The sequence below is a fragment of the Megalopta genalis genome, chromosome 1 (genome assembly GCF_051020955.1).
Source record: "Megalopta genalis isolate 19385.01 chromosome 1, iyMegGena1_principal, whole genome shotgun sequence".
Taxonomy (NCBI): domain Eukaryota; kingdom Metazoa; phylum Arthropoda; class Insecta; order Hymenoptera; family Halictidae; genus Megalopta; species Megalopta genalis.
Window position 1 is genome coordinate 33,908,535 of NC_135013.1, and position 138,044 is coordinate 34,046,578.

At 46.4% G+C, this 138,044-nt stretch overlaps 1 protein-coding gene across 1 annotated transcript; it reads right to left on the reverse strand.

Moving 5' to 3' along the window:
* Nucleotides 1-51,924: 51,924 nt before the first annotated feature.
* Nucleotides 51,925-121,266, reverse strand: LOC117218035 (uncharacterized). The gene is made up of 3 exons (XM_033466042.2): nt 119,489-121,266; nt 86,720-86,942; nt 51,925-56,559 (listed from the first exon to the last, which is right to left on the reverse strand). Exons 1-3 carry the CDS (start codon nt 119,937-119,939, stop codon nt 55,674-55,676), a joined length of 1,560 nt encoding a protein of 519 aa, XP_033321933.2. The 5' UTR covers nt 119,940-121,266; the 3' UTR covers nt 51,925-55,673.
* Nucleotides 121,267-138,044: the final 16,778 nt, after the last annotated feature.

The following is a 138,044-nucleotide window of genomic DNA, read 5'->3' on the forward strand; positions in this document are numbered from 1 at the left end:
GGAACTCGGTAAGAGGCTTCCATGGTGTACGGCTCTCTGCCTCCGCGCCGCGCCGCGCCGCGCCGGAGACCAGAAATCTGGCTTGGGTCACGTGGAATCCGGGCGAAAAATTGTCGCATCTCGTTCCTTTTACACGCCCCGATTCCACGCGGCTAAAATCTACCTCGTCGAATGTCTGCGCGACCGCAAGAAACAATCGCGAATTCGACGGTGTTCGAAATGACATACAGGGTGTCCCAAAAATGTCTCGCAACCCGAAAGTGGCGGGTTCCTCGGGTCGTTCGAAGCAACTTTTTCCTTTGCAAAAATGTTCTCCGAGGCACCGTTAACGAGTTATTAACGAAAAACTGTGACCAATGAGAGGCGAGCTCGGCTGGCGCGAGGCGACCGAGCCAACGAGCGGAACCGGGCTTCGCGCGCCGGTTGGCTGGGCCGCCTCGCGTCGGCCGTACTCGATTCTTATTGGTCACTGTTTTTCGTTGATAACTCGTTAACGGCGCCTCGGAGAACATTTTCGTAAAGGAAGAACCTGCTTCAAATGATCCGAGGAACCCGCCATTTCCGGATTGCGGACTCTGGTTCCCCGAAAAAATTCAACGCCGAAGTCCGGAGGACTCTGACATTTTTTCTGTCTTCATCGGGGCTGGACCTGGACTTCGATGGTCTTCTACACAGTCTCGACAGCGTTCTAGACTTCGTGCGATTCAAAAATTCATTCCCGAAGCTCGCAAAAAATGTCCATTCCGATATCTTCTCGTTAAAATGGTCACGGTCTAACTTTCAACGAGTCGGCGTGTCTTCGCTGTTTTCTACCAGCATGCACGATGATTCTATACTATAATTAACGCACACATTTACGCTCCAGGCCTTGCATTTTCCAAAAATCAAGCTCCGAAATCCGCGACGACTCTCTATCCCGAATCGTTCTCGTTTCATCGAAGCGATCGAAGGCCAGTCTCGAACGAATGGACGCGGCTTCGCGGCTCCGGCTTCACCGGTGCCGCCGCTGTTAATTCACGTTTGATTTAGGAGGTCCCACGGACGCCGCGGACAATTCATCAGATATAGACAATTGATGGTCGTTTGCCGGCGGTTGTGTAACGGTGATCGCCGATTTACCCGTCGCCGCGGCCCGCTAACGAGAATCATTAATATCGCAGACCGCGGCGGCCGAGCGTCGACGCGGAGGAAGGTGTCCGCATGCCCGCGGCCGACGAATTCGGGTGCGATCATGCAAGAAATCTGGCCGAACGAACTGGAAGGGACGGGGATCCCGTAACACGATCGGGCCAGCCCCGATCACTTCGGTGATCCCTCGACGAGGCGCACGTATGTAAAACGTGAAATCGTGATACGAGATCGCCCGTTCACGGAGAAACCGGCACACTCGTCCTCGCCCCCTTCCACCTTTGCAGGAAACGAGATAAGTGTCGGGCTGTCCCGAACGATTAGCTCGACGCCGGAGAATGCCCGACGACGAAAACCAGAATTCTGTGAAGATCGGGGCCGCCCCTCCTCCACGTCGACGATGCTCCATTTCTTTTTTCAGTTTATTCGGCCCAATTTTTGTCCCAGAAATTGGAACCGATTCCGAGGATCCGGCGATCCTCGGATCGTTCCAGCAGCTTGTCAGGAGACAAGCCTCTTCGCGTTCGTCTTCGTTTAACTTTCTTGCGAATCGTTTTATCTCGCAGTCGGTAGCAAAGCTCGAAGCATCTGGTTCGGTTTTATAATTTACTTGTCAGAGCAGGGCACGGAATTATCGGCACGCGACGCGAGGATCGCGAGGGCTACGCCTTTCGACCGATGTATTCAAGAGTGGGATAGATGACGCATGCGTAGAGAGCGCCGCGCTGCCGTGCGGCACTGTCGCGCATGCGTCGCCCGCCCCCACTCCGTGCGCTGTGACTTTTCGCCAGTACCCTGGCCACGCCTCTCGACTCCCGTCGCGCGTCTCGTTCCGCCGTGGTCGCTTAAATGCCCGGCCACGATCCTTGCGTTGCGTGCCGTTAAATTCCGAGCCCCGTTTACGCTGGACAAGTTCTCGCAGGAATTCGGAGACAGGTCCATTGAACGTCCGTTGAAACGCGCGGGTGACTTTCTAGAAATTTCGACCGATGGACCTGTTCCGGAGGTAACTCGAGCCGAAACCTATCCGGCCGCCCACAAGAGCCTCTAATTTTCCCTGAACGCTTCTTTCTCCGATGCTAATGAAGCCGATGTTAGGGGTCGGCGCAGAAGGAAACGTGACTCCCCGAAGGACATTAGCCCGCCGTAGGAGGGAACATTACGCGTTAACGCGAGGAATCCTCGGAGCATCGGGACTGTTCCGGTGCGGTTTCCGAGCGTCTCGAATCGGAGACAGATCGACGAATTCGAGCGAGAAAATTCTCGGGGGACGCGCGGGCCCCGCTCCGGGCTCGCCCCGAGGTACAAGGGGGGCCGAGCCGGGGCCTAATGGAGGGTGTCGCGACAAAAGGAGGAGCCCGGTGTCCCTCCACCTTGTTGACTAAATAAAGGATTGCAAATTTTCGATTCCAATGGCCACGGGTCGGCGCATTTGTCCGACTAACGGTCGCCAATTTGTCACACGGCTTACTCCTCTCGCGAGCGACGCCTGCGGAGGGATGCCTGCCGTTCTCGCTCGGAACCATTTCAGACGCAGCTTCACCGCCGGCAATCCTCGCCGACAATGCCCCGGTAGTATCCGCTCCGTGCAAATTATTGCGGCTGGCCAGCCGTAAACGAGCGTTTACCGCAGACGATTCAACGCCGCGGCCGCTGATCGCGCCTCGATGGATCTATTAACTAGAAAAGCCTCGGGTTCCGGTGATAATGCGCGATCTACAGTAATGTCTCCCTAATTGACGCTCAGATTGGACAATTCGGGAAGAGCAGATACGATTATTCGAGCCTCGCAGCTCGTTTTTATAGTTGTTGACGATCGATAACCATAAAAAACGAGCCGCGAGGCTCGAACAATCGCATCTCTTTTTCCAAAATTGTTCATTTCCGTGGACAATTTGTGCGTCAATGAGGGAGACATAACTGTATTCGTCAAATTTGAGAATGCGAGCTGTTTACTGCGACAATGGTTTCACTTAAGCGGACAATTTTAGTGGGCGATCTGAGCGTCAGTAAGGGAGACATTACTGTACGGTAATGTCTCTCCAATTGACGCTCAGATTTTCCACAATTTAGAGATAGATTATAGTTATAAATTGTCCACAATTATAAAAATGATCCGCAAGGCTCGAGTAATCGTATCTCCTCTTCCCGAATTGTCCATTTTAGTGGACGATCTGAGCGTCAGTAAGGGAGACATCACTGTACAGTAATGTCTCTCCAATTGACGCTCAGATTGTCCACAATTTAGAGACAGATTATAGTTATAAACTGTCCACAATTATAAAAATGAGCCGCAAGGCTCGAATAATCGTATCTCCTCTTCCCGAATTGTCCATTTTAGTAGACGATCTGAGCGTCAGTAAGGAAGACATCACTGTACAGTAATGTCTGTCCAATTGACGCTCAGATTGTCCACAATTTAGAGACAGATTATAGTTATAAACTGTCCACAATTATAAAAATGAGCCGCAAGGCTCGAATAATCGTATCTCCTCTTCCCGAATTGTCCATTTTAGTGGGCAATCTGAGCGTCAGTAAGGGAGACATTACCGTACGGTAATGTCTCTCCAATTGACGCTCAGATTGTCCACAATTTAGAGATAGATTATAGTTATAAATTGTCCACAATTATAAAAATGAGCCTCCCAGCTCGTTTTTATAGTCGTCGACAATCGATAACCATAAAAAACGAGCCACGAGGCTCGAACAATCGTATCTCTTCTTCCAAAATTGTCCATTTTCGTGGACAATCTGAGCGTCAATTGGAGAGACATTAGTGTACCTCTATTCGGTGCATGCTACAGTAATGTCTCTCCAAGAGGAGATAGAATTATTCGAGCCTTGCATAATCTTGACATAACCTTGACAATTCGTAACTATAAAAAACGAGCTACAAGGCTCGAATAATCGTATATTCTCTTCCTAAATTGTCCATTTTTGTGGACAATCTGAGCGTCAATTAGAGAGAAGAATTTACTATGGATATCGAGTGGCAGGCTCGCAGGTATTTGTAATAATTCTCTCGTCGATCGTAGAATTTGCCAATGCAGTAATTAGTAATAATTATGCAATTACTTCGTGAGTTCTAAAACGTTTCTACGAGTCCGGTTATCTTTTCGTAGCTTTTAGGATTTATTCGTCATTTTTCGCTTGGCCAATAAAGGTCCATGAGTAGATGTATGAACGACAGAATCGTCCACACCAATTACAAAAGACATATATCTAACAGAAACTTTTACAGAAACTTCTCCGATCGAGCACACATCATCGCAAAAAATCCTGCTTAGATTTAAATGAATCGAATCTTCGGTCGTTGCTACGAAACGACACGCATCAGTCGTGTTTACAGCTCGGCAATTCCAGTGTTAACCCTTTGCACCCGAGGCTATTTCGACTACAAAATGAAGACATCTGTTCCAACCAACAGTATTCTCATTTGGTACGATCGTTGCGATTGTTACGATAGTTTTTATTCGATAGGAAATTGAGCCTGTTCGATCGCGGAAGATTTTATAGTCGTTGACAATCGGTAGCTATGAAAACGAGCCGCGAAAAGGCTCGAACAATCGTATCTCCTCTTCCCAAAATTGTCCTTTTCTTTCTGTACAATCCGAGCGCCGATTAGAGAGAATTTACCGCGCGTCCAATTCTTTCCTCCCTTTTCCAAGCGATTCACTAATACGAGGATAACATCTACCAGATCGCGGACAATGTTCGAGCAGATCGTTGGGAGGCAGGTGTGACCTATAATTTCGACGCAGCCATTCGTCAGGACCGGGCGAAATGTTCCGGAATCGGCTTGTACTCGCGCGATCGCGAGTCGGCCCCAGAAGCACGTCGTCTCCGGCGGCCTGTAATTCCGCGCTAATCTCGCCTGCCGCTAGCAGAAAGAAAGAAAGAGAGAAAGAGAGAGAGAGAGAGAGAGAATGTTATCCCCGGTGCCAATCGCGGACGTAATCTTTCTATCTATTACAGGCGACCCGGCAGCACGGTCGCCTCCGCGAACTTTTGATCCCCCGGCACCGGTCTGTTGCATCACGCGCCGAGATGAAGCGTGTTTATCCGCGGCGATGCATCGGCCATCGGCTCGCCGGGATCGCGAAATTCCGCGCGAGCCGGCTCGTCACGGCAATTTCCGATTGCCGCGTGGTTTTCGTCGATTCTCCGGGCAACGACGCGTCGTTCTCGCGACGCGTTAAGGGAGATATTACTTTTCCGCGGCGGCGGCCGCGGCGGTCGCGATGTAATTTACAACTTCGCCGAGCCCCGGCCACCGTTAATAAAGAACTCTTCTAATCGCGAGGAGGTAATGGAGAGCCCCGGAGTGGAGGAAGTATTTTTCACAGACGTAATCGGACAGCCGCGAACCGACGCGATCCGAACGAGCCTGGTCGCCGCCGCCGCCGCCTCTGATTGCCCCGCGCACCACCGTAATTTATGGAAATTGAACGGAAATAAACGCGCGCGTAACTGAAATCGTAAAGAAAGAAACAGCTGAATTGACCGACCGTTACCGAGGATGGACCTGCGATCTTATCGGCGCGACGTTTACGCGTGCTTCTGCGCAGGTGTGCACGCCACTTCCCTTTCGGGACTCGTTTAACAAGGGATATCGGTATCCACGCGGCAACAGGCGTCGCCCAAATTCGACTGCGATCTTCTGTTCGAGGCAAATTTACCGGACCCGTTCTTTTTTTCATCGCTCGAAATCTTTGTCATTCGTTTTTCTTTTCTTTTTCTATTCGCTGGTCTCTCTAATCGACGCTCGGATTGACCAGAAAAATGGACGATTTGGGAAGAGGAGATACGAAATCTTTGCGGTTCGTTTTTATTATTATAGATTATAATAATAATATTATAATAATATTATATGTAATATTATTATTATATATTATATATTTACTTACTATTTATATTATATATTTACTATATACTATATGCTGTATACTATATACTTTATACTATATACTATATACTATATACTATATACTATATACTATATACTATATACTATATTATTATAATATATATATTTATAATTACGAATTGTCGATAACTATTAAAAAAAAGTTGGAAGGCTCGAATAATGGTTCAGGGTTAAATTACTTGGGTTAGTTACTTTTAATGTTGTCAGTTGTTTCATATAAATAGTTGATACGAGAAAATAGTTAATATGAAAAATAATTATACAATCTAGATGGCAAACGAGCCGCGAGCTTGGAATAATCGTACCTCCTGTTCCCAAATTGTCCATTTTTCTGCGCAATCTGAGCGTCAGTTAGGGAGACATTACTGTATACCTACTCGCTTTCTCCCATAAATGCATCAAATCCGCGGCCCGTACATTGGCGTATGTACAGTAAATTCTCGCTAATTTTCCTTCAGCTTGTGAACAAGAGTGAACAATTTTGGGAAGAGGAGATACGAATCTTTGCGGTTCGTTTTTATAGTTACGAATTGTCGACAACTATAAAAAAGAAGTTGCAAGGCTCGAATAATGGTTCAGGGTTAAATTACTTGAGTTAGTTGCTTTTAATGTTGTCAGCTGTTTGATATATAAATAGTTGATACGAGAGAATAGTTTGTTAACTATTTATTATTATACTATATATTTATTATTACTATATATATATAGTAGTATAAATATATAAATATACGGTATTACATATTTATATATATATATATATATATATATATATATATATATATATATAGTAATAATAAATATATAGTATAATAATAAATAGTTAACAAACTATTCTATATATATATATATATATATATATACATATATATATATATATATAAATATGTAATACCGTATATTTATATATTTATACTACTATATATTTTATATTAACTATACAATCTAGATGGCAAACGAGCCGCGAGGTTGGAATAATCGTATCTCCTCTTCCCAAATTGTCCATTTTTGTGGACAATCTGGCCGTCAATTAGAGAGACATTACTGTAACACGATCACGATCTCGACGGCGTCTTAGAGAGGTTCACGTTTCACGTACGTTTGAAAAGCCTGAACGTCTCGCGACCCTAAAATCGACGTCTTGTCACGGACGTTCGAACGACATCCGGCTTGTCTGTGGAAACAACGTCTTCGGAACGTCCTCGAAACATCTTTTCTAAATTGTCTCGGCGAACGCGTCTTCTCGTTCAGTTCAACACGCGACGAACGACTTTCACAGGTTTCATTGCATCTTCGACGGATATCGCAACGTCTCCGTGACCTCCCCGGCAAAAAGTTAATCGAATGGTTGCCTATGGTTTTATGGTCCCGGTTGACGCGAATCATTTTCTCATACTATTGGATCATTATCTGCCTGTCAAAGCCGACGAGGAAACTGGTTGTTTCACAAACGTTGTTGCCAGCACAAGCCTCCGACTGACTCGCCTCGACTCGACGCGTCGACGCCGAAGATTACAATGCACGGTTTAATTCCCGCAGATTCCACGCAATCGTCGAGAATAGAGCCGAAGCGACTTGTTCACGGAGCAAAGATAACTGTTCTCTCGGACGTCGCGAGGAGTAAAAGGCTATCGTTTAATATGGTCTCGTTCGCGTTGACTATTTACAGGCAACGTAAATAATCGCGACGGAGTTAATTTTTTATTGAAAATAAAAGAAAAGGAAACGCACATAAAGCTAACCGATATTACGGATGATGGCTCGGTAGGCACAACTACAACTACACACCTCGCCCGTCCGCAGGCAACTAACTAAAGAACAAAATTTTTTTCCGTAGGAGCCTCGAAAAATCATACAACAATGTAATACCATAATTTAAAATATTATGTCCGTCGCAGGGACAACCTTCAACAGTTCGAAACGCTGAAATGTCGTGTGTACGGTGCTGAAACATGCTGTGCGTGGCTCGCAGTGATCGATGCAGTAATGTCTGAACGTAATATCTGATTGTTTTTTATGGTTATCGATTGTTAACGGCTATAAGAACGAGCCGCGAGGCTCGAATAATCGTACCTTCTCTCCCCAAATTGTCCATTTTAGTGGATAATCTGAGCGTCAGTATGGGAGACAATACTGTACTAATGTTTCAATCAACGTATCGACGTTTTATCGTGTCATAGAACGAGCGTCGACGATCGCTGGACCGCGGATATTTGTGCAAAATAGAGAGAAATCCCGTCGATCGCAACGAACACGAGTTAAGCAGAAGTTCCCTTCTTCCTTCGATGATTTTAGCGAGTTATCGTGCGATACAGTAAAGTCTCCCTAACTGACGCTTAGATTGCGCACAAAAGTGGGCAATTTGGGAAGAGGAGATACGATTGTTCGAGCCTTGCAGTTAGTTTTTATAGTTACCGATTGTCAACAATTACAAAAACGAGTCGCAATGCTCGAACGATCGTATCTCCTCTTCCCAAATTGTCCATTTTTCTGCACAATCAGAGCGTCAATTAGAGAAACATTACGGTATCACTCTTCCAAAACAGCAGATTCTACCAGCAGATCATACTATGGCACAGCTTGCACATCTTGTTCGCTGCGACGTCACGTAAACGATTTCGCCTTCGCTCGAGGCAAACTCGAATCGGAGAGCCTAAAGGCCTCTACAGGCTGTCCACAGGTGCTTATCCATGGTCGAAGTTGTGTCGCTGGTCGCGAGATAACGCGCGAGCGCGTAATCGGCGTATCGAATCGTCGTCGATTGGCCGATCGTGATCGATAAGGACCCGAAGAATCGCGAATCGCTTTATCCGGCCGCGCAGCGGTCGCGCAGCTCGTTACACGGTGGATTCGGACGTGTAATTACCCGATTTAATTTACGCCGGTCGAGCGCGCGCCGCGCCGCACCGCGCGCCGCTCTCCGGCTTCGGTTTTTATGTCGTTGTAAATTAAATTAAATAACGACGGTGTGAGTGATAATCGGCGAGCGGCGGGCGTTTCAGAGTGCCGCCGCCGCCGGCTACAGATGTCTCCGCCTAATTAGCGACCTCGCGGCACCCCGGAATCGTGGCTTTCGGGCCAACTGAAACGCAACGCGATTCATTATCCCGGCCTCGTGTTAGCTTCGGGCTCGTTGCTCGCGGAACAACCGCGCGCGGGCCACGGACACGCCGCTCCGCCGCGCCGTATCCTTTCCGCCGCGCCGTCACCGTCGGCATAATTGGGCGTTAGCCGGGCGCAGCTGTCGGGAATGGGGCCCCAAAGGAAAATTGAAACGGCTAATTACCCCGGCCGACGCTTTTCCCGCGTAATCTGGTTCCGGTTCTACGCGACCGTTCGGACAAACAACGCCGCGTCGCGCGATTATCTCGCGTTTGGGTAATCGGAGAACGATTTTTGGAGCTCGTCGAAGTTCCCTGGTCGCTGACAGTTGCGTCGGTGTTATTAGTGGACCGCGGATTTTGTGCATTTTGTTGCAAAGAGAAGTACGGAGCAGCGAATCTATTGGAAGAATTGAAGAATATTTCTTGTTAAGTTCAATCGATTGGAACTGTTGAAAGAAGAAATAGATCTTTATTTAGCGCCGGTTTCATAGAGTTTCTGAAGAATACTTTTTATTTTGCACGAATTTTCGTTCATAGACTCGGATAAAAGAGTGAGTATTCCGAGACGAAGTGATCGAAACCAAAAGGGGTGGGAAAAACATTGCCAGAAAAGTTGTCCGCGTTCGAGCTTCTGTAACTTCGAGATAAAAAATCATACGGCGATCTACATTAGCTCGTTTTAAAGAGCGAAGCTTCTACTTTCAATTCCTTTTAGGCATCTGAAAAAATCTCGCGGAATTAAAGCTGCATATCAAGACGAAGCGATCGAAACCAAAAGGGGTGGGAAAAACATTGCCGGTAAAGTTGTCCGCGTTCGAGCTTCTGTAACTTCAAGATAAAAAATCATACGGCGATCTACATCAGCTCGTTTTAAAGAGCGAAGCTTCTACCTTCGATCCCCACTAGGCATCTGAAAAAATCTCGCGGAATTGAAACTGTATATCAAGACGAAGCGATCGAAATCGACAGGCGAGAAGATCTCGCCATCGAACCTACGCTTTCAACCCCTCGAACGCAATTCCAAAGATCGCGCGACATCGAAACTCGATACAAATACAAAACGATGAAACTCGCACTACCAAAAAATCCATAAAAAATCGCCCCCACGAAAGCTCGTGCAACGTTGCAGTAAAGAATCGCAGGACGATCCGGCCGAGCTCCTTTCGGAGCGTAAAACCGCGAGAAACGTCGGATCATTAAAATTGCGCATCGCGAGTAGGAGAATCGTGCAGAGTCATAGGCGTAGCCTATGTTAAAAGTACGTACAGTTTCTGTTCATAAATCACGGGAGGCGGATGGAAGAAGAATCGCGAAAGGAGACAAATCTGTGTGCACGTCGGCGGACGGAGGAAAAGTTTGGCCAGGGAGCAGCAGCGGGGGTGGCGGCGGCGGTGGTCGTGTTAGGAGAGATGAGAGAGAGGTTTCCACGGTAAACAGACGCAAACAGAGGTCCTGGCAGGACGTGCCGGTGGCGTGGTAGGTACGCAAACAATTCGTCTTTAAATCCAATTAAGTCGAACCTCGGCTGGTCGGCGCGGCGGTCGCAACAATAACACTTTGCCCTTTACAATGCGGTGGCGCGGTTGCTTAATACAGCGTGCGCCACGCCTCCTAGCTGCTCCCTCATCCCTTCTTTCTTGCCCTCCGCTGGCCAAGCCCCGCTCTCCATCTATTGCGCCGATGCCCTTTTGTTTCGTGCTTCATTTGTCTTTCTTCCTCCTCTCCTCGGTCCACCGTCCTCTCTTTTTCTTTCGCTCTTTTCGTACCTTCGTTTTCCCTCGCCGGACCCCCGCTCTCTCCCTCTCATCTTCTTCTACTTCTTCTTCTTCTTCTTCTTCTTCCTCCTCCTCCTCGTGTTCATCTTTTTCTCCCTTTCTCCGACTGGCAGTCGTTCCGAGGCTGCTCTCGCGCTACGCGAGGCTCTTTTCTCTCTTTTCTGGCTGGCTGGCTCGGCCCATCCGACTTTCCGATGGTGTTCCTCCAGCCAGCAGCAGCAGAAGCAGCAGCAGCGGTGCACAGTCGCCTCGCAGCCCCCGAAAGGACCGTAAAACGATAAATTAAGCCCCGCGCCCGGAGATACAGAGAGCGAGAAAGGGAGCAAGAACGGCCCGTAAAGGCATCATTCACGGCGCACCGCACATTATTGCCGATCGATGAGGAAGATGTCACCCGGCGAGACACGTTGGCTAGTTCGCGGAGATTTACGGGGTGAAATATGACTGGTTCGGGCCCGATCGAAGTCGCCCGGCCACGAGGAACCTGCTCCGCCGTCGTAAACCCCGCCGATAATTACTCCGCGTCGCTGATACGCGATCCTCTCTCTCCGCGCGCGCGCAGTTATCTTTTTTTTTTCGGGACGAGATCGGGGAAAATCTGTTCCGGTGGCAAGGATGCAACGATGAAATGAATGAGAATGTGATGAAATAAAATAGGCTGAGATGTGGATGAAATAAAGTGGAAGAAGATAGATGAGAAAGGAAGTTAAATGAGCCGTTTATTTTGAAAGTGGCTTAAGTCGCTTTGTTTTTAAGTCGATATATTCAAGGGTTTGCGTTTTAACACGTTTAAAAATATGGATGCTAACTTTCGAGATTTACTTGTATTTGTTGTCTCAGGATACTGATATTTTTCTCGGTATAAATAATTTCGTATAAACGTTAAAAAATCACCACTTTTCATTACGGTGAAGTGACTTATGCCACTTTCAACATAAACGGCTCAAATGTACGAGCTGGCCGGAAATGTGCAACTGGCCGAAACATGATGACAGATGCGTTTTATATTGATTTTCTACCATGATGATCGAACTGCAGATTTTACTTGCTTATAACAAAATTGATTTGACGCATCACAAAACGCTGACACAGTTATAAAAATATAACGATTCGATTATATTACTTGTAGCACACTAAAATTACTCGAAATGGAAAAATAAACGTTCATGCAGTTGCTGTTCCTTGCAACGGATCCGCCAAATTTTTATTTTGATAATGATCTAAGAATCTAATAATAATTCTTGGATCATTTTGTTAGCCTATCGCGAAGCAGATATCAAGCCTAACTGTACGTAATTAAGTAATTAAGCTATTAACCCTTTGCTCTCGAAGCCATTTTAACCGTAAATCTAAATTAATTTCTCCGATTTATGGTATTTCCATTTTATGTGACAAAGTGCATTTTGTGCATATGAAATTGAGTCTTGTGACTCAACGATACAACAGTTAGACTTTTAACAATTTTTTACATATAAACTTTGATAATATAAAAATCATCTTGGAACGTGATGCAACAATTTTTTAGCGGTGCCTCAGAGTCAAAGTGCAAAGTGCACTCGAGTGCAAAGGGTTAAAACATTAAAACATTTCTTACGCGATAGAACAAGGATATTCTATTATTATATATATATATTATAATATATATTCTATTCTAATATAAATAGAATTCTATTATATATATTATAATATATATTCTATTCTAATATAAATAGAATTCTATTATATATATTATAATATATATTCTATTCTAATATAAATAGAATTCTATTATATATATATATATATATATTCTATTCTAATATAAATAGAATCTAATATATAAATATTCTTGTAATCTCTATTATATTATTATGTAATAGAAAAAATATTATATAATATATATAATATAATATTCTATATATATATTATATATTATTATATTATTATTATTATATATATATATATATATATATATATATATATATATATATATATATATATATATATTATATAATATTCTATTATATAATAATATAATAGAGATTACAAGAATATTTTCATTCAAATCCCCATAAATCCCCATAAATCCCTATAAATCTATCCCATTTTATAATAATCATCGCCGCGCTTTTATCCACGAAAACCGCGCACGTTCCAGGTTGTGCCAGATTATTCGTGGTTGCGCACGATTTCGCGGAACGGTCAATTGGCGATCCGTGATCAACCGCGAGCGTTATTATTACACGGTCGTTACGCGATCAATCGGACCGAGTCGCCGAAAATTAAATGCCGGGAGAGAGAGACTTGTCGTTGCCCGGCGTCGTTGCACCGCGCGGACATCGTTGTCGTCATCGTTGCGAAACGCGTTTCCACCGGCGGTTCCGGGGACAGTAACGAGATCGAATTAAAGATATTTCGAGCACGACGGGTCTCGCAATGTCCCGTTGTTAGAGGCAACAAAGCGGGCCCCGTCCAATTACCGGCGATCTCGTTCTCGGCTCGAGCTTTCCAGGACGACTCCCATGTAACTCGGATCGGTCGATCAATTTCGTGTCGTTAGACGAAAAACACGTTGAAACAAGGGGGGCCCGTTTCATCGACGGCAGATTCGAGGATCGCTAAGAGCAACGCTCCGCGTTGTTTTATACTCGTTCGTAAAAATAACGACGAGACATTTATTGCGATTTCCGACCGATTTTATATCGTAACGCCGAAGCAGTTCTATTTTACTATACTATTTTATTATTATTATACTATTTATTATTATTATTATATTATTATTATACTATTTATTATTATTATACTATTATTATTATACTATTATTATTATACTATTATTATTATACTATTTTACTATACTTCTATTCTACTTTTCTATTTTCTATATTTTCGTCCGTTCTTCATTCTTAAGCACGGCGCGCCACTATACAGAGTGTCTCAAAAATGTCTCGCAATCCGAGAATAGGAGGTTCCCGAGGTAATTTGAAGTAAGTTTGTCCTCGGCGAAAATGCAATTCACGGCTTTGTTCACGAGTTATTAACTAGTTATACTATTTATTATTATTATACTATTATTATTATACTATTTTACTATACTTCTATTCTACTTTTCTATTTTTTATGTTTTCTTTCGTTCTTCGTGTTTGGCTTTTCTTTCAATCGTCTTCTCTTTGCTTCTAATTCCTTCCTCGTTTCTTCGGCTTTCTTCTGTTTCATTCTTTCCGTTGTTAATTTTATTCGCACCGTATTCTCTTATTAACCTCTTAGGCACGACACACCACTATACAAAGTGTCTAAAAAATGTCTCGCAATCATGAGAGGTTCCCGAGGTAATTTGAAGCAAGTTTGTCCTTGGCGAAAATGCAATTCACGGCTTTGTTTACGAGTTATTAACGAAAAAGAGTGACCAACGAGAGGTGAGATATGCTGGCGCAAGGCGGCCGAGCCAATGAGCGCGCAAAGCCCGGTTCCGCTCATTGGCTCGGCCGCCAAGCGCTAGGCGAGCTCGCCTCTCATTGGTCAGCGTTTTTCGTTGATAACTCGTGAACAAAGCCGCGGATTGCATTTTCGCAAAGGAAAAAGTTACTCAGAATGACCTCGGCTCTACCCCATATTTCCGTATTGCGAGACATTTTTGGGACAGCCTGTAGTGGCTCACTCTGTAGCTCACTCGCTCACCGTTTGAATTAAATAATCGTCTTCGTACGCGTTGTTTCGCACTTATTTCGTCTTCGCATCGATTTACAACACCGTTAACAATATTCAGCCGTGCCTGAAAGGTTAATCGTACAAATCTACTACTGGAAACTACTGTTAACTTTGTCGGACGGTCTCTCCCGGTCCCCGTTATCGTCTCCTATTCCGACTTCATTCTCTTCAATGCCGGCTCGTCGTCTTCCAGCCCGCCTTATTGTTTTCTAAGGAGCCCTGTAGCCGCGCGAAAGACCAAGCGGCCACAAAATCAGGGGTGTGTTGCGCGAAGTCGGACCGATTTACCCCAGAATGGCCGGTGGTGGTGATGGTGGCCCAGCTGCCCGTCGCGGAGGGCTAAAGGCCATTAAAGAGGTTTGTCCCGAGACCGTTGTTTACGCGGCGGAAGCGGGCTATAATCAGAGCACGGTGCACAAAACCGCAAGCCAACGATATTACTGTCATTTGAACGGGCTCTCCCCGGGCCCCGGCGAATCCGCCCTCGCACCGCGAAAGAAAGAGAAGGAGGGACAGGGAGGGAGGGGAGGGGAGGGGGGAGCCGAGCAGGTTAAGAGACCTGGAAATTAAATGGCCGGGATTGTTCCGTCATTATTAAGGGCAAAGGAGAGAACGCGTAATTACCCGGCGATCCGCGTTTGACTCGTGGAAAAGGCTGGCCGTGATTGCGAGCCGATCGTGTCGCCGAGCTGAATCGTTGCCGGGGCCCGCCGGAACGGGGCCAATCATCGGGGCCCGGCCCTTATTATCAATCTCGAACGAGCCACGCTCGATACACGACCGATTCTCCGGCTTAGGCGAATCGGCGAAAATTAAGCGTCTCTTTTTCTCTCCGTCCGATGGCCGGGATCGTTCGTCGCGATTATGGGGTAATACCGTTTTGCCCAATGATAATGATACATTGCCGCGGTGGAACGGTCGACGTCGCGTAGGGTACCACTTTCTGCACTTGGACGAAAACCGTTTTCGTTGCTTTAGAGACCGGGGGACGCGCCGGATTCGAGGGAAATCGTGCGCGACCGTAACCGGTGCACCTTTTCTGGCCGTAATCGTACTTATTCTTCGTGTCTTTCTTCAGTGAAGTTCGCTCTACGAAGTTCCCACAGACATTCCAGCTAGTAAATATTGAATGTATACAGAGTGTATCGAAATTATGGTACTTCCGGGAAATGAGGAGGATCCTGAGGTGATTTGAAGAAACTTTCTCCTCGGCGAAAATGCAATACGTGGCCTCGTTTGCGAGTTATTAACGAAAAACGCTGGCCAATGAGAGGCGAGCTCGGCTAGCGCGTGGCGGTCCAGACAACGCGAGCGCGCGACGCCCAGTTCAGCTCATTGGCTCGACCGTCTAGCGCGCCAGCCGGTCTCGCCTCTCATTGGTCGCCGTTTTTCCTTAATAACTCGCAAACGAAGCGGCGGATCGCATTTTCGCTGAGGAAAAAGTTACTTCAAATGCCCTCAGGAATCTTTTCCGACGGCTTCCAGGGACATCTTTCCCGGATGTTAATATAATTATGGAACACCCTGTATACATTCAACGTTCTCATTCTAATAAAACAACGCAGGCCAATCGCTTTCGGTGCTCGGCGTGAAAATCGTAATCAAACTCTGCTCCGACATTCCAAAAGCCGAAAGTTAACCCTTTCCGCCGTGACACTCCCACTGTATACGGGGTGCCGCGCCGAAAATGAGCACATAACGCAGGGTCGGTCCACTTTTGTACGAAGATTTTCTTTAGCGTTAAGTAACGACTGTGCTTAATCCGTTTCTAAATCTTTTGTTTCCTGTAAACATTCTGTAAAGAGCCTACAGTAGTTAAAATCTATGAACAAGTTTCGAAGAAAAATGTAACCCGAAATTGTTTAAATCAATTCAGATCAAACGACAATTATACCTGTAGCTGTTCTTTCGGAATCCTTGTAAGAAAAGACTTTATCCGTTCGAGTCCCAGGGATTATTCAGAAAACACGATCGAAAAATGCCAAACAGCGTGATAGCGCTGCTTGGGACTCGAACGGTTATTAGAATAGTTTCTAATACGTCAGAAATATCGCTTATACATGGATGCCAGGTGTATTCGGCACTCGTTCATATTGGTCATCGGATGGATGCCGGATGTATCCGGCGCTCGTACCGAAAGGGTTAAGCTTAAGAGGATCGCGCGGACGGGCCGCGCGAGGGTGGACGCGTCGGATCCGACCGTTTTCAACGGTCGTTATCTAACTCCGCGTCGCAGAAACTGCGTCTCGAAGATGAATGGCAAGCGGAGCGGTAGCCGTGGCAAACTTCCGCAGTTTAAGACCGACCGCAGCGCTATCGTCTTTCAATTGCTCGCCGGCGTTAATCGCGTTTCCTCGTTGCGTCACGCTCGATCTCGAGCCGAACAACGGCCGCAGAGCGTGCTTTTTTATCCCGGCCGAAACGAGAACAAGAGTCCGAACGATCCGTCGATACGCCGATCTCTCGGCCGTGTGCGAGAAACGATAACTCGCGGCAACGGCGCTCGAAGTAAGTCTCGATAATCGCGACGCGGCGCGAATCGAACGCGGGATCCTGCGACCGCGAACATACAAATCGGCCGCGCGTCTCCGATTTCCGTGGAGCCAGAGGCGGTCTTCGAAGAGACGGAGGTGGTCTCTCTTCTCTTCGGTTCGCCGGAACACCGGTTCGCTCGTCGACGCGACGCGACTCGCAGAAGCGCGGCTTCTCGGTTCGACATTTTCGCGCTCGAAGTTTCGATAATCGCGACGCGAATCGAACACAGGATCCTGCAACCGCGAACATACAAATCGGCCGTGCGTCTCCGATTTCTGTGGAGCCAGAGGTGATCTTCTCTCCGATTCACCGGTTCGCTCGTCGACGGGACGCGACTCGCAGAATCGCGGCTGCTCGATTCGACGTTGTCGCGCTCGAAGTTTCGATAATCGCGACGCGAATCGAAATGCGAGATCCTGCAACCGCGAACATACAAATGGGCCGTGCGCCTCCGATTTCCGTGGAGCCAGAGGTGGTCTTCTCTGTTCTCTCCGGTTCACCGGAACACCGGTTCGCTCGTCGACGGGGCGCGACGCGCAGAAGCGCGGCTTCACGGTTCGACGTTGCCGCGCACCGGATGGAGGTAACAGGAACTTTCGACTCGCGCTAACTCCGCCGCGATATACGGAGAAATAATGAAAGACCGTTCGCGTTCCGGCGAGACAGAGACGACAGAGGGAGAGAGAGGGAGAGAGAGAGAGAGAGAGAGAGAGAGAGAGAGAGGGTGCGAGGAAGAGGGAGAAGACGCGGAAAGAGTGGGAGAGGCACTCTCTCCCCTAATCCATTGAAAAAGGTGAGAAGGTGTATTCGAACGGTGTGTAATTAGAGTTATTACTTTAACAAGCCTGTTACCAGAGAAAAAACTACAAGAGCGTCGCGGGGGCGGCGAACGGAGGGGGGAAAGGCTGCCCCTCGGGTAGGGGGCAGGCGGTGGTCGAGAGAGCCATTGTTGCCGGCTAATGTTGGCCTTCTTTGCATCATAAAGGCAATGTGCAGACCTGGCCTTTTATGCAGGCGACCGTGCACACCGAGATACCGTGTGCTCTCACCCACACGACGCACGCTACACGCTTAAACAGCGCGAGAGCGCGCGCGCGCGCTCGCGCACTGCGGTCTGGCGAACCGGCAATCCGTGGCCAAAATTGTTTCTGCGTTGCCTCGAAACCTCGAGGCAAGAGGTTGTGTTGAATTCGTGCTCGACATCATCTACGATGTTGCTCTCCCTCTCTCTCTCTCTCTCTCTCTCAAAAAAAAAAAAAAAAATTATTGATATTTGTTGATGTTAACCCTTTGAACTCGAATGGTGATTCCGAGGCACCGCTAAATATTTTTATACGACGTTCTGAAATAATGTTTAGATCGTTAAATTTATTTATGTTCGAAGTACTGTTAAATGCATAATTGTTATATAGACTCAATTTCACATGCATAAATTGTACTAATAATACTAATAAGTCGTAATTAAATAATAATACTAATAAGTCGTAATTAAATAATAATACTAATAAGTCATGTAAAATGGAAATATTGTAGGTCATCCGGAACTATTTTGGATCTGGAGTTAAAATGGCGTCGAGAGTGCAAAGGATTAATAATTCTTTGTAAATTCTTATTTGCGTCTTCGCTGTTCCGTGTTTCGTTAATCCATTTTTTGCGCATCAAGATCCAAATAATTCCTGATAGAATTATGTGTAGATCGTATCTTCCGCTGCAGGAGGAAGTTAGGAAGTAGATTACGATGATAAATCCTTTGCACTCGAAGCTGTTTTAACTTCAAGACTAAGATATTTCTTCCAATGTTAGATTATTTCTGTATTGTTTGCATATGAAAGTCAGTTTACTCGCTCGTACAATAACTACACCTTTAACGATTCTTTCAATGTAAAGAAATTTATTAAATATATATAGCTAATTATAATATAATATATAAATAATATAATAATATAATATATAAATAATATAATAATATAATATATAAATAATATAATAATATAATATATAAATATTATATAGCAATTTTTAACGGCGCCTCGGACTCGCCATTCGAGTGCAAAGGGTTAAATTATACAGGGTCTCCCAAAAATGTCTCGTTATTCAAAAGTGGCGGATTCCTCGGGTCATTCGAAGCAACTTTTTCCTTTGCAAAAATTTTCTCCGAGGCACCGTTAACGAGTTATTAAAGAAAAAGAGTGACCAACGAGAGGCGAGCTCGGCTGGCGCGAGGCGACCGAGCCAATGGGCGGAACCGGGCTTCGTGCGCTGATTGGCTGGGCCGCCTCGCGTCAGCCGTACTCGATTCTTATTGGTCCCTGTTTTTCGTTGATAACTCGTTAACGGTGCCGCGGAGAACATTTTTGTAAAGGAAGAAGTTGCTTCAAATGATCCGAGGAGCCCGCCATTTCCAGATTTCGAGACACTTTTGGGACACCCTATAGAATTGAATGGTCCAATTGTTACAGAACCGTCCGAACGGACGTCGCAGAGATTCGAGAACGTTGGAGGTTGTAAATCGGCTAGAAAAAAAGAAAAAAAAAGGAAAGAATGATCGTTCGAAATAGGAAAGTTGCACCATCGACTTTTGGTCACGGATCGCCGCACCGGCGCTGCGGCAGGCCATCGTCGAGCGGGTGCAACACACTCGAAGCGAGCGATCGTACGCGGGCGGTGCGGCGCTGCGGCCCGTGCTACTTGCCTTCACGGTCTGCTATCTGTATGCTAAGTTATCGGAGTCGATTAATTTCACTTAGGGCCAGCTGCATTGGCCGGCTTATTAAGCGAGCATCCACCGAGCAGTCCGCGTTCGCGTCCGCAACGTTGTCGTCGCGCTCTATCGTCGTCGTCGTAGTCGTCGTTCCCTTCGTCCAATTACCTTTCGAACATGCCCAATGGGATTTCGAGGCCTCGGAACGATCGTTCATTGAATGTTTCTGGGCCCGTCGACACGGAAAGGGTTGTACCCGGTGATCGCTCGCGATCAATGAGCACCGCGCGCGCGCGCGGGCTCCTTATCCGGCCCGAAAATCGGGGAACGACCGAGGCCGGGAAGATCTCCGCGGGCCCGGCTCCTTGACTCCGGTTACTTTTAATTAATCGCCGGCATTAATTCAATTAGTCGGGCGGCGTTATCTTGGGTGTCCCGGCGCGGTGCGGCGCGGCGCGGCGCGGCTCTCCGCTCGGAAATTCACACTATTGACTCGGCGAATTAACGGGCGGCCATTAATTCCTAACTGCACCTCGCGCATTAACGCCGCGCATAATTCAGCGATTGCTAATTAAAACGCACGGAAAGAAGCGATCAGCGCACGTTAAGTGGAACATCGTTCCCTTTAGAACGCGACAGCGAGTCGTTTAATGGCCCGTGCAGGCTACGAGCGGCTCGGCTTTTCCTCTCGCAGAAAAGACTCACGTTTCTGCGTAATTTCGACGATTCCGCGCGCTTTTCGAGAGAAATTAGCAGCTTGACGGGCGAAAATCCGAGGCAGAGATTTTGGTGTGTAGCCGAAAGTAGTCTTAAGTTGGATCGAACGTCTACCGCGGATTTAAGCAGATTTGGGCAATTTTTTATTCGGATGACGGCGAAGACTAACGAAGAAGATTTTATTCGATGATATCGAAGAAATATTCAATCGAATTAACATTTGCCTGAATAGGGTTTGATTCGAATAAGAATTCAATCGAATAAGGAATTATTCGAATGAAGAATTATTTCAATAAGGAATTAGAGAGACAGTCGAATAAAGAATTATTCCAATAAGGAATTAGTCAAATAAAGAATTATTCTAATAAGGAATTATTCCAATAAGGAATTATTCGAACAAAGAATTATTCCAATAAGAAATTATTCAAATAAAGAATTATTCCAACAAGGAATTAGTCAAATAAAGAATTATTCCAATAAGGAATTACTCGAATAAAGAATTATTCCAACAAGAAATTAGTCGACTAAAGAATTATTCCAACAAGGAATTAGTCAAATAAAGAATTATTCCAATAAGGAATTATTCGAATAAAGAATTATTCCAATAAGGAATTATTCGAACAAAGAATTATTCCAATAAGGAATTACTCGAATAAAGAATTATTCCAACAAGAAATTAGAGTCGACTAAAGAATTATTCCAGTGAGGAATTATTCGAATAAATAGGTAGATCAATGAATGAAGAATAACAAACAAATAGTTATTCGAATAAAATATTCTATTAAAAAGAACTCATTCGAATAATCATCTTCGACAATTATTTATTCGAAAACAGTTCGAATAATGCTCAACTCATCGGTGTTGACCACCAAATTACGTCAATAGAAATAGCAATTATCTGGCTGTAGTTAATGATGTTAATCATTCGTTTACTTTGGACTGATTTAGACTATTTTTTTTTACTGATTTAGACTATTACAGACGAACTGCTTCGAGTATGCTTCGAGTGCGGCCGCTTTTCCGAACGTGCACTATCCTCGACTTTTGTTCCCGTCGATCGATTCGAAGACTCGCGGTCGAGATGTTCCGTGGAAGAACGACCTCTCTGTTAGTGCGACGCGGGTTCCCGCGCGCAATGGGCCGGATAAATCGTCGATGTGTTTCGCGGAGGAACTTCGTGACGCTTCATTAGGCGACAGCGAACGTGGTCGCGCCGGTTTCTTGGTGACAAGTTTGACAAATTATTCCGCGGCTCATGGGGTCCCTCGCGGTCCCTGGAAACCCGTCGGAAGGGGACCACAAAGGGCCCGGCTACGCGCCGCTCGGATCTTCTGGAAAAACCGGCGGAGAGGCGGCTAACGCTAAACAATCTCGAGCTGTACGACTTCATAGTGAACGATCTCATGTGCTGCGACTTAATTGAAAGCAATTTTTAAGTGCTATGATTCCATTGAAAATAATTTTTTACGTGTTATGACTTCATAGAAAACAATTTCAAGTGTTATGATTTCATAGAAAACAATTTTTTAAGTGCTATGACTTCATTGAAAACAATTTCAAGTGCTATGACTTCATAGAAAACAATTTCAAGTACTATGACTTAATTGAAAACAATTTTTTAAGTGCTATAACTTCATGGAAAACAATTTCAAGTGCTATGACTTCATAAAAAACAATTTCAAGTGCTATGACATCATAAAAAACAATTTCAAGTACTATGACATCATAAAAAACAATTCGAAGTACTATGACTTAATTGAAAACAATTTCAAGTGCTATGACTTCATAAAAAACAATTTCAAGTGCTATGATTTCATAGAAAACAATTTCAAGTTGTTCGACTTAACCAGCTAGTTATTTTTGACGAGTATAAATCGTAATTATAATAAAAACAAAACGGTATTCTCAAATTTTAAGACCTTTAGAATATCCTCCTCACATCCACAGCTGACTGACTAATAATAAACAATTTAAAATCCTATAGCTTAACTTTAAGTAAACGACGATAAGTTTTGCGGATTACAATTAACAAAGAGCAATTGTTATTCGCAATAATGACCAGACAGTATGAATAAAAAGACTCGATAAATATTCTTGTTCGCAAGGATAAATTGGTGGTGCCAGGGGCGATAACAATGAGAAATATCGGCGCGAAACGGGGGAAATTAGACGACGCTAATAGCTGGCAATCATTTGGCATTAGGAGCTGGCAGCGATCTCCTCTGGCCAACGGCGGATTCGTAACTCGTGGGCCTCCGCAGACCTCGTTCATAAGGGAGGATTGTGGAACTTTTTGCGGTGTAATTCTCGCAATTAAAATTAACAACCGGCACGCTGCCAAATTGTCTCCTTAATACGCGCTCTCCTCTCCTTCCCGCCGTCGTTTCCGCGCGATCCCCATCGCGCGCACCGATTTCGCCTCCCCTCCTTCGAATCCTTCGACATTTTGTAACTCAATTTGCGATCGCAAACATTGCCCGGAGCGCTCGTTTGGTTAAGAACGATTCGATGTTTTAACCCTTTGCGGTCGGAGCCATTTTAACTCGGAAAGCAAAATCGTCTTTCTATAACTACGGTGATAATAATAATTTATTATACTTGTTATTAATAAGTAGTAACAGATAGAGGGATTTCATAGTTAATTAGAAATTCAGGGTGTCCCAACAATGTCTCGCAATCAGGAAATGACGGGTTCCTCGGATCATTTGAAGCAAATTCTTCCTTTACAAAAATGTTCTCCGAGGCACCGTCAACGAGTTATTAACGAAAAACAGTGACCAATAAGAATCGAGTACGGCCGACGCGAGGCGGCCCAGTCAACCAGCGCGCGAAGCCCGGTTCCGCTCATTGGCTCGGTCGTCTCGCGCCAGCCGAGCTCGCCTCTCATTGGTCACTGTTTTTCGTTAATAACTCGTTAACGGTGCCTCGGAGAAAATTTTTGTAAAGGAAAAAGTTGCTTCGAATGACCCGAGGAACCCGCCACTTTCGGATTGCGAGACATTTTTGGGACACCCTGTAGTTAGTTACTTAGTACAAACAAAGAGAGAAGAGGAAAAATCAGAGAAAAATATCGGCATAATATATATATATTATTATATATATATTATATATTATATTATATATATTAATTATTAATATATATATATATATTATTATATTATATTATTATATATATATTATAATATAATATAATATAATATATAATATAAATAATATTATAATATTAATATACTATAATATATTATAATATTATTATATATATATATGTATATATATATATATATATATATAGCGCAGCGCATTTTATACGTATTTAATGGAATTTTGTGAGTCACGCGACATTCGCGCTTTTAACAGTTTCTCTTAAATGTGAACAAGAAGTTTGATAATATTAAGATTATCTTGAAGCCTGATGGGACAAGTTTTAATGACGTCTCGGAGCCGCCACGCGGCTGCGAAGGTTTAAATAATTGCGGTCTGCTCTCTTTGGACGATATCCGAGATCGCGCTGGAACGCGAATCCGATACAGATAAACAGAAGCGAACGAGCGAATTCTCGCAGACCGTACGATCGGAACAGACGTTCGTTCCGCTCGGCCGGGACAAGATAAATTCGCGGCGCGACAACTATCGAATTAATTAAGGAGCAGCGTGCGATCTCCTGGCTAATGGGTCGGCCATCTGCTCTCGGATGACCGCAATCTCTCCCACCCCGTGGTCAGCTGGAAGAAATCGAGGCGCGGCCGAATCCGCCGATAAGAGGAAAGAGGACAAGGTGGGCAGCTGGCCGACGCCGGTTTCTCTCAAGCTCGCTCGTAAAAGCTAACTCAAAAGTCACGATTTTGCGGGAAGGAAAGTTTCGGGAACGCGATTCGATCGGGAAAGATCAACTTCGGAGCCTGTTCTCGGAGCTGAAACTCGTTCGCCGTCCGTATCTTCGTATCTTTACCTTAAACTGCAATGTTTAAGGCGATGCTTTAATGTACAAAAAACAGTGCGATCGCTCCTCTATCAAAAAAGGTGTAAAAAGATGCAAGATTTTGTAACGGAGAAGATCGAATGTGGTATTTCAGTCATAGATTAAACTCTAAATTTTTTATTGGAAAGTATCGATGAGATGAAAATACAGTACTTTAACGTAGATATTTTTATAACTTAAATTGTCGACACGAAAACGTAGCTTTCGATATTCGATCATGAAAATTCGATAATGAATATCGTACAAAAATGATTAATCTAATAAAAAATGAACTTAATACAATAATAACTTCCATCTTTCTTAATCTAATTTTATATTATATTATTTATGCATCCATGTATTTCGGTTAAAAGAAATGTTAGGCTACACATCGCACAAACTTTATTGTTTCAAAAATTACGCGCTTTGTCCCGATCGCCCATAAGAACGCCGCGTGCCCGGTTGCGACAGAAATCAAAACACCCCAAGCTCTATTTTTACCAAATTCTGCAAGGATTCGAGTTCAATTTAAAGCAAGTCCCGTCGCTCTATACGGACAGTGTAAAAAGTTGCACGATTTTGAAACGCGGGCAGACCAGAAAATTCATTGCTTCAAAAATTACGAGCTTCGTCCCGACCGCCCATAAGAACGCCGTGTTCCTAGTCGCGACAGGAATCAAAATACTCCAAGCTCTATTTTTATAAAATTCTGCAAGGTTCCAGGTTTAATTTAAAACAAGTCCCTTCGCTCTATACGGACTGTGTAAAAAGTTGCACGATTTTGAAACGCGGGCAGACCAGAAAATTCATTATTTCAAAATTAAAATAGTTTTGTCCCGACCGCCCATAAGAACGCCGCGTGCCCGGTTGCGACAGAAATCAAAACACCCCAAGCTCTATTTTTACCAAATTCTGCAAGGATTCGAGTTCAATTTAAAGCAAGTCCCGTCGCTCTATACGGACAGTGTAAAAAGTTGCACGATTTTGAAACGCGGGCAGACCAGAAAATTCATTATTTCAAAATTAAAATAGTTTTGTCCCGACCGCCCATAAGAACGCCGCGTGCCCGCTCGCGACAGGAATCAAAATACTCCAAGCTCTATTTCTACCAAATTCTGCAAGGTTTCAGGTTTAATTTAAAACAAGTCCCGTCGCTCTATACGGACTGTGTAAAAAGTTGCACGATTTTGAAACGCGGGCAGACCGAACGCAGTCGGTTCGCGACGAGCTGCGGCGCGGCGCGGCGACCGATGGGTGGTGGTTACACGGCGTGTCCGGTCGTTAGAACGAACACTCCGATCGCGGCAGATATCAGAAAAGCACGGGCAGCATCGTCGTCGACGTGGTCGTCGTTGGCCGCGCCAAAAGAGAGGGCGAGAGATAATTAAGGCGGTCCCGTAGTAAATACTTGCTCGTCGGTGTGCAACGATACGCCGCTCGGAGCCTCCGTAACACGGGCCGCGTCTGTATGGGTATCGAGAGCACCGTATAACCCGTGACACATATTGATGATGGTAGCACTGCCATCTTTTAACTACTACTCGCCTCCTCCCATTCCTTTTTTTCTGCCCCCGCCGCCGCCACCGCCGCCGCCGCCGGATAAATATTTTCGATAACGACCGGCCGCCGGGGACCGGGACGCGAAAATCACGCTCGCTCGTCATTCTCGAATTTCCTATCCCTTAGAGACGGGGCGAGAGAGAGAAAGAGAGAGAGAGAGAGAGAGAAAGAAAAGAGAGAGAGAAAGATAAAGAGAGGCAGAGAAAAAGAGACAGATAGAGAGAAAGAGAAAGAGAAAGGAAGAGATGGAGAGAGAAAGAAAAAGATAGAAATATCGAGAGAAAGAAAAAAAGAGAGAGAGAGAACGAAAAAGAGAAATAGAGAGAAAGAAAGAGAGAAATAGCGAGAGAAAGAAAAAGAGAAATAGAGAGAAAGAAAGAGAGAAATAGCGAGAGAAAGAAAAAGAGAAATAGAGAGAAAGAAAGAGAGAAATAGCGAGAGAAAGAAAAAGAGAGAAATAGAAGGAAAAAGAAAAAGATAGAAATATCGAGAGAAAGAAAAAGAGAGAGAGAGAGAGAAAGAAAAAGAGAGAAATATCGAGAGGAAGAAAAAGAGAGAAATATCGAGAGAAAGAAAAGGAGAGAAATATCGAGATAAAGAAAAAGAGAGAGAGAGAGTCGAAGAGAGGATCCTCCCTGGAGCCCGGATGCCGGCAGTGTCACTCTCTCGCTCGTCCGCGTTTCTTGCGGCAAGATGGAGCACCGTGGAAGAAATAAAGTTTAATAGAAATTTGCATACACAGACGTCGAAGACAAGGGGCGCGCGCAAAAAATATGATTAATCCGCGAAATAATAGCGAGCACGCCGTTCCCGGTTAAATGCCGCGCCGGCCAAGGGTTGTTATATAATACGCGGTCGCGGGCAGGCGTGTGCGCGCGCGAGCTCGCTCCAGGATAAGCGTATAACACGATGACACGTATTGATGATGGCGGCCGCGCCGTCTCCTTTCTTTCTGCCATCATCGGGGCTCCTGCGGTCTCGCCGCCAAAATTAAAATTCTCGCACTCCTTAAAGTCCTCCCCGTTGCTCATCTTTTCCAACGAACGAACGGACGAACGATCGCCAGAATTTTATTCAGACCAAAAACAATGGGGTAGCATTCGTACCTGACAAGATAGAATCGCTTATCAAGCTAGAAATCTCCAAGACGTGTCAAACTCGTCGAAGTATGGCAAGGGGTTAGGAGGAGACTCTCGTCCATCGTGTTTCGATTAGGCAATTTTATCGCGAAATTAATTCCGCTGTCTATAGTTACGCTAGACGAGCATACTAGATTCTCAACCCCTTGCCGTATCATTTTCTGCATAGCTGCAACGATGCGAAGTTTCTCGATTGTAACAATTTCTAAGAAGAAAAACGACAATTCGTATTTATGATGTGTCCACGTTTACTCGAATGTTTAAACACTGATACCAAGAAATCAGAATTTTATTCAGACCAAAAGGAATTTTGAGTAGCATTCGTACTTAACAAGATATCGCTAGAAATCTCCAAGACGTGTCTCACTCGTCGAAGTATGGCAAGGGGTTAAGAGAAGGCTCTCGCCCATCATTCTCGCCCATCGAGACGATCACTCCCATTGTCCTCTCTCGTCGAGCAGCGTTTCCGCGACAAAACGGAGTGAGATCGTAGCAAAAATTCGCGTCGTCGCGTTTCGGACAGCCAAGAAGGTTCCGCAGAACCGTGCGGGAAGATTCGCGGCACCATTGATCGTCGATCCACCGCCCATCGAGACGATCGCTCCCATTGTCCTCTCTCGTCGAGCAGCGTTTCCGCGACAAAACGGAGCGAGATCGTAGCAAAAATTCGCGTCGTCGCGTTTGGGACAGTTGAGAAGGCCCGCAGAACTGTGCTTGAAGATTCGCGCCGTCGCGTTTGGGACAGCCAAAAAGGTCTGCAGAATTTTGCGGAAAGATTCGCGTCGTCGCGTTTGGGACTGCCGAGAAGGCCCGCAGAATTGTGCTTAAAGATTTGCGTCGTCGCATTTGGGACAGCCGAGAAGGTCTGCAGAATTGTCCTTAAAAATTCGCGTCGTCGCGTTTCGGCAACCGAGAAGGTCTGCAGAATTTTGCGAAAAGATTCGCGCCGTCGCGTTTGGGACTGCCGAGAAGGCCCGCAGAACTGTGCTTAAAGATTTGCGTCGTCGCATTTGGGACAGCCGAGAAGGTCTGCAGAATTGTCCTTAAAAATTCGCGTCGTCGCGTTTCGGCAACCGAGAAGGTCTGCAGAATTTTGCGAAAAGATTCGCGTCGTCGCGTTTGGGACTGCCGAGAAGGCCCGCAGAATTGTGCTTAAAGATTTGCGTCGTCGCATTTGGGACAGCCGAGAAGGTCTGCAGAATTGTCCTTAAAAATTCGCGTCGTCGCATTTGGGACAACCGAGAAGGTCCGCAGAACTGTGCTTAAAGATTCGCGTCGTCGCGTTTGGGACTGCCGAGAAGGCCCGCAGAACCGCGCGGAAAGATTCGCGGCACCATTGATCGTCGATCCGCCGCGATCCACGCGGCGGATCGTTGCTCGCGACGTTTGTTCCCGATGGCTGGATCGCGATCTCTTCGGGTACGATCCTCGGATCGTACGCCGGGCTGGCATAGTCGCGAGTGTCGGTAATCCCGGGTAAAAATGATCCAATCTCGAAGACAGATTCGTCGGGAGCGGTCGAAGAGAGGCGTATTAGAGACGGTATTCGGTAGTCGAGCGTAGCGGCGGCCTCGATCCCGCTGGATCGTTGAAATGATTCCACTTATCCGCGACGGGGAGTCCTCGAAGAATCCAATGCCGGTACAAAAGCCGGTGGAAGCGAACTCGATCGCCGCAGGACGCCCGGCTACCGAAGATATTTCATTTACCGGACAAAAACTGCCCCCTCCCTCCCGCCGGCTCTCCTCTCCTGCACACGGCTCTCTCCGGCCGCCTTGAGCTCTCTCCTCGGTTCGTTGCGAGAAGACTGGAACGCGGTCTCTAAGGGAGGAATTCGAATTAATATTCGGCGCTGACGTATGAAATTACAGGCAGCCTTGTGTCCGGCGTCCCTGTCATCGTCGTCGTTCTCCTTCTCCTCGTTGTTGTTGTTGCTGCTGCTGCTGCTGCTGGTGCTGCTGCCGTTGCTTCCGATGCTGTTGGTGCTGCTGTTGCTGATGCTGCTTCCGATGCTGGTGGTGTTGCTGTGGCTGCCGTTGCTCCCTCGACGCCTCTCTCCACCGTCCCGCCACGAAACAAATGAGCGACGATCATCCTGTCCACTCGAGACACAATGGACAGAACGACAACGACCTCGCCGAGAAGTCCGCGCGAGCCCATCACCCTCCCCATATTGGATAACCCACTGTTCTCGAAAAGTGTGCAAGCTCAATTTGGCTACCGATTTCGCTATAATGAGGGATCGTTCCGGCACCGAGCAACGCCGCCAGTCCACTTCGTCCTCGTCGTCTTCGTCGTCGTCGTCGTCGTTGTTGTTGACTTCGGGGGCCCCGTTCAATCGAAAAATGAGAATACCTGCGGTGCCCGGGTCCTTTCAGAAATATTTTGTCAGCGATTCGCCTCGCCGTCCCCTTACCAACGCTGTCGCCAGATTTATGATTACGAGCGGTTACGCCACTTTGACGGGCTTAAACGTCGATCCTTTAAAGTTAAACCTTGACCGGCTGTTACTCGGTTTCTTTTCGTTGTAGGATGGGATTTTCGACGGACGCGGCTAGCACTCGATTACGGCGGAGAATTCGTGGAAAGGGTAGCGCAGGGGTGTCGAACTCGCGGCCCGCATGCGGCCCGCGATGAACATTTTTGCGGCCCGGTCAATATATCCGACGCGAAGTAAAAATAAAATAGAAATCTGCATTAGAAATTTTGAAAGTAGTCTCGGCCAATCAAATTTCTCCCGAAATAGGAAAGATAGTATGAGAGAAGAGATGTCAAGTATCAGGACGTAAGCAATAATTTAACTTTATATATGTTTATTACAATGTACTGGTCGAAATAAAAATATTTGTTTCTATGAACATTGATCTTTTTCTTTGCGGCCCATCTAAAGTTAAGCATTGTTTATTTGGCCCAAGTTAGCTTTTGAGATTGACACCCCTGGGGTAGCGTATTCATAGTGAACGTTCATAGTATGATCTTGAATGTATTATAATGACTATTGTCTGTTTGCAGTCGAAGCTGTTTTAATTCGAAATTCGAAACGTGTTTTCTGATCCACGGTATTTCCATTTTATATGATTTAAGACGATTCGTTTATATGAAATTTAGCATATTGGCGAGTAGAATGCTTGGAATTTCAACGGTTTTTTTAAAATTATTAACGAATGTGGTACTGTTACTATTATTTAGTATAATAGTGTAGCAATTTCTAGTGACTCCGAGAGTCGTCACTCGAGTGCAAGGGGTTATTTATTTATTTATTCGTGTATACGGGTAGAATACTTGCAAGTAGAATACTTGCAATTTCAACGGATTTTTAAAATTATTAACGAAGCTGATACTGTTACGATTATTTAGAATAATTGTATAGGAATTTCTAGTGGCGCCTCGGAGTCACCACTCGAGTGCAAGGGGTTATTTATTTATTTATTTATTCGTGTAAACGGGTAGAATACTTGTAATTTGAAAAGTTTTTCAAAATTATTAACGAATCTGATACTGTTACAATTATTTAGAATAATAGTGTAGCAATTTCTAGTGGCGCCTCGGAGTCAAAGGGTGCCACTCGAGTGCAAAGGATTATTTATTTATTTATTTATTTATTCGTGTATACCAGTAGAGAAGCCCTTTGCTACGGAAGAGGTAATAAAGAAAGAAGGAGATTTTATGCAGCCATGTACAGTAATTTCTCCCTAATTGACCCTGAGCTTGTACACAAAGATGGACAATTTCGGAAGAGGGGATGCGATTATGCCAGCCTCGCGGCTCGAACAATCGCATCGCCTCTTCCGAAATTGTGTAAAAGTTGAGCGTCGATTAGAAAAACTTTACTGTATATAGTAAATTCTCGCGAATATTCCCTCAGCTTGGAAACGAAAAATAGACAATTTGGGAAGAGAAGATGCGATTGATCGAGTCTTGGGGCCTCATTTTTATAGTAACCGATTGTCACCAACTATAAAAAGCCTATTTATCGCCTTCTATCAAATTGTCCATTTTTGTTTCTGAGGATCAATAAGGGAGAATTTACCGCAAAGACACGCGGAGGGATTTAACCACTCGAAGCAAAAAACATCTCTGTCTTCTTTCTTCGTTTCAGCGTATCCACTTTGCTATCGTTCCCTTCGCTGTTCACCTTCATTATTGGTCTCGACAAATCGTCGAAACAGCGTCCGGCGAACGAAAGCTCGCGGACAACGTCGAACATTCTAAAAAAAGCTCGGATCGAGGGTTACTTTCGGCGAACGTGGACGATTATTACCGGCAGCTTCCGTGGCGGTATCGGCTCGGCGAGCGGTGTTTCTGCGGGTCCGATTGTCCGGACCGGGGTCCGGACATCGTCGGAAACACGAAGCAAAAGAAGACCTTCTCACCTGTTGGCTCCATTGTCCGCGAGATAATTTGGTTAAAGTAACTAATCGTTCGCCCTTTTCAGACCGGCCGCTTATATACTCGACGCCGAACGCCGCGGCCCCCTTTGTCGTAATTAATAGTCCTCCCCGCGAGACCCTACTGCTTCTCCTCTAAATGATTCTCCATCCATCATCGTGGCGTCCGACTTTTGAACCTCCGTCTCTCGATTTCCCAGAAACCGCTTCCCACCGGGCCCCCGGGCCGTCGATCTCTCCGCCGACGAACGATCCGATCCGATCGGATCCGATCGGATCCATGCCGGATATCTGGCTCGCCCGATTGTTCGCCGGAATCGGCGTTCGTGAAATCAATTTCTGGCGTCGATTCAATGAAACAAAGTGTCGATTGTCCGTCGCCGGGGATCTCGAGCGTCGCTTCTAGCCGATGCCAGAGGTCCTCCCCCCCGGAGTGTCCGACCTCGGCTGTCCTTTATCCCCGACGCCCCAGAAGCCGTTTCGGTGGATAATATCCACCGATCTCCTGTGTATCCGTTTGCCGAGTCATCCCTTAAGATGATAGTAATTGTTCGTTAACTCCGGTGGAAGAATCCATTTCCATGACTTCCTCTCTCTCTATTTCTCTCTCTCTCTCTCGTTCTCTCGCTCTCTTTCTCTCTATCTCTCTCTTACTCTCTTTCTTTCTCTCTTTCTCTTACTCTCTCTCTCTCTCTCTTACTCTCTTACTCTCTTTCTCTCTCTCTTTCTTACTCTCTTTCTCTCTCTCTTACTCTCTTTCTCTCTCTCTCTTACTCTCTTTCTTTCTCTCTCTCTCTTACTCTCTTTCTCTTGCTCTTTCTCTTTCTCTTCCTCTTTCTCTTTCTCTTTCTCTCTCTCTTTCTCTTTCTCTTCCTCTCTCTCTCTCTTACTCTCTTTCTCTCTCTCTGTCTCTCTCTCGTCTCCGAAAAAACCAGGGAAGAAATTAGCTCCGTTCCGTGGGCAGCTGTGGCCGTACAACGACACGCACCTGCTAATTTCTTCAAATGGCCGGGCCCGTTCAGGCCCGGGAAAGAATCGTTTCGAAAGAATCTCCCGGTCCGGGATGTTCCCGGAGAGACCGCGGCGGCGAAGAAAAGCGTCGAGTTCCTAGAGAACGATGATCGCGCGGAAAGGGAAATAGAGGCGAGTGAAATTTTGGTGAATCGCGGCGATCGCGACGTTCGCGGGAAGGCCGGCAGGCAAACGATCCCGCGAGTCCCCTGTGTCCAGCTGGCGGGCGGGTCGCGGGATTTATCGGCGCCCGCGGTCCCCGAAATTGTTCCGAATAAACTGCACAGTCTCCGGAATCGTTCCGCTAACCGGGACCGTTTATTTTCAAATAATGAGACTCCTGTAACGATGCGAACGCTCGCATTTATATGCGTACCGCCGGGCTGTACAAAAAAAAAATCGAATAAAGATCGTAAAGCAGTCGCGAACGGACCTCTCGTAAATCCCGGCCGGCACGTATTTTATGAATGATTTACGAAATACGTATGCAAATGTCGCGGCGCGCGCTAAAACGATAACTTACAAAAATGTTGATAGTTGGAATATATCGCCGATTGCTAAATCTGATTCTCTGCTTCCTCCTTTCTCCTCGTCGCTTCTGTTTGCCCCTCTCTCTCTCTCTTTCTCTCTCTCTCTCTCTTTTGCTCTCTCCGTTTCTCTCGCTCTCTCTTTATCGCTCTCCCCGTCGGCCCGGCACCCTGGCTTTCTCTCTCTCCTTCGATCTCGTCGCCGGTTGCAGAGGCGCGCACACGCGAGACTGCGACTGCACATGCAATCGCATCTCGATGACCGTACCTGCCGGTGATTTAACGACTTGTCACCCACTTTATCAATTTACCGCCGCTGGAGACCACGGCTTTACGCACGTAAACTGGCCATCCAGTGTGTACTTATATTTCCTACCCACCGCGCGCGCTCTGCGGCCGGTTAAGTAATCATGCTGTCTTCGCCGATCACTGCCGAACAACCGCCGCCGGGAATTACTCACCCCCGTCCTAGTCGCTTTTCCTGAAAGACGACGTATCTCTCCCGGCAGATTGGACGATCTCCGTCGGGTCGGTCGCGACCCGTCGGCGATACTTCGCCCGAAAGACGCGGCGATTTCTTCCTAATTCGCGCGCGGATCGCGCGGAAAAGTTGCGTCTCGGTCTTACAATTGTTGGCGATCGGTAACGAGCCGCAGGGCTCGAATAATCGTATCTCCTCCAAAGTGATTACTTGAATCTGAGCGCGAATTAGGGCGAAATTGCGCCCTAATTGCGCCTTTTTCTGTGCGCGCGCTTCGAATTTTGCACCGCGACTTTAAACTCTCCGTCCACGAAATGTTCGATTCGGCCTGCTACGATTCCGTAAAAACGTGTCGCACGACGGTAAACAGGGACTCGTTTTGAAGCTCGAAGCGTCTACTTTTGCCACGCGATACTCGTTTTCTTGTGCCAGAATGCTGCGCGATACAGCAGGCGAAAAACAGAGCGCACGCGCTTTCCTTGAAGCTACAGATTACACTACGGACTAAAACGTCTACAGACGCCTTGGACAATTTTTCTCGCTGCTAATCGTTCAACCGGTTCAAAGATCGAAGTTTCCCCTTTACAACGACCTATCGAACTTTGACGTACGATTTTTCTTAGCCACTTTATCGAGCCTCGAACGAGCACCTGCGTGGTCGCCGCGAAGGGAACGATCGACGCGCGTTCTGCTTCCTTTGAACGTTATTTAAACAAGTTCCGATGTTTAAAATGTTGCTACGAAATACGTCGTTCTATTCGGGAGAGTCTGCCGATTCTGTCGACGTAGAAACGATCGTCGCGGCGTCCGCGATCGAAGCGAAAGAAATTCCGAAAGTTGAACGGTCCGTTTCGTAGATCGAAAATCTGCGGCAATTGTTCGCTCGTTATCTCGAAGCTGATCTCGCGTAAACTGCTCGCTTCGGATTTACCTGGCTCGGCGATCGCGATGGCGGCAGCCTGTACGACGGCTCGCGTGTAACAAAAAAATAATTCATCCCCCGGTTCAGAATCCTCGAAACGCGCGCGCGGCGGTTTCGAGCGGGCCACCGCGCTCGCGCGCGCCGGTTACACGCTGTATCTGATGCGGCCGCGTTAAGCTAATGAATAATCGCCGGACGATCTTGATAGCCGGCGACTGTTTAGCCAACAGTTTTCTCGGCGTTACCCTCGACAATTTGCGAGCGTAAAAGGCGCGTGGCCACGCGATGCTGAAATAGTCGACGCGGCCCGGCCCGGCCCGGCCCGAAACGAAGCGAGAACGAGACCGAAACCGACGGGGCGCGCGCGAGCTCGTGTACGCGCCACGGCAACGAAACGTAGCACACGTAGCACATGGCACGGAATTTAAATATTGTAATTAAGATGAGGCGCGATCGAGATGAAGCCGCCTCGAAAGCTTACGGTGGCCGGTCAGCGTTTCGGTGGGCGAGCTTCGGCCGAGCATATGGCCGGACAATTACCACGCGAACTCCGAAAACACGGGGGACACGCCGCACCGGCCGGCCTCTTATCTGCCGTCTCGATCCCGGCCATTTCCAGGACCATCGTCCGTTGAAATCGTCCGCCTTTCCTTCCGAAACCGAGACACCCCTCGTTTCTTGTAACGTACTTTTTCGGTGCTCGGCCGCCCGCCCCGGCCTCTCCCCCGGAGGGAGCATTGTTTTACAGGACGCTCGTTAAAGCGGCTTCTCGTGTCCGCTTCGAGGAAACTGCTCGGTTCTTGGGAAACCTCTCTCGCGGCCAGAATATCGGTCGAAATTCGAAACAAGTTCGGAATAAATTCGGGATTAATTCGAGATTAATTCGGAATAAATTCGGAATAAATTCGGAATAAATTTGGTAAAATTCAGAGCAAATTCGTTATAAATTCGGGATTAATTCGGAATAAATTCAGAACAAATTCGTTATAAATTCGGGATTAATTTGGAATAAATTCCGAACAAATTCGTTATAAATTCAGAACAAATTCAGAATAAATTCAGGACGAATTCGTTATAAATTCGGTATTAATTCGGAATAAATTCGTTATAAATTCGGAATAAATTCTTTATAAATTTGGGATTAATTCGGGATAAATTCGGAATAAATTCGGAATAAATTCAGAACAAATTCGTTATAAATTCAGGATTAATTCGGAATATATTCAAAACAAATTCGTTATAAGATCAGAACAAATTCGGAATAAATTCGGAATAAATGCGGACACATAAGCAGCGACAGGAATATTTCCAAAAATAAGACAAATCACTCTATTTAAAACTAGCTACAGTTACAATTTCTTTTAACCCTTTGCGCCCAAGTGGCGACTCCGAGGCACCACCAAAAATTCTTCCATCACATCTCAAAATAAATTTGACGTCTCGCAGCATTGTCAAATTTGTTTACAATTTAAAGAATTTGTTTATAATGTGAAACGTGTGACCGTTGCACGAGTCACAAGACTCAATTTCGCATGCATAAAATGCAGCAAGTCATATAAATCGCAAATGTGACTTAAATCGAAGAAGGATTTCAGATTTATAGTTGAAATGGAAAGAGTTAAAAATCTATTACAACTTAAATTCCTATTGCACCAGATTTCTATTAAGAGATAATTAATTTCTACTAAGATCACTAGATCAATATTGTACTAGATTTACGCAGCACTGAGAACAACTGAATTATACATAATTAGCAGCTGTTTCATATTAGTTTACAAAAGTAACAATAAGTCGTATATCCTGATTTTGGGCGAGATTTTTAAATTGATTTCTCTTCTTACTAAATTAAATTCTTCTTACTAAATTAGATTCTCCCAACAAAATTAAATTCTTCTCCTTAAATTCCTCTTATTCTCCATTAAATTCTCCTCACATCTTCGCACATTTACACCAACAAGATCCCCGCAACCAAAAGCAAATAACAACCATAACGACGTTGCACATTGCTAATATCCCGACACGGGACTTCACAGCCTAACGACATAAAAAAAGAAACAAAAGAAACGCGCGCGGCTTATCGGTCGCCGCGGAGACCGGTTAGTTAATCGGTCGACTCTGCAGGGAAAGGGTGCGGTTTCTTTCGTGCCGGGCGACCGGCGGTGATTAGGGGTGGACGTCGACGATGGCGCGTTGAAGCGATCGGATCGGATCGGCGCACGAGGATGATTTGTTATCGAATGGGCAACGATGCGAGCGACAAATCTCGCTGGGCCGTCGCATTGATGAGCGCCGATAATATACGATACTCGATAATGACGAGCCACCGTCGCACAGCGTTTCGCATAGCGTCGCGTCGCGTCGCGTCGCCGATAACTCGGTCTCTCGCACACACACACATCTGCGCAAACACGCCTCGTTTACCGGCCCGAGCCCACGGCCGTGTACGCAATTAAAATTCCCGACGGCCGATACCGATCGTAAGAGATGCTTCTAAATTTCATAATTCCGGCGGGCATATCATCGTCCGAGAGAGGCGGGCACGAGAGTTACGAGCCGCGGCGCGCCGGGTTTCACTTTCGTGCGGGAAACACGGTTATTAGCGAAATTGTATTTGCATACTCGCCCGGCGAATCGTATTGACCTTAATTCGAGATTAATCGACTATGTAACCGAAGAATCCCCGAGGGCGATCGATAATAAAACGTCCCGGGTCTGTTTTTCTACGCGCGGAGCGCCGCTTCGGCCGCTTCCTTCGGCCGCTGCTTCGGCCGCTCAGTTAATTCTCCCGTGCGATAATAATTTAGCGGCAATTTAAAACGAATTAATCTACGATTCTCGGGGCTCGCGCGCGCGCGCGTTGTTGTTGCGCGCGAGAGCCGAGAGGAAGAGGAAGAAGAAAAAAGGGAAAAGGAAAGAGGAGATACCGGTGCAACGATACATCTGCTGATATAGCCGAGAACCGTGGATCGTGTTACGATCCGGAGCAATTTCCTGGCCCGTGTTCGCCATTACGCTCAATTTCGTCGGACACCGCGCCGCGCCGCGCCGCGACGCGTTGGAAAATAGGCAGAGACGCGCTCGATTTTCGGTGGCCACGCACGCGTTCGTTCGCGCGTTTACGCGTTCACGGTGTTCCGCGCCGCGCCTTGGACCCGAGATTACGCCCTTCGGTTCCCTTTCGACCTTTTTTCAGCCGGCTACGTGCCCCGTCACGCCAGCCTAACTGGTTTCGTCTCAATCTTCTTCGACGAATCACCGTGCCGGCGAAACGCCGATGAAACGAGGCGCTAGAAGAACCGCCGGATCGTTCGGCAATCTTCTTTTTCGTCGACGGCGGTGTTAACGGCGGCCTTCTTCTTGCCACCTTTTATCAATAAAACCGCGCCTCGGCGCCCCTCGAAAAATCAATTTGGCTCTCTCGCGGCTTTTCGCTTGAAAAATCCTGCGATCGTGTCGCGAGCCTTTTCTTCTGACGTTTCGAGCGCCACGAGTGAAAGCGATCTTTTAATACGGATAGAATCGTCGAGGATTTCTTTTTTTCTGTACTCTCTGTAATGTTTTAGAATTTATGCGAGACACGTGGATCGCGAGATTTCGTGCATTTATATTAATTGATTCGATTATTATTCTATTTCGTGCTGTTTTTTATCGTTCGATTGATTTATGGAACACGTATAGATTCGATTGTTCTACTATTTGATGCAGTTTTGAATAGTTCAAGTGATCGGTGGAAAACATAGATCGCGAGATTTCGTACATCTAAATAAAATGATTCGATTCTTCTTCTATTTGATATAGTTTTTAACCGTTCAATCGATCGGTGAAAAACATAGATCACGAGTTTTCTTATATCTACATTAAATAATTCGTTTATTCTTCTATTTAATACAGTTTTTAATCGTTCAACCGATTGGTGGAAAACGTAGATTGCGAGTTTTCATGCATCTAAATAAAATGATTCGATTCTTCTTCTATTTGATATAGTTTTTAATCGTTCAATCGATCGGTGAAAAACATAGATCACGAGTTTTCTTATATCTACATTAAATAATTCGTTTATTCTTCTATTTAATACAGTTTTTAATCGTTCAACCGATCGGTGGAAAACACAGATCGCAAGTTTTCGCTCATCTAAATAAAATGATTCGTTTATTCTTCTATTTGATGCAGTTTTTAATAGTTCAACTGATCGTCGGAAGACGTACAAACCGCGAGTTTTCACGGAACTAAGTAAAATGATTAATTCATTCTTCCACTTAACGAAGCCTCCTCGCATGCAACTGGTTCCAACTAAACAGCGTTTGCTTCGTACGCATTCTCATTTTTCGTAGGCCGTTTTGCAGGAATGAAAAATGAAGCAGAAACGTCTTCATCGATCAGAAAGAAAGTTCCGTCTGCTAAAAATAAAATCGCATAAATTTTCCGTACCGGTCGGACCATTTGTTTCAGTGTTGCAACTGGACTGCGGGGATCTTACAATAGCGAAGCGTTTTCATTACGCTCCGAGCGGATCTTTTTAGCCGCGCCCGTTAACGGGCCGGATATGAAAGCGATCGTCGATCCATCGGGAACGTTCGCGACACGATGAACTTTTCAACGAATTAAAGACCGCTCGCCGTGCTCCGTCCATTTTCCGCGTTCACGTGAAACGAATCCCCCGGACAGGTGTGACACGCGAACCGCGGCGGCTCGAGATTCCGGCCGATACGCTCGGCAAACGATTCACGCCGCGTAATCGCCCGCTCGGCGACATATTACGTTGTTGTTGTTGTTATTATTATTATGCGGGATTCCGCGGTGTTGCTGGGACGTTCGAACGAGTCGACGATTTTTATACGCTTTCGAGAGCTTGGAAGCGGACCGCGGATTTTACGCGTTTGTGATAAATACAGTAATGTCCCTCTAATTGACGCTCAGATTGTACGCAAAATGGACAATTTGGGGAGAGGAGATACGATTATTCGAGCCTTGCGGTTTCGATTTTGTAGTCAAGGTTATGTCAAGATTATGCAAGGCTCGAATAATCGTGTCTCCTCTTCCCAAATTGTCCATTTTTGTGCACGATCGATTGTCCACAAAAATGGACAATTTTTGGAAGAGAAGATACGATTATTCGAGCGAGAATTAGAGAGACATCACTGTACAGTAATGTCTCTCTAATTGACGCTGATATTGTCCACAGAAACTGACAATTTAGGGAGAAGAGAGACGATTATTCGAGCCTTGCGGTTTCGATTTTGTAGTCAAGGTTATGTCAAGATTATGCAAGGCTCGAATAATCGTGTCTCCTCTTCCCAAATTGTCCATTTTTGTGCACGATCGATTGTCCACAAAAATGGACAATTTTTGGAAGAGAAGATACGATTATTCGAGCGAGAATTAGAGAGACATCACTGTACAGTAATGTCTCTCTAATTGACGCTGATATTGTCCACAGAAACAGACAATTTAGGGAGAAGAGAGACGATTATTCGAGCCTTGCGGTTTCGATTTTATAGTCAAGGTTATGTCAACGTTATGCAAGGCTCGAATAATCGTGTCTCCTCTTACCAAATTGTCCATTTTTGTGCACGATCGATTGTCCACAAAAATGAACAATTTTTGGAAGAGAAGATACGATTATTCGAGCGAGAATTAGAGACATCACCGTACAGTAATGTCTCTCTAATTGACGCTGATATTGTCCACAGAAATGGACAATTTAGGGAGAAGAGAGACGATTATTCGATCCTTGCGGTTCATTTTTATAGTCACGAATTGTCAACAACTATAAAAACGAGCTGCAAGGCTCGAATAATGGTATCTCCTCTTCCCAAATTGTTCATTTTTGTGGACAATCTGAGCGTCAATTAGAGAAACATTACAGTATCTCGTTTTCTATAACGTTCATTTTCTTCCTAATTACATTAATGTCCCTCTAATTGGCGCTCAAATCGTCCACCAAAAATGGACAATTTGGGAGAAGGAGATACGATTATTCGAGCCTTGCGGTTTCGATTTTGTAGTCAAGGTTATGTCAAGATTATGCAAGGCTCGAATAATCGTATCTCCTCTTCCCAAATTGTCCATTTTTCTGCACAATCTGAGCTGTCACTTACGGAGACATTACTGTACGTGTATTTCGTTCGTACGATTTAGAAGGGTTCAATAACCCATAAATAAATAACAACAGTAATAACACAATAATAATGATAATAATAATAATAATAATAATAATAATAATAATAATACAATTGATATAATTACAAGTAGCTCGCATAACCGAGTGACGTTTAATTTAACCTCGAGCATTCCTGTCACTCTGCACAGCCTCCGCTGTAATTGGACACATTTATCATACGAAACGATGATCGGAGCTCCGAGAGGGGATGTCGCGCGCCTAAAAAAAATGTCCACGGTGCACCTAGCTAGGTGTAACCCTTCATTTAGCGCAGGTCCCGTCGCATCGGCGGGAATATAGAGGACCGCGGATTTTCCTGGTAGCCGTCCAATTACCGGTCGTTTTCCCGGCGAAATAACGCGCCGGCATGGAGCGGATAATTTCGAAAGAGAGAGAGAGAAAGAGAGAGAGAGAGAGAGAGAGAGAGAGAGGGCGGCGATTAAGCACAGTACATTGTCAGGGGCGGCTCGAACATCCCGGTTACAAGAGGGGGCCCCTTCGTAAAAGGGCACAAGCTTCCGCGTGCGCTCTGCCGAAGGGTGCCCCGAAGTTTAAACGCTGCGCATAATGCGTGCTCTTAACACGCGCGCGCATCGCGTCGTATCGCGTAGCATCGCATCGCGTTGGCTCGGCTCCGACTGGCAAAACCGCTTTGAAGGGAACGGGAGAGCGCGAGCTGGAGCGAGGAGAAGAGAGAAGGAGAGCGCGAGGGAAGAAGGTAGCGAGAGAACGCGAGAGAGAGAATGAGAGAGAGAGAGAGCGAGAGAATGAGAGAGAGAGCGAGAGAATGAGAGAGAGAGAGCGAGAGAATGAGAGAGAGAGCGCGAGAGAGAGAAAGAGAGCGAGAGAACGAGAGAGAGAGCGAGAGCGAGAGAACGAGAGAGAAAAAGAGCGAGAGAGCGAGAGAACGAGAGAGAAAAAGAGCGAGAGAACGAGAGAGAGAGAGAAAAAGAGCGAGAGAACGAGAGAGAGAGAGAGAGAAAAAGAGCGAGAGAACGAGAGAGAGAGAGAAAAAGAGCGAGAGAACGAGAGAGAGAGAGAGAGAGAGAAAGAAAACGAGAGAGAGAGAGAGAAAGAGAGAAAAAAAGAGAAAGAGAGAGAGGGTTGCACGCGAGAGAGCAAACGAGGGCGGAAGATGACGAAAGAAAGAGGCCGGGGTGGGGAGGCCGGAAGTGGGAGCAATTAACGATATAAGTGGTTCGCTGGTCTCGGAACGAGATAACATCGGCTAACTCGAGTCTAGCTCCTTTTCTTGCGACCACTCGATGGGAAGATAGTACGCTCGAAAGAGGCAGGTGCCTTTTGGACACATTATACGCTCTTACTCACCTCGATCCTCTTTTTTCCACCACCCCGCCCCGTTCCCCCCCGGCCGCCCATCCCCGGTCTCCACGTTCACCACCTCGGACTTCTTTCCCTCCGCGATCGTATACTGGGTGTCTGCCGTGAGTGCGCGCACTTGATTATGCCGAGGATGCGAAAAAACGTTTTCGACCGACGCCGCCGAATGGGGTGTTGCGACTTTTTGCCCCGGCAATTTTTGCTCTGCTTATTAGTCCCGGGACGCCACGGTCCGGGAGACCTGCTTTCTTAAATTGATCAATACGTTTTCTTTCGGCCGCGTGTTTCGACGATTCATCGACCAATTATCGACGCGATGCAATAACCTACGCTCGTAATTCCTCTTAACCGGTTAGCGGTGTTTCAGAAGCGGCTGGATCTCGCGGTGTTACGACGCGTTGATCGATCGAACGGATTTTGCGATTTTTCGTGCGTAATCTAGCTCGATGAAGGAATCATCGGGGCGAAGTTAGCATAGAAAAATTTGGAGAACGATGTGAAACGTTCTTTCCACGGTGTAGGAATACCGTGAAGAATTGAAATTATAGTTCCGTTTGACCTGAACAAGATGTTTGTAGTTAATCGATCGATTGAATCGTTTCTCGGTAATTCGACGTTGTTATTAATACAAATATTATTGTTTATAGAGATTATAAACTCGCGGATTAAGATTTCATATAAGAGACTAATTTATTCAAATTCCAATTTCTAGAAAATTGCCGATCGGAGGCGCCGATACTTCACACACACACATTACCTTATCTAATAATTAAATAAATGAAAGTGTTATTAATACGTATACTTATATATAATTATATTATATAAGTATAATAATTAATATAATATAATAATAAGTATAATAATTAATTATATAAGTATGCGTATTAATAATACTTTTATTTATTTAAGTATTATTATTAAAGTATTATTAATACGTATACTTATATATAATTATGTAAGCATAGGTATACATATTAATAATACTTTTATTTATTTAATTATTAGATAAAGTAATCAAGTATCGGCACCTCCGATCGGTAATTTTATATATATTTATTATCATTGCACCGATAAATCAATTTAGTACACAACTTAACATCGCACAAATTTCAACTTTACGAATTCTCTTTATCCCAAGGCTCGCCGCGTCCCGTTCCCCCCCTCTTCGAAGAATCCTCGTCCGAAAAAAAGTGTGTACAATCGCGAGACGAACTCGAAAGTGCTTTCTCCGATGGGAAACCGGAGCCTCGTTCGGTTCGATTAATAGCCCGAAAAAGTACTCGATCTGTTCGAAGTTATCGGCCGGTTAATTGGCACGAAGAAATTTGCATCGCTGTTAATTGAGGGCATAATGAACCGTATAAGCTTACAGACACCCTGTATATACGGTTCGAGGATCGCGTTCCCCGCTGTACGTACAAGCGAAAAAGCCACGGGGCGGCTCTGCACGGCCCGGCCCGGCCCGGCCCGTGGTCCCTCGAAATAACTTTATTTGCCGGTGTCGATAATCGGCGGCCGACTACCGGTTATTTGCATTTTATTCAAAGTCACCGTTAATTGCTTTCCGCGTCTGCACGGTATTTCCACCGGGACGCGTTATTAATATTAAGTAGGTGTCGCCTGGTCGGCGCGGCGCGCAGGCGAGCTTGTAAATTGTCAATCCTAAGATAGCGGTGCGGTAATCGATTGACCCGGGCCTGGCCGGGCCGGGCCGGGCCTCCCGTTGCACACTCCTCCCCTTCGCCCCGTCGCCGAAGCAATTTCGTGCGGACACGCCGGCGATCCGGGACGACACCCTCCTCTCTCGATTATCATGTAATTTAGACCGTGCGCGCGGATTACGCAAATGAGAACGCAAAGTGTCGTTCCTTTTGTTCTGTTCCTACCGAACAACAACGGTCTTTCGACGATCTGCTTCGACCAGTCCGACTCGTAATCGAGATCTCTATCGATACGAAGCGTTGTACCGTTCTTTCGAGAGCCTTGCAATCGAATTTTGTTTCCTTTCTCCGCGATACAGTGAATTCTCCCCGATTTTCCTTCGGCCTGTAAACGGAAATAAATAAATTTCGGAAGAGGAGAAATATGATTGTTCGAGCCTCGCGGTTTGGTTTTTATAGTTGCCGATCGTCGACAACTATAAAAATTGAGCAGCGTGCCTCGAACAATCTTATTTCTCCTCTTCCGCTCGGATCGCGCACGAAAATGGACAATTTTAGAAGAGGAGAAATATGATTGATCGAGCCTCGTGGCTCGATTTTTATAGTTGCCGATCGTCGACAACTATAAAAATTGAGCAGCGTGCCTCGAACAATCTTATTTCTCCTCTTCCGCTCGGATCGCGCACGAAAATGGACAATTTTAGAAGAGGAGAAATATGATTGATCGAGCCTCGCGGCTTGATTTTTATAGTTGCCGATCGTCGACAACTATAAAAATCGAGCAGCGTGGCTCGAACAATCTTATTTCTCCTCTTCCGCTCGGATCGCGCACGAAAATGGACAATTTCGGAAGAGGAGAAATATAATTGTTCGAGCCACGCTGCTCGATTTTTATAGTTGTCGATCGTCGACAACTATAAAAATCAAGCAGCGTGGCTCGAACAATCGTATTTCTCCTCTTCGGCTCGGATCGCGCACGAAAATGGACAATTTCGAAAGAAGAGAGACACGATTGTTCGAGCCTCGCGGCTCGATTTTTACAGTTGCCGATCGTCGACATAATTGTACAGTAAATTCTCCCTAACCGGCGCTCGGATTGTCCACACAAATGGACAATTTGGGAAGAAGAGCTACGATTATTCGAGCCTTTTGCAGCTCGTTTTAATAGTTGTTGACAAATTCGTGATTATAAAAATGAACCGCGAGGCTCGAACAATCGTATCTCTCCTCTTCCGAAACTGTCAATTTTCGTGCGCGACCCGAGCGTCAATTAGAGAGAATTTACTGTACGCAATCTGATTAATCGTTAACGATTAGAACACGGTCATGATTAGAACCGATTTATAATAATTGGGCAAAAAGTGTTGCAGCGAAATGTAGTCGGACCAATGCTAACGATCGTGGCTCGTTAATTATTACAAATTATCAGAAATTAGTTGTGACAACTAACTACTCTTAATCGTTAACCTTAACATTAATCCGACTACTTTTTGCCCGGCTCTTTCATCGAACAACATTATCGAACGACTTTCTTGTCGGCCGCGGGCTTTCCTGCGCGGGCTCAAATTTTTCCTGCATTTCGCTGTTACGCGATCCGTGATCCAGTCTCCGTCGAACTCTCGTGGCAACGAAAATACTTAATCTCAAAAATACTTAATAATAATATTTATCTTTGGCTAACGTATTCGGTGTAGCCTGAGAAATGAGAAATAAAAGTAAGGTATCTCTAATTGCTCGGTCGCTCAGATTGTCCACAGAAATGGACATTGTAGGAAGAGGAGAGACACGATTGTTCGATCCTTGCGGTACATTTTTATAGTTACGAACTGTCAACGTCTATAAAAGGCTCGAATAATCGCATCTATCCTTCCCAAATGGTCCATTTTTCTGCCCAATCCGAGCGTCAATTAGAGAGACATTTCTGTACAGCGATGTCTCAGATTTTCCAGAAAAATGGACAATTTGGGAAGAGGAGATACGATTATTCGAGCCTTGCGGCTCATTTTTATAATTGTGGACAATTTATAACTATAATCTATCTCTAAATTGTGGACAATCTGAGCGTCAATTGGAGAGATATTACTGTACAGTGATGTCTCCCTTACTGACGCTCAGATTGTCCACTAAAATGGACAATTCGGGAAGAGGAGATATGATTATTCGAGCCTTGCAGTTCGTTTTTATAGTTACGAATTGTCAAGGTTATGCAAAGCTCGAATAATCGTATCTCCTCTTCCCAAATTGTCCATTTTTCTGCCGAATCTAAGCGTCAATTAGAGAGACATTACCGTAAACTGTATCCTTAGTTGATTCAACCGATTCTTGCATCGTGCAACCGGTCCACGGATCCACATTTCTGTAGTCCGAAAAGTGCATTAAAAGTGCACATCGACTTTAAATTAATCGTGTTAGTACTTCATATAGTCGGCGCAGGGAATTTTGTTAAATTGACGCCAGAATTGTCGACTACGATGACAAAATCGATAACTTCCCAAACTGATTTATTCATTTAACCTCCCAAATCTTCTTTCGATTTTCGTGCGCAATCCGAGCGTCAATTAGAGCGAACTTATTCTACTTTCCGGCGAACTCTGTCCGACGGATCGCAGGGTTGTAGAGGGGCCCCCGGATCGGGGGAGACAGGATGCGGGGGCAGCGGCGAGGCTCGCGTACTTCTGTTCCGGTGATTCTCTTTTGTCGCAGGCAGTTTCAGGATGCAGAAGCCCGGCAAAAGCCCGATTTGACCGTGGGTTAACCACATCCTCTCGGCCGGTCCCTTCGGAGGGGGCCCCGCCTCGGCTCGGCGTTCTTCTTCGGTTTCCATCGTCCGTGCGGAGCAGAACACGCCGTTCGGGAAACGAACGAACGAACGAACGAACGAACGAACGTACTCGCAAAGCTTTCGCCTGGAAGCGGCTGGTCTCGCGGCGCCGCGGAAAAAAATGAAACTGTGATTTCCTCGCCGCTTTCAGCTAATAAGCGCATCCGTTCTACCGGCTCCGGCGGCCTGCAATTATGCAAAGCGTGGAGAGCGCCGGTCGTCGCTTCTTAAAGATTTTACGAGCGGCGCGTTAAAGAACGCGATATTATTTAGCGCGTTGCGCCGCGGAACGCCGCTGATCCGCGCGAGGAGAGCGACTCTGTCCCACGGAAGTGACGCTCGTCCGTGCCCGAGACCGGCACGCATGCAACAGCGAGCGCGCGCGCGCGCACGAGAGCATGTTCACGGGGAACCCGGGCCCCCGGTAGAAAGTAAAAGAGCAACGCGAGACAATAAATATATCCGCTTTCATCCGGGCCCGATTCCCTTTCACCGAAACATCGTTACCCACGGGGCCCACCGTATCCGCCGCGGGATCTAAGCGGACCCGCGACGCGACTCGGCTCGCCTCGACCCGACGCGAAGCCATGGGAAACGCCGTGTGGAAGCACCGCTGTCGAAAACGTTTCTACAATTAGCACGGCGGAATCGTTTCGTCTCGTCTCGTCTCGTTTCGTCTCGTTTCGGAACTTTCTGCCCGGCGAACAATCGACACCGGAACGACGTCGAGCCGAGCCGCGGTCTTCTTCTTCTTTTCTGCGCATCGTTTTCGCACACTGTTCTCCAGAACGCGCACGACGCCGCAGAATCTCCGCTCGTTTCGCGACCGCGACACGGATTTATTGCACGCGGCTTTATTATTCTCCGCACAGCTGACACGAAGCTGTCTAATCGCCGCGCGAATCGGCCGGAGCGCGACCGAAGCAAGCTTCGCTCGTTTCTTGCTGACGAGATTTTCCTTCGCGTTTTCGTCACTTTTATCTATCGACGGCCGTCTCTTCCGGATCGGCGATTTTTTCGAAGGCGGCGATCGCTCGATGCATCGTCGATTTAAGGCCAGAACCACCGAACCGGTCGAAATCACTGGTCTCCGATCTTTTCTTTCGCGATTCCTATATTTATTATATGCAGGGTGTCCCGAAAATGTCTCGCAATCTTGAAATGAGAGGTTCCTGAAGTCATTTGAAGCAACTTATTCCTTTGCGAAAATTTTCTCCGAGGCTTCGTTTACGAGTTATTAACGAAAAACACTGACCAATAAGAGGCGAGCTCGGCTGGCGCGCGGCGGCCCGGCCAACGAACGGTCGAAGCCCAGTTCCGCTCATTGGCTCGGCCGTCTCGCGCGTCAGCTGATCTCGCCTCTCATTGGTCACTGTTTCTTTGTTAATTACTCGTAAATGAAGCCGCGGATTGCATTTTCGCTGAGGAAAAAGTTGCTTCAAATGATCTCAGGAATCCCCTACTTTCGGATTGCGAGACATTTTTGGGACACCCTGTATAATAAATATCTACGAGACATTTTTAGACAAGCTCTTTTTATTCGAGCATGCGTCAAAATATTTATGGTTTATTTACTGTATTGAAGATCGATTTTTCGTCAGCCCTGTACAGTAATTTCTCCCTAATTCGCGCTCAGATTGCGCACGAAAATGCGCGATCGTCCGAAGTTCCGGAAGAGGAGACACGATTATACGATTCTATATTGTATAATAATTATACAGATGTTATAATTACACGATTATAATTGTTGCAAATCGGTAACCATAAAAACAAGACGCATGGCTCGTACAATCGTGTCTGCTCTTCTCAAATCGTCCAATTTTCTGCACAATTCCAGCATTGATTAGCGAGAATTTAGCGCACGATTATACGATTCTATATCATATAATAATTATACAGACATTATAACTATACGATTATGGTCGTTGCAAATCGGTAACTATAAAAAACATGCCGCAAAGCTCGTATAATCGTGTCTCCTCTTCTCAAATCGTCCAATTTTCTGAGTTTCGTCTACAATTCGAGCGTCGATTAGGGAGAATTTACCGCACCTAGATGCGACACGTATGTCCCGATAGACTCGAAAGGGTTAACGAATCTGCTAACTACGCCGACCGAGTCTCGAAGTGCATCGATGGCGGACGGAACGAGCCTAAATTCGCGAGAGCAGATTTTTGCATACGTCGGTTGCCGGCCGAGAGAAGGGCCGGAGGGGCGCTGGGAAAAATCGTTAGCGCGGTGCCAGTGACCGAGCTCTAATGGGGCCGAAATTAATTTCACGTAATTGGGTAGATAGAGGAGAGAAACGCGCCACGCCGCAGTGCGCCTTGTCCTCCTTCCCCGGCCGCTACCCGTTTTACCCTAATAGGAATAAAATAAGCCCTTGCGCTCGGCAGTTAGCGCTCGCAGCTCGCTCCTACATAATTGCAGCGTCGGCTGACCAACGCCGGAAATAAGCAAACGCGATTAAGCCCCGAGCCACGCTGTCACGCTCCCCGGCGTTTCACCTTCGACGACTCTCCGAAACCCGGGGGCCTCTTTCGCAAATTGCCGGAGACGACCGGTGCGGCTCTGCGGTGCCCAGAAATTCGGCGGTGCGGCGCGGCGCGGCGCGCGGTTTGCCGGTAATGGAGACGGGACCGCCGAGACCGGACGGGTCCCTCCCGTGTAATAAACGTTCGCTATACTTTCCTAAGGGCCCCGAGAATACTTCATTAGCCCGCGACGACGTGCGCTACCGCGAGAACGTCCTCCTCCTTCCCGATCATCTCGGCTCCGCTTTCGCTAACGAGATCGGTATAGCGTTCGACCCCCTTCGCTCTCGTCCTGACACAGAATGGCCCACGTTTTGTTTCTCGAAACGCTGAAATTAATCGATATATATTCGATTCGTTCGATATACGGTGGAGCCTCGATTAATCGAACTGGAATTTTCTTGGTGTTTATTGTTTAGATTTTTGATTATTTGGAGTATAGTGAATTCGACGCTCAGATTGTGCATGAAAATCGGCAAGTTGGGAATAGGAGATACGATTGTTCGAGCCTCGCGGCTCGTTGTTATGGTTGCCGATTGTCAAGAACTATAATCGTAAAATTATATCTGTGTAATTATTATATAATATATAATCGTAGAATTATAATATCTCTATGTAATTATTGTATAATATAGAATCGTAGAATTATACTATCTGTGGAATTATTATATAATGTATAATCGTATAATTATATGATATGTATGCAGGATGTCCCAAAATTATGGTATTTCCGAGAAATAAGGGGTTCCTGAGATCATTCGAAGCAACTTTTTCCTCAGCGAAAATGTTCTGCGAGGCTTCGTTCACGAGTTATTAACGAAAAACAGCGACCAATGAGATGCGAGCTCGAGGCGGCCGAGCCAACGAGCGGTCGAAGCCCAGTTCCGCCCACTGGCTCGGCCGCTTCGCGCGTCAGCTGATCTCGCGTCTCATTGGTCACTGTTTTTCGTTAATAACTCGTAAACGAAGCCTCGTAGAACATTTTCGCTAAGGAAAAAGTTGCTTGGAATAACCTCAGGAACCTCTCATTTCCTTTAAGTACCATTATTTTGGGACACCCTGTATATTATATATAGATATAATCGTATAGTATATATATACCGTATATAATCGTATAATCGTACCTTCTGTTCCCAAATTGTCCATTCTCGCGCGCAATCCAAGCGTCAATTAGGGAGAATTTATTGTAACAACGGTGATTTCCAGCTTCGGCGGACGTTCGACGCGGACAAAAATCGAAACAGGAAGATCATTTTCATCGACAGGAAAGCGAAAAGCTTGTCCGAATCTATTTGCAAATACTGCGAAGTGAAAAGTTCCGAATCGCGGAGTAAAGAGCAAACTCGAGAAGGCGTGCGCTCGAGAATCGACGCCGATCCGCGAACAATGGAACGGTTTCGGCTGCGCGCGCGCGAATGGGAGAATGCAAATAGAGAAACGGTAAAAGTGTTGCAGTATGCATCGTCGCGTGAAACACGGAGAGCATGTCGTTTAAAGGTCGATCAGGCTCGCTCGCATAATGCACGAGACGGCGAATCGATGAGCGAACAAGAAAAAGAAAAAAGAAAAGAAAATGAAGAAGAAGAAGAAGAAGGAGAAGAAGAATCAGAGGAAGAAGAAGAAGAAGGAGAAGAAGAATCAGAATCAGAAGAAGAAGAAGAAGAAGATGATGAAGAAGGGATCGTTCTCGGCAAGTAAGCTCGAAAAGCGTGGATCGTTCTCGGGTTTTCCAGCGGCAGGTTTTCTCTGTTCATTTGCGAGGAACGTGTGTCGATCGCAATCTACCATGGATCGTTTCCGGCCGGCGATTAACATCGGCCGAGATGAAAGTGCTAATTCCTGGTATATTCAATTAAGTTTTACGCCCGCGGATAATATATAATGGCCGGCTTAATGGAATTCGGTGAATCTTCCTTGTAGCGAGAGCGGCGCATCGAGCACGGATAACCCGGTCAGAATGTTTCCCGCTTGTAGACGCCGCTTATCCGTCCATCGCTTCGTCTCTATTATCGTTAACGAACTTATTAAGGCGGCAAGGGAGAGGGGAGACCGGGACGGGCTGCATCGGCGATTCCCGGGTCCGTTCGGACCCGTGGCCACCGGGAACGTTGACGCGCCAGCTGCGAATCGTCGAACAACGGTTCGACCCGATCGCGGCTATCGAGTGAAATTCAATCGATCGTTTCACGAATTTCAGCGATTTAAGGACTTTTTTAAGGATTTTTACACGCGCTTGTAAATTCTCTTGGATAGCGAACTGTTTTACTTGCGTCTCGCGCATTAATTCTTGCGACGGATCCACGAAATCCGTGCTCTAATAATTAATATGTCAATGAAAGGTTTCGTCTCGTTGATAAATAAAGTAATTATTATTTTGTGGGGAATTTCCCCGGCCGATATTAAAAGATAAATATATAATATTATAATATAAATAAATATAATATAATATAATAATGATAATAAATATAAATATATAATAATATAATATAAATTCTCTTGGAACGCGAACTATTTTACTTACGTCTCGCGCATTTATTTTTGCGATGGATCCACGAAATCCGTGCTCTAATAATTAATGTCTCAACAAAAGTTTCGTCTCGTTGATAAATAAAGTAATTATTATTTTGTGTAAAAATAGAAAATATAAACGCGTTCGTAATAAACGCGGATTGAGCGAGAAACAAATGAGAATCGGCGGTTGCATTAAAATATTATTTAATTTATCGGCGATAATAGAATGTAAAAATAAAGAATAATGATCCATAAATAATAGTTTGGAAACGTCTGATCGAACTTGTTGCTACAGGTCGAAACAGACCCCGTTGTGCGAGGATAGAAAACGAGGGACGCTTTAAATTTCGTATAATATATTTTCCATATAATAATTCTCGCTATACAGACATTATTTTACAAAGCATGATTTATACTATTATGTACTTGTTGCTGCATTTACTTAGCGTCGAGCCGCGCGCGTTACATCGCGCCAACATTTTACAACGACCGCCGTCGTTCCTGGCTAATGTTTTCATCCTCACTCTCTCTCTCTCTCTCTCTCTCTCTCTCTCTCTCTCTCTCTCACTCTCTCGCACATTTTCCTCGCGTTACAGCCTAAGATTTATACATTCATAATACTGGTATTTCATCGCCGAACGCGGACCACCGTGTCCGTACAGCGGAGCGCCTCTCTCGCCGCACCGGCAGCGGCTTTTTCGAAAATTCGAAATCCGCGCGAAGATGAAGCAGCCGCGACTGTTCGGACACGCGATTCCGCGATCTTCTACGTATACTGGAATCTGAAAAATACTTCGAAATATCTCGTTACCGCGGCTGAGTCGACCGTGTCCGATCGTTCGTTCGATCGTTCGATCTTTCAACCGCGCGCGCATAACTTAAACCTCCGCTCGCAGCTATATTTACATGTCTCAATTGTCCGACCGTATATAATCAGTACGTCGTCGCGCGTATTTACAAAGGGGCGTGCCTAGATATCAGGGGAGACACCCGGCCTCGACGACCGCGCCCGTCGGTCTCCTATATTTCGCAAAATTTCGGAGCATTCAACGCTCTCGCTGCGTTCGCGAAGCATCGCGCCGGAAGCTCGTGGACCGCGCGATTCGCTCGAAAATCGCGAAATTCGCGATCGAAGCGATCCGTTCAACCCCCGCCAAGCGGCGGCTGGGTCGACGGTGACTCGGACCGTTCGAATCGCGTTCGCTAAACTGCTCGATGCTCGGCGATCGAGTCGAATAAATTGTTGTTGCGTCGATCGAATCGAATGTTGTCGCGTCGATCGAACAAAACGGCGCGAAATATCTTCAAAAAATATCTCCCGAAAAAACAGCTGCACGAAGCTCGGAATTGTTACGAACGTCGTCGATTAGCACAGTTGTGAAAACGGTCCGCCGTCGAAGAATCGATCGAATCGACGTCGAAAACGATTAAATTACTGTCTCGACGCTCGTCGAATTCCACGAAGTCGGCGAAAAAGAGTGTACGTTGCTTTGGAATCGAAAACAGGTGTACGCGAATGTACGTCTCGCGCGAACCATGATCGCGCAGCTTGGACACGATCGGACGTCTTCTTCCGACCGATCGGACAGCTCCTTAGGCGCTCGACGAAGGCTCGACGCGTTTAGGAAATTCGACGCGATCCAACGGAACGATGCGAAACGAAGGAGGACGTTCCACGAATTCGCCGTTGGTGAGTCGCGCGAACAATAGCGCTTCTCTCCGAGAAATTCGTGGACAAACGCTGTCCCGAGACCTCGGAGACGTCCCTCGCGCGTTGCTCGGCGAGCGGCTCGGTCCCAGCTATTTTGAATAGGGCCCTCCCGAGGGATCGAAGCGCGAGGCCCCGGTGCCTCGGTCCCCGTTTCCCGTGGTTTTTGCCGGCCGCGTGTAATTTCGTGTCATTTCAGATTTCTTCCCCCGCAGGCGAGATCGGACGGGCGCGCAGGCGGCCACGCAGGCGGCCGGGTCCCCCTAATGTCATATTAATTGTAGATTCGCGTTCGTACGCGATTGGCTCGCTTCCTGCCGCGACCATAACCGTGCCCGAGTCTAGCCGAGGCTCACCTAACCTATGGTTTGCGTCCGCCTTTCTACAGCCTGGCGAACCGTTCTTATTTTTACACCGTGCGAAGCAGCTGCTGCGTTTCAACCGCCTTCGTTACCACGAGAGACGACGTGTTATCTCGCCGCGTCGGTTGCGCGACGATGTCAAAGGGATATCTCGCGCCGCGATCTACGTTTCACGGTGCCACGGACGACCTGTCTCGCGCTGCAATTTCCACGTTTCGGTGTGCGGTCATTTCTCTCCAATTCGCGGCCAGATTCAGCGCGAAAATGGACGATTTGCGGAGACGAGGTGCGATTGTTCGAGCCTTGCGACACGTTTCTTTTTATAGTTGTTGGCAATCGGTGACTATGAAAATGAGTCGCGAGACTCGAATAATTGTGTCTTCTTCTTCCAAATTGCCCATTTTTGTGTATATGCTCAGCGTCAATTAGGGAGAATTTTTGGTACTGCGATTTCTCTCTAATTCGCGTCCAGACTGCGCGCGAAAATGGAAAATTTGTGGAAAGAAGATGCGATTGTTCGAGCCTTGCGACACGTTTTTTATAGTCGTTGACAATCCGTGACTATGAAAAGGAATTGTTAGGCTCGAATAATTGTATCTTCTTCTTCCAAATTGTCCATTTTTGTGTATATGCTCAGCGTCAATTAGGGAGAATTTTTGGTACTGCGATTTCTCTCTAATTCGCGTCCAGACTGCGCGCGAAAATGGAAAATTTGTGGAGAGAAGATGCGATTGTTCGAGCCTTGCAACACGTTTTTTATAGTTGTTGACAATCCGTGACTATGAAAAGGAATTGTTAGGCTCGAATAAATGTATCTTCTTCTTCCAAATTGTCCATTTTTGTGTATATGCTGAGCGTCAACTAGGGAGAATTTACAGTACTGCGATTTCTCTCTAATTCGCGTCCAGATTGCGCGCAAAAATTGACGATTTGCGGAGACGAGATGCGATTGTTCGGGCCTTGCGGCACGTTTTTATAATTGTTGACGATCGGCAACTATTAAAAAGACTCGCCTGGCCCGAACAATCGCATCTTCTCCTCTGAAATTATCCATTTCTGTGTATATGCAGAGTCTCAATTTACGGTATTGCAATTTCTCTCCAATTCGCGCCGAGATCGCGCGCAAAAATGGACAATCCGCGAAAAGAAGACACGATTATCGGAACCTTGCCGATCGAATCGTCCATTTTTGAGCGCAATCCGAGCGCAAATTACCGAGAAATCGTCGTACATCCTGCACGATAAGATCAAACAAATTAATCTATAAAAAGAAAAATATACCAAATCCTTCGCCACCGAGTTCCCGTCCGCCAACAATAATCGAATCCCTTCTAAATTTCCAATCTAGCAGACTTGCTTGTCAACGCCAGATAACCATGACATTTCTCTCGTAATCTCGCGAAGCAGAAATTGCGAACGCGACGCGTCCCGTCCGCAGCGCCGCGAAATAGAAGTCGCGAGATATCTCGTCGATAGCGCGGTACAACGCGCGTGCGTCGCGACGCGAGATATCTCGTCCGCGGTGGCAGAAGGGTTAAGGACCTTTCGCCTCTAGATCCGGCGCGCGCGCGATTTCTCGAAAGAGATCGGTTTCGGGCCGATCGGAGAGTGCCGAGTGCGCCCTAATCGGATGCGCCCGCGCGCGCGCGCGCGCGTGCACTCGATTGTCCGCGAACGTCCGTCCGCAAACGCGATTCCACGATCGTGCGGCGGCAACGATCGATGGCCGCCTCTCTCGCCGCTGTCCTATTCACTAAACGGCCGGCGAGTCGCAAACTTTGGTTAACCGCACCACGCTTCCTCCGCGCTCTCATTATCTACGAGATCCCGGATGTCCCGCGCCATGTCACTTCCGGCGTGTTCCAGCTCACGAAATCGACCGTTCTCCTCGTCCCCCTTCGGCGACCTTGGACGCGCGGCAGCGTGCCGCCCCTCCTCGAGCCGCTCGATCCCGATCGAGCGCCGCGCGGTCAGGGTGATCGCGAGCACGATCATCGCGAGCACGATCGCGAGCGGACCTAGATGTCGTGTATGCTCTCCTCGTCGCTGTCCGCCCTTATGCTCTGAGGGCTGTCCTCCCTCTTGATCGGCGAGCCGTCGCGGCTGTTGCTCCTGTCCCTGCTCTGCCTGGCCCTGTTCTCCCTCTCCCTGCCGTCCATCATCTCCGGGCTGTCCCTGTAGTAGTTGGTCAGGTTCGAGGTCAGAGAGCCGATGGTGTTGCTGGGCCCCGGCTGGAGCATCGCCGCCGGGTACAGTCGGTCGTCCTTGCGCATCGGGGACCGACAGCTCGGGCTCTTGCTCCTGTCGCGCTGCCTGGACGCTCTGGTCTCCCTCTCCCTGCCGTCCGGCACCTCCGGGCTGTCCCTGTAGTAGTTGCTCAGGTTCGACAGGCTGGAGCTGGTGGTCAGGGTGCCGAGGGTGTTGCTGGAGCCCGCCTGCACCATGGACGGCGCGTACAGTCGCTCGTCTTTCCGCAGCGGGGACCGCTCCCTCACCGCCGGACTTTTGCTTCGGTCACGCTGCCTCGATCGCTCCATCGACTCCCGCTGCTCCCTGCCGTCCGCCATCTCCGGGCTGTCTCTGTAGTAGTTGCTCAGGTTCGACAGGCTCGAGCTGGCTGTCAGCGAGCCCAAAGGGTTGCTCGGCCCCGGGGCCAGGATCATCGTTGGCGGATACAGTCGGTACGGCAGCGGCTTCTGCAGGGTCACCGCCGCCGAGGCTTGCTGATAGAAGAGTCCGTTCGTCGGCAGCGCGTGTGCGCTCGGATACGGCCAGTAACGACCCGCAGGGTGCGCCGGAACCGCGGCCGGAACGCTGCCGTACAGCTGCTGGAACGCCGCCACCGCGAAATTGTTCTCCGCCATGATCTCGATGCCGACCAGCGTCTGCCGCTTCCACTTCGTCCTGGAACACAAGCGGAACCGTGGAGTCAGTCGTCTTGTCTCGTTCTATAAAACCGTTGATTTTCTCTTCCGTGATATATTATATGTATACAGGATGTCCCAAGAATGTCAGTGTATACAGTTTGTCCCGAAAATGAGGAGTTCCTGAGGTGATTTGCAGCAGCTTTTTCCTTAGCGAAAATGTTCTACGAGGCTTCGTTTGCGAGTTATTAACGAAAAACAGAGGCCAATGAGAGACCAGCTCGGCTGGCGCGCGGCGACTGGAACCAATCAGCGGAACTGGGCTTCGACCGCACGGCCGCCTCGCGCTAGCCGAGCGCGCCTCTTAGTGGTCAGTGTTTTTCGTTAATAACTCGTAAACGAAGCAGCGGATCACATTTTTGCTAAGGAAGAAGTTACTTCGAATGACCTCAGGAACCCCCCATTTCCGGATTACGAGACATTTTTTAGACACCCTGTATATAGTGAATTCTCTCTAATTGACGAAGCTGAGGCTTCGAGGCAAAAATAGACAATTCGGGAGGAGGCTCATTTTTATGGTTACCGATTGTCGACAATTATAGAAACGAGGCGCGAGGACTCGTATAATCGTATCTTCTATTCTCGAATTGTCGATTTTTGCAAGCTGAAAGAAAATTAGAGAGAATTTATTGTACCTAAAATTTTGAGAAAAAGTCGATTTAAGGGCAACAACTAGCTACAGTAAATTCCATACCTAATTGATCCACGGCTTGTAAACAAAAATGGACAGTTTGAAAAGAGTCGACGCGAATGATCGTGTCTCTCTCCTCTTCCCAAACTGTCCATTTCTATGTACAGTAACGTCTCCCTAACTGACGCTCGAATTGTGCATAAAAACGGATTGCCTGCCTGCCTAATTTATATTTATTTGAAATTTAAACTTATTTTTACTTTTTTGCTTTAGTAGCGATCAAAAGCTTTAACAGAAAACTGTTATAAAACAATGTACATCAGTTGGTACAGTAATGTTTCCCTAATTGACACCCAGATCGTGCAGAAAAATTGACAATTCCTTTGAAAGAGGAGATATGATTATTCGAGCCTTGCAGCTCGTTTTTATAGTCGTCGACAATCGATAACCATAAAAAGCGAGCCACAAGGCTCGAACAATCGTATCTCCTCTTCCCAAATTGTCAATTTTTGCGCTCGATCTTAGCGTCAATTACGGAGACATTACTGTACAATAATGTCTCTCCAATTGACGCTCAGATTGTCCACAATTTATAATGAGAAGATGCGATTATTCGAGCCTTGCGGTTCGTTTATTATACAGGTTGTCCCAAAAATGTCTCTTAATCCGGAAATGGCGGGTTTCTCGTCAATTGGAGAGAAATTACTGTACATCAGTTGGTACAGTAATGTCTCCCTAATTGACGCTCAGATCGTGCAGAAAAATTGACAACTTTTTTGTCAGGAGGAGATACGATTGTTCGAGCCTTGCAGCTCGTTTTTATAGTCGTCGACAAATCGTGACTATAAGAATGAACCGCAATCGTATCTCCGCTTCCTAAATTGTCCATTTTCGTGGACAATCCGTGCGTCAATTAGAGAGACATTACCGTGCACGTTGAGTGACAATCGGAGAGAATTTACCGTGATGCGAGAACCTACCATTATTTCGACCACAGAATCTAGATAAGGACCTTGAACGACCTTGGCTGACATTGAACCGTGAATCATCGGAGGCCGCGGGAGAACGTTCTCCCGCGAGCGTGGAACAATGTTGCTCGTTTCGCGTGTCAACATCGTTCGCGATTTCGCCTATCTTTCTATAAAACGAATCGGTTTGACGGGTTTATAAATAACGTCGAGCAACGCCGGCCCGGGCGGTAAGCGCAACCAACAATTAAAGTTCGTTCCCGCGATTCTCGGGAGCTGATTCCGGGCTACATTCCGCGGGACATTCAGGGTCAAACCGGGGTGCTGCCGTTCATGGCGTCCCGCAATTTCCCAGAATCCACCCCGGGCCGGCCCCCCATCGCCGGCCGATCTCCGTTCACCTACGTATGTAAATCTCGATCTGGGACAATTACGTTAAAACGGAGTGGCGTGCCGGCGAGTGGTTACGTTGGCCACACTGTCGGACGGCTTATTATACTAACAAATAGCCCGTGGAGTTTCGCTGCCTAATCATCGCGTATCATGCCACGCGCGCGCCGCTTCCTACGCCGCGGCTGCGAACGCGAGGGCGCCCTTAGACGCCGCGTCTCGCCGCGCCCCGCGTCCCGCCGCGCCGCGTCCTGCCGCGCCGCAGAGATATATCGTTCGCCGTATCGATCCGTCCGCGAGCCGATCTACGAGAGACCGCGGCGTTCGCCAGCCCTTACGGCGAAGGGAAATTGATCGTAGGCGAAAAAACAATCAGCGATTTCGCCGCGCCGAGAAGCCCGGAACGCGGACTCAGAATACAGTAATGTCTCCCTAACTGACGCTCGAATTGTGCACAAAAATGGACTGCCTGTCTGCCTAATTTATATTTATTTGAAATTTGAACTTATTTTTACTTTGTTACTTTAGTAGCGATCAAAAGCTTTAACACAAAACTGTTATAAAACAATGTACATCAGTCGGTACAGTAATGTCTCCCTAATTGGGAGCGTTAACTGACGCTTGCGCCCCGTTTTTTTACAGTCATTGATATTCGGTGAGTATGAAAACGAGGTACAAGCCTCGAATAATCACGTCTCCTCTTCCAGAATCGAGCCGTTTATTTAGTATAACGGTGTCAGCGTTTTGTGATGCGTCAAATCAATTTTGCTATAAACAAGTAAAATCTGCAGTTCGATTATCACGGTAGAAAATTAGTATAATACGCATCTTTCATCATGTTTTGGCCAGTTGCACATTTCCGGCCAGCTCGTACGTTTGAGCCGTTCATTTTGAAAGTGGCGTAAGTCACTTCACCGTAATGAAAAGTGGTGATTTTTTAATGTTTACACGAAATTATTTATACTGAGAACAATATCAGTGTCCCGAGACAACAAATACAAGTAAATCTTCTCGAAAGTTAGCATCCATATTAAATATATCCTTAATATATATTATATTTAATTATAATATATTTATATATATATTATTTATTTATATTATATATTTTTATTTTTTTTACTTCTGTTATTTATTATATATTATTTATTTATATATATTTATATATTATATATATATAATATATTTAATTATAATATATATTATTTATTTATATATATTTATATATTATATATATATAATATATTTAATTATAATATATATTATTTATTTATATATATTTATATATTATATATATATATAATATATTTAATTATAATATATATTATATTTAATATATCCTTAAATCTATCGACTTTAAAACAAAGTGACTTATGTCACATTCAAAATAAACGGCTCAATTGTCCATTTCTGTGGACAATCCGAGCGTCAATTAGAGAGACATTACTGTACGGCGAGGAACGCGCGTTCTTTAGCTCGCGCCGCCGCGGGGCGAAAAATACTTTCCGATCGAAATCTTTGCCCTTTGTCTTTTCGTGCCATTGGCGCGCGCGTATTCGCGGTCTCGCCGGTGCAGCACGATCGTTAAACTTTGACTTCTTCGCGGTGCTTAAACGGAAATTAAGGGGAAACGCGCGAAGAACGAAATCGACTTTCGACGTGGTCGACGTTCCGCAGGAAGAAGGAACGAAGTTATGATAACCGGTGGCATTGTTTGCGATCATTTTACACGATTGTACTATATTCAGCGTTTAAAGTCGAAGCTGTTTTATCTCGAAGTCCAGGATGTTTCGTTCGATGTACAGTGTTTTTCATTTGACGCTACTTGTGGATATGACATCGATTCTACTGGCACCTGCATTTATATGTATAGCAATTTACTGCACGATAATAGTAACTTTTAACGGCGTCTAGGCATCGCAGTGCGAAGGGTTTTCAAGATGTGCGCGCATCGCACAATTTTTCTGCAATTCTGAATCGTCGTTTTAAGCGACCAAATCAGTCGAAATGACTGGTTTCTGTTTCTTTTGAAATCTCAGGCGCTGTAAAAATATCTTCGTCAGGAATTCATACACGAATTTCTTCGTTCAAGCATACATTCTAATAAAAATCGTAGGAAGTTTAAATAAATACGATCTTGTCATTCTTCTTCTTCTTCTTCTTCTTATTATTATTATTATTATTATTATTATTATTATTATTATTATATAATATAATAATATTCTTATTATATAAGAATGTTTTAACAGGGGAATGTTTTAGAATACAGAACGTTTTACAGAATATTTTAACCCCTATTTTAACAAGGGTGATTAGGTTATTATTACGGTAAATAAAAATATAAATTAAAGGTTATTATTACGTATTAATTATTCCTAGTCGCCTGCCTGCCCGATAGGTCTAACATTTTTATTGATTTATATTTATTTGAAATTTAAACTTATTTTTACTGTTTTACTTTAGTAGCGATCAAAAGCTTTAATACAAAACTGTTATAAAGCAATGTACATCAGTCGGTATAGTAATGTCTCCCTAATTTACGCCCAGATCGTGCAGAAAGATTAACAATTTTTTTGGAAGAGGAGATATGATTATTCAAGCCTTGCAGCTCGTTTTTATAGTCATTGACAATCGATAACCATAAAAAGCGAGCCACAAGGCTCGGACAGTCGTATCTCCTCTTCCAAAATCGTCTATTCTCGTGGACAATCTGAGCGTCAATTGGAGAGACATTACTGTACATCAGTCGGTACAGCAATGTCTCCCTAATTGACGCCCAGATCGTGCAGAAAAATTGACAACTTTTTTGTCAGGATGAGATATGATCATTCGAGCCTTGCAGCTCGTTTTCATAGTCATTGACAATCGATAACCATAAAAAGCGAGCCACAAGGCTCGAACAATCGTATCTCCTCTCCAAAAATTCTCAATTTTCGTGGACAATCCGAGCGTCAATTGCAGAAACATTACTCTATTTCCACCGTAAAATCGGCTAAGATCGCAACGTTACCCGCGAGAAGAGAATCGCGAGCGTACAGCGCGCCGTTTGCAAGGATATTAGCACTTTCGACTTTCGTCTAGCGATTCGAAGCGCGCGACGCGGCGATTACGCGTGCTCGTCGCCGAGAGGAACGGATACCAAAGGAACCATTGTCGCCGCGCAGATTACACGGGGGGAGGACAAAGAAAGAGGCGCTTCGCCGGATGATAATGGTATTTCAATTGGTTCAATTACGCAACTCGTTGCGCGGCGCGTAATTATTAAAGAGCCGTGAAGGAGAATTGCGGGCCCGCGTCGCGCGACACCTGGTCATTTAGCGATCTCGCTCGAGTTACAGGGCGCACATCGCGCGTTTGTTATTACCGTAAACGTAACGCCGACTTATTCTGCCGCGGCCGGGATCGCGTTTCTGCAACAAACTCGCGGAAAACGCCGTGTTCCGGGTTGAATTACGATCGCGCCGTGCCATCATCCAGGAAGAATTCCTCTCTCTCTCTCTTTCTCTCTCTCTCTCTCTCTCTTTCTCTCTCTCTCTCTCTCTCTTTCTCTCTCTCTCTCTCTCTCTTTCTCTCTCTCTCCCTCTCTCTCTCTCTCTTTCTCTCCGGTCTCGCCGATTAAATTCTCGGGATCGCGATCGTTTCCTGGACACGCGGCGTTCCGGGGACGCCGTTCCGCGAGAAAAGAAGCTCGCGACCGAAATTTCATCTGCTCGAAGATCGGCTTTTTTGCGACAGAGAACGATTGGCGGTACTGGATCGTTTAATAGCCGAATCGATCGGGACTTTGAACCGGTTTGACGTTGCGTTTCCTCTTTAAAAACTGTCCGAATTACCGTAATTACAACGTGCCCGCTCGCGATCTTCTTCTCATTTTTTTTTGTTAAAGTACAACGCTTTTTGACGATATGTAATTTAATAAGGAACATCGAAGTGTACGGGGTGTTCGTTTCATTTTGCATATTGAAATATCATCGTTACTTCTGCTGTGAAAATCGTGTCCAGGCAGTTTCGTTTAGGTTAATGATAAGAATATTATGATTCGTGTGTCTTTTTTATACCTAATGTCTTTTGATATTTGAAGAAAGATTGAGCTTGAGAGAGAAGAAACGCGATTCGTAGTAGCCTTAGCTTCGAGCTGAGTTGTTCTGACAGACACCAAGTTGTTCCGACACATTTTTAACCCCTTAACGCGCAGAAACGTATTAACACGGGCGTGCAAAACCGGCCAAAATGTGCAGACCCGTATATATACGGTCGGCGTCGCAACTTATGTCGCTAAAATGTTCAGATTCGAATATATGAAAAACAGTACGATGGGTACAAAATTCGATCTGCAATGCGATTCAATATTCACTATAATTATTTATCCACTATTTTTATTGAATTTTTAGTAATTTTTGCATTTTTTTTAAATATTCATTGAAATTAAGGTCCATATATGTATTTTCTTAGATAAAAAAAATTGATTTTTTTTGGTCGGTTTTTTGTTTTAAATTGTGCATTAAGGGGTTAATAAGGAACATCGAAGTGTACGGGGTGTTCGTTTCATTTTGCATATTGAAATATCATCGTTACTTTCGCTGTTACAAAAGAACGCGTCCAGGCAGTTTCGTTTAGGTTAATGATAAGAATATTATGATTCGTGTTCGTTAAAAATTCGTGTTCGTTTTTTTATACCTAATGTCTTTTGATACTTGAAGAAAGATTGAGCTTGAGAGAGAAGAAACACGATTCGTAGTAGCCTTAGCTTCGAGCTGAGTTGTTCCGACTCCAAAGTCGTTCCGACACATTTTTTATACCGGCAAAAATAACGAAGAATAAAATGTACACCCTGTATATTCGTCTGAATCAATTAACCGTTTTCGACGAGCAGCATTTTGCGTTACAACGACCGTGCTCGTCAAAAACAGCCAACTCAGTTAATTCTCGATAAAAATTGAAAAACTTATTAGAAGCATCTTAAAACGTGTGCTTTCGAAAAAAGTCAATTTTAAATAAAAAAAAAGGATATCGTTATTCCGTCTAAAAAGAAATCGCGGAGACAGACGCGTGCAGTAATTTCTCCCGAGTTCGCGCACAGATTGCGCGCAAAACTGTACAATTTCCGAAGAGAAGATACGATCATAAACTACAAAAAATTGCATAAATTATACAATACATATTATATAAATATGCGTCTCTCGTTTTTGCAGTTGACAATCGGTGACCGTAAAAACGAGAGCCACCGATGCTCGAACACGATCGTGTCTCATCTCCCGAAATGGTCCACTTTCGCGCGCAATCTGAGCGCGAATTAGGGAGACAGAAATTGGCGTGGCCCGGGCGGCGGGTTTTCAAGCGACGGTCCCCGGGATCGATGGAAAAATAATATCGATGGTCGCCGCCGCGATGAACGCCGGTTATACGGGTAATCGATCCCCGTTTACCGTGCTCTCACGGTCCGACGATCGGCGTGTATCGATCGGTCCCATCGGCTAATTACCGGCGCGGTAATTAGAAAATCCGGCGAGCGACGGTGGTTGTTCGCCGACGATATTCCGGCGCGGGGGCCGTCGACGGCCGCCGACGGTCAAACGTCGCGATTACCCCCGAACCGTCGCGATAAATCAGTCGGCGGCGTTCGTCCGGCCGCGGGCTCCCGATTAAAGGCCGCGGAATTTCGGGACGATAATTAACGAGCCGCCGCGCGACCGTGCCCCCTCCCCCCCATTCGTTACGTTTTTCCATGAAAACGCGGCGGTGCCGCGGTGGCGAATTAGACAAAAAAAAAACGCCGCGGACAAAAATATCGCGGAGAGGAGAGCTATACCTTCGAAACGAGGCTGCGAATTTCACGGTACGAGGATCCCGCGGCGGGAGGGGGAGGCTGGTGGTGGCGAGGGGATTTCGACGCGAGGGGCGGAGGGACGAAGTTCGCTGTCAGGTAATTAATAATCAGGAGATCCGCGGCTGGCAAGGGACAAAGCGGCTCTAACGGATATGCAGCTCGCACGGAAAATTCGACAATTAATATATTTCGTGGGGTGCATCGTCCCCGCCCCTCCCCGCCCCTCCATGCTACGCTGTAACTGTCCCTGTTCCTCCGCAACGATGCGCATCGCCGAAAAATGTGGGCCACTCTCTCTCTCTCGCGATATGCCCCCGTCTCACCCTCCCCGCTTTTGTGACGCTGGTACAGTTGAACGAGGAGGGATGCGGCGGCCGGGGGAGGGCAGGGGGTTAGCAGTAAAATCGTTCATGAATTTTAAACAGGGCCCCTGTGAATCCAGCCACGATCATTTCTCATTTTTCTGCTGGCACGACGTCGGAGAAAAGGAGAGACCGATAGTCGACGTGCACAGAGAGACTCGAGTAAAGGGGAAACAGAGAGGAAAAGGACGGGGGAGAGCGAGAGAGGACACCGGAGAGAGAGAGAGGGAGAGTCGCAATGAAAACCACTCGTGCGATTATGTGATGAGTAATGTTTTTTAATACCCCCACCGTTCGCCAGGGGTTGGCCCGGTCATTTTCGAGTGCAGCCACTCTAAAACACCCTTAATTGCCGTGCCGGCTCTTTGTATCGGGATTGAATAACGAGAGAGAGAGAAAGAGAGAAGGAGACGAACAGAGAGAGAGAGAGAAAAAGAGAGAGAGAGCTGGATAGAGGGTCGGAAGTGGCGGCGGAAAGAGCGAGGAGTCATTGATTTATCGTTCTCGAGAGGTTCGCCGGGTGCTGCCTCGGATCTTGAACAACGCCGAAGGGTGAAAGAAGGGTAGAGAAGTGTTAAGAAAGTGTAACGATCGCTTCCATCGGGGCTTAATGATCGTCGACTTTTCGAGACCCTGGAAAGGGGCTGTTGTTCCGGCCGCTATGGGAAAGAGTCAACGATCCTTGTCCCTCCGCGCGCTCGCCGGAGTCTCGCGTGTCGCGAAACTGCGGACGTTTCGGCCGAAGAAACCGAGTTATCCGAGTCGATAGTTCTACGTCCGAAACGATGGCAAACTCGTGGATTATTACGATAATTATTTTGAGACGTGACACAACAATTTTTAATGTCGCCTCTCGGGTGTAAAGGATTAACCCTTTGCACGCGAGTGGCGACTCTGAGACACCACTGAAATTTCTTATATCACGTTCAAAGACAATTTCACGCGCGTGAAATGCACTTTGTCGTATAAAATAGAAATATTATCGTATATATATATTATATAGTGCGGAATATTGACCCTTTACACTCGGAGCTATTTTAAGTCTAAATATAAAATTATTTTTCTAACTTTCTATTTTATACGATAATATATATATTATCGTAAGTAATAAGTAACGATAATATTTATATTATCGTAAGTAAAATTAAAATTATTTTTCTAACTTTCTATTTTATACGATAATATATATTATCGTAAGTAATAAGTAACGATAATATATATTATCGTAAGTAATAAGTAACGATAATATATATTATCGTAAGTAATAAGTAACGATAATATATATTATCGTAAGTAATAAGTAACGATAATATTTATATTATCGTAAGTAAAATTAAAACTATTTTTCTAACTTTCTATTTTACATATTATATATTATATATTTTTTATATTATATATTATACGATAATATATATATATATTATCGTATAAAACAGAAAGTTAGAGAAATGATTTTATATTTACAGTTAAAATAGCTCCGAGTGTAAAGGGTTAATATCCAGCACTTGACGCGTTAACATACACGGCCACCGCATCGTTCATTAAATCGTAGCGATAATTGCGAAAATTACGGCAGACATCGGATGCAACGGTCGATCAGAGATCACGGGCCGATCGGAAAGCTGCGTTTCCGTTTCGGTGGCGGCGCAGGTGGGTCGAGGGCGAGCTCGAGTTTACGGGCAGAGAGTTTACTTAAATCAACGAAGGATAGGAGAAAAAAAAATTACGCGACCGATGCGCGGTCGAAAGGGGGAGGGCAGGGGCACCGATGGGGAGAGTTAATGCATTTATAATGGTGGTTGGGACTGGTCGGTGGTTTTGCGGTTGCGAGGCCGCGCGACACTAATGCACCCAAGCTGCCGGCTCGGTTGCGATAATAATGCCGCGACAGACAGAGAAAGGAGTCGGCCGAATAGGGCGACATATTTTTCAATTATTACTTGCTTCACTGGCTACGGGGACACATGTTCCTACGGGATCGGTCTCTCTGCCTGTCTGCCTGTCCGTCCGTCTGTCCGACGCAGAGACGGGGACACCGACTGCTGTATCAATTCGCCCTCTCTCTCTCTCTCTCTCTTTCTCTCTCTTTCTCTTTCTCTCTTTTTACGTGTGTGTTACCTATTATTATTATTACCACGCGTAAACGGGACGAGTTTTCAAATGCGCAATGGAGACAGCGCTAATAATCGGCTGCAGCAAAAATACTCGGCTAAGTCGCCGGCTAGACGAACCGGAAACGCACTGTTGTCTATATTTATCTCCGAACGGTTTAACGAGTGACAAATAAACCGCGGAGCTTCGCGGAAATTAAAAATATTCCGCTTGGACCGATTATATTAACTCGTTGCCAGACGAGACCGACGCGTCTTAAAAATTTCTAGCTAAAATTCGGTCCTTTAAAATTGCGATAAATATAAAATAAAATAATAAATAAACAGTGATAAAATAAAAATTCTAGTCTCTTGTCGTTTCAGTTTAATTTAGGCACGCGATAAGTCTCGACGAGTCCGACGCGTCTTAAAAATTTCTAGTTAAAATCCTGTCCTTTAAAATTGGGATAAATATAAAATAAAATAATAAATAAACAGTGAAGTGATAAAATAAAAATTCTAATCTCTTGTCGTTTCAGTTTAATTTAGGCACGCGATAAGTCTCGACGAGTCCGACTCGACTTAAAAATTTCTAGTTAAAATCCTGTCCTTTAAAATTGGGATAAATATAAAATAAAATAATAAATAAACAGTGAAGCGATAAAATAAAAATTCTAATCTCTTGTCGTTTTAGTTTAATTTAGGCACGCGATAAGTCTCGACGAGTCCGACTCGACTTAAAAATTTCTAGTTAAAATCCTGTCCTTTAAAATTGGGATAAATATAAAATAAAATAATAAATAAACAGTGAAGTGATAAAATAAAAATTCTAATCTCTTGTCGTTTCAGTTTAATTTAGGCACGCGATAAGTCTCGACGAGTCCGACTCGTCTTAAAAATTTCTAGTTAAAATTCTGTTCTTTAAAATTGCGATAAATATAAAATAAAATAATAAATAAACAGTGATAAAATAAAAATTCTAATCTCTTGTCGTTTCAGTTTAATTTAGGCACGCGATAAGCATCAATTTTCTTTCACTTCGAAGAAATGATCGCGATCGAACGATTTCTAATCGCAGAAGAAAATAATCCGTCAAGCTGTTAATTAGGAGAGTCGGTTGAAAGAACCTTGACATAACCTGCCACCGTCGGTCGAACGACCGGTTTCGCGTTTCCGATTTCATAGTGATCGAAGCCATAAAGCTGCTTCCACTAAAAATTGTCGACTATATTCGACAGCACAGACTGTTACAAAACCTGTGAAAAATTCGAGTAAATTTTATCCTGCAATTTTTACGAAGACATTTTTGTTACTCTCCCTTAAACCTTAAGTAATAACCCTTGAACATTGTCGACGAAGGGAAAATATTGGCTTGGGGAATAAGTTCGTAGCGTTTTTATCAAGCAATTTGAAGGCGATTTTCTTCGTTGTTTTCGTTAAGCTCGCGAGGCACCCAGGCTCCCAATCTTTCGGCAAATCCCATCGAACGAAAATGATCGAGAATCGTTTTATGATCGCAGTTCATTTTTTCGGCCAATTCACGACTCGTTCGGTGACCGTGCTCCTTCAAAAGTGCTTCGAGACGCTTTTCGTCGAATTCAGAAGGTCTTCCGCCGCGAGGCGTGTCGTCGACGTCAAAATCGCCATTTTTGAACTTCGCGAACCATTTCCGTGCTGCGGACTCGCCTATTTCACCTTCTCCGTATACGTTGCAAATGTCTTAGGCTGCTTCGGCAGCTTTTTGGCCTCGATGAAAAGCGAAGAAGAGAAGGTGTCGAAAATGTTGCTTTCTACCTCCTGGATATTCCATTTTCTAAGCCTCGAAAGTAATAAAAAGTTAAATTACTCAAAAAGACGATTAGCACAGTTTCGTAGAGCAGAAAGAGCTCTATCGAACGAATATCATACACTTTGTGAAACAACAAAAAATCATTGTCAAATAAAAGGGAATACAAAAACTCTACGAACTTACGAAGCTACTTACTACGAACGCTACGAAGCCTCAAAAGTAATAAAGAATAAAATTACTCAAAAAGACGATTAGCACAGTTTCGTAGAGCAGAAAGAGCTCTATCGAACGAATATCATACACTTTGTGAAACAGCAAAAGGTCGTTGTAAAATAAAAGGAAATATAAAAACGCTACGAACGCTACGAAGCCTCAAAAGTAATAAAGAATAAAATTACTCAAAAAGACGATTAGCACAGTTTCGTAGAGCAGAAAGAGCTCTATCGAACGAATATTATACACTTTGCGAAACAGCAAAAAGTCGTTGTAAAATAAAAGGAAATATAAAAACGCTACGAACGCTACGAAGCCTCAAAAGTAATAAAAAATTAAATTACTCAAAAAGACGATTAGCACAGTTTCGTAGAGCAGAAAGAGCTCTATCGAATGAATATTATACACTTTGCGAAACAGCAAAAGGTCGTTGTAAAAGAAAAGAAAATATAAAAACGCTACGAACTTATTCGCCAACCTAACAATATGGCGTTATTACTCCTGAAATCTCCCCGCGTCTTCGCTGCGCTCTCTTTTATCCAAAATCCCAATATCCAAATCCTCTCTTTTATCCCAATCTCTAGTGTCCGTTGCAAACGCACAAAATCGCTCGTCCTGCTGTCGCAGATCGCGGAGCACCGGAGGCGACGAAAACGAACGGGGAAACGAAGAAAACGGCCGCGCCGAAGTGCGAAACGCTCTCGCGTCGGTCGAGAAAGCGGAGGAGCAAAGACCGGCGGCGAGTTGTCGCGCGGTTTCAAGCAGAAAGTTTATCGGAAAGCGGCGATGGAAAAAATCCGGTCGGCCGGCGCAGCCCCGCGGATTTGCATAACGGGCCAATTTCGGGCTGGTATCGCCGAAAGATAAACAAAATTCGAGAAAACGGTTGCGACGCAGAAGGGCGGCCGGGGTAACGAGCCGAGAAAATGGTGATTCGACGAGAGCCTGGCGGCTTTCGCCGCGGCGAAATCGCTCGTGGCGAACGCCACTATTTTTAGACGAGAAAACCGAAGCGGAATATTATAGGGCAGATATAGGCCGACAAATGCGCATGCAAATAGATCGTTATGCCGAGCACCCCCGCCCCTTGGCCGCCACCGTGCCCTCCCTCCCCCCCCGGCCCCCACCCCGGCACCTGCAGCTCCCGTTATCGGCGGCCGGCCGATTAGCCTCGTTTTTCTAGCTATTTCGTGAAATTCCGCGACGGCGTGTACTTGAAATCGTACACGAGATCACCGGCGAGCGGGGTTTCGTGACACGAATTTTTCTCGAATCACGCCGCTCGAGGGGGAAAACGGCGGAATGAAGGGGGGACCGACGGAATCGGGGAGGGAGGGACGAGAGGCGGCAGGGAACGGCCGGGAGGGGCAGGAGGGAAAGATCGCGTCGAAACGAGCGCGTTTGACTAGCCGAGAAATCAAGACGATCCGTTATAAAGCGGTTTAGTAGAGGCGTGGGAAGCTCGTGTGTTCTTCCGGCTGGTGTCGACGAAGCCTCAAGAAACAACGGGGCCCCGGATTCTCACGATTGCGATGTATCACGACGTGTTAGCCGATGTCGCCACGCAGTTACGGCGCCGCTGCCGTTGCCGTTGCCGTCGCCGTCGTCGCCGCGCGAGCCGTAAAAACCGTCTTGGAAGTGCCGTGAAAAACGCGCGCGGCTTCTTCCCTGCATTTCTCCCCCTGGCAGGTTTCTTTTCACCGGTTTCGCCGCTGGATTTGCCGCGCACCTAATTTACTAGTTTCAATGGAAATGTTTTTGCCCGCGCGAGAAGCGCGCGTCTCTAATTAACAGATTGCTGCTTTCCGCGGCCGCCGCCATTAACGGCCGAGCACCGATACAACGCGCGGCACCTAATTGCTATATTTACGAGAGTCCGCTGCTTTCTCCGCGCGACCCGACCGAATATTTTCTGCAATTAGCCGCGGCGTAATTAAGGGAAGCAGGTAGGCTGGGAGAGTCTGATGCGAGCCGAAAATACTCTCGCGCCGCGTTTCTTCCTCGTCCCGAACGTCCGCGGACAGAATTTTCCTACGGCGTTTCGTTTCACCGATGTTTCGTTCAAGTGCGTATTAACGCTATGCCGTTCGCAGATCTTAGATACGATTCTTCGTTCGACGCCGGCATGATAGCTTGGAAATTTTAGATTTAAAAAAAGAATTTCGAAGACGGCGGTAACATAAATTCCTAAAATTAAGATAAGTCATCCGAGAATTTTCGTACTGAATTCTTAGTTAAATAAAAGCACAATGCTTATTGTTAGTTTGCTGCCTTTTAACACCCAAGAAATATAGTCCAAATGTTATTTCAGTTTTTTAAAATGGCACCAAAGTGGTACCATCGGTATAAAACAGATAGTTTTTACATGGCACCAGCTTGGTGCCACCGGACGGCATAATGTTAATTGATTCCGCACGTTCTCCGGTGCATTGTGGGCTCGCGATTTTGAACGCCGGATCAGCGATTATTTGATTATTTGATTTTGTAGATTGTGCTGGATTCGGTTCGAAGACTATTGCGTTCGAGCAGGAGGAGGATTTTGGGTCAAAGGTCGTTCGAGAAGGAGGAGGAAGATTTTGGTTCAAAGAACGTCGACTAATCGAAAAAAGTTACTTCGAATAATCTGAGAAACTCCCCCATTTCCGGATTACGAGACATTTTTAGGACACCCTGTATATAGTAAATTCTCGCAAATTTTTTCTCAGCTTTTAAACATGAATTGGACAATTTTGGGAGAGGAGGTACGATTATTCCAGCCTCGCACCTCGTTTTTTTATAGTTATTAACATTTATTATAGTTATTAATCGATTGCTATGAAATCGCAACGCTCGAACAATCGCATCTCCTCTTCCCAAATTGTCCATTTTTGTGCACGATCTGAGCGTCAGTTAGGGAGACATTACTGTACATGGTAAAGTTGCATAACTAAAGATCAGAACAAATCGTTCACTAGTGCCACTGTTCATGTCTTCGACGCATAATCATCGTTCTCCGATGATAACGGTCTTCGCGATCGAAGAAACGCTCGTCCGCGAATGCTTCAAAAAACGACATCGTATCTCTCCGATATCTGTTTCATAGGTCGAAACGAACGGCAGTCGCCCGGAGACGAATCTGATCGATGAAACTCGTGTTCAAGAAGCGGTCCCATATGTAATTTATCAATTTCCACCGATCAGCTTTAACCCATTGCACTCCAAGCTATTCTAACTGTAAATATAAAATCATTTTTCTAACTTATAGTATTTCTATTTTATATGACAAAATGCATTTTATGCGTACGAAATTGACTCTTGGGACTCGCGCAACAATTACACTCTTAATAATTTTTTAAATCTAAACTTTGTTAATATCAAAACTACCTTAAAAGGTGATACAACAAATTTCAGCGGTGCCTCGCAGTCACCGCTCGAGTGCAAAGTGTTAAAAAAAAGGCTCGAACGTTGACCGACAGCGGCGCAGCGTTGCGAAATCGGCGGCACGTTCGAGCGACTATTGACTCTCGAACGATCTCTTAATCCTTCCGTGGATTATCGCGATGGCATCTCCATTCCGAGACCCGTTACCCGTGTAACACCGCTGTTTCTTGTTCGGCGTACGAGCCCGGTCGTTTCTAGATCGTTTTGTAGTAAAACGTTACAGCTCGCGACGAGCCGCTCCGCACCGCGCCGCGCCGCGCCGCGAGTTGATGGCCTATAACGAGCTCGAAACCGTGCGAAGGATCCCGCGTCGTAGCCGGCGAGATCTTTCCTCTGTATCATGTTTCCGTTTAAATGAAACTCAATATATTTTCTTCGTCGCGCACTCAGAAGCGAATCGGTAATCGATACAACGTCGTATACGTCGGCGGCGGCGAACGATAACTTCGCCGGCAACGAGAGCTTCTCGATTCGGCGACGCGCGAGCATTTTGTCAACGATTCACCCGTTACATTCGATTTCCGTGCCGGGATGCATTTACGCTTTTTTAGCATTTTCCTTTCCTCGGCGCGTCGCTGAATTAGCTCCCTTAGCTTCCTCTAATACCACGAAAGAAGAGATTGTCTCGGAAGAGACGGCTTCGCGTTCCAAGCGCTTCTCATTGGTCCTTTTATCGAGGCATCGGCCGACCGCGACAGGGTTAACACGTTGAACGCCGAGCGTGAATCGGTCGAGCTTCTTTCGGCGCCGCGGAGCAAACAAGAAATTTACGAAAGACACGACGTGACACCTTTCGAAGGCAATTCGAAGATCACGTGCAACGATTCGAAGGCAATTCGGGGGCCACATGCCAAGATTCGAAGGAAGTTCGAAGACCACATGCCAAGATTCAAAGGCAATTCAAAGGCCACGTGACACGATTCAAAGGCAATTAGATTCGATTGATTTAAAAGCAATACGGGGGCCGCGTGTCAAGATTCAAAGGCAATTCGAAGACCACATGCCCAGATTTAAAGGCAATTCGAAGACCACATGCCAAGATTCAAAGGCAATTCGAAGGCTACGCGACACCATTCAAAGGCAATTCGAAGGCTACGCGACACCATTCAAAGGCAATTCGAAGGCCACGCGACACGATTCGAACGCAATTTGATGGCACATGACACGATTCGAAGGCAATTCGATTCGATTGATTCAAAGGCAATTCGGGGGCCACATGTTAAGATTCGAAGGCAATTCGAAGGCCACGCGACACAATTCAAAGGCAATTCGAAGGCTACGCGACACCATTCAAAGGCAATTCGAAGGCCACGCGACACGATTCGAAGGCAATTTGATGGCCACATGACACGATTCGAAGGCAATTCGATTCGATTGATTCAAAGGCAATTCGGGGGCCACATGTTAAGATTCGAAGGCAATTCGAAGGCCACGCGACACAATTCAAAGGCAATTCGAAGACCATGCGACACGATTCGAAGGCAATTCGAAGGCCACATGATACGATTCGAAGGCAATTCGATTCGATTGATTCAAAAGCAATTCGGGGGCCGCATGCCAATATTCAAAGGCAATTCGAAGACCACATGCCAAGATTTAAAAGCAATTCGGGGGCCGCATGCCAAGATTCAAAGGCAATTCAAAGGCCACGTGACACGATTCGAAGGCAATTCGGTGCCCACATGCCACGATTCAACGGAGACCAATTAGTACCAATTCGTTGCCCCGATTCGAAGAAGAAAGCGGCAAAGGGTTAACGAAGTAACAAGCAGAGCTAGAATTGTAATTAGCATCGAGCTGTCGTTCGATCGATTTTCAAAGGATCGTGCAAGGCACGAGGGCTCGTCTCAGCTGCGGAAGGTCTTCGGCTCCGCAGTTTCGGCGGCGATCGCAAAGGCAGCGTCGCGGCAGTAGCCAGCAGCATCCTCGTCCCATAAGGGTTTCAGGGCAGGCCAGGCCAGGATTCAGCTTTTGCGAGTGTGCGTGCGAGAGAATCCTGCCCCCGGGACGTGACTCGTAATTCTAGAGTATTATGCGGTAGCTCGATGGTGCTTTCCAGCTCGACTTACGTTTTTTGAAATCGCTACCGAGGAGGCAGCCGCTCCCCCTTTTCTTCCTCGGATCGGCCCCGATCCCGGTCCCTTTCCCGATCGGGAACATCATCACCCTCCTCCCCCTCCCCATCCCCTTCACCCGGACCATGAGAGTCTTCGATCGCCGGCGATGACTCGAGCGATCTGTCTCGCGGCGAACTTGATATTCCCCGCGGGGAATACGCGCTAAACGCGCGGCGCGCGGTCTTCTCGCGACTTCGAAGCGAACGGTTCCCCGCGGGTTCGGTTTCAAAGCTGCTCAACCCTTTTGGTGCCGAGTGAAAGTATCGCAGCTGTGCATTGTCCAAAACAAAAAGAAAAGAAACGAAAACGAAAACCGAATTTGTCGACGTTCTTTTGCTGCGAGGAAGAACGTTACTACAGCAATGTCTCTCTAATTGGGAAGAGGAGATACGATTATCTGAGCCTCGCGGTTTATTTTTATAGTTATAAATTGTTCACAATTATAAAAACGAGCCGCGAGGCTCGGATAATCGTATCTTCTCTTCCAAAATTATCCATTTTAGTGGACAATCCGAGCGTCGGTAAGGGAGACATTACTGTACTCGTTGGGTTTAGGTTAATTGCCGCGAGTGTAGATTAATTATCGAAAGAATTCTGTTCTTCACGCGTATTGACACGTTCGACGTGTTAATCGAATTACCTTTGAATTTTGGCATGTGGCCCCCGATTTGCTTTTGAATCAATCGAATCGAATTGCCATCGAATCGTATCGTGTGGCCTTCGAATTGCCTTCGAATCGTGTCGCGTGGTCTTCGAATTGCCTTTGAATTGTGTCGCGTGGCCTTCGAATTGCCTTCTAATCGTAACATGTGGCCCCCGAATTGCCTTTGAATCAATCGAATCGAATTGCCTTCGAATCGTGTCACGTGGCCTTCGAATTGTCTTTGAATCTTGGCATGTGGTCTTCGAATTGCCTTTAAATCTTGGCATGTGGTCTTCGAATTGCCTTTGAATATTGGCATGCGGCCGCCGAATTGCTTTTGAATCAATCAAATCAAATTGCCTTCGAATCGTATCATGTGGCCTTCAAATTGCCTTCGAATCGTGTCGCGTGGTCTTCGAATTGCCTTTGAATTGTGTCGCGTGGCCTTCGAATTGCCTTCTAATCGTAACATGTGGCCCCCGAATTGCCTTTGAATCAATCGAATCGAATTGCCTTCGAATCGTGTCACGTGGCCTTCGAATTGTCTTTGAATCTTGGCATGTGGTCTTCGAATTGCCTTTAAATCTTGGCATGTGGTCTTCGAATTGCCTTTGAATATTGGCATGCGGCCGCCGAATTGCTTTTGAATCAATCAAATCAAATTGCCTTCGAATCGTATCATGTGGCCTTCAAATTGCCTTCGAATCGTGTCGCGTGGTCTTCGAATTGTCTTTGAATTGTGTCGCGTGGCCTTCGAATTGCCTTCGAATCTTAACATGTGGCCCCCGAATTGCCTTTGAATCAATCGAATCGAATTGCCTTCGAATCGTGTCATGTGGCCATCAAATTGCGTTCGAATCGTGTCGCGTAGCCTTCGAATTGCCTTTGAATGGTGTCGCGTAGCCTTCGAATTGCCTTTGAATCTTGGCATGTGGCCCCAGAATTGCGTTTGAATCGTGTCGCGTAGCCTTCGAATTGCCTTTGAATTTTGGCATGTGGCCCCCGAATAGCTTTTGAATCAATCGAATCGAATTGCCATCGAATCGTGTCACGTGGTCTTCGATTTACCTTCGAATCGTATCATGTGGCCTCCGAATTGCCTTCGAATCGTGTCGCGTGGCCCCTGAATTGCCCTCGAATCGCTTCACGTGTTCCCCGAATTGCCTTCGAATCGTGGCACAAGAAATTAAAAATAAAAAAGTTAAGTAATCGTTTTTTATTCCAACATTACTATGTATTCTCATATTAATGCACACCGGCATGCTAGCTTCTGCCTTTTTCGCCGGCCGCCTCGAATTTCTATAAAAATCGAGCCACGACGAGGCCCGAAGAATCGCGATTCTCGGATCCGCCGGTTTCGTTTCCGACCTCCGAACATTTCTGGGAGAGAAATTACTGCGTCCCGAATCCGATGGAACGAAGATGCCCCTTCTCCCTCGCTGGGAACGTTCGCGAATCGATCCTCGAAGCTGCCGGTGTCCAGCAGCATCATCGCTGCTTACGCAGTCGACCAAATTTCATTAACCGCGAGGAACGAGATCGACAGTGGGGTTAAGGCCGGGATTCTCGCTAATTGCAGTGCTACGGTTTCACCGACTGATAAATCCGGTGCGATCGCGCAAATCCGGCCGGTACGCGGAGATCTACGCGTGTCCGATGACCGATAAATCCCTGCAGGAATTACATAAACGAGCGGGGCCCGTCTTCGCGGCGGAGTTTCGTCGAGGCAGCCGGCCGGCAGGATCGAGGAGCCGATTACTGTGCCCCGTTGGCAGACTTTTCGGGACTTTTCGCTGCTGAACGCAACTCGAATGGCGTCTGAACGCAATCGAGCGCTATTTTAATTGATTTCTTAAGCAGTGGAATTTATTTTTTATTTTCTATGCTGGGACGAACGATCGACGAGCAATTCCAAACAGTCGGAAAATGAAGATGTTTGGATAAAGGACAGGACCATGAATTTAGAAGCTTTCGAAGGCAATTCTAGAGTACAAATTTTATCAGATGTCTAAAGGTCTTAAATTAAACCTACGGGAAATAATATGCGGTCATTTAAGCGTCAAGTGAGAAGTTGATTATCTTTATTAAGAAAATTAATAATTATATATTACAATTAAAATATGTATATAATTTTTATATTATATTATATTATATTATAATTTATATATATATATATATATATATATATATATATATATAATAAATTAATCATCATATTAAGAAAAATTTCAAAGTTTCTCCAGTCAATGGAAATGTTCCCGTGACGCAAGCATCGAATCTCTTTCGAATATTAACGCTTCCACGTTCGCGCGCCAGTAACCTCAAAAATTTCATAAAATTAAAATTGCAAATCTTAATGAAATTGAGCAGTCATATTTAATTAATCGTGGAAGATTACCCCGATCGGTCATCGATCGACAGAATTTAAAACGAGAAGATCTGACCCATTCGGTTGGCTAACTGCTAAGCGAAAGACAAAAAAGAAAGCTTCCGTATCCAGTTACAGTTATCGAATTTCGCGAATTCCGTGTAAAAAGGTCGAAACGATTTTTCTGGTATTTCAAGCACGTAATACTTCCGCCATTCGCACGTTCAATTCTAACGAATAAACGGTCAATTGAACGCGAAGGAAAAACGCTTGATACGTGCTATACGAACGATACAAAGTCAATTATGTAGGAGCATAGGCAAAAAGCACGGTAATCGGCTACCCCACGGTAAACCGGCTACCTTCAGCGGCCGGCTACCCTATCTCCCGGCTTCCGGGGCGCGAAAAAGCTAAATGACCGAAAGCGATGGGTGCTCTCGCGGCTCGCTAAGCGATTCGCTGCCGACCACTGCTGCACGGCCGTCGCGGCCGCGTCCGTAATTAGCCGATAAGTAGGGACGGAACTGGCGAGTAGCGCGAACGAGTCCTAATGGCTTCTAAATAACCGAGTCGTCCGCGCGTTCGCGTCAGAAAAACCGGCGAGCGTATCGCTTATCGCGGCTCCGAGCGGGTAATTTAGCGCCGACCGGGTTCGATCGATCCACGGGAAACGCGTTCCCCGGTGGAAAATCAGCATAAGCCGCTCTCTCTCTCTCTCTCTCTCGCTCTCTCGCTCTCTGACTCTCGCGCTCTCTGTCTCTCGCATGCTCTCTCTTGCGCGCTCTCTCTCGCTCTCTGACTCTCGCGCGCTCTCTCTCGCGCTCTCTGTCTCTCACGTGCTCTCTCTCTCTCTCTCTCTCTCTCTCTCTCTCTCTCTCTTTCTGACTCTCGCACTCTGTCTCTAGCTCTCTGACTCTCGCGTGCTCTCTCTTGCGCGCTCTCTCTCTCTCTTTCTGACCCTCGCGCTCTGTCTCTCGCTCTCTGACTCTCGCGCTCTCTCTCTCTCTCGCTCTCTATCTCTCGCGCTCTCTGTCTCTCTCGCTCTCTTTCGCTCTCGCGCTCTCGCGCTATCTCTTGCTCTCTTTCGCTCTCTAACGCTCTCTCCCGCTCTTCTCTCTCGCTCTCTCTCGCCACGCGTCTCGAGAGCGAGCCTCGCCGGATCGTTTAAATCGCCGCCTCGCTACGCCTCGCATCGTCCAGCCTCGGCTCGAGCCGGTCAGTCATTACCTGTCCGCGTTTGCATCGGTTTTCTCCACTCGTGTTCTTTGTTTACACGGATCTCGTTACCCGAGTGATTTGCCAATCAGCGGGGCTTCTATTACCCGCTTAATTGCTCGTTGACCTCTCCTACGTCCCAGCGCCGATCGATCCGGCCCGATCGGTATCGCGAGAGGGACCCAATTCGCCTTCCGGAATCCCATCGCGGTCCCAGAAACTCTTGCGGCGATCGTTATTTACAGTATGATACATTATATTATTTTAATATTATTTATTTCAATTTTTAATTTAGACTAATTTCTATTTTGATCGCACTGTTTTATTTTTAATTTTTGATTTATTCTAATTTTCATTTCGATCGCTATTTATCTTAATTTTTAATTTATTATTAATGGAATAAAAATAGGAAGTAACGAATATATTATTATTAACACGATGAACAATTTTAATAGTAATATGAATTCTGTTTAGAAAATATGTGTGTTCACAAGGAATATCAAACAACAACAGCAAAAGAATAGCGTTGCCTCGTAATAAATTAATAGGTGCTGATTGCAAATTTTCAGTTCTCTCCATTAATTATTATTTATTTTAATATTATATTGTTCTAATATTTTATTAAACTACTTCAACGCATTAAATGTTTAAACGATAAAGAATTCAGATATCGCGGATGCGGATAATCGAGGTGCCATTTTACGTATTTCGATGCGAGAAGATCTGCCGATACTGTGGCAGCATTTAAAGAATCAACAATTTCAAGGATACAGAGATCGATCTCTGCGCAGCTACAGCATCGTGTAATTAGTGCGGACAATTTTAATTCTGCACAAAAATACGAAACATGTTAAATATACACTGCTCGACAAAATGATAGCAGAGAAACGTGTTGCATAAAAATTGGCCTACTTTGACCGACGATAACTCCGCGAAAAATCATCGTAGGAGGATGAATTCTATCTTAAATTGAAGCTTGGAACTTCTACTTTAAGATAGTATCACGCGAATCGACAGAACGTGCAAAATCCAATCGACAACCTGCCTCTAATGCACGTCGGATGACGCCAACGTCGGTGGGACATGCCGAAAATGCGAGGGTTACTTTGAAAGGCTGTAACTTTGCGGAAAAAAATCGCAATCGAGTTTCTCTTTTTTTAAATTAAAGAGAAAAGATTGAACTTAATTTCGTTGGAAACGGCATCTGCGAAAAAAATTTGACGAAGTCCGTGCATTTCGTCAAACTTGGCAACTTTCAATACGACAAACATGACCTCGCAGTTGAAGAGAGTGCGTCAGTGCGTCGCACACAGTTGCGACAATGCGTCAAGTATAAAATCGGGAAACAGTGTTTTAAAGTAGAGGGTTCAAACTATAATTTAAAAAAAGAGTCATCGCGCTGCGATGATTTGTCGCGGAGTTATCGTCGGTCAAAGTTGCCGAACTTTTACCCAGACTTTCTCTATGCTACGATTTCGTCGAGCAATGCTCAGTAAATTCCCCTAATCGTTCTTCAGCATGCGTACAAAAATGGACCATTTTAGACGATTATTCGAGGCTAATCTTCATAGTCGTTGACTATACAATATAATCGGCGACTGTAAGAATCGAGCCCCGAGGCTCGAACGATCGTGTCCCCTCTCCCGAAATTGTCCACTTTTGCTCACAAGCTGCGAGACAATCGGGGAGAATTTGCCGCATCAAGGCAGGATCCGTCGCAGCGAAGCGGATAACGAGCCCAAATTTCATTTCGCAGCGACCGTTTCGAGCAACCGAACGAATCGAATTCCAAGAGTTTCGCGAGCACCGTCGCGGCAGCGCGCGCTGGAAACTCGGCGGGAAACTCGGCGAGAAATTAACGACACGCGTCGGGTTTAACGGCCTCGGCCCGGCGAAAACGCCTTTTTCCCGTCCCGTGGGCGGCGCCGGTCGCCGCGACGGGAAAAGGGACGCGAAATCCGTCGCCGTGGCGCCCGAGGTGTGGCCAAGGCGCCTCTCCGCGAAAAGGCGCCGAGTCACGGCGCGGTTGCAGGCGCGGTTGCAGCGTGGCCGCGGCGCGGTTGCAGGCGCGGCGGCGACGGCCGAGCAACAAAAGTTTAAGCGGGCACTTAAGAAGCCGACCGACAGAAGCGTCACTAATTTTCCCCGGTTTTTGTGGCCTCTTAGCCATCGCCGCGCCGCGCAGCCACCCCGCTCCCGTTCCGCCGAACCGGCGATAATCATGGCACGCGTATACCTTTACTTCTCGCCAGACTCCAATTAACCCTTTAACACATTGCCGGCCTGGCCGTTCAACCGTCCGTTCGGCCGATCGACCGTTCCTCCGACTCTGATCCGCGAGACAGCCAGGCCGACCATTCCTTCTCGCGAATTTCTTTCGAATTTTTTTCGCCTCTCCTTTTTCGATTTTTCGATTTTTCGACTTTTCGATTTTTCGATTTTTCGATCTTTTCTTTATGATTTTTTTTTCCTTTTAATCGAAAGTGTTTGGGTCGAGATTTAATTTGTGAGAGAATCTTTCTTCGACTGATCGTCGGCTTTCACCAATCTTGAAGTAGCTGGAACGAGCCGAATAATTTGTCCTTTTTTTCTTTTTTTTTAAATAAGAATTCGGAGAGCAGCGATTTTTAGAGAAATTCGCCGAGACGTCGTTAACCCATTTGCATCGGCTGCACAATGATTTATCTTTATTTTCTTTTTCCCACGACTCCGTTGACCAGCACTCTTTCGTCCTTAATTTCTCGTTTCCTTCTTACTCATGCTCTTTCCATTTAGCCTAATCTTATTTCTTTCTTTCTGCTGTTTCGACGATTTAGTGCCGTGTTATTCTCTGTTATTTTCTCTCTATTCTTTCACTTTATTCGGCTATCTTGATCGCTTATTTTATCTTCTGTTGTATCTTTTTGTTGTATCACTTATATTATTTCTGTTTTTTAGTTTTTATATGCTACTTCTGTGACATATTGTCATCTTATTCTAATGCTGAGATTTTTTACCGTTGAATCAATAAATATTATTATTACTATTATTATTAGAAATGTTATTATTATGATTATTACTGCTATTATTAGTAATGTTATTACTATTATTAATACTATTATTATTATTATTATTACTACTATTATTAATAATGTTATTGTTATTATCAGTACTATTATTATTATTAATGTTATTTTTACAATTACTATTGCTATTATTATTAATGTTATTATTATTATCAGTACTATTATTATTATTAATATTATTATTAATGGGTACTTATTAATATTATTATTAATGGGTACTAATATCGGCTATTATTATTATTATTAATGGGTTAATGTTATTTTTATGATTACTATTATTATTATTATTATTACTATTATTAGTAATGTTATTATTATTAGTACTATTACTATTAGTACAATTACTATTAGCAGACGTATACTCCTTGCCTCACAGAATTCAAACAACTCCATCGAGAGCAATTGAAAAGCGTTCCGCAAAAAAAACAATAACAAAAACCGATCGGTCCGACAGTCGCAAAACAATAATAAGATCTATTTCAATAATTCCGATCATTCGATTTGATAATTCCCTTTCAATCTTCCCTAAAACCACGATAATCGCCTCGCAATAATTTAATCTAGCAAATACAGCCAACGAATGCTAGACACGTTAAAAAAAGAACGAAGCTCCGACGAAGCAGCGACCGGTGGTTCAGGGTCGATCACGACCCGGGTCCTGGGAGCCAGGGTTAATACAGACCGCGTGTCGGGCAGAAAAAGCGAGAACAAGCCGGCCCCGAGACAAAGAAACGCCCGAATCATGGTCCGACGCACGCCCCCCGGGTGAATGAAAACGGGCCGGACTTTGTAAACGGGCTCCGGGAGCTCTCGCGATAAGAAGCCGCCGAAGAAGCTGATCGATCGTGGCCGGCTCGACACCTTTGGTTACTTTGTGCATGTCAATCGGGGGATGCTGGGATGCTCGTCAGGCCGCGCGGCTCGCCGCACCGCGCCGCGCCGCGCCGGGACGATCCAGAGTGTGTTAGGAGAGTTCTTCCGTGACGGCGCGTATCGAATCCGTAAATGGAAATCGCGGCGGCCAACAAAGGCGCTGTTTACGTGGTTAAACGCAAGGATCACCGGTGTGTACGGCGAACGGTTCGCGGCTGCATCTCGACAGTCATGTATGTACTCCTCTCGCTCCGGAACCGCCGCGCCGCGCCGCGCCGAGACGAGACGAGACGAGCCGCGCCGGTAATCGCCGACAGCGTGAACGATCCCCGAAAAAAAGCCGGCTTTTTGCCCCCCGAAGAACCGGCCAGGATTACTTTACGATCGGCGAATCATTCGCGACTTTCGTCCGCCAATTAGTCTCGGGACACGGTGCCGTATTCGCCCGATTGTCGCGGATTGCTCCACTCCGGTAACGCGCGTAAGTGAAAAATGCTACAGCGAACGCAAAATGGTGGCTTTTTTTCCCCCCCGAAAAAGTTTGCCACGATTGTTCACGGAACTTCGTGCGATCTTTTAACACTTAGCTAATCAAATGGGGAAATTTTTCCGTTTTTTAATTGAGTCGATCGATGACCGAATGGATGATTAACACTAGATCTACCAAGCAGTGATACTAACTGGTGAGTACTGCTTCGCAAAAGTGAGAAGACCGAATTTATTTGGAATTTGTAAAGTTTTTTAGAGATCTTAACACTTAGCTAATCAAATGGGGAAATCTTCCCGTTTTTAATTGATTTTCGATCGATGACCGAATGGATGATTAACACTAGACTTACCAAGCAGTGATACTAACTGGTGAGTACTGCTTCGCAAAAGCGAGAAGACCGAATTTATTTAGGATTTGTAAAGTTTTTTAGAAATCTTAACACTTAACTAATTAAATGGGGAAATCTCCCCGTTTTTTAATTGAGTCGATCGATGACCGAATGGATGATTAATACTAAACCTACCAAGCAGTGATACTAACTGGTGAGTACTGCTTCGCAAAAGTGAGAAGACCGAATTTATTTAGAATTTGTAAAGTTTTTTAGAGATCTTAACACTTAGCTAATCAAATGGGGAAATCTCCCCGTTTTTTAATTGAGTCGATCGATGATCGAATGGATGATTAACACTAGACCTACCAAGCAGTGATACTAACTGGCGTGTACCGCTTCACAAAAGTGAGAAGACCGAATTTATTTAGAATTTGTGAAGTTTTTATTGTAAAACTTGCTTCGATAATATGACTTATTCAAGCGTTTTCCACGAAAGAGTCACGGAACTTTGCAGAATTGCGAAATAAGAAAGCGGTCTCTGTTAAGGGAAAATTAAAAATAATTGCTTAATTTTATTAAGATTTGCAAGAAGTACGAATGCTGAAGAAGTAACTGATGCCATATAAGTTTGCTTCGTAATTTTTGTTTCATTTGAATGAAATATTTCAATTTTATAAAAATTTTTGAGGTTTCCAGCGCGGTCGTGGAAGTGTTAATGAAAATTGGCGCTCTTTTTCGATCGATGAAATGTGTGTGTGTGTGTGTGTGTGTGTGTGTGTGTGTGTGTGTGTGTGTGTGTGTGTGTGTGTGTGTGATAGCGATGTTGATAGTTAAATGTGGATCGTTGTAATTAAATGATTCGACGGCTCAACGATCTTGTTGGAGGAAGCTGTGATTAATCGATGATGTAATTGACAGTGATTGACATTGCGATTGACTTGAGTTACGTTCGCGTATTGTCGTTTTTATACGTATTGCAATGAACTAAATTTTTATGTGAACAGGATATTTGTATAATGTGTAGGTATTTATGATGATAATTCGGATCAAGATTAGTTTAGTAGTTTAGTAGTTTATTTAAGATATATAATATAGGTCAAATTTAAAATTATTATGTATTGTTTTTAATAATTTTTTAATATACGAGAGGATTTGAAAGCGAATTTTGATAATATTCAAAATTAAAATTAAGAGTTGCTCTTTCTCGGTGAATATCTCAGTAACTATGCGCGATATTCGAATATCACAAACGGCATTCGATGCACCGAAATGCACTTTAAAAATATATTCGGAAGACGCACTTTGAAAATTGCATTTTGGCTACTTTCGTTGGAAAACACGGCGCGACGTCGTCGAATATTCTTCAAACCTCGCTAATTTGGAAACCGATGTTGCACGATCACTAGATTGCGGATTTTGTGCATTCACAACGTGCATTGACGAGCATTTACGAAATCGAATAGTTGCAATTTAAGATGGAAGAAAGATTTAAAAAATGTTTAAATGTCAAGGTCTTACTTTTAATCTGTTAAAGCGATGCAAAAAAAATGAGCACACTATTCAGTCTCCTCTTCCTGCAACGGATGCAGTCAACTTCTATTTTATTCATATCTTATTTATATATTATTTATATCTTATTTTCATTCTATTTATATTTCATTTCCCTTTTATTTGTCCCCTGTCGCATCGAGCCCGAGAAACATCCCGAGATTCCCGATTCCGGCATTCGTTCGCGAGAAAACGATCGCACGAAATCCGTCGGCTCCTTCAACGAAGATTAGGCGAAGCTGTACCAGCAGTCGATTACAGGTCGGCCAGCGGCATCCTTTGTGGTCAAAGTTTTAAGGCCCGCCGTTTCTACGAGTCATTCGGCGGCGCCTCGTCCGTCGACGGTCTCTTTCGCCGATCATCGCGCTAGTTAGCCGCCGATATTTAAGAAACCGCCGCCGAGGGATGCTAAAGATCGCCGGCACCTGGATGGATCCGTTTCGCCTGCCCCAACGATACACCCCTTTCTTTGTCCAGGGTGCAGCTAAACCCCGGCCAGTCTAGAGTCAACGTCTAATTGAAAAGAGGCGCGATTCAATTACATTAGGCCGCTTGCATTTTAATCCGCAGACATTGAAATGCCTGCGAACCCCTTGACCCCGTGTCGCGGAGGACGCTCAAAGTCTGCCGCAGTCTTATGGAAAATATAAATTTCAAAAGAATATTCAAGCGGCCCGAACAGAAGCGAGATTGTTTCCGCCGGGCGTCAAGGGTCGAGCAGCTTGCGCTCGCTGGAAGGGAGCGAGTTTCCATGGGGAGGGTTCCGCGAGACGATCTTCTTCCGCGGAGCGGACCCCGCGCGAGACGCTCCCCGGAGAACGTTCTCTCGGCTTCTCGAAGCCGATTTTTGCCGGCGATTAGCGTCGGAACACCCGCGACACGTGACTGCGCGAGTTCGGGCCCGTTTAGCCGGGACAAGCGGCTCGGGCCCCGGCTCGAAGGGGGAGGGGGAATCGTTAATGAGGACCCCAGAGACTAACGATTCGACTGTCAGTTACGAGACCGGTCCGATTAACCCCTTAATGCACAGTTTTTTTGAAAAAGACCGGCCAAAAATGAAACAATTTTTTGAAGAATTTTGATATACTGCGCTTTTGTTCCATGGGAAAAGGCTATATTTTATTCTCGAATAAATAAGTGTTACAGCTTGCAATCCCATGTAAATGATAAATATCGATAAAACGATTTCTTTCCTTTGCTTTCGCATTGTCATTTTCAATTCTCGATTATATTCGAGCGCGAAAAATTGTAGCAGCATGAAATATAACGCTGCTCGAATTGTCTCGAGTGTGCACAGTTTGGCCCTTTTAGCGCGCTCGAATTAACTCGAGCGTACAAGTTAAGGGGTTAATGGACGAGCAGGCTGTACAGTCCGAGAAAGTCTGCCGCGCGCTTCTAATCCGAAATCGCGTCGTCGAGCCGATGGCCTCGCGCTTTTGCTTCGTCGTCGTCGACGTCGCACGGCGGGCTGGATCGAGAAATTCGGTGGCATTCGAAAAGTTTTTGTCAAAGAGTCGCTAAAATCTTCGATCCGACTGTGCGCCGTCGCCGGATATAATTTGCTCGATCGTTCTCTCGAATGTTTACGAACGTCCAGGCACTCGCGGCCGCCGATAAAACCGGCGGAAAGAATTCGCAAACCGATGACATCTCGCCCCGTTGCCCCGTCGCGAGCTGTTGTTTATTATTCCGCCGGATTAGCGGAATTGTATCGCATTGTCCCCCGCGGGAATAAAGAAAGGCGAGCGATTCGCGCGATTCCCGAGGAACCGTGACAAATGCCCGGCAACGCCGAGATCCTACCTTCTGTTCTGGTACCACGTCTTCACTTGGGTGTCCGTCAGGTTCAGTTTCACAGCCAGCTCCATCCTGTCCTGCACGCTCAGATACTTCTGCCGCTCGAAGCTCTTCTCCAGGGTCTGCAGCTGAGTATCCGTGAAGGCCGTCCGCGCCTTTCGCTGTTTCTTGCTCTGCGCCGAGCTCAGCGTGCTCGACGACGAGCTCTTCGGCTCGTCCTCTTTGCCACCTGCGAACAGAATCGGCTCGGATCACTGGGGGGCTCGCCGGAGAAAATACGCCGGGCATGCGGACAAAACGCGCGTGCCGCGTTCCGAACGTATACGGTAATGTCTCTCTAATTGACACTCGGATTGTGCACAGAAATGGGAAAATTTGGGAAAAGGAGATACGATTATTCGAGCCTTGTAGATCGTTTTTTATAGTGGTTGACGATTCGTAACTACAGGGTGTCCCAAAAATGTCTCGCAATCCGAAAGTGGCGGATTCCACAGGTCATTTGAAGCAACTTTTTCCTTTACAAAAATGTTCTCCGAGGCACCGTTAACGAGTTATTAACTAAAAACAATGACCAATGAGAAGCGAGCTCGGCTGGCGCGAGGCGACCGAGCCAGTGAGCGGAACTGGGCTTCGTGCGCTGGTTGGCTGGACCGCCTCGCGTCAGACGTACTCGATTCTTATTGGCGCACTGTTTTTCGTTAATAACTCCTTATCGGTGCCTCGGAGAACATTTTTGTAAAGGAAAAAACTGCTTCAAATGACCCGAGGAACCCACTATTTCCGGATTAAGAGACATTTTTGGGACAACCTGTATAATAAACGAACCGCAAGGCTCGAATAATCGTATCTTCTCATTCTAAATTGTGGACAATCTGAGCGTCAATTGGAGAGACATTATTGTACAGTAATGTCTCCGTAATTGACGCTAAGATCGTGCGCAAAAATTGACAATTTGGGATAAGGAGATACCATTATTCGAGCCTTGTAGCTCGCTTTTTATAGTGGTTGACGATTCGTAACTATAATAAACGAACCGCAAGGCTCGAGTAATCGCATCTCCTCTTCCCAAATTGTCCATTTTTGTGCGCAATCTGAGCGTCAATTAGAGAGATATTACTGTATCACGGTCACGATCGCGACGACGTCTTAGAGACGTTCGTTTTACGCCCTTTCCAAGCCCGAACGTCTTTCGACCAAAAATTGACGTCTTGTCTCGGACGTTCGAACGATATCCGGCTTATCTGTAGAAACAACGTCTTCGAAACGTCTTCGAAACGTCTTCTAAATTGTCTTGGCGAACGTCATTACTTGTCTTGGCGAACATTACTTTACTTTCTCGTTCGAGCGAGCCGAACGGCTGCGACAGGCCTTCGAAACAGAGCGAAATATTTATGGGCTCGATTGTAATCGCTCGTTCGTACCCGGATGCGGCAATTATTATGCGGTCGGCGAGATGTCGAAGCTTAAATTGACACGTCAACGCGTTAATGACGGACGGCTGAAGACGGCCATTTTCTTGACTCCTCCCGACGTGCTGGATGAGTAGAAATAGCTTCTAAAAATGCTCGACTGCTCGGGCATGCGCAATTCGAAACGGAATTGCAACGAAATTCGATCGTAAAATTCATCCGTGTAATTTGATCCGAGTGAAATTCATTGCGAACTTAATTATATAGTATAGTAATAATATTATATAATATATATATTATAGTAATAATAATTTTTATACTTTATATAGTATAATACCTTTTTTATAAAACGTTTCTGACGCGCCCGAACCTGTTACAATTACAAATAATTTCTCCCTCTGGTTTTCACAGTTCCCAGTTACAGATATCAACAACTACAAAAAGCAACACACAAATCTCGAACAAAATCGCATCTCCCCCAAAATGGTCCATTTTCGTGCGCAATCTGATCGCGAATCGGAGAAAAATGACTGCGCTTCCAGCCGCCGTTTTTCATTTATCTGGAAACGCGACGCCGCCGGACAGCGATCCGTCGTGCCCGGCGAAAGTATGAGAATAAAATCGCACGGAGCCGAGATACAAAACCACGACGAAGAGGGTAGGGGAGGAGGGGTTAATAAGTCAGCACGGGATCCACCCGTGGCGGCGTGGGTCAACGAAAATCGCCGCAACAACGGTAAACACAGGGATCCTCGGACAAGTTCGAGGGGGTGGCCGGAGGGAGGGAGAGAGAGAGCCGGGTACGGAGAGACTCGTTCGATAGAAGAAGAAGAGAGAGAGAGAGAGAGAGAGAGAGAGAGGCTTTATTGCTTGGCCCGTAGGGGAAGTAATCGATGCTACGTTTTTGCTGGTCCCCGCATGGCGATCGCGGCCGCCTCTCTATCGGCGGAGAGATCCTTTTGTTCTCAGCCGGAGTCCGCGCAGCCGTGAGCCGATTGGCTGGTATCGCGGATTGGACCACGCAGCCGCGTCGAGACGCCGCAAATTATCCCCCCGTTTCGCCGGCGACCCAACGGAGAGGGTGGGATTCCCCGAGGAAACCGATTACACCCGATACACGCCGGCAAGTTGCGCTTCTCCGCGCTTCCCACTCTCGCACGCACACGCCGAAGCACGCGCGCGCGCGCGCCGGCTATCACGCACACACACGCGCGCACACGTTCTCTCTCTCTCTCCCGCTCCCCGGATCAAATCTGACGCGCGCCAGCCCCCTCGCCCATCGCCCCCCGGTCCCGGTTCATCCCCCGCGAATCTCGTTAACGATGTTCCTTTATTTTTCTTGTATTTTTTTTTTTCGTCGCGTTCCGTGCAGACGCAATTTTCTAGCCGCTCCTATAGCCCGTCACAGGAAAATAACACGCCCCGTCGACGCGAAACCATTTCCAGCGCTGCTGCCGTCATCCTATGGCCGAAGCGACCGAACTGTTCGATCCGGGCTGGTCCTCGGCGACGCTCGACTAAATCGGCCGATCGTTCGACCAATTTGGGGAATCGGAGGGTGGTCTCGTAACACGACTTCGTGCGCGGAGGCTGTGCTTATTATTATGGGCATTATTCGTAAGAACGTCTTACTTGGAGAGACATATTGAGTCAGCAGTTCGATTGTTTGAAATCGTCGTTCGTCTTAACCCATTGCACTACGCTGAAACGCGGAAAAAGCCGTGCCAAACCCGTGCGCCCGAATGGTCGAGGAAGGTGCCGAACGGCGGAGCTCGAGTGTCGAAGATTATTTATAATATTGGATTATAGTATAATAAGATTATAATATAATATTATATATTTATATAATATATTATATATATATATATATAATATATAATATATAATATATATATATATAATATATTTATTATTATATTTATAATATATATAATAAGATTATAATATAATATTATATATTATTTACAATATTAATCTCACTCCCATTTTTATGATATCCGTAAATGTTATATTATAAAATTATTATTATTATTATGTTATTTTTTATTATCCGTGAATGTTAGCAACTGGACAAATTGAATGCAGCGGTCAAGGAAAAGCGTCCAGAATTGGTCGATCGTAAAGGTGTCATTTTTCAGCAGGACAATGCTAGGCCGCACACATCTTTGTCCACTCGGCAAAAATTGATGGATATTGCTTGGGAATTGATGTTACACCCACCATATAGCCCTGATCTCGCGCCATCGGATTACCACTTATTTCGATGCCTGGACAACTCCCTTCGTGGTAAAACTTTTAACAATGCCGACGCTGTAAAATCTCACTTAACTCAGTTTTTGGCCGAAAAGGATCGGACTTTCTACGAGCGTGGAATTTTCAAGTTGTCGGAGAGACGGCGAAAGGTCATCGAACAAAATGGAAAATACATTACAGATTAAACTTCGTTCCAAGTAAAAAAGAATTTTTTATTTCATCGAACAAATCGGCAATTACTTAGTTGCCAACCCAATACTATATATGTTATATATATTATTTATCATATTATTATATTATTTATTTATAATATAACCTTGGCCCAAGATTAAGACTCGCGTCAGACTCGAGATATACACGTTTGGCCTGAAATGTCGATAACGAGTCCGATTCGTGATATCCACGTTCGGCATGAAATTAAACAACGAGTCTGACTCGCGACATACACAAATTTGGACTATAATTTTCATCACGAGTTTCAGACTCGCGAAAATAGTGCACGCCACAATTAACGCGACAAGTCGCGAGCATTCTAATCGACCGAAGAAAATACCATCGAGGTGAAGAAAATAGCGTAGAATATTCTGCAGGAAGTACAGTCGATTCTCCCCGATTTTCCCTCAGCTTGTACACAAAAATGGACAATTTGGACAGTAAAAAAAGAACGGACGATACGATTACTCGAGCCTCGCACCTTGTTTTCATAATTATTGACAATCGACGACTATGCAAACGAGTCGTGAGGCTCTAATAACCGCATCTCCTCCTCCTCCAAGCATCTCCTCCTCCCAAATCGTCCATTTCCGTTCACAAGAATATAGAAGGAACAGGATAAGAATGTACGAAGGAAAATCGTGGAGAATTTACCGTGCTCGAGAGGAATCGCGAACCGTCGAACGAACCCCTAAGATCTCGCCATTTTCCCGCTGGTCCCGTCCTCGTCTCGCGACGAGAGCTCGAAAATGGAGCGATAGTTCCAGGCGGGATTCGAGTCGACGGAGCGTGTCCGTCGATGGAAAATTGGCGGATCCTTGCGAGAGGGCGCGAGGGGGTGCAAAGGGGCGCGAGGGTCCCGCCAGGGGACCGATCAGGGAGCCAAGCCCCGCGGGAGCCGGTCCGCGGGCTTCGGAAAGTATCTAAAGGCCCGTTGTCGCGAGCTCATCGATTGGAACGGTCGTGGGTGGAAGAAAGAAACTCGGGTTTGGCACGGCGGGGTGTCGAGACGCGCGGGGAACGCCGTGCTGGAACACTGGGAGAGCTCGGGGGTGGCAGCGGAGGGGGGCTCGAAGAGAGAGAGAGAGAGAGAGAGAGAGAGAGAGCAAAGTGGATCGAGTTAACTCGAACGAAAGCGTGGCTCTTAGCCTCCGTTTGATCGGCCAGATTCGCTCGAACGGATCCGGGACTGGTCCGCCATGTTGGCAAAGATGGCCGACGATCCCTCAGGAAAGGAACGGGCGGAATTCCATCGCAGACAGCGTCGGCCCTCTTCCTCTCTCTCTCTCTCTCTCTCTGTCTCTCCCGGCCGGAGGTCGGGCCACGAGGGAGAGGGATGGGACGAGCGGTGGAAACGGAGGTTGGAAAACTAAATTTACTATGTGATACACTTAGAGCCCCGGGTCTCAACCGACGCAGTCCTCTTTTTTAGACACTTCCAAGACGTTGGACTGAAACTTTTTCACCCCACCCTCCCCCCTCCCGGCCCAACTCTCCGCCCGCGGAGAGAGTTCGAAGTAACTCGAGAACCATCGCGAAACAGTCGTCGTCCTCCTCTCGTCTCTCCTTCTCTCCCCCGTTCCTTTCCTTTTCCCTGCTTCCTCGGCTGCCGCCGACCACCCCCGCCGCCCCCCTTCCTCTCCGCGCCCCGCGCACCCATCGCTTTTTTCCCGTGGAAAAGTACGTTTTCTAGGTTTCTTCCACCGCTTACTCCCACAGCACGTACCGCCCCGGGGCTTTATCCGTGAGCTCGCGCTCTTTACGAGACCGCTTTGTGTGTTTCACTTTGCCAAAGATGGCGGAGCCGCCACCCTCTCCTCGGAGAAAAACGGACCCGCGGACTTGCCCGCGGCTCGAGGAAACGACGGCTTTCCCGGCCGACAGGGAAAGTCTTCGCCGGACTGCGATCGAACCGCGGGCAAATGATTTGGAAGGTTCGGGCCTACGAGTCTCTCGCGTTCTCTCTCGCTCTCTCTTTCTCTCGCTCTCTCGCTCTCTCGCTCTCTCGCTTTCTCATTCTCTCTTTCTCTCTTTCTCTCGCTCTCTCACGCTCTCTCTCGTTCTCTCTTTCTCTCGCTCTCTCGCGTTCTCTGACTCTCGTGTGCTCTCTCTCGCGCGCTCTCTGTCCCTCGCGCTCTCGGTCTCTCGCGCTCTCTGTCTCGCGCTCTCTGATTCTCGCGCTCTCTCTCTCGCGCTCTCTGTCACCTGCGCTCTCTCTCTCGCGCTCTCTGTCTCCCGCGCTCTCTGTCTCTGGCGCTCTCTGTCTCTCGCGCTCTCTCTCGCTCTCTCTTACTTCTTCCCTCTCTTCCTCTCTCTTTCTCTCTCTTTCTCTCTCTATCTCTCTGTGTTCGGACGTCTTCGCATTCTTAGCTTCCGCGATCTCGTTCCTCGAAGAAGCACGATCGCTCTAATTAACGTGCGATTGATGAAGAATCGCAGCAGAATCCGTGATTTTATACAACGTATCCCAAAAATGTCTCGCAATACAGTAATGTCTCTCTAATTGACGCTCAGATTGTCCCCAAAACTAGACAATTTAGGAAGTGGAGACACGATTACTCGATCCTTGCGGTTCGCTTTTATAGTCCCGAATTGTCAACAACTATAAAAAAACGAGCTTCAGGCCTAGAATAATCGTATCTCCTCTTCCCAAATTGTCCACTTTTGTGCAAAATCCGAGCGTCAATTAGAGAGACATTATTGTACAGCAAATTCTCCCTAATCGACACTCCGATTGTGCTCAGAAATGGGCAATTTGGGAAGGAGAGATTCGATTATCCGAGTCTTGCACACTCTTTTTATTGTTGTCGATAATTGGTAACTATAAAGACGAGCCGCAAGAAGACTCGAACAAACATATCTCTTCCGAAATTTTGCACTTCCCTCTTTGAACGCAATCCGAGCATCGGTGAGGCATTATTATACACGCAGTCACCTAAATCTCCGATCGTTCCACAGCGTTCCGCAGCTCCGTCTCCCCGCCACCTGTTCCCCGACGCGGCATAACGCGTCGGAGTTACGGTTTTTCCGGCGCTTCCGCGCAAACATCGTGCATCATATCGGTCGTCGCGCGACATACGCCCTCCGCGAAACTTTATTCTTCTCGAGTTGGCTGTTCTCGCAGGAGAGAGTCTATCGGCCGCGCTCTCGAAACTTTTCGACTCCGTCGCGCGTCTCTCGCGTGGCGGATCTTTCAGCGGGTTTCCGCGAATCGGCGCTCGCCGAGGACAGATACATTTCCAGCGGGCGTGCGGCGCGGCCGATTCGCTGGAAGGATTATGCGACGAGTTGCGTTACTTTAATTGCGGCCGCGCGGGGGTAATTGTTAGAGTAGACGTCAGAAATACGGCGGCGCACCGGATGCGGCCGCGTGTATGCGCCAATGAAAATTGTCGTGTTTCGCGTGCAGGTGAGAAAGAGAGCGAATTGTATAAATGGCGTGGAGCGAGCGAGGAGGAAGGGGGAACAGAGTGTATGTTTGTGTGTGCGAGAGAGAGAGAGAGAGAGAAATAGAGAACTAGAGAGCAAGAGAGAGAGAGAGAGAGAGAGAGAGAGAGAGGTGAAACGAGGACCTCGCGTGCTGCGAGGCAGCGGCGCGGTACAATGTACGGAACATAAAAGCGAGATTAACAGGATGTTTATCGAGCAATTATTCGCTGCCGCAATTAGTGCCAGCATGGTCGTCCCCGTCACCGACAGGTATCGTCTTCGGCCGGGTTCACGCAAAACGTTCCCTGTTTTACAAGGAAACGCGACACCTGCAGGATGTACAGGCGATTACAGCGGCCGCGTACGCGCTCGCGAAGGACCGATTACGTCCTGGCCAGGAGCAACCACGCGTATTTTTTTTCGAGCGTTCCACTAGAACCGATTAAATCAAATTACAGTCCGAGATGGCCGGCGAGGATAGAGAGAGAGAGAGAGAGAGAGAGAGAGAGAGAGCCAGCAGCTTCGAGCGAGAGAAAGAAAGGGGGACCGAACGAGAGCGACGAAGAGGGGAGTGGGGGGAACGAACCCGACGGAATTTGAATCATTTATACGAGCAGATCGCCGAGAATATCATTCGGAACGGGCTCGCAACAGCTGTAATTAGGAGCAACGAGGGTATGTCAAAACTTATCGGGCCGGATCTACGCGGCTTGCCACTCCACGGACGTGTCCGGAGTCGTCAATTAGGAGTCGTAAACTGCTCGTTCCCAAGCCCCCCGCCCCGGCCCACCCCGCTTCGCTCCGCGCATTTCTCTCTTTTCATTTTCAGTGCGCCGAACGGGGCGATATCAGCGGCGAGCGATCGTCCGTAAGGGAAGGAGCATTATTGTGGCCGCAGAAAACTTGCTAATGATTCGTAGAAAAAGAGAAGATGGAACGCGAGATCGTCGTGCTTCCCGTGTATCTTCGCGCGCGCGCTCGTCTCTTTGAAATTCGGAAGAGAACGCGGAGAGAGAGAGAGAGAGAGAGAGAGAGAGAGAGAGGATCGAGGGGGAGAAAGGAAAAACCGAGACGAAGGCCCGTCGAAACAAAAGAAGGCTTTACGCGGGAAATTAAGAAATAGGAAATCCGACCAGACGGTTCGTGCTCGTTCCCATCGAACGACGCGACGCGCGATCGCAGCCTCCTCCCGCGCGCCGCGCTCTTTTTACTGCAGATTGTTACGTGCGGTTTTACATCTACATTCCGCGAATGTTAACGGCATTGCGCCAGCTTTGCGGGTAAAAACGCACACACCTGCACGGACCAGTTCCGCGGCGCGAGCCTCCCGGCGCCGCGCCGCGCCGAGCCGCGCCGAGAGAAATAAAGCAATAAGCAAATAAAATCGCGGCTACCGGGACACAATGGAGGAGGCTACGCGCCACCCTTCTGCCGCCATTGCGAACGCCGGCTCTGCTTCGCTCTCTGCTCTCTGCTCTCTGCTCTCTGCTCTTCTGTCCTGCCTTCTTTCCATCGCTTCCTCGCTCGAGCCCGCTGCGGAGACCATAAACCAACAAGGGGCAACTGTTTGCGAAACTTTTTATTATTTCCAGCTTTATGAGCTGTCCGGCCGAGCCGCGGAACCACCCCGTCGTCCACGCGATCGCGAGCCGAACAATCTTCCGTTCGCCTCGCGATGCTAATCGCTTCGAGATGTGCTTTCTTAAAGTAGCGTGCTCTCTTCTTTGTAAGTGGCCTCTGCGAAATCCGGGTTCCGACATCCTGAAATGGACCACTGTTCCTCTTGTCGAAATCTTTGCGTCCGAAGCTCCGATTCTTAGGCTTCTATGCGACATAAAAATCTGTATCGATTGGAAGATCGATACTGCTGCGTGGGCGTTCATTTTTGTTTTCTAATAACTGCATCAAGATGGAAAATAAAAACCAATGTCTTCAGATTCTGAAGGAAATTCATTTCTCACCACTGAGAAATGAATTTCCACTGGAAATGAAAGGCCACTGTGCAATGCCTGGAGGACGAGTTTTTAATCATTTTTTTTACCATCTATAACCTCAAATCTTGGCGAAGTAATATTTTTTACTGTTCAAGCGAAGCTTGGCGAACATCTCTGTATTTTTCTCACGACGATCCTTTCGACCGTCTTCCTCAGAGAAATCCTCGAAGTCGTCGACGTTCTCGAATCGCCTCGAGAGAGAGAAAAGACTCTCGCCCTGCCATTTCGAAAAATCATTCGAACGAATTCCAGCGCTCCGAATTCGAAAAAATTGACGTCGTTCGACTCGTCGGAATCTGTAGTATAGATAAAAAAAATTGACCGCGACGGCTGTGCCGTGTCGCGAAGAATTGGGTGACGGAGTTAAATCGGTCGAACTTGAAAGTTCATTTCTACGCTGACGTATCTGTAATGTCAAGGTTATTCGAGAGAGTAAAAAACATCGAACAACGACGGTGCATCGCTTTCGACCTACTGGGATTGTCGAGGAAAGAATGCGACTTTTAAATTGCCCTGTTTTTTGCAACAGCTGCGCGGACGATCGTTGTTTTGCATAATAATTTATTACAGTAAATTCTCGCTAATCGACGCTCAGATTGTGCAGAGAAATGGACAATTAGGGAAGAGGAGGAATAATCGTATCTCCATTTCGTAAATTTTTCATTTTCGTGTACAAGCTGAGCGTCAATTAGGGAGAATTCGCTGTAATTTCGCGCGAATGCGATGCTACGGGGTGCTACGGGACGGTGAAAAGGGGTATTTTCTGCGGTGAAACGGACACAAAATGTCCACGGTGTACCGAGAGAAAGCGTCTCTTTTCTCGATATTTCTTCTCCCTAATGTAAACTCAGATTCTGCACAGAAATGGACAATTAGGGAAGAGGAGGCTCGAATAATCGTATCTCCATTTCCTAAATTATCCATTTTTGTGTACAAGCTAAGCGTTAATTAGGGAGAATTCGCAGTAATTTCGCGCGAATGCGATGCTACGGGGTGCTACGGGACGGTGAAAAGGGGTATTTTCTGCGGTGAAACGGACACAAAACGTCCACGGTGTACGGAGAGAAAGCGTCTCTTTTCCCGATATTTCTTCTCCCTAATGTAAGCTCAGATTTTGCATAGAAATGGACAATTAAGGAAGAGAAGGAATAATCATATCACCACTTCCTAAATTGTCCATTTTTGTGTAGAAGCTGAGCGTCAATTAGGGAGAATTCGCTGTAATTTCGCGCGAATGCGATCCGGGGTGCCACGGGACGATGAAAAGGGGTATTTTCTGCGGTGAAACGGACTCGAAACGTTCACGGTGTGCCGAGAGAAAGCGTCTCTTTTCCCGATATTTCTTCTCCCTAATGTAAGCTCAGATTTTGCATAAAAATGGACAATTAAGGAAGAGAAGGAATAATCATATCACCACTTCCTAAATTATCCATTATTGTGTAGAAGCTGAGCGTCGATTAGGGAGAATTCGCTGTAATTTCGCGCGAATGCGATCCGTGGTGCCACGGGACGATGAAAAGGGGTATTTTCTGCGGTGAAACGGACACAAAACGTCCACGGTGTACGGAGAGAAAGCGTCTCTTTTCCCGATTCGAGTCACACCTAGGAGCTTGGCCCCGTGTCGGGTCTCGCTGTCCTTTCATAGTTCGCCGTGCGCGCACCCTCCGGCATTGTGCGGAAGGGCGGCGTTCCCCGTCAAGGGTAGAATCTGACCCCTCTTCTGTATTGTGTTACCGTGTCGCCACCTTTAGGGTGGAGAACACCGGGGATAATGTTATAGGGCTAACGTTTTATTGCCTGCCCACTCTATTTGCAGTCACCCCGGGGGACAAACTGCCGGCGAGAGTTTCAAAAACAAACTACCCGGAGAACGCCGGTGTCAAATTAGCGTGCCCCGAACATCGCCGCGATGGCCCGGCCCTCATTGATTGCTCGTCGACACTTCGGGGGGTCGATCTATGTTTGCGCAACATCCCCGGATTCACCTGAACGCTGTATCAATCTCGCCGCTTAACCCCCTCTCGAATTTTACTAAATTATAGCATACCAAGTGGCCTGCGGGAAAATAGCTTTTTTGGAAATGGTAAATAGATTATAAATATTTTTTATTTATTATAAATAAACTTTTTTTTTTATATAATAGTCATGTCGTGGAAACGGCGTCTCGAATATATTTGACCATCCTATGCAACTGCTGCTTCGATTAATCAATTTATTGTATTTTATTCTGTTCCATTTTCATTTATTGTATTTTATTTTATTCTACATTAGTTTATTGTATTTTTATTCTATTCTATTTTAGTTTACAGTATTTTTATTCCATTCTACTTTAGTTTACTGTATTTTATTCTGTTTTAAATTCAGTTCATTGTTCTTCACTCTGTTCCAATTTAGTTTATTGTGTTTTTATTCTATTCTACTTTAGTTTACTGTATTTTGTTCTATTTTAAATTCAGTTTATTGCTCTTCATTCTGTTCCACTTTAGTTTATTGTATTTTTATTCCATTCTACTTTAGTTTATTGTACTTTTATTCTATTCTACTTTAGTTTATTGTACTTTATTTTATTTTACTTCATTTTATTTCATTTTATTTTCTTGTTTTATCTCATCTATTTTATTTGATCGTACGGTACGTGAGTAAGTAATCCGCACAAGGAAGCCAATAGAAGTCATTAATTACTATCTAAAAGAAGAAATTTATTTGCCATATTCTGTACTACGCGAGAAAAGGCAAAAATAATTATTCATTTCTTACAAAAATATATAAAAAATCGATATTTCTCTGCACACCGAATAAAACGCTACCATCCACCGCGAGTAATCCGCAAAACGGCGCCGATCATCGCGGAGATTTGCTCCGAGGACTACGAACCACGGTCCGAAAGGTCGACACGAAAGGCGAAAGAAAACGCGGCGGCGCGGCTTCCATCGTTTTCCATCGAACGCGATTCTTTTCGAGCGTGTTCGATTCACGAGTGGCCCGAAGCAAATCCGATTTGAAGTCGAAGCTAGGCGTAGACCACTTTCCGACTCGACTACTTCGCAATTAGGGTAAGCTACTCGTAGGCTCCCCTATTCTCGCCCTGCGGGTCTCGCCCCGGTGTCCCCGTTTCACCCTCCGCCTTGCCCCCCTACCCCCACCCCGAGCTTTTTCACTGTCAACAACCTCGCGTTTCCGCAGCCGATCTTATTTCCCGGTCTCGAGGTGCCGAGATACCGTTCCTTTTAGCCTAGATCTCCGGATTCGAAAGGGCCCCCCTCCCCCCCACCGGTGGGTCTCGATTTCCTGCGAAGATATTTGCGGTCTCGGCCGCGGGGAAAAATCTGGAAAAATCGGCGCCGGTGTCCTGGCTAATTAGGTGGCGAACGAGGCCCCGGGGCGCGCAACGCCGCCGCCGCCAGTCGTATTCCTATTCACCGGCCACGCGGAATGCACCCGTGAAATTCGAGAAACGAGCGCCCGTTACGCGCACCCCGCGAAACCTTAGGCTCGCATAATTCGATCTGACAGTAACTCCCGATTGCGTTTTTCCCTATAATGTTTCCACGACGGCGCAGAGATCGTTGCACGGGGCCCCGACACTCGACACCTCGTTGCCCTTATGCAGCGGCGAGGTCCTCCAGAAGGTATTCCACTTCGACCGGATCGAAAATATCGGGCATCTGTCCTCGCCGATTTCTACGCGCGACACACGAACTCGCGCGTACATGTTCGCGGAGGCTCTCGTGTTTTCGTACGGGACAAGTTTCATTGTAAAATAATGATGACGCAGAGATTGACCGGAAGAGAGATACCGGAACAGAAACGAAAGCGAAAGGACGACGTTTCCGCTGGAAAGAAACAACGAACCTCTGAAAAATTTCGTTTATTACGCGTTGCATTTTCGATGCGTTTTCCAAATTTCAGAGAGGCTGAAAAAGGGAACGAAACGTGTCGATTTTTTATCGATTTTTTTATCGATCTTTTACAGTTGACCTCTCCCGCCTCCTTAAATTTGGTGCGCGTTTTATCCGCCCCTGAGCGTTCTTTCGCGAGATATTTTACATTTTAGTGTCCGTTCGTGGTAACAGTATAATAATACTAATCATTGTTTCCCTTGTTGTTCGAATATATTAATATATTATTATATATTAATAATAATAATAATAATAATATATATATATATATATATATATATATATATATATAATATATGATAATATAATAATAATAATATAACGTAATATTAATATTATTATTAACGTTTTAATAATAATAATAATTAACGTAATAATAATATAACATAATATTAATATTATTAATATTATTATTATAATATTATTATATAATATATTATTATATTTCTTAATTACTACATTACTCGTCGATACACTTCATCGATTAATTGACGTCAAAAATTACGTTAGAGATTGGATTTACCGAATATTTATACTATTTAATTTACCTTAATTTTTAATATTTATATTTAATTTAAATATATTTTGAATATATTTATATCTATCTCATATTTTACATTTTACATTTCCTCCTTTTCTTTCGTAACGTTACAATTAACGAACAACATCCCATACACACTCAATAAATAACTAAACGCACGACTGAGTTACAAACGGCATTAAAATATAGCCATATCAACGGGAAATTGATTTTCGATCGTTTCCACCGATACGCACACGTTGCACCGCGTGCCGTTCCGAAACGGTGCCGCATTATCGCGGAAGCTATGTAATCTCACGGCGATTTTACGGCCTCGGAGGCGAAGCAAATGAACCCCTTCGCGGCGGGACCAGCCGGTAGCTTCGTGGAAACGAGGGATTTTCGGGTCCGCACCGGTCAATTTTGCCGGGCCGAACGAATTCGCGGGACTGTCGTTAGGCGATCGATGCTCCTCGAACATTCGGTTGGCGCGCGCGCTCGTTCCGTATCCACGAATAAAAAGCTCATCCGTCCCTGTCACCGCGGTTAAATTGCCGCCGCCGCTGCCACCTTCGTTTGTCGAAATTTCCTCGCACGTAGGAACGCGAACGCGAACGGGAACGGGAACGGGAACGCGGGTCCCAATGCAGTCGCAATTAACACGCGACGGTGCGCGGTCACGAAACGGCCGGGACCCACCCACCCACACGCTGGGAGTCGGACACGAGGCAACGGGGAGGCGGACACGTGTACACGAACCCCCGGAGCAACGTTGACGACTGCTTGGAGGCCACTTGGCGAGTCGCTAACACGACTTTCGCGTGACCGGACCCGGCCTTGGTGGAACGAAGGACCGAGTTTCGGCGCCGATAGAGCCTAGGCTCCCGATGCCGACCATTCACGATCGCCGGCCACCTCCCACCTCGATCGCAGAAACGGATTTCGGGCGATCGATCGATCCTCTGCTCGCTCCATTGATATCGGATCGCACTGGCTTCCTAGCGATCTTCGAAAATGCACCGAGCTGGGCTAACGGAATCGGTCGTACTGTACTCCCGAGGTCATTCGAAGTAACTTTTTCCTTTACAAGATTTTTCTCCGAGGCGTGGTTTACGAGATATTAACGAAAAACGGTGACCAACGAGAGGCGAGCTCGGCTGGCGGGAGGCGGCGCAGCCAACGAGCGCGCGAAGCCCAGTTCCGCTCATTGGCTCGGCCGTCTCGCGCGTCAGCTGATCTCGCGTCCCATTGGTCACCGTTTTTCGTTGATAACTCGTAAACGAAGCCGCGGAGAAAATTTTTGTAAAGGAAAAAGTTACTCGAAATGACCTCAGGAATGTCCCGCTTCCCTCACTTCCGTCGGTCTGCCAACATCGTATGTGTTAAGAGATCGTAAGAAAAATAGTAATATAACAGTAATAGCGACTAGGAATAATTAATATATAATTAATATATAATAATATATTATAGGAATAATTACGCAATCGACGCTTTGAAAGAACGGATTTCAAAAGCGTCTTCTGTTGCTTTTGCAACCGACGAGAACAATTTTCATTTTGCATAAAGATCCGCAGTCTAATTTTAACGTTACGTTAAATTCATTAAAACGCTTAAGGGACGAGATAACTTCGTGCTCGGTTCCTGCTTCTTGCAGCTGTCGCAGCAAACTTTTCCATTGCACATAGATCCGTAGTTCCAGTTGCTATTTAAAACACAGCGGCGCGTCGTGTCGCCCGTAAACCGCATAATCGAGTCCGTCTATTTGCGCGAGCGAACGGTTCTCCCTTTCATCGTCTGAAACAGTATACCGAATCCGTGTCTGTAAAATGTACAGACGTTCAAATATAAATAGAACAATTTAACGGAAGGGGCTGACCCAGTGAGAAAGACTGAATAATCGGCTAAACGATCGGAGAACCGGCTGTGTGCTGGGGCGCAGCTCGGTGGCTGGCTGGCTTGTCAATCGGTCCCGAGGTGTCCAGGCGAACTCGGTTCCCTGCGAATCGGTGGGACGAGCGTGAAACGATCGTGGAAAAGCACGATATCTGTTTGCGCGTCGAATGCAGGCTTTTTCGGGCGCGTGTACAAATCGTTTGTAATCCGCTTACGAAGCCAACATTCGTCCCCGGGAACGCATTGTCGACGTGCTCTCTCTCTCTCTCTCTCTCTACTCTCGCTCTCGCACTCTTTTGTTCTCTCTCTCGCTCTCACGCGCTTTTTCTAGCTCTATCGCGTTCTCTCTCGCGCTCTCTCGCTCTCTCTCGCGCACTGTCTCTCGCACTCTCGCTCTCTCGCGCTTTTTCTAGCTCTATCGCGTTCTCTCTCGCGCTCTCTAGCTCTCTCTTGCGCTCTGTCTCTCGCACTCTCGCTCTCTCGCGCTCTCTGACTCTCGCGCGCTCTCTCTCTCTCTCTCTCTCTCTCTCGTGCTCTCGCTTTCGTGCTCTCGCTCTCGCGCTCTCTCTCTCTCTCTCGTGCTCTCGCTCTCGCACTCTCTGACTCTCGCGCTCTCTCTCTCGCGCTCTCTGTCCCTCGTGCGCGCTCTCTCTCTCTTTCTCTCGCTCTCTCTCTCTCTCTCTCTCTCTCTCTCTCTCTCTCTCTCTCTCTCTCTCAGGGACCCCAGGAGTTAGGCCCCGGTAACAGTAACAGTAACCGAACAGCGACAGAACAGCAGCGGCAGCCAGTTTCACGCGCTTAGCACCGGCGATTCGACTTTTCGCGCGCGACTAATCCGAGAACCGGAAATGATTGGCAACCGTTTAGATCTCGGCGCGGATTAGGAATTGTGCGAGGGCCGCCGCGAAAGAAAGCGACGTTCGACTCCGGAGCCGGTGTCCCCTCGTGATCCCCTCCTCTTCTTTTCTTTCCTTTTCTTTTCTTTTCTATTCTTTTTTTTCACCGAGCAGCTCGCTACGAGTGCCCTGACAAACGAGAACCGGCTGTCAGCTTTTTGACGAGACTATCTGCCGAGGATTAATCCGTGCTCCGGATCGTCGTGGGCCTCGCTGCGACGTCAAAGGGTGTCCTTTAAACAGCCGGAAAGGGGCTATCGACGTGGCCATCGATTCCCCATCGGCGGCACTCTCTCGCTCCTCCTCCCTTTTTTTAACCAGTTATGTTGTGTTCGACGAGTATACTCGTCGCGGAGAAGGGGCAGCAGTTTAGCAGTACGGTAATGTCTCCCTTACTGACGCTCGGATCGTCCGCTAAAATGGATAATTTCGGAAGAGAAGATACGATTATTCGAGTCTGCTTGCGGCTCGATTTATAATTCTGGACAATTTATAACTGTAAAAATAAACCGCAAGGCTCGAATAATCGTATCTCCTCTTTCTAAATTGTGGACAATCTGAGCGTCAATTGGGGAGACATTACTGTACAGTAATGTCTCCGTAACTGGCGCTAAGATCTATAGAGAACTATAGATAGAACTATAGATAGAGAAATATAGATCTAAAGAACTATAATAAACGAACCGCAAGGCTCGAATAATCGTATCTCCTCTTTCCAAATCGTCCATTTCAGTGGTCAATCTGAGCGTCAATTAGAGAGACATTATTGTAGTAGCAAAAAGTAGCGACCAAATTTTTGTACGAACTTCTTCGCTCGAGCATGTATTACAGTAACAATCGTAAGATGTTTAAATAGATCCAATCTTGTCACACTGTAAAAATGTTTCAGTCAGAAATTTCTATACGAATTTATTCGTTCGAGCATATATTACAATAAAATTGACAGGACGTTTAATTAGATCCAAGCTGTCATATTGTAAAAATGTTTCAGTCAGAAATTTTAGTATGAATTTATTATATTTAGTATTAGTGTATTATTAGTTTATTATATATATATATATATAATATATTAGTAATATACTAGTAATATAGTAATATAAACTAGTAATATATTAGTAAATATATTATAATAATAAATATTAATATTATATATATATATGTATATAATAATATATATATATATATATATATATATATATATATATATATGTATATTAGTATTAGTATTATTGAGTATTATTAGTATTATTTATTATATTTAGTACGAATTTAATATATACTTTAAAAAGTATATATTACAATATAAAAATCGCAGAATGTTTAACACTAACCCCACCGTGGCGGTCGAAACGACCGGTTCCAAATCTTTCATTCCAAAATCGTTGAAATTGCGTAGACTTTTCCACTGGCATCGGTTCAGTAAATCCCTCGATTCGTGTCGTATCCAAATCAATCATAATCGTAGCATAAACGATAACAAAAAACGACGCAGATTCCAGGTAAAAAACCTATCACGATTACGTTTGATTTAGAAACGATACGATATTTTGTTATCAGCGGTACCGTTCTTACAAAAAACAGTACACTCCGGTCGTTTTGCTCGCGCGAGTCGCGCAGCTCGGTAGGTTTAGCGTTAAACAAATCCAATCCCGTGGTCGTTACAAAACAACGTTAGATTAATCGCGTTTAGGGCTCGGTTATCCAGCGTTAAGTCCCCTAAGAAACGTGATTTCAATCGGCGAAGCAGCGCTCGTCGCACCGAGCGCGCCCGACCCGAAGTCTTCGAACGGGGAGCACACAGTAATCGGCTCCACCGCGTCCCCTACGCACGACGCTCGTATAATCGATTTTTTATCAAAGTTTCGATAGACTCCGGCTGCTTGATATAGAAGCCCCTCCCGCGGATCAGCGAGGCACGGTCGTTTAATACTCGATGGCTGCCCGTTCACTCGGCTAGCGGCCGTCACGTAACGCACACCGGCATCAATCCTATTGTCCCGAACGTGTCGGCCGGCATCTACGCGAAGCCGAATTGTCGGCGGAGGATTTTCTAAACATTTCTGCTTCAAGCACTCTAACGACCGTCGTCGAGCGCGCTGCCGTCGTCGGGATTCGCGGCGGTTTGGTTCTACGCGTTCTCCCCCTAACGAGATTCGAGCGGCGGAATCCTCTTAAGCCGGCTCGTCCCAGCGTTGACAGCGCTGACCTCGCTTTGCACAACCCTTCCGAACCGACTCGCTGCCGCGTTGTCCGGCGTCCCGGGCCACCGAACGAGACGTCTCTTCAAGTGGCCCGCCGAATTCTCCGACAAATTCTCTCGGATTCTCTCGGTCTCGGATTTCGTTCTCCGACAAATTCTTCCCCGAATCCTCCTCCTCGTCGAATTTACCCTTCGACCGACGCGACGACGGTGTCCGTCGTCGCATCCGGAAGGTCCGAATCTCTCGACGTTCGAGCTGGCCGAACGCTGTTGCTTCGCCCGAGGCGACGAGATCGAATTTATGTCGACCTCTTTGCTAGTTCAATCGCAATTTATTCGTCGAATTGATCGAATCGTCGAGCACGCGGCGAAGAGGTCGGCACGCCTGCGGGAAGCCAGGTGTCTCCGGAGCAGTGAAAACGAGCGAATCAGCGATCGAAGCAGCGACGATCAAATTGGGCGGAGATCGGAGCGACGCGAATTTTTGACGAATTCGGATAACTCGTTTTCATTCTGATAATCTATTCGACCTTTCGCCGGTTCAATTGCTATTTATTCGTCGAATTAAACCCTGAACTTGTACGCTCGAGTTAATTCGAGCGCGCTAAACTGAACCTGACGAACGCCCAAGTGAAGACGTGGTACCAGAACAGAAGGTAGGATCTCGGCGTTGCCGGGCATTTGTCACGGTTCCTCGGGAATCGCGCGAATCGCTCGCCTTTCTTTATTCCCGCGGGGGACAATGCGATACAATTCCGCTAATCCGGCGGAATAATAAACAACAGCTCGCGACGGGGCAACGGGGCGAGATGTCATCGGTTTGCGAATTCTTTCCGCCGGTTTTATCGGCGGCCGCGAGTGCCTGGACGTTCGTAAACATTCGAGAGAACGATCGAGCAAATTATATCCGGCGACGGCGCACAGTCGGATCGAAGATTTTAGCGACTCTTTGACAAAAACTTTTCGAATGTCACCGAATTTCTCGATCCAGCCCGCCGTGCGGCGTCGACGACGACGAAGCAAAAGCGCGAGGCCATCGGCTCGACGACGCGATTTCGGATTAGAAGCGCGCGGCAGACTTTCTCGGACTGTACAGCCTGCTCGTCCATTAACCCCTTAACTTGTACGCTCGAGTTAATTCGAGCGCGCTAAACGGGCCAAACTGTGCACACTCGAGACAATTCGAGCGGCGTTGTATTTCATGCTGCTACAATTTTTCGCGCTCGAATGTATCGAGAATTGAAAATAACGATGCGAAAGCAAAGGATAAAAATCGTTTTATCGATATTTATCATTTACATGGGACTGCAAGCTGTAACACTTATTTATTCGAGAATAAAATGTAGCCTTTTCCCATGGAACAAAAGCGCAGTATATCAAAATTCTTCAAAAATTCTTCAAAAAATTGATTCTTTTTTGGCCGGGTTTTTTTCAAAAAAGTGTGCATTAAGGGATTAATCGAATCGTCGAGCACGCGGCGAAGAGGTTGGCACGCCTGCAGGAAGCTTAGCGTCTTCCGAGCAGAGAAAACGAGCGAATCAGCGATCGAATTAACAATTGAAACAGCGACGATCAAATTAGGCGGCGATCGAAGCGACGCGAATTTCTGACGAATTCGCATAACTCGTTTCCATTCTGATATTCTATTCCATTCGAACTGGCCAGGACGTTTCGAAAGGATTCCAACGTCGGGCGCCGCGATAAACGTTGACTTTCTAGTTTCGGTTTCATTAATTCAATCGCCCGGACTCCGTGGGAATTTTCGCGGTCGTTTGTCGCGGCGTCGAACGCGTCAAATTGGCGGCGATTTGAACGGTGCCGCGCGTCGGAAACGTCGGTACAGCCGACGACGTCACGGACACCGTTTCGAAGCGAATCAAACTTTTTCTTCCCCGCGGCCGAAGCGAACGACTCGAACTTTCCTTCGGTGAAAGAACTCTTGGTTGAAGAGAAAAAAGAAAGAAGAAATAGTGAAAAGCTGAACGACCGGCGGAACATTAAAACGTCACCGGTATTAAACGATCGATATCGTTCGACGCTCTCGATTTCATCTCGATTCCCGGGACTCCGAGAAAATTCGAAGGTCCGCGCGGGTCGAGCAATTAAGTCAGCGTCTCCATTCAGTTCCCAATCTGCATAGATTATCCTTTTCACCGAGCCGGCGAGCCGGCCGAGTGCGTCCCGCTGCGTGAAAAATTGTTTTCTCGGCGTAACGATTCCGTCGCGGCGACGCCGCGCCGTCCGTCCGTCCGCCCGTCCCGAGTATGACAGAGCGTCGCGGCTGACGCGTAAAAATCTACGATTGATCGCGGAAAATTGTCGGCTCCGGTGGCTCGCGAGAGCGTGCCCGACGGCAATTACATCGGCGCTGTGCTCCTCCTAATTGGCTTTCATTAATTCTTCATTCGATTGAACCGGGTGGACAACGAGCGGACACGCGATTGCTCCCGCGAGATCGCAGGCGCCCCCGCCGAACGGGATCGTTGTCGTCGTCTCCGTGATACAGGATCTCTGACCTCCCGTTTTGTACACTGCGCAATCTCACGCGAGTCCTCCGATTGTAGCACAGCATACTTTATGTCTTGCTTTTATGTTTTATAGCGATTTTATCGCGATTTTAGCCGAACCACCGAAACGTTCTTCGAGATTCGAGTCTGTCGATCTGCGAACGTACAGGTGCTTCGAGCTCGTGCCAAACACGGTGAAACGCTCGTAACGCTGCCAGAAAATATACCGTTGCATTCGGAAAAGACTGCTGAATCGTTCTATGCAAGAGTCGTGCGCGTAGCTTGTACGCTTAGGGCGTGAGAAATTCTTAAAGTTGAACATTCCAACATTGGAGAATTCTATGTTGGTGTGCAAGGTACAGGTCAGTTGAAACTTTTATCGAACACGTTAGAATGTTCAAAATGCTACAAAAAATATATCGTTGCATTCAGAAAAGACTACAGAATTATGCTATATAAGGGTCGTGTGCGTAGCTTGTACCGTTGAAGCGTGAAAAATTCGTAAAGTTGAAGTTGCCATCTATCTTTAAAAATTGAAGAATCCTCTATTAGACTGCAAGGTATAGGTCGCTTAAAACTTTTATTAAACACACTAAAACGCTCAAAGCACTACACAAAATATATCGTTGCATTCAGAAAAGACTACAGAGTCATTCTACACAAGAGCGATATGCGTAGCTTGTATCGTTAAGGCGTGAAAAATTCGTGAAGTTGAAGTTTCCACCTGCCTTTAAAAATTGAAGAATCCTCAATTAGAGTGCAAGGTACAGGTCGCTTCAAACTTTCATTAAACCCATTAAAACGCTCAAAGCACTGCCAAAAATATACCATTGCATTCAGAAAAGTCTACCGAATCGATCCCCGCAACAATCGCCTACGTATCTTGAACCGTCGAACCGTGAAAAATTCCGAAAGTTGAACTTCGGAACATCCACCCGCGGGCCAAAGAAACTATGCGAATTCGTCGATTCCGCCGAAAGCGAGGCACACCCAAGGACCACGAACGTCCAAACGATGGTCGAACGAAGCGGAGCGACGTCCACGCGACGTCTTCTCGTCGGATCGGCGTCGCGGGTCGAAGGAGCTCGCGATCCGGCGCGGAACGATAGCCAAAAGAAACGATGTTTCGCGTCGAAAGCGTTGATAGATCGGTAGGATGGATCGCGTATAATCACCGGCTCAATCATCCGGAAAGCGTGTTCGCCGGCAATTACAACGCCGTTACTCCTTCTAATTGGCCTTCATTAATTCTTTAGCCGGCGCGGCGCACCGGGGCGACGATTAGCCGCGTGAGGTTAACCGCGACTGATAACGCTGTCGAACAGCTCCGCGCGCCCCGTCGCGTCGGCGTCGGCGTCGGCGTCGCGTCGCGTCGCGTCCCGCAGCGCCGCGGAAAAACCGCGGCCCGCGTTATCGGCCGCGGCACATTTTCAAGAAAACAACGGCCGTCGTCGTTCTGCACGGCCGTTAAAATTACAAGCGCGGTTCGCGCCTCGCCGGCCCGAGCCCGTTGATTATATTCCCGGCGCGCGGTTATCGTTTCGTCGACCATTTTCCTCGTTATCCTTATCGCGGCGGCCGAACGATTAGTCACCGCGGAACCGCGATCCTCGAGATTCCTGCGGATGTGCCGCGCGCCGTGTCCCGCAATTAATGCGAAACCCGTGTTTCTTGGAAGATCAGGAAATTCTGGAGCTGCGGGCGGGACAGGAGCGTTGTATCCATCGTCGGGTTACGCGCGCGCGCGCGCGTCAATTCGACGAGAGACAAACAGAGTCACGGTAAATGCGGCGAAATTAATTTACAACCGTCGGGCGCCGATTAATACCGGCGAACGACACCGCGCGTATTTCTCTTTTCCAAGGGCGTATATAGGACAGACCGAAACTATGACTGCCAGCCGATTAATATCGCCCGATTACCGGCGCGAATATTTCTCTTGTCGAAGACAGATGGCCGGTTTCGGATCGGAAGGAGTCGGACCGGAAAATTGTTCTGCTTTTCTGGTTCTTCGTTCGCCTGTTCAAGCGTGTTTTTATTCTTCGTAGCGACATAGTAATGTTGACGCTAACTGACGCTCGGATTGCGCGGAAAAATGGACAATTTGGGAAGAGGAGACGCGATTATTCGAGCCTTGCGGTTCGTTTATTACAGGGTGTCCCAAAAATGTCTCGCGATCCGAAAGTGGCGGATTCCTTGGGTTGTTTGAAGAAACTTTTTCCTTTACAAAAATTTTCTCCGAGGTACCGTTAACGAGTTATTAACGAAAAATAATGACCAATGAGGGGAGAGCTCGGCTGGCGCGAGGCAACCGAGCCAATGAGCGGAACCGGGCTTCGTGCGCTGGTTGGCTGGGCCGCCTCGCGTCAGACGTACTCGATTCTTATTGGTCACTGTTTTTCGTTGATAACTCGTTAACGGTGCCTCGGAGAACATTTTTGTAAAGGAAGAAGCTGCTTCAAATGATCCGAGGAACCCGCCATTTCCGGATTGCGAGACATTTTTGGAACAGCCTGTATAGTTACGAATTGTCAACCACTATAAGAAAACGAGCTACAAGGCTCGAATAATCGTATCTCCTTTTCCCAAATTGACCATTTTTCTGCTTAATCTGAGCGTTAATTAGAGAGACATTACTGCATTAGAATTGCAACGATTCTTCTTCGCGTTCGATCGTTTCGTCGGAGGTCGAACGAATATATTACTGTGCTGTAATTTATCGGTTTTTAATCGAGCAATCGATTTAACAGACCGTTGATTATGCTCTTCAACCGGTTAGCTGTCTTCGATACTCGTCAGAAATGGCGATATTTTGCGTTACGATCCGCGAAAGCTTGTTGTTCGATTCGCAATTTTAGCGAAACCTGAAGCACGCATTCGTAAATTTCAAGAGTTTTCGAATATTCGTCGGCCGAAACGATCAAATACGAGTATATAAATAATTATTATCGCTCAATTGTCGCGACACATTTTAGGCAGATACTTCCCGAAGAGGTTGCTAAGTAAACAGCTGACTGATTAAATCAAGGCAGAATCTTCGGCCTGAGAAAATCTCTCGTTACAGCAATTACAACAATTACCGTTCAACGTAAATCATAAAAAAATTCTTCACTTCTTCCGAATCGAAGGAGAACGTTCGACATCTAAGATCTAAGATATCGAGAATCAAAAATTCACTCGTTCGATCAAGCACGAAGAAACGTTAACGTTGGTTACGTCAAACTATCTTGTTATTTCGGAAATGCTAAATTTGATATCGATTTAAAGAGACGGAACAAAACGTTCTCGTATTTATTCATTCTTCCTTGAGATTCCTCGTCGCGAGTCCGACTCGACTGGTTGTTCCGCGCGAATAAAAAAAAACGCGTCGCGGAGGAACATCGAAATCCCGAACGACGGGGTGCGGGGAGGAGGAATCTGTGTCGGTCGAGCGAGAGGTTCCTCGCGGTAATTACGATTATCTCGGGGAGACCGGGGAGACGAAAAGATGACGACGACGACAAAGTGTGTGTCGTCGCGTCGCCGTCTACCGTGTTTGCCCAAACAACGATCCGCGGGAACGGTACTTTGTCCCGTCGTTATTGGACACTTTAAACAGCGCCGGTGATTAAACGTTGCGCGTCGATGTTCCGTCGAGTTACGATCTCGTCGGGTCCGGCATCGATGGAGAGGGGCGGGAAGAAAGAAAAAGACGGTAATTACTGCCATTTGTCAGAGTTTCCAGCTGCCTCGGGATAGAGCCGCGACTCGGCCATAGGAGTACAGCTAATACCAATCATCTCGAAACAATTTCCGTCAATTTACAACTCGGCTTTTTTCCGCTCCCTCCCCTCTCTCTTTCCCTATCGGATCTCTCTCTCTCTCTTTCTCTCTCCCTCGCTCTATCATAGTTCTCTCTCTCTCTCTCTCCCTCTCTCTCTCTCTCTCTCTCTCTCTCTCTCTATCATATATATATATATGTCTCTCTCTCCCTCTCTCTCTCTCTCTCTCTATCATAGTTCTCTCTCTCTCTCTCTCTCTCTCTCTCTCTCTCCCTCTCTATATCATATATATATCGCTCTATTATAGTTCTCTCTCTCTCTATCATGGTTTTCTCTCTTTCTCTCTGTCTCTCTTTTTCTCTCCCTTTACATCGCCTCTCCCGCGGAGCGGTGTTCCCGTTCGACGGTGCCGCTCGATCGACGTTCCACGGCACTTTCCTTCGAGGCTAAGTTCATACGCTTACACCGTAATCGGCTTATTTCCCACAAAAAGCACATTAAGAACAATTACGCGCATGACTACGGCTACGTGATTAGAGACACGGTCCCGGAGCGCACTAATACCGCTTCTGATTGTGAGAACCGCGCCGCCGCGCCGCTGGCTGCCGCGAAATATATGAAAAAAAGGAAAAGAAAAAAAGGAAAAAACACGCCGAAAGAATGAATCTGTTAGCCCCGTCCGAACAATTACTTTCTTTGGGAATCGCCAGAGAGAGAAAGAGAGAGAGACAGAGAGAGAGAGGGGGGAGGCACGATTCTTTCGCCACAATGCCGGGCCGCCGTCGGGTACCGTTCGGATCCGTGCGAACAACGCTTTTTTACAGATTATCGGACAAATCCTCGCCGCCGTGCCGGCTCCATTACGATTCCATTACCCGATTATTCCGATGCTGATAAATCGCGCGCTCCGCTCGGCGCGTTCGCGATTATGCCACACGCAAAAATAGATTGACCGTCTACTAGCGGCATTCGTTATTTTACCGACTTATTATTTCCGCCGACTCGCCGTTTCGCTTTCCCTTGTTAGATGCGATCGACGATCCTCGATGCTCGACCTGCGCCGAAACTCTGCGATCGTTAAACTGTAACTTCACCTTCGATCGATCGATCGCTTAGCTGCGGTTTTTTTCGCGCGCGATTGCAACAGACGGGCCACGAAACGGCGAAAAACGCGAGAGAAGCGAGGAATTTGTTGTGCACTGTGTTTCGACTGTATAGATGCGATTAATCCTTTCGACACTATGGGTCACTATAGTGGCCTTCCATAAGATGCCACGGAGGTACTACCGGCCACTATAGTGGCCCTCCATAAGATGACATCGAGGTACTATGGGCCACTATAGTGGCCCTCTATAAGATGCCACCGAGGTACTACGGGCCACTATAGTGGCCCTCCGTAAGATGCCACCGAGGTACTACCGGCCACTATAGTGGCCCTCCATAAAACGCCACCGAGGTGCTAAGGGCCACTATAGTGGCCCTCCATAAGATGCCACCGAGGTACTACGGGCCACTATAGTGGCCCTCCATAAGATGCCACTGAGGTACTACGGGCCACTATAGTGGCCCTCCATAAGATGCCACCGAGGTACTACGGGCCACTATAGTGGCCCTCCATAAGTTCGATCGTTTGTAGCGAATAAAGTCAGTGCTTACTCCAGAAAGATAATTCACCTTATTTTTCTCTCAACAAACGGATAAATAGATATGCCTTATTTTGTTCAATTTTGTTTAACTTCATTTGGATTAACCCGTTTGCTACGGGCGCCGTTCAGCAGAAGTACCGCGGCGGAAAATCCGCTCGTAGCGAAAAGGTTAATTGTGGCTGTGTTAACCCTTTGCAGTCGAGAGGAACATTGAAGGTCAGGTACCGTTGAATAATTATCGGGGTAATCGAGTTGCGGAACGATTTTTACGTCGCCAGATTTGTTCACGTTCGAAGAACCGTCGAAAATGTGACTGCTGCGCGAATCGCGAGATCAATTTCGCGCGCATAAAATTCGCCGACAATGTATAAAATGGAATTACCGTAGGTCAGGAAAGCTATAAAAATTTATCATGTATTTAAAACTATCGAATATCGTCAAATGAATTCGAGCGCGAAGGCTTAAATTCTTGCAATCGGGAGAGACTATTTTAACGCTGAACCGACCGAGAGCCGGTCAAAATGATCGATTTCACAGATTTTTTTGTTTCAAAGTTGGTTGAATTAGGAAAAATTTAACCTTCCAATGGAAAATGATCGGAGAAATTTCATAAGCCAAATATACATTACAGCAAAAATAGCGAAAGGGTTAAATTCTTTCAATCAGGATAGAGAGCCGGTCAAAATGATCGATTTCACAGATCTTTTTGTTTCAAAGTTGGTTAAATTGGGGAAACTTCTTCCAATGGAAAATGATCGGAGAAATTTCATAAGCCAAATATTTTATTTATTACAGCAAAAATAGCGAAAGGTCTAAATAGTCCTTTTATATTTTTGTTTTATATTCGAAATATATTTTGTATTTATATTATTTTATATATTCACAGTTGTAAAGGAACTCGCGTTGTACACTTTTAGGGCTCGCTAAGTTTATATAATAATAAGTTTAATAATAGATTTGAATCTTGTTTTAACAAGAATATGTTCCGTTACGATCGAAAAAACTGAACTGTACAGAAAAATAGAAAGAACGATGCCTACCAAGAACGATTAACTCGTCGAACAATTACAGTAAATTCCCTCGAATTGTCCCTCGGCTTATAAACAAAAAAGTGGACAATTTGGGAAGAGGAGATACGATTACTCGAGCCTCGAGCCTCGTGCCTCGTTTTCATAGTCCTCGACAATCGGCGACCGCAAAAACGAGCCGCGGGACTCGAACGATCGCGTCCCCCTCTCCCCAAATTGTCCATATTTGTCTAAAAACTGCGAAGGACAATCGGAGAGAATTTACCGCATCGCGACTGCTTTCCGCAGGAAATGCTTCCGCGACGTTTGTCCGGTTTCGTTGTTCGCATGATCGCCGCGCGTCCGCGACAGGATTCCCAAGAGCCGAGAAGGAAGAGGAATCAATGAAATAATCGTCGGAAGTGTCGAAACTCGGTCGGCGGGTAATCGGTGCTCGGGATTCCATTAGCCGTGGAGAAACCGGGGCCCTCTAATTAACGGTCGCGCCGAAAACGAAGAAAGCATCACTCGGATCGTTAGATCGCCTAACCGCGTTCTAGCGGGTTTCGAAACGGGGATCGATCGCGAGGGATCGCTGCGATACCTCGGGTCAACAGCCCTGCGGTCGACCGGCGATCCTGCGTCGGGTCTCGGGTCCGTTTTGACCCGGCGACGAATCCGCGGCTTGCGAAGCGAAACCCGAAGCTGCGATTCAATCGGGCGATTCGAGAGCTTCGAAGCCGCGTTCGCGCAGGATCGAACGACTGCGGTAATTTTTCCCGAATTTTTCTTCAGCTTGTAAGCAAAATTGGAAAATTGGGAAAGAGGACATTGCCCTGCGCCTCGTTTTTTTATAATTGATTATATAGCTTTTATGTTATTATGTACTAAATTATATATATTTTTATATTATTTATACTATATTAGATATATTTATATTTCTATATTATAGTTTTGTTGACAATTCGTGACTATAAAAATGAACCGCAAGGATCGAATAATCGTATCTTCTCTCCCTAAATTGTCCATTTTTGTGTGCAATCCGAGCGTCAATTAGAGAGACATTACTGTATTTGGCTCGCAGTAATAGAAACAGTAATGTCTCCCTAATTGACGCACAGATCGCGCAGAAAAAATGGACAATTTGAAAAGAGGAGATCCGATTGTTCGAGCCTTTTGCAGCTCGTTTTAATAGTTGTCGACAATTGAGTCGTTTATTTTGAAAGTGGCATAGGTCACTTGACCGTAATGAAAAGTGGTGATTTTTGAATGTTTGTACGAAATTATTTATACCGAGAAGAATATCAGTATCCTGAGACAACAAATGCAAGTAAATCTTCTCGAAAGTTGGCATCCATATTTTTAAACGTGTTAAAACGCAAACCCTTGAATATATCGACTTAAAAACAAAGTGACCTGTGCCACTTTCAAAATAAACGGCTCAAGTGTCGGCGATCGGCGAGCCGCGAGGCTCGAATAATCGCGTCTCTTCTTCCCAAATTGTCTATTTTTGTTCACAAGCTGTAGGAAAATTGCGGAGAATTTTCTATAATTTAACGCTAATATTTTCGAATCCTAAACGCGACTAATATGTGTTGTTTTATAACAGTGCCAAGACTGGGTTTATTTGAACTTTAAACATATCATTTATATTACAATAAATACTTCGGCGAAGATATATGCCTAACAATTTCTCCTAGAAGAGTTTTTACGATATCAGGAACGGTGAAAGAGAAAGAATCAGAAACAAAGAGTTTATAGCTTCTAAGTCAGTCGTCTCATATGATTTAGCTTCAAATTCAGCTGTAAATCAGCTGTCATGATTTCAATTCAAATTTATCGTCATCTCGACTCGTTTGCTAGTTCCAGTGTTAAATGGAGCAGCGATGAAATCGATGGAATCGATATCATTCATAATATTCGATCGATTCGACACCAAAGTGCTTAATAGCAGGTGTCAATTTTAGATAGTCAGTGTCGCTCGTCGATACCGAGACTGCTTAAAAAACGACATCGAACCAACGCTGAATCGAAGATTCTCCGACGCTTTTCGGAGGCGTCGTTACTCATTTATCGATAATCGATCGATTCGTTTGTCAGAAAACATTTACGCATATAACAGCAAGTTCCATTCTCGTAGAAGTATCAGGCATCGATATTCCCGTAAAAGGGAATCAGGCGTCGACGTTTCGGAGCAAGCAGAGCCATCGATACCGTCCGATTCGGATCGAAATTCGTCGATTGGCATCGATATATATATCAACGAATCAGTCGTCAATGTTTCAGAGCGAGCAGAGGCATCGATACCGTTCGATTCGGATCGAAATTCGTCGATTGGCATCGATATATATATCAACGAATCAGTCGTCAATGTTTCAGAGCGAGCAGAGGCATCGATACCGTTCGATTCGGATCGAAATTCGTCGACTGGCATCGACATATATATCGACGCGATGCCAGTTTGAGCACCGGCTGCGAGCAGAATCATGAATGAACAAGGCGTCGAGTGGTTGACTCACAGGTTTCCAGCAGTCGTCGATGACGGTCCGCAATGATTCACGAGCAGAAGAAACTTACCGGAAAGTCGTCACTGGAGACACCGCTTCCGGCCGAGCTCGCCGTTAGAGGAGAGATCATCGCGACGGATCACAGTTTGTCTCTGGAAGACGAGGACGAGCGATCCGAGCTGATGACAGTCGGCCAGGCACAACTATGCGACCGTCAGAGAGTATCCTGTTTTCAGAAACAGGCCACGGTTGCCAACGGGAGAGACAGCCGAGAGAGATCCAGTGACAGAAAGAGAGAGAGAGAGAGAGAGAGAGAGAGAGAGAGAGAGAGAGAAAGAGGGGGGAGAAGGGAGGCAGAAGGGGGCAGCGTTACAGGTAGAAAAGCTGAATGAAACAAATGAGGGTAACATAATTAAAGCGTTCGAGCGGCGGGCTCCAATTTGGGACCATTAGAATTCCTAAACGATGTCGGGACAGACGTAGGCTCCCGTGATGAGGTGGGTTCTTTTATCTCCCGGGAAATATCGGATCCTTCGGCATGGCCGAACGTTTTGCGGCCCGCCGAGCCAACGAGGCGACGCGACGGCCGCGAGTCGAGAACATCCGGCCCGGGCACCGGACCCCGTTCGAACCCCATAGATGTCCTTGACACCTCCGTGAAAGTCCTCCGCGGCGGCCAGGTGCACGGGCCCGAGACGACGAGCATCGCCTTACCCTTGCCCCGTGGACCGCCGTTATCGCGCCCCGAAAACGAGCGATCTCGAATCCGTGCGATCGTTCCTCGCACTTCTTTTGTCTCTCGATTCCGCTAAGCCGCTTTGCTTCGGGCCCGATGAGCTGGCGCGAACGACTGATAACCGCGCCGATAGGCGACTCCGTGGGTTCTAGGTTTGGCGTCGAACCACGGTTCGATCGTTGCAATACGTTGTTGTTTGTTAGAGGCGCAATCGTTCGATCGCTGACCGATGGAAGACCGATTTTAGGCATTTATGGGAAAATCGAGTAGGGAATCTCATGGAAAAACTGCGCTGATAGGCGACTCCGCTGGTTCCAGGTTTGCTGTCGAACCCGGTGACGTTCATTCCATTTCGTTATTGTTTATTAGAGGCGCAATTGTTCGAACACTGACCGATGGAAGACCGAGAACCGGAGAAATGGCTATGAATGGACTGTCAATTTTGTGCATTTATGGGAAAATCGAGTAGGGAACCTCGTGGAAAAACAGCGCTGATAGGCGATTCCACTGGTTCTAGGTTTGCTGTCGAACTCCGGAGGCGTTCATTCCATTTCGTTATTGTTTATTAGAGGCGCAATCTTTCGATCGCCGACCGTCGAAAACCGAGGACCGGAGGAATGGCTATGAACGGACTGCGGATTTTGTGCATTTATGGGAAAATCGAGCAGGGAATCTCATGGAAAAATCGTTCAAAGTAGTGCGAAGGTTCGAGAAACTTTAAAATGTCGATCTATTATTCTTGGATTATCAGAATGACTAACGAAAGAATGAGCTTGCTGTTCAGGCTCCATTTCATGCAAGCGATTCGGACAATTTTTATTTCGTAAACAAACTTTACTCGCGAATAAGATCGCGATGAAGATGCATCGTTCTCTTCTCTATCGTCTCGATCTCTCTTAATTCGCAATCGTTCGATCGCTGTGCGTCGAAAGCCGAGGACCGGAGAAATGGCTATGAACGGACTGCGGATTTTGTGCATTTATGGGAAAATCGAGCAGGGAATCTCATGGAAAAATCGTTCAAAGTGCGGCGAAGGTTCGAGAAAATGTCAATCTATTATTGTTTATCAAAATGACTAAGGAAAGAATGAACTTGCTGTTCAGTCTCCATTTCATGCAAGCGATTCGGACAATTTTTATTTATTATTTTTGCAAACAAACTCCGCGGTCCGGTCACGAGTACGAATACCATCGCGATCGCGAATAAGATCACGATGAAGACGCATCGTCCTCTTCTCTATCGTCTCGATCTCTCTTAATTCGCAACTCGCGCGACCAAATGCCATACTTTCGTAACGCAGTCACTTGCTCTGGTTAATCAAACGAATAATATCGTTACAGTAATGTCTCCCTAATTGACGCTCAGATTATCCACAAAAATGGACAATTTAGGAAGAGGAGATACGATTGTTCGAGCCTTCTAGCTCGTTCTTTTATGTTTATCGATTGCCAGCAATTATAAAAACAAGCCTTCCAGCTCGAATAATCGTACCTCCTCTTCTCAAACTGTCCATTATTGTGCAAAATTTGAGCGTCAATTAGAGAGACATCACCGTATCACAAGATCGTCGACTCGAACGGAGCGCGTTCCAATTAGTAATCCAAAACGGCGAAGCCCGATGGACGGAGCTTATGGCAGCGGGACCGGCGGCGTTCAGAAATCATGCTCGTCGAGATCGTCGGAAAACAAAGGATCGCCTGATCGAATCGTGTAACCATGATCGCTCGACCGACCGCGATACTTGGTTATTCATACCGGGGACACATGCTCGGTTTGCAGAAGAACGGCGAAGGCTGCGAGGTAATAATTCGCCTAATGGCGGCGTAATCGCCTCGGTTTCGCGGAAACGCTCGCGATTGGCGACCGCGTCGCCGGCCGAGATAAGGAGCATAATTGACCGCTTACCGTTCGACGTGATGGAAGCGCCGTCGTGATGGCTGGCGTCGCTATCCTCGTCGAGGTTGCTGTTGTTCAAGGACGTCCTGGACTGATGCCTGACACTGAGGTCCCTGGGCGTCGACGGCGGGCTGCCCGGCGGCTCCTGGGTCTGCAGTCCGGCCGCCTGGTGCATCTTGCTGGACGCGCCGCCGAGTATGTCTGTGATCATGAATCGGGACCTCTGCGGCATGGTGGTGGACGCGTCGCCGCGCTCGAGGCCATTGTTGCTCGCGTGATTGTTCCCGCGGCCGTCCAGCCCGTTCGACAGACGTTCGACGCTGACGCCGTTCCTCTCGACGATGTTCTCGAGCCGGTGGGCCTCCAGGCCGGACATTCTGCTCAGATTCAGACCGTTGTTGGCCACGGTGACGCCGCTCAGTGCCGCCACGTGGTGGTTCTGATGATGGTGGACCGTCATCACGGTGCACGTAGGTGGTTCCTTCGGGCTCCGGGCACCTGCAGGCGCCTCTGTCGCCACCCCAGGACTCGCCCTGTACCTGGGAGACAGAATCTTGTCGACGGTGGCTTGGTCGCCTCTCGCCAGGAACTACCCGGTGTCACCGAATCCTCTCGACGGAACTCACACTTCACTGAAATCGGTTTTCCGTTCGTATAGCGCGCCCGACCGGCCGTCGACGCCGAGGCTATCCGCTTCCGGACAGCTCGGGACCCGGACGGGGCCCACCCTCGCGACGGTTCCTCTCTCTCTCTCTCTCTCTCTTCGGTCCTCGCGGCCGTGCTCGCGTTTCGTGTTCCAGGTCGCAGCAGAGAGGCCGGGTCGCCGTGGTCGCCGATAACCGGCGTGCGATTTCGACGCGAGAATCGCGAGTAAATGGCGCGTGAGATGGCCGCAAGATGCACCTTGCGCTTCCTCTCTCTCCCGTTCACTCGGCCGCGCCGCCTCCTCCGCCTCCGCCCGCGCCCTCGCCTTCGCCTTCTTCGGGGCTTCTTCCTCGCGGTTCTCGTAGCGAGCGCGCAATTACGGGGCCGCCGCTCCGCTGGTCTCCTTGGTTAATTGCTAATTGGCCACTTAACATAATTGCCACGCGTAACAGCCAGTCCGCCGGCCATTTCCGCTTTCCTTTTTCTCCCTTTCCTCGGCCGTTTAATTGCCAGTTAAGTCCTCCGAGACGCGAAAACCGACTCCCTCTCGTTTTTCCGCGGTATCGCGCTCGCGCGCTCTCTCTCTCCGCTGGCTTCGCGTATGCCTGTGCGTGTGCGTTGTACGCGGAGCCCTCCCGCTAAAGGCCCGTTGTCACGCCAGCGGCTACTTAATCGCCTCTCGTTACGGAACCAGCCCCGCGCGGCTAACGAGGCCTCGCCGAACCAGCCGCGAAAAAACCTCCGCCGCCGGGATACGTAAAATAATAACCACGGCGAGTATCGAAATCCGACGATATCGAACGGCGAACCGGTTTATCGAACTGTCCGTGGCCGGCCGTCACAAAGCAGCAGTCTCTTCTCGATTCACTCCCACACTAGAGATCCCACTTGTTTTAGTCCTTCTTCCTTGGGAACCGCGCGTCGGACGACTTCTCCGGATCGGATCGGATCGTGTCGCGCGCGCGCGCGCGATCGGCTCGGGGCCGCGGGGCCCGAAAACTCGCGGGAATCCTCGGAAACGGTTCTCGACTACTGGTGGCCCGTTGGTGGCCACGACCGACTTGTGTCCTGTGGTGGCAGGCGACGGGAACAACGTTCTCTCCTGGGCGAGGCGTGCGTGTGCATCGGGTTGCCTCGACTGATCTGCTCGCACTGAGCGGACCTCGGGCGCCTCCGCTCGCTCCTGGGCGGCCATACCGGCGTTTCGGCACGCCCTAAACCCTCCCCACCGTGCTCGCCCGCCGGCCAATCGCCGGCCGGCCCGCTAACCAGCCGGCCAATCGGCCGCCCGGCGACCTCGGCGCCTCCGCTTCGTGCCGCGGCTACGCCCAACTAATTTGAAATGTGTTTCAGCGGTAATTCGATATAAAATTGTAGTTAATATCTTTCATTATAGCACCGGGAGGGGAGCAGCGCCCGGGACGACGTGGTGGGGACCCGTCCTAGCCCCCCCGCAGCCCCCGACACGCTCGGAGGGGAAGCCTGGATCAAGAGCAGAGGGGGCCGGAGGGGGCACCGGAGAGATTGATACGAGGCTCTCCCACTTCGGACTGTTTCTGGCTGCTCTCTCTCTCTTCTTCTCTCTCTCTCTCTCTCTCTCTCTCTCTCTCTCTCTCTCTGGTTCGCTTTCTCGCTCTCTTACTCGCTCTCTGTCCGTTCTCGTTCTCGAGATCGGTTCCCGGAGCAGTCGAGCGGGAGGAGAGAGGTCCGACGCGACCACCTGGAAGGGGTTGGAGAGCCATCGAGGACGAAGGGTGGTCCTAGGACCGAGGCAGCCGCTGTCCGCCGCGAATCCACCGGGTCTCTCTCCGCTACTGGCTAGCTAAGAGTAGCCTCTCTCCGCGGGCTAAACTACAGAGACGATCGGACGGTGTCGCGTTCAACTGCGATTTACAGATGTCGTTTAGCGACCGACCGAAACCAGCCGACACGGGTAAGTGCTGCACACGTGATACCGAACATCGATGCATGCACCAGCGCGAAGCGCGTTGGAAGCTTCGCCGCCTGCTGCGACGAAGTTATTTCGCGGCTGCGTCCGTTCCCGAAATTGGCTGCGAACGATCCACGCGCCACTCGTCGTTTCGACGAGTTTTCGGAACGACTTTTAGGATGCGAACGTTCCATGGATTATCGCAGTAGGATCAGCGTACCTGGCTAGTACGTTTATGTTTACAGCACGATATCGACGCATCGTTCGTTTCGCTTCGTTTTAGGATAATTTGTCGAACCTTCTTCGCTGCTTCTGTCGCGACCGATCCGCGATACAGTGATGTCTCCCTAACTGACGCTCAGATTGAAAAGTGGACAATTCGGGAGGAGCAGATACGATTGTTCGAGCCTTGTGTCTCGTTTGTTACAGTCGCCGATTACCAACAGCTATAAAAATGAGCGACGAGACTCGAATAATCGTACCTACGCTCTTCCCAAATTGTTCATTTTTCGTGCGTGATCTGAGCGTCGATTAGGGAGACTTTACTGTATTTGGCTCGCAGTAATAGATACAGTAATGTCTCCCTAACTGACGCTCAGATTGAGCATAAAAATGGACAATTCGGGAGGAGGAGATATGATTGTTCGAGCCTTGTGTCTCGTTTGTTACAGTCGCCGATTGCCAACAGCTATAAAAATGAGCGGCGAGACCTCGAATAATCGTACCTCCTCTTCCGAAATTGTCCTTTTTCGTTCGTGATCTGAGCGTCGATTAGGGAGACATTACTGTATTTAGCTCGCAGTAATAGATACAGTGATGTCTCCCTAACTGACGCTCAGATTGAGCATAAAAATGGACAATTCGGGAGGAGGAGATACGATTGTTCGAGCCTTGTGTCTCGTTTGTTACAGTCGCCGATTGCCAACAGCTATAAAAATGAGCGGCGAGACCTCGAATAATCGTACCTCATCTTCCGAAATTGTCCTTTTTCGTTCGTGATCTGAGCGTCGATTAGGGAGACATTACTGTATTTAGCTCGCAGTAATAGATACAGTGATGTCTCCCTAACTGACGCTCAGATTGAGCATAAAAATGGACAATTCGGGATGGGAAAATGGACAATTTGTGGCTCGTTTGTTACAGTCGCCGATTTGCCAACAACTATAAAAATGAGCGACGAGACTCGAGACTCCTCTTCCGAAGTTGTTCTTTTTTCGTGCGTAATCTGAGCGTCGATTAGGCAGACATTACTGTAATCGTGACCGAGAACAGAAGGTAACTGTGCATCGCCAGCTCCCGAACAAGATGCATCTACGTAGTCGTTTATTATTCGCCGCGTCCACGCGATAGGCGAAACAATGCAGCCAGTAATCGGCGCCCGTTCCCTTCGGTTCCAATTCAACTTTCTGAGCGAACGTACGACGAAAGTTCGTGTCAGGGCACGCTCTCGATGGAAACGATCGCGATAACGATCCTCCGTTCGCTTTTCACCTGTACAATCGACTCGGGAAATCATAACCGAGAGATCGAGAGACCGAGCAACAATGCGCCGCGAACGAGATGCGATCGCGGAGCAGGCTCGTAATTCGAATTCGTTCGAATCACAGCGCGCGTTAAGCGACATTTTCGAGAATTTACGCCCAGGGGTGTCGAACTCGCGGCCCGAGATGAACATTTTTCATGTCAAGTATCAGGACGTAAACAATAATTTAACTTTATATATATTTATTACAATGTACTAGTCAAAATAAAAATATTTGTTTCTATGAACATTGATTTTTTTGCGGCCCACCTAAAGTTAAGCATTGTTTTTATTTATTATTATGGCCCAACTTAGCTTTCGAGTTTGACACCCCTGATTTACGCGTTTCCTCGAAATTATGGCGGATCGTTTATCGATCCAAACTCGATCGTCTTTCGTGTCTCTATTGTTGATTAATAATATTCATTTCTTTCGCATTTTTCCTTCGATCGTTCGAACATATTTCGTTCGATTTACGCGAGTTCCTTTCACCTGTACAGTCCGCTCCGAAACCTGAAAACTCCATCGAATCGATGGCTAGAATTTTCAACAGTAATTTTCAACATGTAATTCCATAGATAGCAAAATGTTGGAAAGACAAATATATTCATTTAAGTTCATTCAACTTTATCATTTGTCTCTAATTTATTTGTCTTTCCAACATTTTGCTATCTATAGATTACATTTCTATACCGTTGAAAATTCTAGCTATCGATGGGATTTCAGGTTTCAGAGTGGATTGTACAAGCGGAAGGAACTCGCGTGAATCGAACAAAATATATTCGAACGATCGAAGGAGAAATGCGAAAGAAATGAATAGAATAACAGAGGCGAGAAAGACGAACGAGTTTGGACATAAACGATTCGCTGTAATTTATAAGTTAACCTTAACTGTTACATTATGTACAGATAATACAACAGTATTATATATATAATATAATAATATAGTATAGTGCAGTATAGTATAGTATAGTACAATATATATAGTATAGTATAGTGTAGTATAGTATAGTATAATATATAGTATAGTATAGTATAGTATAGTATAGTATAGTATAGTATAGTATAGTATAGTATAGTATAGTATAGTATATAGTATAATATATAGTATAGTATAGTATAGTATAGTATAGTATAGTATAGTATAGTATAGTATAGTATATAGTATAATATATAGTATAGTATAGTATAGTATAGTATAGTATAGTACAGTATAGTATTGTATAGTATAGTATAGTATAATATATAGTATAGTACAGTATAGTATTGTATAGTATAGTATAGTATAATATATAGTATAGTATAGTATAGTATAATATATAGTATAGTATAGTATAGTATAATATAATATAGTATAGTATAGTATAATATAATATAGTATAATAATACAGTGATATTTATTTTAGCTAAGGTGATCGCAAGCTTGCGAAAAGATTCGCTGCTTCACACCAGCAATTTATCTCGACGATAAATTCGGTCAGTAAACGACACACACATACTCATAAACAATTAAACCCATAGCTTCTCTTAATGAGAAAACCATTGAATTACGTCGCTACCGATTCTAGCTATGTCCTAACCCCTCGGAGCACTGAAAAGCACCCCTGGAACGTACTAAATAATGCAACCAATAAGGAACGTCGTTACCGTCGATTCTATCAGGTTTCCCAATAAATAAATGATCGCGTTTTTGCCGCCGACGGATGGAAATACCGAAAAATGCAACGACTTATCGGACGACCTAATAAATAATCGGATCTCGCCTAATAGAAACCGGTGTGTGTCGAGCGAAACGCCGCGACTCGTCGGAAGAAATCGTCGTAAAGACGATCCGTCGTACGTGTACGATCGTCGCCGGAACGTCGCCGTCAGTAGAACGCGTCGTCGCAGAGGCGGTCGGACTTGTCGCCGTCTTTTCCCAACCAATTCGTCGACGGACTGGTTTCCACTTGTCCCATCGATCCTGGCCCTCATTTGTCACCGTTCGGCGGTCCCGAAGCCCGTACGAGTCCGCGGGAAAACGGGCCGGGCCGGGCCGGGCCGGGCCGGGCCGGGGATAGACGGGCTCCGATCCGACAGCTTTTCACCGAAAAATCTCGGCCAGCCGGACTCACCGGCTCGGATCTAACGAGCATCTGCCGCCGAAGGTGTTTCTCGCCGTCGAATTTCCGGCGAATCTCGCGTTTGCGATTCTCTTCCCCTCTTCCTGCCGTCACCGCCGCCGACGCCGCGGGCCAATTGTTCGTCGCCAATTTGGGACACGACGATGTTCGACGCGATCGAATAAATCGTTCCGCTATCAGTCGGCGGCGCGGCTCGGCCAATCGCATTAACCATGCCGCGGTGAGCCGAAATGGAGGAATTATAGAAATCAGGGGGGAGGGGGGACAGCGGCGTCATCTAATTAGGGGAGCCAATGGGCGGCCCCGTGGCCGGCCCATATGGCGGGCTCGCGCAAAACAATCCTTTTGGGTAATGCGTGCGCGACAAGCCGAGCCTGTTCGTTCCGCCGAACGCCGGCAGATCGCTATCGCTTTTAAAACCGGATCGCGGCCATTAAAACGACTGCCCGAAATTTTTCCTTGCCGCGGCTCGTGAATCAAGCCGGCCCGGAAACCGGACTGCTGCGTGCCACGGTGAAATTTTCAACTCGTCGATGCCCGACGACGTCGGGACAGCGGCGATCCGGCCCGCGGATTTTATGGGTTCGCGACGAAAATTAAGTAAGCCGACGCGATGCTAAACGGACGATTCGAAAATGTTGTTCCGTTGTCGGCGACCCTTTCGAGCGACGGCTCGGAGGTTAGTTTCTCTAAAATTGTTGTATCGCCAAGATATTGACAAGATATTTTTTATACCGTCAAGGTTTAGATTTAAAAAGTTGTTGAAAGCGTAGCTGTTGTAGGAAAAAAATTGCTGCACAACTCGCATCAAATCTGTGCAAACAATTCGGCAAATTCTCCCCTAATTGGCGCTGGGATTGCGCACAAAAGTGGACAATTTGGGAAGAAGAGATACGATTACTGTTAGTTTTATAGTTATATAGCTTTATATAGTTTATATTTATATAGCTTTTATATTATTATGTACTAGATTATATACATTTTTATATTATTTATATTATTATATTATTAAATTATATTATAGTATATTATATTAGTTATAATTATATAGTTTTATATAGTTTATATTTATGTGGCTTTTATATTATTATGTACTAGATTATATATATTTTTATATTATTCATATTATATTGCATATATTTATATTATTACATTATTAAATTATATTATAGTATATTATATTAGTTATAATTATATAGTTTTATATAGTTTAAATTTATGTGGCTTTTATATTATTATATACTAGATTATATATATTTTTATATTATTCATATTATATTGCATATATTTATACTATTACATTATTAAATTATATTATAGTATATTATATTAGTTATAGTTATACAGTTTTATATAGTTTATATTTATGTAGCTTTTATATTATTATGTACTAGATTATATATGTTTTTATGTTATTCATATTATATTATAGTATATAATAATATACTATAATATAATTTAATAATATAATAATATAAATATATATAATATAATATAAAAATATAATATAATTTCTTAATTATAATTTCATATATATTAAATAGTGTATTATATTATATTATATCATAGTTATTATATTACAATTTTATTATTACTCTTTATATTTACCGATCGCCAGCAACCATAAAAGAAATAATAATCGCATCTCCGCTTCCCAAATTGTCCACTTTCGTGCGCAATCTCAGCGCGAATTAGGGAGAAATTGCTATACTTGCCTCGCTCTCCAAGTGCCGCGAAGTAATATCGTCTTCTCTCTCGAGAATTTTCGAAGGCAAATTCCTCGTCGGATCCGTTATCGGGGGCCAGGACGGCCGCGAAATTCCACGGGCGAACTTGCCGGAGGTGGGCACACCCACCGCCATTGTCACGTTCGGAATCGCACGCGCTAACTGCGCTGCGTGACGCGTGCCATTAAGCGAACGGCCATTTCCCAGGGAAAACGAGAGAACCGAGCGGTACATCGGCGCTCGGTTTCCCGTTTTCGTTGGGGAATGGGTCTTGCTCCGATGGAAAAACAGGTTAACGGAGCCTGTAATGAGACTATCAAACCGTGACACGATTTCAAACTCGGCCTAGCGCCGAGAATCCGCTCCGGCGAGGAGAGCCGTACTATATCGCACCTACGCCTGCCCTTTTCCGGCGCGAATGGGTTCTACCGTGCCGGACGCACCTGGAGACCGCCGCTTTGTGGGCGGCTCGTTAGAGGAACACGGTGGAAATTAGTCACGAGTGTGCCACGGTCGCCCTGCGACCCGACGAATCTCGTGGCCGAAGGACGACGAAGGTTCGTTCCGGAGAAATTCGCCCTGGAAAAGCTTGGCTTGGAAAGTGATTGTCCTGGAAAAATTCTTCCTGGAAAATAATTGTTCTGGACAATAATTGTCGTTGGAAATATTTGTCCTAGGAAATTATCGTCCTGGAAAAATTCGTTCTAGAAAGTAATCGTCCTGGAAAAATTCGTTCTAGAAAGTAATCGTCCTGGGAAAATTATCCTGGAAAAGCTTGTCCTGGAAAAATTCTTCCTGGAAAATAATTGTTCTGGAAAATAATTGTAGTTGGAAAAACTTGTCCTAGGAAATTATCGTCCTGGAAAAATTCGTTCTAGAAAATAATCGTCCTGGGAAAATTATCCTGGAAAAGCTTGTCCTGGAGAAATTCTTCCAGGAAAATAATTGTAGTTGGAAAAACTTGTCCTAGGAAATTATCGTCCTGGAAAAATTCGTTCTAGAAAATAATCGTCCGGGGAAAATTATCCTAGAAAAGCTTGTCTTGGAAAATAATCGGCCTGGAAAAATTCATCCAAGAAAATTGTCTTCCTAGAAAAATTTGTTCTAGAAAAAAAACCGTTCTAAGAAAATTATCCTAGGAAAGTTTGTCTTGGAAAGTGATTGTCCTGTAAAAATTCATCCTGGAAAATAATCGTCCTGGAAAAATTTCTCCTGGAAAATAATTGTCGTTGGAAGAATTTGTCCTGGAAAAATTTGTTCTAGAAAATAATTATTCTAGGAAAATCCGTCCTGGAAAAATTCGTCCTGGAGAAAATAATCGCTCTGGAAAAATTTATCCTAGAAAAGTTTGCCTTGGAAAATGATCGTCCTAGAAAATTTCTCCTAGAACATAATCGCTCTGGAAAAGATCGTTGTTGGTAAAATTCGTGCTAGAAAATTATCGTCCTGGAAAAATTCCTCCTGGAAAATAATCGTCCTGGAAAAATTCCTCCTGAAAAATAATCGTCCTAGAAAAAATCGTCTCGTCAAATAATCGTGATTGGAAGAATTCGTCCCGAAAAAATTCCTTTCGTAAAATAATCCTGCTACCAGAGCTTCCTCCTGTAAAAATTCCTGTCGAAGAAGTTCGCCGCCGGCAAATTTGTCCACCGCTTCGGTGCCGCGTGTTTCCGCGACTTTGAGCCGTAAGAAAATGCAAAGTCGAAGCCGGGGCCTCGGCCCCGACAGGCTAGACAAGTGTAGCCACGCGTCGGTTATTAAATATACATGAGAGCCCGACGGCCGCGCCGGAAGAAGTGAAAAGTTAAAAGCGTTGAAACTGTTTTCATCAAGCCGCAATTAGCCCTCATGAATCCCGGCCGGCGGACCCGGTCGTCTTTCGGACGAATCCTCGAGCACCTTCATCGAAAGAAGAAACAGCCCCGTCGGCGCGACGATGTCGTCGCTCGAAGGCGCGCCGCCGATCTCGCGGGGAAACGAAGCTGCCCGATAACCTGATTCCACGCGGCCGCCGTTTCGCGCACACCGTTTTACGCGGCAGTAAAGGGAAACAGCGTTCGGGAAAAAATGTAGCAAATCGCTCTCGTAAACGCGGTTTTACGATGGGAGTAAGTTTCGCAACTTCGACGCGGCGCTTCCGGCGGATCGCGTCACGAAAGATCGCGTTTCGCTCCGCGCCGGATTGCCTCGCTATCTCGAGGAGCTCTTAATTATTCTCCGCGGATGCGTCGTAAACGCTTCGGAAGGATCGATGCTCGAATTCCAGGCGAGGCTGGTCCTCGCCGGGGAAAAAGGGAAAAAGAGAACAAGAAGAAAGAGGAGGAGGAGGAGGAGGAGGAAAGGGTCCGGGTCGGCCGATAAACGTCCGAAAATTAACGATCCTTTAAAACGCTCGTAAAACTCGGCCAGATAAGGATCCACCTTCCACTTGCTTCCTCCGGAGGGCCCGTATCGGGCCGGCACGCACGAAACGCACTCGCGAGCTCACAAATTACTCCCACGCGCGGTAAACAGTGTTTCGCGCGTGCAACCTGCGCGCCCGCAGAGAAACAGCGCAGCCGAGGCTCGGCCTACGCGCCGCGCGCCCGCTCTTTCCGTCTCGGGCTCGGGCTCGGGCTCGGGCTCGGTCGCGCGGGTCCCGCCGCAAAAATCAACCGCCGCGTTGTTCGCCGGTGAGTTATTACGCCGGTGGACCCGCGCGAGAAACTAGCGTTTAGGCCAGCCGCGGCGAGAATTCGTCGAAGCCGGATTTTGCTCGATCTCCGACTGGGAAAATCGGACCCCGTCGGACTCGGAAACGGCCCCGTCTCGGACGCGTTTCCGTCGCACGCAGCTCCGAGAACGCGAGCGCGGGGGTACGAAGGAATCGCGGCCTCGGGAACCTCGCGCTACTCGTCGAGATTCAGGGCGATTCTGATCATTTTTTACGGGATATTTCAACTCGTCGATGACTATAGCGACGGAGAACATGACCTCGACCTAGAGCAGCGATGGCGAGTCTATGACCCGCGGGGTTAAATTGACTTGTGAGTCACATTAATACATTATATCATAAAAGAGGGAACAGTCAATCAAAAATATTAAAAAGAATAATAATAAAATATATATATATTATTATTATTATTATTTTTATATTATTATTATTATTATTATTTTATTATTATTATATATATATATATATATATATATATATATATATATATATATGTAACCGAATTTAATGCAACCATCCCCCTTACCCCCTGTGATCCCTCCAAGTGACGCCACTGATTTAGTGGGCTAAATATAGTAGTATTAGTATAGTTCACTATATAGTTCACTATAGCTAGTATAGTTCACTATTTAGAAGTAATGAACAAAATTTGACCGACTTCCCGAAAAGGTTCGCCGTCGCTGACCTAGAGGGCCTGCAAAGAGGACGCTGAAAGAACGAAGAAAGCAACGAAGACACCAGCTTGCGCCATAATAAATGAATGCACTTAATGCACTTGCCGAAGAAGCGCAACATAAGCAGCTGAGATTGACCTCTCGTACCTCGGGGATTGAAATGTTAACAAACGACCAGAACCATGGCCCGGGGAAAATAGGAGAATCGCTGTGGAGCGTCCGCAGCTGTCGCTGGATCCTCGTTCGAAGCGTTTCCCGTATCGCAGCTACGCCGGATAAATGGCGTGCCTATCGGAAAGTTGAATATTAATAATGGCGGGCGAGCGTCAGCCCGGCATCCGGGATTCAGCGAGCGTATGAACGACGTTTGGCCGGTGGTTGTTCGCGTTTAGCCGGTTCTCACGAGCCGATGCTCGGCCGTGCACACGGTCGAGCCTCGTGCACAATGAACGCCCGTGGATCGGCTGCAAAGCGAGCGTGAGCAAACACATGAACGAGCCTCGCGGATCCGAAACGAGCGAACCGTCGCGACGCGACGCGATTCGATTCGATTCGATGCGATGCGATGCGATTCGATGTGACGAGATACGATTCGATGCGATTCGATGCGACGCGATACAACGCGATGCAACGCAAAGCGATGCGATACGATGCTAAGCAACGCGATGCGATTCGATGCGATTCGGAGCGATTTGATGCAACGCAATGCAATTCGAAGTGATTCGATGCAATGCAATGCGACGCTATGTGATGCGATGCGATGCGATGCGATCCGATGCGATCCGATGCGATTCGATGCGATTCGATTCGAAGCGACGCGATGCAACGCAAAGCGATGCGATACAATGCGATGCGATGCGATGCTAAGCAACGCGATGCGATTCGGAGCGATTTGATGGAACGCAATGCAATTCAAAGCGATTCGATGCAATGCAATGCGAAGCAATGCAATGCAACGCGATGCGACACGAAGCGATGCGATGCGATGCGATGCGATCCGTCGCGATGCAAAGCAATGCAAAGCAATGCAATGCAACGCGATGCGACACGATGCGCACACTATACAACGCGCTGCAACCCGGCGCATTCGACGAACAGAGTTGCACACAGGCAAACGTGCCGTCGCGTTGAGTCGAATCGCGTCGGGTCGAGTGAAATCGCGTCGACTCGAGTCGAATTGAGTCGAGTGGCGTCGGTGTCGAGTCGAGTCAAGCGGCGTCGGAGTCGAGTGGCGTCGAGTAGAGTCGAGTCGAGTCGATTGGCGTCGCGTCGAGTCGAGTTTGAACCGAGTCGCGTCGCGGCACACGTACGCGTGTACCTCGGTGGTGGAGCTCGTACCGTGTCCAATGCATATTCATACGGCCATACATTATACCGTGCAGTGCGCGCGGCAGGCCAGAGCCTGATCTTAGATTAAGGTAAACGCCGGTTAAGTTAACGGCTAAACTTCCATAAGTCGGAGGCGCTCGCATGCGCATCGCGGCGAAAACCAAAGGCGAACTCTCCCTCTCCCTCCCTATCTCCCCCCCTCACTCTCTCTCTCTTTCTTTCCCTCTCTCTCTCTTTCTCGCTCTCTCTTCTTCTCTCACTCCCTGTTTCCTTCTCCTTCGCTCTCTCCGCCTCTCCGCCCTTCGCCAGTCCTCCCGGCTAGCCCTATTCGCCTTTATCTCCCTTTCTTTCCTCTCGATCGACCTTTTTTCCATCGCGTTTCTACCGCCTCCTTCCATCCGTGTACGAACCCAACTTCTCGAGCCCTTTAACACGGTCTCGCGGCGGCGCGCGTGCACCGCGCCGCCGCCTGGCAACCCGATCCGATCTTACGTTTGTTATGCTAAGTGCTCATTAAGATCGTAATGCGTTCTCGACGGCGCCGCGCGATAGCGGAAATTCGGCGGACGGCGGGTGACGAGCACCGGGTAACCGGAGACCCTCGTCGCTGATCGAAGCTGTTTCGATCCCCGATTACGGGACAGCGGGACTTGTTTGCGGAGCTTTTTCCGCGTTCTTTAGGAGTACAGAATCGCTCATAGACTTCTGCATTGTTTTTTCTGGTCAGACCGATGATATCGGCCTTTAATAGGTACGGTGGTACAATTTGTGCACCCTGTTGCAATAATTGCATCGCTAATCGCTGCGTCAGGAAGAGGAAGCTTCATGTTAATAAAATTATGCTCGAATAAATGAAAGCAAACGGACGGAATTGCGTTTGAAGCTCTACGAAGCACGCGGCATAGTCTAGCTTCGCGTGTGTTGCAATGTTATGCGATGTTATGCGATGCGATGCGATTCGAAGCGACGCGATGCAGCGCAAAGCGATGCGATCAACGCGATACGATACAATGCGATGCGATGCAACGCGATGCGATGCGAAGCAACGCGATGCGATGCGAAGCAACGCGATGCGATGCGAAGCAACGCGATGCGATTTGATGCAACGCGATGCGATTTAGAGCGACGCGATGCAACACAAAGCGATGCGATCAACGCGATACGATACAATGCGATGCGATGCAACGCGATGCGATTCGATGCAACGCAAAGCGATGCGATTCGATGCAACGCAAAGCGATGCGATACAACGCAATGCAATGCAACGCGATGCAATGCAACGCGATGCAATACAACGCGATGCGATACAACACGATGCGATGCGAAGTAACGCGATGCGATTCGATGCAACGCGATGCGATTCAAAGCGATTCGATGCGATTCTAGCTTCGCGTGATGATTTCAAATATCCGAGAGGGGTTCTCACATTCAAAATAAGCAGAAAAATTAAAGTTTCGACTTTCAAGTTTTTCTCCATCAACCCTTTGCACTCGAAGCTATTTCCAACTCTAATTACAAAATCATTTTTCTAACTTACAGTATTTCTATTTCATGCGACAAAATGCATTTTACGCGCGTGAAATTGACTCTTCGAACTCGCACAAAAGTTGCACTCTCGACGATCCCTTAAATTTAAACTTCGTTAACGTCCAAATCATCTTGAAACGCGATACAACAAATTTCAGCGCTGCCACGGAGTCACCACTCGGGTGCAAAGGGTTAAGTTTTCGCTATTTTTTAGCTCGCCGGCATTTCACGAGCAGTCGCGAAACCGACGAAATCATTCGGACGGTGACGACGGTAACGTGTCAGCTGACTCGAGGCTCGAGGTTCAATTTCGTCGAAGAAAATCGGGGCCTGGAGCGGTTAGGAGGACCGTTCGATCGCTGTGCCCTTCCGTCGAAGGGCTGTGCATCGACGGGCTGGGTCGGCGGAAGGGCCGGCGCGGCGGCGAGACGCGACAAGCAACAAATAATCCTTGCCGCTGGTTCCTTTTGTTTCGGGCGAATCCCGAACGATGGATGCCCGTAAAAGTGTTTGATCGGCAGCCTCGCCGGCGCGGCGGAAGTGCGTGTTCCGCGTGTCCCGCGGGATCAATGGATTCGCGGCCGTGGAACAAAGGGGCTAGCGACGGGAAAGAGGCGGTCGAGGGCGGCCCACGAAGAAAAGAGAAAGCTCGACACGGTCGTAGGGCGGCGGAGAGTGCGACAGAGAGAAAGCGAGAGAGAGAGGAACAGTGTGAGGAAGAGAGAGAAAGAGAGAGAGAGAGAGATAGCGGGAGAGAGCGCGAGAGTCACAGAGCGCGAGAGAGAGAGAGAGCGTGAGAGTCAGAGAGCGCGAGAGAGAGAGAGCGCGAGAGAGAGCGCGAGAGTCAGAGAGCGCGAGAGAGAGAGAGCACGAGAGTCGCAGAGCGCGGAGAGAGAGAGCGCGAGAGACCGAGAGCGCGCAAGAGAGAGCGCGAGAGTCAAATAGCGCGCAAGAGAGAGCGCGAGAGTCAAATAGCGCGAGAGAGAGCGCGAGAGAGCTAGAAAAAGCGCGGGAGAGCGCGAGAGAGAACAAAAGAGAGCGAGAGAGAGGAAGAGAGAGAGTGAAAGAGGGTGGGGCTGGAGGGGCGCAGAACGGGAGACAGAAAGGGCGAACGACAGAGAGACCGAAAAACGGGAGTAGATCTGTCGTGGCGATAGGCGGCCTGCGCCGCTGCCCGGGCACCCATGAAAAATAACGAAAATTTAGCCGAGGGCCGGCCGCAAAGCGATTAAGTCCATTATACAGTTTTATCAGCATGAGAAAGATCTAATAGCGCGGCGTACCTCCACCCTACGGAGGTTCCAGCCCCACGGCTCGCTAATTCTCGCCCCCGTTCGCGTGTGTACGTGCAAAGGAACCTTCCCCTCTCACCCCCCTCGCCGCCCCGCACCCGCCGATGTGTCATACGCGCCACTTGTACTCGCGCCTCTTCGTCTATCGAATGCTCGGAACCAAGCTCTGGCCCCTGCAACACCATTGGCGTCGATTTTCCAGACCACGGACGACGCGATCGTCGTTCGCCAACGAACCGCAGACTTTTCGGCTAAAGATATCGACGGAAATCTGTCCAGATGCGATATCGAACTGCCGAAACCATCCTGGAATCTTTGTACGTTTGTGGAGAATTTTTTAAGTCAGGCAAATATGGTATTTCATGTTTTATTTTCGACTCTCGACTTGTATATATTTTGTCTTATATCTGTTATTTTATTTTTTTCCCTGCATATTTTCGGTGCTTTTTCGGAGAAATAATGCTAATTACGACACGATCGAAAGGGAAACTAGAATTTTTTAGGATATCTGGGAACATGGAGGGGGTGACTTCTCGCCCAGAGAATATATTTTATAACATAACATAATATAATATAATATAATATAATATAATATAATATAATATAATATAATATAATATAATATAATATAATATAATATAATATAATATAATATAATATAATATAATATAATATAATATAATATAATATAATATAATATAATATAATATAATATAATATAATATAATATAATATAATATAATATAATATAGTATAATATAATATAATATAATATAATATAATATAATACAACATATAAGGATTTTTTAAAATTTATAAACGGACCGATGACCGTCCCCGAGATTCTATAAATGTACAGTCGATGCACAAAGTATTCGTACACCCTTTAGAACGGAATAACTTTCTTTTATAATCGAGCCAAGTGATCTGAATTTTTTGGAGGGGTGTTAGAAGGATTACTTTACTAAACAATGGCTAAAGAATGTTGTTTCCAAGCATTGCAATTGAACGGCATGATAAAAGAATGTAAAAACAATGTTTCCTCCAAAATTCATTGAAATTGCACCACGCATTTTCGCATGGAATCATTAAATCATTAAATACAGGATATATCGTCTGTTTAATCATCGAATAATACTTAATACCCGAAGACAACGGACAATAGCGAAGAGATCGCCTTCAACGATCGTTGCAACCCCTTCGACACGAAGCAATAAAAAATACCAGTTCCCGAAAATACTGGGAATTTCACGAGACTCGTGAATTCCAGATCAAGTCCGACCAACCGAACGTGGAAATAGCACGGAGCAGCGTATTTCACAGTGTCGGTCACGATCGCGATGAGTCCTGCCGGCCGACGCCAATGCAGCTGCGTGCTGCAACACACGAAAGAACACACGGAGGAGAGGGCCGGGAGCGTGTATGCGTAACAGGCGGAACACACGGTACAAGTAACGCGAGAGAGCGAGAGAGAGAGTATAAGAGAGAGAGAGGAATAAGAGAGAGAGAGAGAGAGAGAGAGAGAGGGAAAGAGGGAGAGAGAGAGGAAAAGAGGGAGAGAGTAAGAGAGAGTAAGAGAGGGAGAGAGTAAGAGAGAGAGTAAGAGAGGGAGAGAGTAAGAGAGAGTAAGAGAGAGAGAGAGAGAGGGAGAGCCGAAGCAACCCTCGCCGCCTCGAAACACCTGCAGGAAATCACAACCCCCGAATGCAAATATTATCTTAATTGCTATAGAAAAGTACCGCCATTACCTGGAAACGCTTTTTTTCTTTCGGCTTTGCGGCTGCAAGCCGCGCCGCGCCGCACTAACGAGCAAGCCCGCGGTCGAGATTGCGAACAACGGGGGTGGACAGCCGCCCCACGCACGGAAACCGGCCGGACGTTGCGCAATCCTCGAAACCATGACTCGGCGAACGGAACGCGTGAAACGCGCGTTAATAATACATTTTCGTCGATCGACCACGGGGTCGGCTGGCGGGGGGGAATAAAGCTCGAAAGACGGCGCGCCGGACAGCATCGCGAAATCGCCGAATTTCTTTCGCGACTTTTATTCGCCCTTGTATTATATTATACAATCCTCGAACGTCCGTGCACGCGAAACATCCTCCTCGAATTTTTGAGCAATTTTCGTTCTACGCTTCGATTCAATTGCGTTTTGCTCTGCGTTTTATTCGGAAAGCCGTGCTTTTCTTAGTTAGAAGAAAAGTGCGTATCTTCGTTGGAAGATGATCGCTTGAACAGATTGTAATTATGTCTTTTTTTTATCAAAGTGCGATACTTTGATACAACAGATTTAATTGTGTTCTGTTCGGAAAGACATAATTTAAACAGGTTTGCTCGTATTTGTTATCAGAAAGTCATCTTTTAAACAGATTTGCTTGCATTTTGTTCGGAAAGCCACCCTTTAAACTGATTCGCTTGCATTTTCGTTAGAAAGTCATCCTTTAAACAGATTTGCTTGCATTTTGTTCGGAAAGTCACCCTTTAATTCGCTTGTATTTTCGTTAGAAAGTCATCCTTTAAACAGATTTGCTTGCATTTTGTTCGGAAAGTCACCCTTCAATTCGCTTGCATTTTCGTTAGAAATTCGCCCTTTAAACAGATTGTAATTATGTTTCTTTTTTTTATTAAACTGCTCTACTTTAAACAGATCTAATTGCGTTTTATTCGGAAAGTCATACTTCAAACAGATTTGCGTGCATTATCTTCAGAAAGTCATCTCTTAAACAGCTCCACTTGCATATTCTCCAGAAAGTCATCCTTTAAACAAATTATAATCGTGTTGTTATCAAAATAGTGAACTTCAAACAGATCTAATTGCGTTTTAATCAAGAAACCACATATTTTTAAATAGATTCACTCGTATTTCATTCAGAATGCCGGACTTCGAACAAATACCAAATGTTCAACAACTAGCTGCCTTAAATTACAAAAAAGCCTGAGAAAAATAAAACATTTCGCAGCATCTAGAACTGCGGTAGAACCATCTGCATCTAGAACTATCACTCTGGAAACTGCACAACGTTTAGCTCTTGATAATGAAACGTATGAAAACGATCAAAGTGCACCCGGAAAGCATAAAAAGA

Bases quoted from the DNA above. Each gene is read 5' to 3' on its own strand.
- LOC117218035 (XM_033466042.2), bottom strand. From the start codon at position 119,939: ATGACGGTCCACCATCATCAGAACCACCACGTGGCGGCACTGAGCGGC. The intron at 86,943-119,488 runs GTAAGCGGTCAA...TTCTGTTCGCAG, and splicing joins CGCTTCCATCACGTCGAACG to GTGGCAAAGAGGACGAGCCG. The intron at 56,560-86,719 runs GTAGGATCTCGG...CTTGTGTTCCAG, and splicing joins ACGTGGTACCAGAACAGAAG to GACGAAGTGGAAGCGGCAGA.